At 44.1% G+C, this 103637-nt stretch overlaps 3 protein-coding genes and 1 long non-coding RNA gene across 9 annotated transcripts; 3 read left to right on the top strand and 1 right to left on the bottom strand.

The window, feature by feature from the left end:
* The first annotated feature begins 4302 nt into the window (after window positions 1-4302).
* DDX24 (DEAD-box helicase 24) lies at window positions 4303-20519 on the top strand. 4 transcript variants are annotated; one of them, XM_055808015.1, is made up of 9 exons: window positions 4303-4753; window positions 5257-5983; window positions 9025-9402; window positions 11084-11237; window positions 11625-12140; window positions 14180-14255; window positions 14858-15046; window positions 17444-17573; window positions 19333-20519. In XM_055808015.1, the coding sequence occupies exons 2-9, from the start codon at window positions 5263-5265 to the stop codon at window positions 19566-19568; spliced, it is 2400 nt and encodes a 799-aa protein (XP_055663990.1). In that variant the 5' UTR covers window positions 4303-4753; window positions 5257-5262; the 3' UTR covers window positions 19569-20519. The 4 variants fall into 4 exon arrangements, with proteins under 4 accessions (XP_055663990.1, XP_055663998.1, XP_055663973.1 ...); XM_055808023.1 differs by lacking the exon at window positions 4303-4753 and having other exon boundaries at window positions 5122-5983; window positions 19337-19520; XM_055807998.1 differs by lacking the exon at window positions 4303-4753 and having other exon boundaries at window positions 5131-5983; window positions 17444-17577; window positions 19337-20519.
* A 25589-nt stretch (window positions 20520-46108) lies between these two features.
* On the top strand, window positions 46109-66611 carry LOC106112771 (uncharacterized). The gene is made up of 4 exons (XR_001227279.3): window positions 46109-47005; window positions 48391-60460; window positions 60962-61054; window positions 64167-66611. It is a non-coding gene; the product is annotated as an uncharacterized LOC106112771 (long non-coding RNA).
* Window positions 66612-72355: 5744 nt separating this feature from the next.
* ASB2 (ankyrin repeat and SOCS box containing 2) lies at window positions 72356-100495 on the top strand. 3 transcript variants are annotated; one of them, XM_055817914.1, is made up of 10 exons: window positions 72375-72498; window positions 72594-72877; window positions 74476-74580; window positions 79752-79918; window positions 80593-80748; window positions 82690-82935; window positions 85209-85380; window positions 90214-90775; window positions 94561-94714; window positions 95460-100495. In XM_055817914.1, the coding sequence occupies exons 2-10, from the start codon at window positions 72633-72635 to the stop codon at window positions 95594-95596; spliced, it is 1944 nt and encodes a 647-aa protein (XP_055673889.1). In that variant the 5' UTR covers window positions 72375-72498; window positions 72594-72632; the 3' UTR covers window positions 95597-100495. The 3 variants fall into 3 exon arrangements, with proteins under 3 accessions (XP_027649057.2, XP_005241986.3, XP_055673889.1); XM_005241929.4 differs by having other exon boundaries at window positions 72357-72877; XM_027793256.2 differs by lacking the exon at window positions 74476-74580 and having other exon boundaries at window positions 72356-72877.
* A 1397-nt stretch (window positions 100496-101892) lies between these two features.
* FAM181A (family with sequence similarity 181 member A) lies at window positions 101893-102762 on the bottom strand. Its single transcript, XM_005241928.2, has one exon. The coding sequence runs from the start codon at window positions 102760-102762 to the stop codon at window positions 101893-101895; it is 870 nt and encodes a 289-aa protein (XP_005241985.2).
* Between the last annotated feature and the right edge of the window lie 875 nt (window positions 102763-103637).

Raw genomic sequence — 103637 nt, 5'->3', positions numbered from 1 at the left:
ATTCTGGTCCTCAAGGTCATTTCATTCTGCCTGATATCATAATTCCTCTCTGTATTAATAACTGTGTCATCAGTAAATTTAATGTTGTATCACAGTTATTAACGAAATAAGATTAGTCCAAAGACTTTAAGAAACTCCTTGAGTAAATTCCATGTACCCAACAGGTCAGTCTGTCAATACGCACACTGATGTGCTCCCCCAAATGAAACATGCATTTCCCTTCCTCTTTAGCCAGCTCCCTTCACCTCAAAGTTCTCTCCTATTCCTTAATCATTTCTCATATAAAAAATATTTTGAGGATGTCCAGATAGATTAGATGAACTTTATTTTTCTGCCCAGAAAACCAGTCACCCTATCACGGTAACACACCAACATGGCCCGATTTCCCATTTCCCCTTGGTTAACCAGTACAGCCTTTTGTTTCATTTCCTATTGTCTTCATAACTCCCTTTATCATTCTTCCTTTCAAAATACATTCTGAAGTATTTATTGCATCTGACTGCATCTGTGACCATTGCAAATGTTCCCCTCGTGTCTTTGCTATTCTTCAGTCACACAGAAAAATCTTTACCTTGATATATCTGTGCTTGAAAAGGTCTTTGCTATTGTAACTAGAGTTAAATGTACCAGTACTCTTAAATCTCATGCCTGGAGATTATCTTGTTCTGGCTTTGTGAAGACATTAGCCAAAGCAGCAGCACTATGTCTTTGACAAAGCCTATTATATACCAAAAATGCTTCACAGAGGTAAGCAAGCAACTCATCTGCAAAGTTAGAACAAAGAGCAAAGAAAGTAAAAGAAAAAAGCAGCACAGGCAATGGGGTATACGTTTTCAAATAAGCTTTAACAATAGAGAACTAATAAACTGGAGAAACATAGGAAAAATGTTGCAGAACGCTGCAGAAGACAGAAAGAAGAATCCAAACTAAAATTCTCCTCCAGTTAACAACCAGTTATTGATTTTATAATAAATAACTCCTAGAGTTATTATTTTTATGGTCCTAAGATCTTGTCAGATCCTAGAACAGTATTCCAGAACTTTTGAATATGACAACAAAAGCCTTCAGCCTGAGATTGCCAAGATTTTACCTTCCTGCTTCAGAACCAGGACAACCAGCCTCACTCATCTGGCATGCCAGAAAAGACAGAAGAGCAGATTCTGCAGCCTACAAAGCACAGGAGGCATCAAGTACACCACAGACCATATGTTTTTCATGTGCAAAATGCACCATAAGTATTAATATAAATCACAGTATGGTGACATTCTTTTGTTAGCAGTAGTGGCTATTAAAATCAGCAGTTAAGCAGATACTGATCTTACTGCAAGTGATAAAGAAAAAACAAGAGAGAAACCAAAGAATTTGATTACTGAATGAAAGCCTACATCAGTTGCTCACATGCAGATTCAGCTGTTCCTGGCACTGAATTCAGCTGCTTGAACACCAGTACTGGTCACAAAGGTCTCTGGATCGACCTATCTTAGGAGAAATCTTTTATATGTTACAAAACAGAAAAATATTAATTGGCAAACTACGATATCTAGTATCTAACACTGCACAGTAGGGACCAAATGACAATCTCTGGGCTACTGATCTGCAGGACTGTAAGCTTATAGCTGGGAAGGACAGAAGGATCAGTTGACAGCTAAAGTTCTGTAATAAAGACATCAAATCCCTCAATTTCTCTTGGGCCCTCAGACATATTGGCATAGATAATTTGGAAATCGTTGATAAAATAATCAAATATTTATGTACTGACATGAGTTATGCAAGCAGACAAATGGCATGACTTGTTAACTATTAATACCTGTTATTATCTTCAATTCACAATTTCCTGGTATTTAATTAACTGTTGATCTAAAAACGTCCTGGGGGGTAAAGCAAACTTCTGTTTCATTTTTCGTGGATAGATGCAAGAGTTGGCTTTGCATCGTCAGCAACGGAAATATATTTACCAAGAGTGTAACAGCTGACTCTTTGGTAGGACACAAATGCACACTTCCCCTTGACAAATCTGTGTCACAACATACCAAAGCTGTGTCAATTTCAGGTTACAAAAGCTCAGAAAGATTCATGTTACTCTCAAACTAAGCAAATGTTTAGTTCCCTCAGTTATCCTTTTTCAAAGCAACTCAGAAAATGAATGCCTCTTACACAAGTCCATACCACGGCAGTAAGAAGAGTCACAGCCTCAATGTAGGCAAGACCATTCTGAACCTCCAAGTTCATTAGAAATAGGCATGTGCCTTCTTTCAAATTAAGATTTAGTAATAAATAGTCTATAAATAGCATCTAGAGCTCCATACTGATCAAGAAGAAAAGCCAGCTGCATCCACAAATGGATTCTTGAGGAAAAAAATCAGAATACTCCTATGCCTTGTAAAGATATGTCAGTAATTACATTTAAAAACATAATTCAGCATGATTTGGCAAGTCATTTCCATATTCAATTTTTCTTTCAGGACAGAGGTACAAATTCTGAACTATATATGGAGAGATTTTTTACTTTTTATTTGGGATCAACATTAAGTCAGCCACACCAGAATTTGAGAGAAATCTGTTTCCTTTGTTTCTGCTAATATCCAGGGAAAAAAAAAAAAAAAAAAAAAGAGAGAGAGAGATAAAATGGAAAAACTGTAAACCAGCAAAACTGTCACTTACAAATTTGAATCCACACAACCTGGAAGGAAAGATACTTTTAATGAAGGAATGCATAACGACTGCTGAGACCCCTAACTAAACTTGGACATGAAGATGCAGTCACAGCTCCTATCAGTGAGCTAGCACCATCAGTCATTGCTATCTCCAGTTCAGTACTACATAAATAAGGTTTGCTGGTTGAAGTGTTAAAGCTACCGTATCAAATCCTGCTCCCTGAACTTCCTTTGAGATTCTCACTGATTTCAACTGTTTCTTACAAAGCATCAAATGTTCTTTAGCCTTGCTCACATGAGGATATGAAGTGGAAGCAACTCATGTTACGCATTAGCAGGTCATTAACAATGATTACCTGAAGCTGTCCTTGAAAACATTTAATGTGCTTATTTCTGCCTTTAGCCTTACCATATTAAAAAACAATAAAAAGCAAAGCAAGCAACCCTCTGTTTTCCTATATTCTCACAGAACCAAGATACCACAGAGAAGAAATAACTGCAATTGTTGGTGTAATCGCACCTTAATCTACTGTCCTGGTCTGTACCACCTAGAAACCTGTTTTTTCCTCTCTTCCCCATATTTACTCCCAAAAGAAGCTGTTCAGAGTATCAGAGTACCAGCCAATCTTTTAGCAGAAGTAAAAATCTCCCATTATCATAGCATATAATTTCTGATGTCCTCTTTCTACACCCAGATCAAATTGCAAAAAGCACTTGATCACACCAGAGGGAGGGGAAAAAAAAAATAATCATGCTGTGACCTCAATGGTATGCTTGCTTCTATAGCTATTTGCAACTCTTCTCCAAATCGCATTGATTTTCCCACAATACTCTTCTAAACAGGGAATAATAAAGAATACATTAACACATGAGCAAGTATGAATAACAAGTTTTTTTATTGAATGAGCAATGCTAATGACATTCAACCTTATCTGCTAATTTCAGAGTTGAAATTTAAGCGGCCCTTTATGCATTTTTGTCTTGAATTAGATTTATTATGCACACAGTAACACACAAATGATCTATAGAGACGTTTCTATTCCAAAAGAAAATTTTCAGTTGCAGGAAGGTAAACACATTTTGCTATTCCTTCTTAGTCAAGGCTACAGCAGCATGTCTAATCTTCACCTTAGTCTTATTTGTGCTAACAGCACGACAGCTACTGATGTTCCCGTGAAAGATAATCAGTGCCTGATTAGAAAAACCCCATGTTTTTATGGTGATGCGGCTGCCACCATCAGCACTGGCAGTGCAAGGGGGCTGCAAGCCACTGCCTGCCGCTCGCTTTGTGTAACACCTGGGCTGCAGTAACGGGTTATGTCGGTAGTAACGCTAGCAAGGGGACGTTACTCTCCGGTAACCCAAGACGGGAGAGAAGCGGGAGTGCCCTCACGCCCTCACCTGAGCTGCTTACACGTTAGACGGCCCGGCTCCCTCATCTCGCCCGCACCGCCACCGGTAGGAGCCCAGAGCGCTCCTAGGGCCATTACAGCCCCTGAAGTCAGGCCGTGCTGAGAACAGCCCTCACCGCTGACCGGCTCACACGCTTCACCTCCGACAGAAACGGCGGGCACCGGCGGCTACACACCACCTCTCGGCACGGCCACCCACGCTCCCCCGACCCCGCCCCACCGGCCGGCTAGGCGAGGGCCCAGCTGGGTGAGAGCCGGGCCGGGGCAGGGCGGGCCGAGCCACCGGACTATCAGGGCGCCCCGTCCCGCCCGGCGGCACCACCCTCCGCGCACAGCCGGGGCGCATCACCGCAGCCGCTCGCCCCCGAGGCGGCCGCTCCGCAGGCCCGGACCCCCGCCGAGGCCGGCCAGCGTGGCGCGCGCCGCCGGGTAAGCAGGGCCGGGCCCCACGCCCCGCGCCTGCGCAGGCCCCGCCCCCCGCGGGGGCGCACGCGCACGCCGCCCCGGCCTCACGCCGGCCGGCACCGCCCCCGGACACGCGCTCGCCGGCGCGGCGGAGTGACGTCGCGTGGCAATGGCGGCGCCCGGTGGCGCACGCGGCGCGCGGCGGCGTTAGCGGTGCCGTTAGCGGCGGCGGGCAGGGCCTCGCGGGCGCTCTGGGCATCGGTCTGGGGGCTGCTGAGCGCGGTAAGTGCCGGGGTGGGGGGCGGGGCCCTGGGGCTGCAGGCGGTGCGGCCCCGCCGGCTTCCCACGGGTCTCGGCAGGAGCCCGGAGCCCCCGTGCGCGGCGGCGAGGGCTGGGCCGGGGCAGGCGGTGGCCGGGGCAGGCGGTGGCCGGGGCAGGCGGTGGCCGGGGCAGGCGGTGGCCGGGGCAGGCGGTGGCCGGGGCAGGCGGTGGCCGGGGCAGGCAGGGCGGGAGCGCTTCGGGGCCGGGGAGTAGGGGGGGGGGTGGTTATCCGGCGGGTTTGGTTTTATCCCTGGCGCTGTTCCAGGGGCGAGGCTGTAGGCCTGGCCTGTGGTAGCTGTATGCCGTTAATTAATATTAAAATAGTTAAACATTCATATTAACGCTCTTAACAAAAAAAAAAAAAAAGGCAAAAAGGCTTGTGCCTTCCCCTTTGAGTCATCGATGTAGTCCTGATTATTTTTGATCTGATGCGCTGCTCCCCACCCCCACACTTTCTTTTTTAGATAAAAATGAAGACCAGAAAAGGAGGGAGATTTAGATCGCACTTTAAACCGAAACAAAAAGGTATTAAAGTACTAGGAAAATGGAAAACTGTGGAAATCGACCCCAATCTATTTGGGGATGAGGACTTCGGCGATATAGTATGCTTGGAGGAACTTACAGAGTACAAATTAGTAAGTTCTTCCAAAGTAGGGAAAGTAAAAGAGACAAAGAGAAAGGCTGAGAGTGTTTCAGAAGTTAAGGAGGAGGAGGAAGAACCTGTCGTCCCTCCCAAAAAGAAAAAGAAAAACAAGGATTTAAGAAGCAAACCAGATAAAAGTGATGATTCTAACACAGCAGAAGTTGATATGCCAGTTGATAAAGAGGCAAAGTCTAACAAAATAATCGAAGCAGCAGATTGTGAGGCCCATGGACCTGTGGCTGAGAGCACTTCAGACAGAAAGGATGCTCCAAAGAAAAAAAAGGTAGCTAAAAAAAAGGCTTCTCAAGCTCAGGAAGCTTTTCCATCAGTACCTACTTCTAAAAAAGTTAAAAACTGGACAACAGAAGCTTTATCTGCCTCGACTGATCACAAAGCTGATGTGTCTGCATGGAAAAACCTGTTTGTACCTGAAGCAGTGTTGCGTGCCTTGAGCCACCTGGGATTTAGTGCTCCAACTCCTATTCAAGCCTTAGCCTTGCCTTCTGCCATCCGGGATAACATGGATGTTCTTGGTGCTGCCGAAACAGGTACAGATCTGTTAAACCAGTTGTATATGCTGGGAACTTCCCATCTACCCTATTGAAATGCACGTCACGTTTACGAGTTTTTCTATGTAGCAGAAGCAGCATTTATATGTAGGAGAAGAGCTTGTATCTTTGGCATATCCAACATATTAGCAATGATTCATTGGCAAATACTAAAATTTTCTAACTCAGAAACACGGGACATTCCACCTTTACAAAACACGCTGTGCAAAGCTTTGAAGTCTCAATGAGTTTTTATGCTTTTGACAGAAGTCTCTTTTTCTGTTGTTTCTCAAATTGTTTCCTAGTTTGGGAACTGCAAAGTCATACACTGCAAAGACTGGAATTAATGAAACAAACAGGGTCATTTTTCCAGCAGTTTAACTCCTGTGGATGTCCCTGTGCCAAGGCAAAGCAGAGAACTAGGTTCCTCTGAAGATGATTCAATAGTAGCTTGGAACAGTAAATAAATACTAGGTACCGCGTTAGGCATGAATGTGGCCTAGGCCTTCGTTGTAGCACAACAGGCCCACCCTGTGCTCTGTCTCGGTTTGGCCTGTATATTGTCACCAGCCCTTCTCGCTGCTTGCACTTGAAGTATTACCTTGATCACTTGAGAGGTATTGTCTCTTGTCCATCTCGTGATCAGCTCATGCCTTTGTCATTGAGCATTGCGAGCCTTCATGAAATTTGTTACAGCTCCTTTTTTACTTGATGCTGTGAAGTCTCAAAGCATTATGTTCACTCTGACTTTTTTTTGCTGCTCGTACCATTGAAATTTTACCATCTTTAGCAGTGCAACGTCTCTTTCCCAAAAAACCCTAAAAATAGGAAGCATGATTGGAAGCTGCCTTGGTTTAAAGGCTTCCTTTGCATTCTTTTCATCTGTTCCTGTTGCCTTATCTCACTGCTTGTCTTGTAAAGCCATTTACTGCTTTTGAGCATGAAGGTATAGTAACTAATAAGATATGCAGTCATTTGCATTTTTATTTTAATCAGAGCTAGGCTGGTGCTATTAGCTTTAATAAGATTAGAAAACCCTGCAGGGAATGTTTTTGAAAATGGAACTGAAAATTAAAATGGTGTTCTTGCACTGCAAAAAGTGCCATTTTGGCAGCGCTGAGGCACAGTTGGTGGGAGGTTGTATTGTTGCTCTCTAATTTCACATTACCCTGAGGCAGTAGGGCTGTGTTTTGCTCTTTTTATTTTCTTCTTTCATGAGAGAAAGCCAGGTTCTTCTCTCCAAAGAGCCCAGTGGATCATCAGTGTTCTGGAGAAACTTGAGAAAAGATGTAGACAACTGTCTGTTAGGAAGCGCTGCAAGCTGGAAGGGGCTGAAACTATCCAGTTCTTTTTTTTCTACACCCTGCAACGTCTCTTAACATTGGGACAGAGGGAGGAATGTGTCAGGTGAAAGTCCCTTGTGTAGCACTGTAGGGGAGAACGGCAAGATTTTGATACGGCAGTGGATCCCTGTGGAGATCAGATACAGGGAATGTCAGGGCTTATCGTTTTTGCAGTAGGTCTAACTGGCTCTGTTCATTACCTTGCAGAACTAGTGAAGTTTTTGGTTAAGGAACCAAACTGTAAAATCTTACAATCTAAAACTGTTTAAAAGAGCATGAATTGGCATGAGCTGCTGTAATATCTAGATATACGAAGATTTACTTTTCTCCTGGTTTTGCAGGCCTGGCTGTGGTGTGTGATTCATGTGTCATGAAGATAATGTGCCCCGTGAGCTGATTATTTGTTTAATTTTTGGGTGAATCTAGTGCCTGCAGAATAGTCATGATTATCACAGCCATAATCTAGTTTGAGTGCAGTACTGACACTTGCACCAACCATACTGTATTACATTTAACTCAAGATCAGCAGTGTTCTTCACCTTAAAAACAGATGTTCTGGTAATACAGAATCTTACTGCGTAAGTGCTCTGCAAATCCAGATTATAAATGTTTTCTACTTCAAGTGGAGAAGTCATGAGATCTCCCAGACATGCAGAAAGGTGGGGAAGTGAATACGAGAAGATTTTGCAGCAGTATTGGTCAGGATAATGCCGGTGGTCATAGCTGTATAGTAACTATTACTAAGGTTCTCCCCTAAATAGGCAAAATTCCATGTTGCTGAATTTGGCAAACCATAATGGGTTTGTGATAACAGACAAACAATGCTCAAGGAATTGAGATGCGATCTCCAGAGGACTGCTTGCCAGCAGCGGCCTATTGCAGGAATGGTGTAATAGTGTCTTGTGCTCTGGATGCTGCTTTTGTGACCAATGAGCTGATATTTATGAGAACCTTAACTGGGATGGATGTGTCTACCAGACTTCGCTTAACATCTTTATTCATGACAGATAGTTCAGAAGGGAATATGTGGCATGGATGTGACTTGCAGTTTGGGACAGTGAACCTTTGAAATTAAAGTCAGGGGAGCATTTTTGTGTTTCACAGCCCCCTTCTCTCCAAAGTGGATTATCTGTTTAAAATCAGATATATATGTTTTGATTTGGAAAATGTGAGCTTGTGATAGATCAGGAAATTAGATGGTGGCGTATTTCAAAATACAGTTTCTTAGAAAGTTGTAAACATGGTACTGTAAACTGAAGATGAAAGTGAATCCTTCAAGTACATTCCAGTTTGCCCTTGGCCTCATTTGCTGTTCCTTTATTTGGAGAACACTGATCAGAACTGTCAATTAGGGCATGGTATTCTCCTTACGGGCATACAGTTCTTTAAAAATATCTTGGCTGCAACTGCAGCTTTTAAAAAACAGTTTCAGAACAAATGAATCTGCCTGACCTGCTAGAGATTGGAAAAATACCTGTTCCCTGGGGAGCATGCTATTGGTGCCCTCAGGGAGAAGTACAAAGGGAACAGGAGAAAAGATGCTATTGCTGCAAGTTTCTAGTCTTACAAAGATCAAGAGTTTGTGTCTGTTACAACTGTATGTTTCAAGGTCAGTATGTGATTAGATGTTGCTTTTCTCATCTTTTCAAATAAATGACTTATTGGTCTATATTATTATTATTGTTTGTTTTTTTTCAGGAAGCGGCAAAACGCTTGCATTTGCAATTCCAATGATTCACTCTGTGCTGCAGTGGCAAAAATCAAATAGCTCAACAAGCAGAAATGACAGTGCTTCTAAAGAGTCCCATCAGCATTATGAAGAAACAAGATGGGAAAGTGAGGGTGAAGTGGAAAAGCTAATCCATCAGCAGGCTGAAGTTAGCGGAGATGAAGATGATGCATCTTTCACAACAGGCTGTGTGAAGGTGCTGGAGAATTTTGACTTTGATTCTGGTGACGAGGCACATACTGTTGGCTCCCATGAAAAGAGACCTCTTTTAGGACTGGTCCTTACTCCCACGAGAGAATTAGCTGTGCAAGTAAAACACCACATTGATGCAGTTGCAAAGTTTACAGGTATGTAGACCCCATGGACCATGTCCCAAATTATGCTGTGTTTGGATCTTGGCATTGGGATTGAGCCAGAATGCGTGCCACAGCTTCTGCATCATAAAACTGGGGTGGCTTTTGAAGAGTTAGGGTTCATAGTCACTGATGTTTGAGAAATGCATTGAGATTCTTCAAGGAGATGCATGTGGAAGTAAACAGTTAATGTGGGATATTCTGCTTTAAAATGTTTCTTGAAATAGCTGTTGACTAGTCCTTTAGCAACAGAGAATCGGCACTAGATACCCAGTCACAGCTAACTTGTCCTGGTTTTGAGTAATGTAGGTTATCTATAAAAAATAATTTCATTATGAGTGTATATATATATAATTAAAAAAATATTTTCCCTTTTTGACAGATATATCTATGTAGATAATAGATAGATCAAACTATATATATAAATACATCTGTCTATCAAAAAACTTAAATTATGGCCATAAATTTCGAGGGTAGAAGGCACTGCTTGATTGTCTGATTCACCTATGTGGCAGTTGGGCCACAGCATATTGTTGGGTGACAAGCCTGATGAAAGCAATTCCATTCTGTACCTTTCTTTTCCAGACCAGAGGTCAGCACATCTGTTAAGTGAGTGAGTGAGGATGTGAAACTGTTCAAGTTGAGGAGAATTGGGAAACAACTCCCTACTTCTCCAACAGTAGTAATTGTTTATTTATTGAAAAGGATATTTGTGCAGTGTGTGAGATGTGCTTAAAAGCCTTCTTTTGGTGTCTCTATGTCCTGCTGTGCTCATCAGTCTACAACTGATTACAAAGCTAATTTTAACTCCTAGCCTGAAATAATCAATTTATGTCAGTACGGTTCTGATAGGAGCAGTGGTATTTGTGAGTAAAAATCTGCTGTCCAAGTGATATATCATTGTAGCAGCAAGAGAAAATGTTTTGATGTAGGCTTTCTTTGTTGTCTCAAAGTCACTTTGAAAAAAATGCCCACCTGGAAGCGTGGCGTTCCGCACGTAGTGGGGAGGAAGGGTCAGTGGTATCTTAGATACTGGAGGAATCTTGCACGGTGGCATTGAGGTTGTCATGGGCTAGCGTATGTTTGTAGAGTAAAGTGAAATAAGCCGTGTGCGGAGTCTGTGCTTCTCTTGCTAAACACCTTTTAGTACCTGAGCAAATTGCTTAAAGCTAACTGAGGGTCTGCGCTAATGTGCGCTCCAGAGAATCATTACTTGGGTGGGAGCCTTCTTGTTTGGATTATTAGGATTGTTCCATAGCAAATGAGCAGTTACTAGCTTGACAAGCATTTCTCAGTCTTATTCTTGGAGGGGCCTGCTTGTTATGAATAACAGGAACACGCTGGTTCATGCAGATAAAATTGGCAAAATAGGAGATTCTGAAGTACAGGTAAACAAAGCTAACAGGTATGGAGGACATACACGATTCTTCCTGCTATTTAAAATGGGTTCACTAAAAGAATATTTTTGGCTTCTAACTATAATGAGGATTTTTCTGTAAAATTGAGGGAATTGGGGTGTGTGTGTTCAGTGTTACATAAACACCCTGAAATTTCCTGGCTAAAATGCTTGCTGAAAGTTGTGGTAGAGACTTTAAAAATACTTCTTTGTCTGGATGTATGTAAAGACATTCACTGATAAATTAGTGAGATAAAAACTATTATTTATATGTTCTAGGCATTAAGACTGCAATTCTAGTTGGAGGCATGGCTGCACAGAAGCAAGAACGTTTACTGAATCGGAAGCCAGAAATTGTAATTGCAACCCCAGGCCGTCTGTGGGAGTTAATTAAAGAGAGACACCCACATCTTTCAAATCTTCGGCAGCTCAGGTAAAGGTGCCTGTTAGGCTAACTGCTGGATACTGAAGTGGGCATCACTGCGTACTGATTACATTTACTAACTGATTAAATAATTTAGACTATGTAAGAGAACTTATGTCTCTGCCAGAGTGTTTATCGACATGCACACTGGTTATCTTGATAGGCAGAAATGTCAATTAAAGCTAGTAGCAAAGCCCTCATTTTTCTTTTAGAAACTTCATTTTTCAAAAGGAAATGTGGAAGACTGCTGTAGCTACCCCAGCATAGCTGGTGCTCCTTTGGGTTTTACATGCAAAACTTCCCTTACATGTTTAGCAGGAAAAGTTCTTTTTGAGTGTAGCAGATTTGCGTTTATCTGCACAAGTGTATTTTTATTGTGTGTTTTCTATTTGACAGGTGCCTTGTGATTGATGAAGCAGACCGAATGGTTGAGAAAGGTCACTTCTTAGAGCTGTCTCAGTTGTTGGAAATCTTAAATGATTCACAGTATAACCCTCAACGACAGACTTTCGTTTTTTCTGCCACTTTGACTTTAGTCCATCAGACTCCCACAAGAGTTTTACAGAAGAAGAATGCTAAAAAGATGGACAAGAAGACCAAACTAGAATTGTTAATGGAAAAAGTAGGAATAAAGGGCAAACCCAAAGTAATAGACTTAACAAGGAAAGAGGCTACTGTTGAGACTCTGACAGAAACCAGAATCCACTGTAATACAAATGAGAAGGACTATTATCTCTATTACTTCCTTCTCCAGTACCCAGGAAGAACCATGGTCTTTGCAAACAGCATAGACTGCATAAAGCGCCTCACTTCTCTCCTTACAATCTTAAATTGTGATCCTCTTCCTTTGCATGCCAACATGCACCAAAAGCAAAGGCTGAAAAACCTGGAAAGGTTTGCTGAGCGAGAGAGGTGAGTTATTTTCTACTTACTAGTAGAGAAAAAAGAAATCATGTAAAGGGTAGTGGGGAGAGAGAACAGGTCTTTCATAGTAGGAGCAGGTTGAGGGAGTTAGCTGGGGATGTGAGTACCCTGTTCATGAGTCCAGGTTATTAACGATTAAGGATGAGATTTCGCCTGATGGTTGAGGTGGTGAACTGGAGTGAGTTCAGTGAGGGACCACCAAGGTAGTCAGGAAGCACTGGTTTTGCAAGGGGAGAGGCTGAGGGCACTGGGCTTACGTCACCTGGGAAAAGTGTGTGTAAGTTGAAACGTGCGGTTCAGGCTATATAAGAAAGAACTTTTTCTCTGTGAAGACAGACAAGCACTGGAACAGGCTGCTCATTCGTTGAGGCTTTTTTTAAGGCTCAATTGGATAAAACCCTGAGCAGCCTGGTCCAGACTTATAATTCATCCTGCTTTGAGGAGGTTGGACAAGAGACCTTCTGAGGTCCCTTTGAGCCTGAATTATCTTGTGGTCATCTGGCAGCTCATTGCTGCTGAAGGAGCTGTCATTTGCCCTGTTTTCAGCCAGATACTTTTATAACCATCCTGCACATCTCTTTGCCCTGTGCCCTGGCTGTGCAGCTCACTTGATCCTGCTGTAAGTTGTTTCATTTCACTAAGCCATCAGAAAACTAACCACCTTTTGCTGGGTTAGGGCTTTGTGGGTTTAGTTAGATAAATAGCTTCGTCTGGGTCAAGGTATCCTACAGCAATGCAAGAGAAGGGGCAGTTGAGTTGTGCCTTTCAGCAGCAGTGGGCGCTCGGGTTTACCCAGGCAGTCCTATCCTGCCATTTTAAGAATTATTGTTTCCTGCTGGCTTTGGGATGGCCTTTGAGAGGAAGTTCGTGGTCTCAGTGCTTCCATAATCCAGAAGCCTCCCAGCGTAGTCCTGCTGTGAAGTGCTGTGTGCTGTCAGACTGCATGGAAATTTGTACTGTGGTAATAGACTTAGGCAGAGAGAAGAGAGGTTGAATTGCAGTGACAGATCTGCAGCATCCCTTGGCAAAATGTAGTATCAACAGCATTGGCCGAGGCCACATGGGGTGTTTTCAGAGACTGCAGATTTTCAAGGCAAGAAGAAATCTATGAGACCATCTATCACAGCCTCCTGCAGGTTGCAAGCAGTAGAATTTTCTCTGTTTATTTCTGCTTTGAACCTTGTAGCAATAGAGTATGCTGTCAGATGCCGTAAAATCTTAACAAATTGCTGTTACCTACAAGTAACTTGATTCAGTTTCTGGGAGATTTTTTAAAAACTAATTATTTCATACCCTAGGGAGACTTTAATCTCTCTAGTAGGCTGTTTATGTAGAAGAATGACTTCTTTTGAGTTCTTAATTTCTAGGGTTAAAGGAGAAATACTAATTGTCAGAACAGAATCCCCCCCTTATATTTCTACTGAGAGAACTTATTTGAGGGCAACTTGGTAGAAGATATTTCAGCTGCAAAAAGCTGTTAATTAAATCTATAATGTTAATAATGTGATTTTTCTCAGCTGGTGAAACTTGTAATAACCTGTCTGTCCTGCCAAAAGATCAACTGTGTTGTTAATGGTATGGTCATGTCAGGCTAAAGATGTGTTTAAACCCAGTCTGAGCAGACCACTGTAAAAGGTAATGAAAGTGAGCATACCTGCCTTCCAGGTGGTTGGATTAGGTCATTGAATAGTGATTTGCACTAGCATTCCTGTGAGCTGGGAGAGAATAAAAGCATAGGAAAACAGGATCAAGCAAGGTGGTGAAATTCTTTATTGGAAACAGAATAGACCTGCTGAATGTAACATTTGCATTTTTTTCTTTTGAGAATTGCTGTTTCAAGACTGCCTCTGTAATACTGGGTACCCTTTTCTGTACGGGCAAACAAACAGCATATTTCCAGCAGATGATACAGTACAAATCTGTTCTTTAAAATGCTGTGGTAGAATTCTAGGTTGCTGTGTTTCATGTTCCTTGGCAAATGGTTTACTTTTCAGTTTTATGTTCATTCAGTGTTCTCACTTTCTCAGCTGTGTCCTCCTGACAACAGATGTTGCAGCTCGTGGTCTTGATATTCCCAATGTGCAGCATGTCATCCACTACCAGGTTAAATATTTTTAATATTTTTTCTTTCACTGTTTTGATTTTGAAATAAGCTTTTGCTGATCCAAACCCTGAACACTATAAAGCTGTGATTCTCTGTCCTGTGTATAGTATAGTCCCAAGTACAGAGATTTAATCACTATTAATTTAACTCTCCTTAGTGCTTTGTACTTAAGGCTATCATTGCTGCAGTGACTGACTGTAGTAGGTAGCACTTCATGAGTGCATGATTATATATGAGAAATGATGTAACAGATATCATTCTCCTTGTTTTTTGCTTAACTTCAGTATACAAAGATGTCAAATGACTCAGCCCTGTAGCTCCTCTCTGAGGACACATACAATTTTTTTCCTGCTTTGCAAGGAAATGACAGAGGGCCAGAAGTTAGGAGAGACTCACAAAAGATTGTGCAAGGAAGAATACTGGACCAGAGAACAAAAAATGTGTCCTGACATCATCTTTTAGGTTACCTTCAGCTATGTTACATGCAATGCTCCATGTGTATATTAAAAACCAGTATTCTCTGGCAACCTCTTGGCAAAAGCATGACAGGCTGCTGCTAGCTTTCCATGCCCAGCTTAATGGTTTCTCTGAATCTTTGCAGGTCCCTCGTACGTCTGAGTTGTATGTACACAGAAGTGGCAGGACAGCCCGAGCTGCCAATGAAGGCCTTAGCCTATTGCTCATCGGCCCTGATGACCTGATGAATTTTAGGAAAATCTATAAAACATTGCAGAAAAGTGAAGAGCTGCCATTTTTTCCAGTTGAAACCAAGTGCATGACTTCTGTCAAGGTAAAGAAGCAACAATCTCTTTGCAACTTGAGCAGGTGCTTGCTTACTTACATTATTGCATTGCCCATCGCTTTCTTCCTGGTTTCAGGTGAAATCGGCTCTTCAGGACCTGGATTTGAAAATGAAGTTGATCACACTATCTTTTTTTAAGCAATATTTGTGATTTCTCCTCAATAACTAGCCCAAGAAAAGTGTTCAAACATAAACATCACATGTTTCTTGAATGTTATTATGAGGAGCTTCTGACTAGATTCCCAAAAACAGTACAGGGAAGGGAATATGTTTTGTGGCTGGGGAGCAGGGATGGCTCTGTTAAGTATGTTGTTTATAGCCTCTTGTGTTAGTAAGACTAGAGAACAGTAGCAGGTCCGCAGATCTTCAGTGGTCTTCATCTGCCTCAGTTGAAGTAGTGAGTTTTCTGCTTTTCTAAAAGTTCCTATACTTTGAGGCCACAGCTGCCATTGAACCCTGTCAAGCTATGTGTGTTTCATTTTTCTAGGTTATTGCCCGTTTTAAGGAGAATTTGGTCATTCATGAACTCACAAGATAGACAGTAGTTAGGATTTAGAAAACAACGTATTTCAGAAAGCATCTGGTCACCACAGATTTTTCTACTTCTCATGTCTCAGCAGTCTCTGTAACAGTTTGGGTGACATCAGCCATGTACAAATGGGGCATATTTAAATATTGCATTTGAAAGGAATCTGGCTGGGTTTGGAGTGTGTGAATATTGTACAATCATTGAGAACAGGAGAAAAATGCAAGCAGCCAGATAATGCAACGGATACCTTCCTTATAGTATTCTGGTTCATGCTTATCCAGTTGGCTTGGACTGAGCCCAGGGTCTGCCCCAGTGGCAGCAGTGGTATCCTCACCGTGGGGATAATGTCAGCAAGTTTCAGAGCCCAAGCTTGCTGTAAATGGGGTATTTAGTGTGAATCTTTCAGGAGATGCAGCTTCCTGAAAGAGGAAGAAAATCAAAGAAATGCTTCCACAGACTCATTTTTCTCCTCTTGGTAGTAACAAAGAGAGTTTGGCTTTTATTTTTTTTTCCCTCAACCCCCCCACAAATGTTTCTGGTTAATGAAATAAATCTGTTGTTTTTAGAGTGTTTCTTCAGAGGTCCCTTCTGTGTTTCTTGATGACTAGTTCTTGGCTCTTATCATGCTCTATCAATTAATGGGCAAATAAATATTGTTTACATACTTAAATTTTCCTGCCACCATCTCACAATCTTCTCTTCTATCCATAATAGTGCTCCTCTCCCCGGAAAAGATGTCTTTGTAATTGTAGTTGCAGGACTTCAGCCTCCTAGGTCCTTCATATGGTCAGGTCTCATTTAACTTTGCCCTGGGCTTAATCACAAAGCCATTGTAGTTGGGACCAATAGTGCTGCTGGTTCTTTATGTCCCTTTGGCGCATTCCTTCCCTGGTTCTGCATGCCTGCCTTCAAGTTCAGGAGAAGTCTGAAGGGATTTCATGCTTAAGAGGAGTAGAATTGGGGAACCAGGGTAGAGGGGAGACTGAAAGTGGACTCAAGTTTTACAAAGATGTTTCTTTGTAAAGTTTCTTGTAATGATGTAAGAAGTGACTGACTTGTTTTATTAGACCACTGCATGTTTTAATTTCCTCTTTCTCTGCATCTTCATTATCCTGGCAGTTCTGTCTGGTGCTGTTAACTGTGTAGCACCAGACTATTCAATTGAGGTGGTCAGGGTGTACTGCACAGGGTTTGTTTTGTGTAACTGCAGGCACATTCCAAACAGCAGAACTTTGTTTCATTATTGTTTACTGTCAGTGCAGATTTTCTTGGCATAATGAATTAGTTATTTGAGACAGCTTGGCCCAGCTGGAAGGCTGCAGGTCAGGTTAGGTTTGCTGGTCGTCTTTGTTCCACCTGTGTGCAGCAGGGAAGGAGGACAGGACATTTTGTCCTGTGCCTGAACAACATGCAGGTGCATTTCTGAGAACATAACTCCTTCCATATGGCCTGCAGGCACTTCTTCAGAGTAGGATGAAGCTAGTGGTTGTCCTTTATTGCCGAGACTAGTAACTTTAAGATCCAGCTGTGCTATGTAAATATGTAACTTGGAAATGATAGGTATTTAAATCATGATTTGCCCTTGATGTCTCTGAAGTGTTTGCAATGATTCGCTTAACATTCAGGCATGTTTAGTGGCTGAGATGTTTTAGAAGTCAGATTCTATCATGGATGTGAAGAAGGAAAACCCTTTAGCAAATGATTACATGTCTTTGTGACATGGGACATCTGCTGGGACACCAAAAAGTGTCTCTGTACCTCAGTTGCGTTGGAATGCATGCTCTGAAACACTGATTCTGGTGAAGTGACCCACATTTAAACCTGATCATACTGTCTAAAATGTACTTTTGTTGCAGGAGCGGATGAATTTGGCACGGCAGATTGAGAAGGCAGAATTTTTCAACAGTCGAGCAAAGCAGCACAACTCGTGGCTCCAGCAAGCAGCAGAGGCTCTTGAGATTGATCTTGATGATGACATGTTTATGGGCAAGTAAAAATCCTTGTTTAAGGGCGTGCTCAGCTGATCCCATAGCTGCTTCTGGTATCCAGAAGAAGCCTCACCATGACAGAGAAACTCTTAAAACCTGCAGGACAGAAGGGGAAGGAAAGGAGTGTCATTACTTTGTATGTGGTGGTGCTGGTGTTTTCAGGATGGGTGTGCAGTATTTAGTCCTGGAGCTGAGGGAGCGAGGTGTGACAATTCTGGCAAATCAAAGGCAAGTCCACATGTCATAAGACAAGAACTGTTTAGGTTCTGGCAAATATTTTAGGGTAATCTTAACAGCCTTATATGCCCCCTCTGTGTCAAAGAAAAAGCTGTTTCTCCGCTTCTGCTTATCTCTCCCACCCCACCGGTAGTCAGGCATCAGGACAGGAGCCTGACAGCTCTGTGTGGGAACACCCAGGAAGCACTAGCAAACACCAAAAATTATGTGAGCCTTACGTAGGTTGAGTTGTGTGGGCTAAATGGCCAATACTTACATTTAAGTTGCCGAGGTTTTTGGTGGTCTGTTAGAGGTAAATGATTTCTTCTATTTTTAAAATTCAATGTTGTGCAGGCTGTGCCCGAGAGAATGTGTAGGGCTGTGCAAATACAGGTACTTATTAGTTCAATGCCGTGAAGTTTTGCAATGTTTAGATGCACTGTAAAATACCGCGTTGTGTTCAAATTTTAGGAGCTAAAGGTATGATTTCCTACCAGTTCTTTGAAGGCATGCTGAATAGGGGTGCTGCCTGGGTCACTTCAGCTTAAGCTGTCTCTAACCTGTTAGCTGCTAAATATGCAGATGCCTTAATTTTGAAGCATGTTCATATTAATTTTTTTCTTTCCTTTGACTTGTGGCTGGACTAGTTTGTTCTTAGCCACTTTGCAAGCAAACAGTAATCGGCTCTGTCCAAACTGCAGGAGCACTCTCAGATAATTAGCACTCTGCTGTCTTGTTTTGACATAATGTGAGTATGCTGTGCTTTGGCGTGAGTTCCAAAACAGCACATCCAGTCCAAGTTGTGGCTCTCAAGCAAAGCACTTTGTAATTGCCACCCAGAATCTTGCCAAATTCATGCTTTAAAATGTATTCAGTCTCCGATTCTTCTGTAGCTTGTTTGAGACAATAAAATCTTGGTCATTCCTCCCATAAATGAAATGCCTCTGATGCTGTTACAAAGGATTTAGTAATATCCTTTCAATTTACATTACAGCAACCTTGATATCATTTATTCTCTCCTGTTCAGGAGACCCTATTAAAATATCTCAAGTCTTTCTTATGTTATGCTTTCTCCTATGTTCTTAAATCTGAGCACCTAACTGTTTTTTATGTATAAGAAACAAAGGGCATCCTGTGTTGCAGTTGCTGAAATGAGGCATGCCTAAAGGAATGAAATACTCGGAAGAATCTTCTGCCCCAGATGGAAGCCCTGGCTTAATACTTTATGTTCTAGGCCCCCTTTTCTTTTGTTCCCAAGTCTGTTCTGGGTTGAGAGCCAACTGAATGATTTAGCAGAATGATACCTGGGCTGTAGTTACTCAGTAGTCAGGATTCTTCTTGATCTTGTTATCTTGTGGACAGCCTGGGTGATCTAAAAGTGTCATAGATGACTGGAAGACTGTATGGGAGTTGTATGACCTTGTTAGAGAGAGAAAGATGAGATTAGCATCTGCCTCTAGCACTACAAAAGCCTGGTTGAAGAGGCCAGTGCAAGTTACTGTCTTTTTGTAACTTTCTATATCTTTGATTTCTGCCCCAAGGAAGAAAAACTAGTGAGCAAGAAGAAAGCCAGAAGCAAAAGATGCTGAAGGGGATGAAAAAACAACTAAAACATATGTTGTCCCAGCCGCTGTTTAAAGTCCTTATGAAAACGAAGTACCCAACACAGTCTGGAAAACTACTTGTGCCTCAGACATCAGTGGGCATTTCAGAATCTGCTCTGTGTACCGTGTCCAAACAACAAGCCAAGAAGAAGAAATCAATAAAATTAAATTAGATAACTGAGCAAGATCACTCAGTGACAGAAGCAAGGACAACCCTTATCAAGGCTGTCACTGCTTATGGAGGAGCTCAGCTAGAAGACACGTAGTATCAGAGGATGGTGCCTGTGTCTTGGTTTTGCAGGCACAAAGGAAAATGTTGATTTAAAAGGCTCTGTTAACGTGCAGTTGGTTACTTACTATTGAGTCTTGTTTTGGATCTTGTTTTCTTATGCTCATACTTATTTTTTCTTACTCTCTGTATTGATAGAAGTTAATAAGTTTTGAAATAATTCTGTTTATTACTCCTTTTTGTGAGATTGATAAAAGTTACTGGGTGAAATTTCACTGTGGGCATACTGTAATGATAAAACTTAATTTGAATTTTCATGTCCTTAAAGGACAGGCAAAGATAGGCTGTATACAGTCTGAATAGAATCTGAACTGGTGGTAATGGGAGGTTTGGCTTTTACTGCAGCTACTTCAGTGAGAAAGGCAGCGAATATAGGTAGTGTTACCAGCGAGTCTACAATTCTGGTTATGGATATCTCTCCCAGTTTTCTTTCTCCTCTGATGATAATATTTCTCTGTTCTGTTCTCCTGGGTCTAATTTCCTTAGTCCTGTGTTAATATGTTTTAGTTTGTGCAAAAAAAGTAAAGGTGGCAATGGGCTGACCTTGGGAGATACGTATATTTTTGAGGAAGAAGTGTTGCTACTTGGTGTTTTCTTAATTAATATTTGGAGTTAAGTCTGTATTTGAACACGTTAGAACCATGACCTTTGCTTTAATGGAAAAAATGATGTTGTGAAATGTCACTTTTGAAGAGTACTTCCTAATAATTGTGCTTTTAAATCATTTAAACCTGACCTGGGAAAACAATTTTTTAAATTATTATAAAAAATATTTCAGAAAATTATATTTTGAATTTTTGTTAAATGATATCTGCTATAAAACCCAAAGCCTGTGTCTGTTTTCAGTTAGTTGAGATTTCTGAATTCCTCATAGCTGATGCTGTTTGCACTTAGCGGTCAAGGAGAGGCGGAAAAGCACCCAAAAGTTTGAGGCATGGCAGTGGGTTCTGTATTGGTGGGAGCACAGGGAACCTTGACCTGCCAGCTCTACGTTGGGCTGAGTTTTTGTCTCATACAGTACAGAATAGAACCAGTGTCACTGCTGTGATAGGAGGTACCAGTTTGCTCAGCTGGTCAAAGAGAAATGTGTGGAGTTGAGTGCCCCCTCCAACCACTTGCTGGTTGTGTAAGAGCAGCAAACTCTGCACTTTCATCTATGCAAATAAGTGAAGCCCCCTCCCCCATCTCTGGAGGGCTTTTCTCTTGCTTCCTTGCGTTACTGAAGAAGAGCTGTGAGAATTTAATCATAAGCATGCAGAGCTTATCAATTATGTATGAAGCTCTCCCTGCAGCATACTGTCTCATGCCCTTTGAGTAGAGGGGGTAAGGTTTTTTGGGGGAAGAGTTGGTAAGCTTTTGTTTCCTCACCCATGTGAAAAGGTGACACACTTAGGGGTTAATGTGACATCTGAAAAATAAAACCAAGAATTTAAATAAATTTACTTGTAAGGAAAGCTGAAGAAAGGAACTAAGCAAAGGCAAGCATGCCCTCATTCCTTTTCTGTGCCATTTTAATCACATTCTTACATTATGGAAAGGGAACTTGCACTGGGTTTGCATCCCTGAAGGGATTGAAGACCAGGTGGACCTTTCTGCATCTTCTGATGTATTTTTGCTTACAATTCATCAGCAAAATCAAGGCTGGATTCTGACATGAACTCTGCATCTTCTCCACTGTCTGAAAACCTGCATAAGGTAGGACAGTTTTGGCAATTTCTAATTCCAAATGATCATGAGGAGAGCCCAACTGGGTGGACAATGAGAGTATCGTTACTTCCTCTCCATCACTGCTGTGAAGTTTTTCAGCTGCTTCTGTTTCCCTGTGTTTAACCACCTAGTTAGTTCTCACTTCCAGTCCACTGCCTTGCTAAGTCTCTTCAAGATGGACCATGACACTTCTGCCCTCCTCACCTTCTCCATGCTCGCCTGTGGGGCATACTCTGGTACTGGTTTTCTCCTGCAGCCTCTGATGTAGCTCAGCATGAGTTCTCACTGCTTAATCTGCTGATGCTGCACCCCCACAGGAGCTCAAGCAGAGCTTGGACCCTAAAAATATCTCCGTGTCTTAAAAAGAATACTTGTCTAGCACTGAAAGCTCTCTTGTGACTGTCTTCTTTGCCTTGTCTTTATCTTACTAGGATACTCTGAGTCTTCTACCTAGAGGAAAAACCTTATACTTGCTTTAGCTAACTTAAACAAATTATTAAATGGAAACTGGAAAATATTACCGCTTGGCTGCCCTCCTTTAATGTGAACTAGGTTACTGCAGGAAGAGAGGAAGGCAAAGGAGAATGTTTTCTCCAGCTCTGATCATTTGCATGTGTATCACTGGTGCAAATTAGAGATGAAGTTTTCTACATCAAGTACATATGGGCAATTTCATTCTAGTATTTAATGAAATACATAGTATTGAATGGTTTCTATAATGCTCTGCTGGCACAGCAGTTATGCTAAGGCCTCAAGTAATCTGGTGTTTTGTGACAGCTTATATCTACTAAAATACGCATTAATTAAAGGACTAATTAAGTCTATTTAGGCTGTCACAGCAACTTCCAAGTAGATTAATAAAAGCGTGAGTTCAGCAGTGTTGGTAGGGGCCAAGCTGATACAGAGAAACCAGTACTACATAACAGAAAACGGAAACCTAATAGCTTCTGAGCCTTCGTTTTTATTTTGTGAATACATGGGGCCGGTTGACCTCATCCTTGACACAGAGTTCCTGGTCTGTTATACTCCGATCAAGAGAATAAAGAGTCCGTGTTGTTCCAAGACATCTGCTGAGGAGATGGTTTGGGCAGGATCTTGCAGGTAAGACAGCAGTTTCCTGATGTTTCCCTAGTCTTTTCTTTCTCTCTTCCCCTGTGCGTTAGTAGAACAGCAAGTTAGCAAAGCCGAAGCAGGAGTGCTGCCTTGCCGTGCCGTAGGGAAGGTAATCTGCACCTTACTGAGAAAGAGCTGGGTACTACGTGCGTACTGTGGTCACTCTGCATCCAGGTCCCCAAGCGGGAGAGAAGATGGGAAAAGGATGCTTTCTGATGATCTCACCTCATACTGCCTGACACTAGGAGGAAAATCTGGTAAGAAACAGGGGTGCTTTCTTGGGTGTTAAACACCCACAGCTTTGTCCTGTGCCAGCGGGGTGTGTTTTGGGTGCCCGAGCAATTCCAAATATTTTGATGTATGGCTGGGTAAAGGATGGAGCTCGGAAGACCAGAGTTCAGTGACTAGTAACAGACTGACAAGCAGGCAACATGTAAGTAATATCCAATAGTCCTCATAGAAACGTAGGATGTTGTCAGAGGTCATAGGATGGGGAGAAGGGAGGTGCCAAGCAGAAGGGCTCTCTTTTAGGAAATGGTCCTGATTCTATAATCCTCTATAGATCCCTTCCATGCCTCCTTCTGATACTCGGGCAGATGCTGTCTGGTATTTTTTGGGCCCGTGTGAGATGTCCTGTGCCAGCTTCCTTTTGTGAAAGGTACTTCAAGGCTTCAGTGTTTCCTCAAGTCAATCAAAAGCTCCTCCTGGGGCTGGCCTTATAGATGGGTAAGAAGGAGGAAATGATCTGTGACTCCTGAGGAAAAATCATCGGCCTGGGGAAGCAACTGAGCAGAGATGCTACGCTTGTCTTGGAGTTCAGCAGCTCTTGCTGTGAAGCTGGAAGAAATTGCAGTCTGTTTCCAGAGCAACCAACTTTAGATTTTACAAACTGCCAAGTTTCTGTAGGCGAAGGCTGCAGTTGCAGAACACAGACCCAAATCCTGGGTTGGAAAAGGGGAAAGGGCACTGCAAAGTATAAACGGGCTTTGGTACCACTGGGCTAAGTAGAGGTCTGATGGTCTTTTATTATTGATGTAATTATATCAGTCTAATCAGTACTGTTGATGCTTTTGTAGGAGTAGAGTTTATTTTCCTTTCCTTATGAGAGTGCCTACACCAGTATAAGCAATTTTAGTATTGATAGGTGTTATGGATCTGAGCGCACCGGCCGCCGTAACAGGTCCGACACTAGGGTTCTGCTGATTAATGTAAAGTTGAATGAAGGTTTCTAATTCCTCTTTACTCGTTCTTAGGTTACAACTCAAGCTGGGTGCTTCAAGAGAGGGACCCCTACCCCAGATCGTGCCCCTCAATTATATTCATACCACCCAGCAACCGATCCCCAAGTCCAATCACTTAGTTCTTGTTGGTGGTCTCTTGATTTCTCACTGGTTTTCACTGTCACTGGGCTGACAACCTTCTGAAGTTACCTCATTCTCTTTTCATTGTTTCCTTGGTCCTTGAGTTTCTAGAAAAGAAAAAGAATCAGAACATCTATACAAAGAAGGGTTAATGCCAGAACTAGGGTAAGCACTCTATTTCCTATTTAAGAAGCTATAGAAGATAATCTAATAATAAAAAATTGAGCTTTATGGCTAACACTTCTTCACTGGGCACTTGGTGCCACCTGCATACACAGCAGCAGCTTATGTATCTGGCTGTGCCTCTTCTGGTTATATTTCCCCAACTCCATCCTCAATGACGGTTTTCCCAATGACCTCTATAACAGTTATTAATAGACCACCCAGGACGACATGGGCCACAACTATTGCAGGATAATGAAAGCAAGCCATGCTAATGCCATCTCAAATCCTTCCCTCTTGGAACTGAGCCTGGGGTGATTTCCAGTCTGTAAGGATGGTGGAAACACCAAACAGGACGCTGTCCTTGATTTCCAGTATCTGATGGTCCGCTAGGTCAAGAAGCAGGCGACTCCCTGGTCCAGTTTGTTCTAGAAGGAAAACAAAAATGATGTGGTTCTGGGATTTCCTTCAGCCTTTATGAACTCAAATGGTTCCAGTTTCAGTCTCTGAGGTAGGATTGACAAAGTCCCACAGGGTTGATGATGGTCTATCTAACTGATAACCTTTTGGCAGTTAGCATGAGAGTCGTGAATCCAGTTATCCTTTTCTGAAAGCTTTACAGCAAAGTAAGAAGTTCGTAACACAATACAGACCCCCTCATTTAGGGTGCAGCTTTGTTTTGCAAAAGTGGACTTTTATCATTACTGCATCTCCAGACTGGATGTCATATGCTGCCATTCCAGCTCATACTGGTTGAAACCATCTGGCTTGTGCCCTCTTTTCTTGTAGATATTTTTGTATCCCAAATACAAATTTGGTGACTCATTCATCTCAAACTTAGAGGCTGGTCCTAGCAGGGACAAAGGTCCCAGGTACAGCTAAGTGCCTGCCCAAACACTCTGCTGATGACAACCCTAAATGTTGGCGAGGGGTCTTTGTAATATCCTGTAGCACTATTCCTAAAACTTCAGGCCATTTCAAACCTACCTGACTACAAGTTCAAGCAAATTTAGTTTTGAGAGTCCTATTCATTCTTTCCACCTCTCCTGAGGACTGCAGATGATATGGAATGTGTAGTTGTTGCTGTATTAGTAAACTTTCATAGATAGCGTTTAGTATTCCCACTGAAAAATGAGAACCTCTATTGGATTCTATGGTTTCAGGTATTCCATATCCAGGAATGATTTCGTATGAGTGCTTTGACAATTCCTGCAGTATCAGTTTTCCTGGTGGGAAAAGCTTTTACCCGTCCTGAGAGTTGATCCACGATTACTAGCAGGTGCTTAAATCTACTCGCAGGAGGCATGTCAGCATGATCGATTTGCAATCTTTGGAATGGGAAGTATGCTTATGGTTGTCCTCCCACCTCCTGTTTGGGTTTTGCGTTGGAAAACTTCCAACACGTGGAACAAAAATTCACAATCCTTTTTACTGCCGTATGTATTCTGGGGGCTGCCCACACTTTTTCAATCTAGTTAACAATTGCTGTCATTCCTTGGTGTGTTTTATCATGAAACCACCTAGCCAAAGTCATGAAATAGTTTCTTGATAAAAAGGGTTTTCCCCCAATAGTCCAAATTCCAGTTTCATCTTTCTCAGCTTCCCAACTTTCCCATTGAGCTCGTTCTTCCTGAGTAATCTGTGCCTGTGTTTGGGCTGGATTATTGATCTCTGGCCAATCATCATCAGAGTGAGCTGTTACAGTAGACACTCACGTATACATTGGCGGGCAGCAGCTTTAGTTGCTTTATCTGCCAATTCATTATTTATTTAAATTTTGCTGGATCCGTTGGCTTGAGCTAGACAGGGTACTACAGCCATTTCCCTTGGAAGCTTAACAGCTTCCAACAGCATCTGGATTTCTGTTCTTTCAGAAATATTCTTTCCCCATGAGGTAAGGAACCCCCTTGTTCTTTCCATGGCGTACCCATTGCATGACACACTCCAAAAGCATATTTAGAGTAAGTATAAGTAGTAACCTGCTGGTGATGTCACCAGGCTGCCCTGGCCAATGCAGTTAATTCAGCCCCTCAGGCACTCACCAAGGGTTGTAGGGGTTCTGCTACAAGTACCTCTACGTTTCGCACCACTGCACAGCCTGTGTGGTGTTTTCCATTTGCGTAGTGTGAAGATCCATCAGAGAACAGGGTTAGATCTAGGTTCTCTCGAGGCTGATCCTGCAGGTCTTGCTGTAGGCAGCTGGGGTGAAACACTGCCTTAGCACAGTCGCGATCAGAGGGAACAGACAGTAAGGTTGCTGCATTCAAAACGTGACATCTTTTCAAAGTAGTATTAGCTGCGTTTAAAATCAGTAATCCGTAGCGATGCGCTCTTTCTGGGGACAATGCTGGTGTAGCTCGTTGCTTAAGGATCAGCTGTCCTTCATGCAGTACACACACGGGTTGTTGGGTGACCCAGGACTAACGGTCTGCTGCCTTCTGTGACAGCCCCTGTGGCTGCTATCGCTTTCAGGCCGGAGGGAGTCCCTGCGCCACAGGGCGCCGCTGCGCTGAGCGCGCAGCCACGGGGGGGCGCTGTGCGCCCAGCTTTGCGCAGCGCGCCGCCGCCCGCGCCCCTGCCCGCCCGCGCCCCTGCCCGCCCGCGCCCCTGCCCGCCCGCGCCCCTGCCCGCCCGCGCCCCTGCCCGCCCGCGCTGACAGCTGCGGGACCTGGCGTAATCCAGCAATTCACCCGCTGGAGCTAAAGCTAAAATTCATGTTACAGTTTGGAAAGCCTTTGCTCTCTCCGGACACCACTGTACGGGCTCCGCTTCCTCTGCCTTGGTAGCTTCTGTCCATGGCTTCCTTAAGCCCTCCAGCCCCAGTATCCAGGGTCTGCAGCACCCTGCTGCACCTAAAAATCCTTGCAGTTGTTTTCTTGTTACCAGCCGAGGTATTTCTACAATAGCCTGGACCTGCTCTGGGTCTGCTAATCTTTGTCCTTTTAACATGAATCCAAAGTATTTTACTTCCTGCTGACACAGCTGAAGCTTGGAAGATGCACGGTGACCTTTTCCTGCTAAAGCAGTACATGGGCAAATAGCATCTTTCAAGCAATTATCACATGTATTGCTAGCAAGTAACAAATCATCTACATATCGTGCAAGTATAGAACCTCCAGGTAATGTAGTATCTTCCAAGCTGCCTTCATGCAAATGACAGAATATCATAGGAGACCCAGTGATCCCTTAGAGCAAGTGGGTCCACATTAGTTGTTGGCCTTTCCACATAAATGCAAGCAGATGCTGGATGTCTTCTGCTATAGGAATACTAAAAAATGCAGTTATTAAATCAATAACAGTGAAGTATTTTGCCCAGGCTGGAATTTGTAATAATATTGTTGATGGGTCTGGAACCACCAAATGAGGTACAAACACATGTTCATTTATTGCTCTGATGTCCTGTACAAACCAATATTCTGGATCTCTGTTGCCTAACCTATTTTTGCATACACATAAAATAGGGGTATTATACGGGACACTGCATTATCATAAAACTCCTGTTTTCAAATGGATCAATTTGTTTCTGAATCCTTTTTTATGCCTCCTTGGGAATTTAATACTTGATTGCTATGAGCTTTCCTCCCTTTGTTTTTATGGTGACTGGTTATGACTATTTCAATAAACTCACATCCCTTCTGAAGGAGCTCCACAATTTTGACATTTTAATAAGGTCAGGTGAAACCCCAGGAGTTTTGGATGAGCTTTCAGCAAGTTTTATCTTCTTCATTCCTTATTCTTCTTCATTCCACTCGTATCTGCTGGATTCGGCTAGTTCTGTGTTAGCAGTATTAGTTTTATTAGAAAGTTTACTCTCGGTCAGCTTTTGAAGCCTGAGGCTTCACCTACTTTAGCTACTAGTGCTGAGCTAACAATGCTAAACAAGACTATTCAGACCGAAGAATAGTTAATCAGATTTCTTCTATAACATGGGAAACATAACCCTGTTAGATTTCTGTACCGGTATTGGTAATAACAGTGTTGTAAGGTGCAAGGTATAAGGCGCAGTCATTTCAGACTGTTTCTTATAGTGTTACTTTTAAGCTGACTCAAGTGAGGTCATTTCCATCCTCTCAATTCTGAGGTGACCTCACAGTGTGGTTTTCTTGGCAAGGTAAAAAAAATGCAAGAATTAAATTTGCTGAAATACTTCTCGCTGTTTTTCTTCCTTGTTTTCCTAGATTCTCAAAATCTCCCGAGTTCTGGATGGGGTAAAAGTTTATTCTTGCACATATATACATGTATAAACTTGATTGGAAAATATGTCCTTTCCATCATAGAAGTTTTCAGAAGTCTATTTTCTACTGCATCATTCAATTATATATGTGTATACAAGTATACACAATGTGACCTAGCTTTTAGCTAATACAATTACATATATTTATATAAGAACAAAGTACTGTCATTAGCTCTTCCTCCAGGAGTTGTCTCATTCATTAAAGAAATGAAGTATACACTTACCAAATGATAAATAAATGTGAGCTGGAAAAAACATTGTCATCACACATTTCAAAAGAAACAAGAAAATCTCAATTAAATGTCAGCCAAAAAAAATGCACCCTCCTTTAAGCCTTGAAACAGGATCTCTGATATTGACTTACCCTTCTTCTTAGTTTCCACCCAAGGACAACAAAAATTACATTTGTTCATTGGCAAAAAAAGAAAAAGAAGGGAATCAAGACCTGATATTTGGAGCATAAAAACCAGGACAGCTTTATCAAATTGAAATCCCATGTTGTTTTCTCCTATTTAAAATATGATTGACAATAGCACAAAAATAAACATTGAGTAACATTTATCAGGAGCTGTTTTATTAGAAAAGGGTACCATCATTTATCCCAGCACTCTTCTGTACACAGAAGGCTGCGTGTTACCAATAGCCAGGGGCAGCTTTCTGCTTGCAATGATGAACATGTTTGCATTTTCCATTATACTTCATTATACTAGAGGGGCTTATTATTTTTAAAAAAACAAACAACAAAGTAAAAACGTAGGCTGGGAAAACTGCCTCTTGTAAGGCATTGGTCTGACTGAGAAAGGTTTATTTACTGTATGTCAATGGCAGCTGTCTGTTATTCCTGCATTTTTAATTAAACTGTTCCTCATACTGAGAGGGTGAAACTAGAATTCAGTTCACGATGAATTACAGCCTCCCAGAGCAGGGCTATGGTGCAAGAACAAACAGCCATAGGACACTGGTTCCACTGCTGGGCAAACAATGCCATAAATAAACATTCCTGCTCTTTAGCGTACTTATATTTATGACCATTTTGTATGCTCTGAAGAGCAAGTCAGGCTCTTGAATATATGGCATCATTTCCCCAGCAGAGGACTAATGCACAGGCACACACAGGGCTGGTGAATGTGCTTTGCTCTACCAAATGGCCAAAGCGGAGGAGTTAGGGAGGAGGGAGTTCAGGGAAAAAAACATCTGTAGCCTTGCAATTGCTAGAACTACATGTTCTCTCTCTGCTTTGTTTTTAAGCAATCAACATAACTTTTCAGGTGAGTTAATGTGAAAAGTAAACACTCATTTAGAAAAAGTGATCAAATACCTTAGAGTGTTGGGGCATGGGGGACTGGGTTCAAGCGGCAGCTTTACAAGCGGTGCTTGCCAGTTCCTGACAGCTCTCATTAGTTACTGGTCCAATACTATTAATATAGCCAGAACCACCAGATGCAGACCAGGCTCCTGTGTGCCGGTTGCTTAACAAGCATCAAGCAAGAGATTGTCCAACCCACATAAGCCTGAGCCCCTTTGGGGGTCAAATAATTTGTCATTTTAAAACCCTGAGAGTTCAGCAGGCGGTGTTCCGCCTAGGTAATAGGCAGACATCTTTCTCATTAAAACATTAAAAGATCCTGGCTTTATCTGTTGAATGGTGAATATCAGGCATTGCATTTGTTTGGCCCTTGCACAAAATTGCCATGATCATTCAAAAACTTTTCTCAGGTTCTGGAAGAAAGCCTTCAAATTCAAAAGGCTGCTGCTGTTGTGAGAAGTAAGCAGGTCTCTCTGCTTTAGCCATTGGCTTTACCCATTCTGGCAAAACTGCTAGTACATCTTTTCTTAGCCAGTGCTGAATTTTCAGTAAACAAATTCACTTTGCTGTTGATTTATGTAGTGCACAGCACATTGCAGCAGTGGACACATTGAGGGATGAGCTGGTACAGGGATTAACTCCTGTATTAGTTTCATACAGAGGTCTCTCAAGGAGATACTGTTTTGTCCCATGTACAAAACTTAACCAGAGTGATGGTGCTGCACAAGCGGTGGTTATTCTCCTTGTGCAATCCTACCTCTTCCTTGCAAGAAGGAAATTAAATATGGTAAGAGCCTTGCTTTCCTCTTAGTTCTACTTCAGAATCCAAGTCCCTCACCTCTGGCTACAGTTAGCATTCCACCTTTCTGCCCCGCTCCCCTAGGCATTATCACAATAATAGAGCATGAGTTATCACTGTCTCTTGTTGGTTCCTACCATGGCTGAATATATAAATCCCTCTCAGTCCCTCTCTTCTTTTTACATTTGAAGATTTCTGCATATTTCTTTTTTTCAGCTATTGCACTAAACCCAAGTCTTGCCAGGTGTCATTTGTATTGCAGCGATTGAGAAGACAAGGAGAGCTCCTAAAAGACAATTAAATACTCACAGTAACTACATTGCTGATAATTCACTTTTTGGAAACACTAATGGAGCAAAATCTAAATTGTTAAAATGTCTCTAGTTAACATGATATATATAAAAAAATCTCACAATGAGGCAATGCTGTTCAAGTCACTAATGCTAGGGGGTTCCTAGTTTGGGTATTTCCCTTCAGTATCTTCCCCTTCCAAGCAAAATTCTCTCGACCTGCCTGTCAGCTTGTCTGTGCAAAGAGCCTCCCGCACAGCCCTTTTCCCAAGCACGCAGGAGCACCTTAGGGGAGCCGAGAGGCCCGAAGCTTGGCCTTTCCTCCTGTCAATCCAGAGTTAAGGCAGCAGCTCTGCTGAGGTTTCCCCGCTGGACAGCGAGCACACAGGCGGTAGCTGCGCGCCTGAGCTGGCCGCACCGCTGGCAGCCGCTGGGCTCCGCCGCACCCGCACCCGGAGGCAGAGCTGGGGAAAGGCTTGGGACAGACCCAAACACTGGCAGAAAACGAGAGAGGAGGGGGTTTTCTGGGGCAGTCGGGTTTGTTTCTGCTCTACATTGTGCTCTGCTAGCCATGGTCGTAGTTGCCAGCAGGAAAGTTTCCTCGAGACTCGCAGATTTCTCAGAGTATTCCCTTTGCCCACATTTTACCCCATTTCCTGCAACTGCCTGTTGCTCCTTCGCTTGTTTCTATGCAGGGAACAGTGTCTGGTCAAGCAGCTGATCCATCCTGCTGTAACAGGGAGCCGCAGCCTGCAGGCATGTGGCAGCAGCATGGGGAAACGCATCTGGCCGGAGTGCTCACCTTCAGCATCTCTGCCACATCTGGCCGGAGTGCTCACCTTCAGCATCTCTGCCGCATTGCTTGCTGCCCTGCAGATGTGCTCAGCTGCTCTGGCCTGGCACACGGCTGCCTGGTGGGGCTTTTTTCAGCCATACTAAAAACATCACGTGACATTAAAGATGTTTCAGGCTGTTGCACATAGCAGCTTCGATAAGATCTTTAGGTTCCCATGAAAATGTCAGTGCTGTCTGCAGGAGTTTCACTCGGCAAGTGACTCTCCTGTCCTGCACATGTCAGGCAGGGCGCAGGGACAGCTGGTCTGGCCAGGTCAAAGACCTGCCCGGGCTGGGATCCTGTCTCCCATAGGAGGCAGCAGGCTGCATGGTTCAGAGAGTGTACTGGTCCTCTGAAAACATCAAGGAAGGACTTTTCTGTAATCCAGAAGCCTTTTTGTGTCTTCTGAAGCCATACAGATGTGATGTCAGATAAAATGCTCTATTATTTCTATTGGCTTGGGGGGAAAAAATCAGAACTCTGGTGTCTTGCTTGAACAGCTATACTGAAGTCAGGCTAACTGGCAATGATGGGTTGGGGGGATTATTTATTTTTTTTTGGTTTTGCCTTCCTCTGTGTTGTGAACTATGGTGACTTTTTAGATGAAAACATCTAGATGACCCTTACAAAATTCTCTGCTACAGCAGGAACCACCAGCACTGAAGATGCCCATTTTCCTTCGCTCTCTTCTGGTCACATAGTTTTGACATCTTGTACTGAAGACCCCCAGTATGCTACAAATATGTGAGTAAGGGTTTTGGGGGCTCTGATAAGCAGAGGCCATTGGCCATGTTGCTTTTGAAGACCCATCTGAATAGAGCCTTATGAAAGCTGTGATTAAGTAGGGGCTTAATTAGAGAAAAGGCAAACATTAAGGCACTTCATGCTTGATTTACCTCTGGAGTAACAACTCTAACATCTGTTTTAATGAATCTTTGTACTTTCTCTCCAGAGGGACACATCCAAGCACTCTGAGGCACTTAAAAAGACATTGAGGGATTTTTGAATGCCTTCTGAGTGGAATTTCATTGCATAGTTCCCAGAGGGCAAAACTGCAGCACTTTCTTTTTCACATGTATCAAGAAAAGAGAGCAGAAAGGGGAGAAAGAAGTAACTTACCTGCGTTCGTCTCTCCCTGATGTTTAATGACTCGATGATTGCGTGCCTATGGATGCCACAGAGTTTGTGCATCTCCTGCCTCAGGTATATCTTTACCCAGCTAAACTCATCAGCGTTACCCAGCTAACTAGTTCCCAGAATGTCTTTCCCACAACCACGGGATGCTCCACGTGGGACGTTTGGGTAGCGAGGCAGAGCAGGCGCTAGATGGCACAGATGCCTTGCGAAGCAGGAGGAGGCTGGGCTGGGCTGGGCTGGACTGGGCTGGGCATCCCCCCCCCCCCCGCGCCGTCTCGGGCCCAGCCCCTCCCCCCCCCCCCCCCCGCAGCCACGCACCCGGGGCGGGGGGACGGGACACAGGGGCTGGCCTGGGACACTGTGAACCGTCACTGCAGCAGCCCCTGCTTCGTTAGCCTCTGCTAGGGGTGTCACAGGCCAAGTATATCTGTAAATGTTCCTCTGCATGGTTCATGGGTGAAATTATGAGCATCGGATATTTCGGATATTTGCACTGCCTCTTTTACTTGCCCAAACTTACTGGGTTTTGGTAACTCATTTATCTCAGCAAAAAAAGAACATGAAACACACCGTAGTTAAGCTTCATTTAAATCCTCAGCATTTTGCATCCATTTTGCTCTTGTGCACTCGTGTTGGTCTGTGTCTGTTCAGTCCTAGAGACGATGATCACAATTGTCCTTTAATTCCATCCTAGCAAGGACTTCTCTCTCTGTCAGTATTCAGTGTTTTCAGTAATTTTCCCAGTTTGTAGGGCAGAAGCCCTACTTAAAGTTTACAATTCCTTCTCAGGTTCCTATAAAGGAGTGAAAGTATAAATCAAAAGTAGGCTGGATTTAATTCAATCGGTGACATCAAACACTATCCAGATTTAATTCTAACACTGAAAGCAAGATACTCGCTGAGTGACAGTCAAAACCACAAAGATGTTTCTTCAACTAGGAAACTGAACTGAACTATGATTCCACATATTTAATCCTATAATGTTGATGTGATAAGAATCTTGTTTTAATGAGATACGCATGTACCAGTTCCGTAGCTGCCGAGGGCATGCAGCCGTTTGGCAACTGGGTGATTTGTGAAATGTAGGAATTGCCATTGCAGATTGCAGCAGTAGACCAGGTTCCATCTCTGACAGCAGTCAGAAGCAGCTGTTGAGAAGGAATATTGCAAAAATACCAACAACTGGCAACAGGCAGATGTGGGTTAAAGAGTCCTCCCTAGAGGTCTCGTACTGATCCCAGAAGTTAGAGATTGGAGTAATATTTGAAACACAATGTTCTTAACATCTGGTGTACTTCATGAGAGATTGATTTTTATCCTATTCTCTTCCCATTCCTGTCCTTCTCTTTCCCTTGTCCCTGGAGAACATGTTTCGGGTGGAAGAGATATGGCTGTTCCACGCAGAACACGGTACGTGATGGGAAAAATCTCTTTTAAGCATGATGATCTTGCCTCATGATTACAACCTTTTTTTTTTTTTAAGCAGATAGTTTTGGAAATAGATATAACTTCATCAGATTGCTATCCCACCAGTTGATGGGATTTTTATTAGTGTAAAAATAAAGCACAGTCTTCTTGCTGAGGCCTTTTTCATTAAGCAATTAAATTGATAGATGTTATTCAAAATCTTGTTTAGGATTCAAATATTCCTGATGGCTTTTTATATTTAACAAATTCAGTCTTGCTTAAAAATATAAATATATAAATATAAATATAAAAATAAAATATAAAAAATATAAAACTTCAATTATTTGACCCCATTGCTCTAATACTGAGTGAGCTACAGATTAAGTTTCAACAGTATAAACCAAGATTTGAATTGCTTGATTTAAGGCAAATCTGCATTTGTCTCTTTCTTGGATCTTGGGCTTAGTATTCTGTATATTACTGAATGCCTTTGACCTCTCTCCAGCGTAGGGTCCCTGCATGAAGCGCTATGCATATAAGTAGTAAGCAGAACCAGCCAAAAGTGAGGTCGTGGGAAATTTTTTAATTTCTTTTTCTTAAAAACCTGGTCGTGATCCAAATTGGGTGGGAACCAACACTTTTGCGAATTTTCAGCAAACTGAAACCTCCACAGTCTGTGGTGTGGCTGGCTGGAACTGACAGACTTGTCGATTCCACTGCTAACAGCATCTGTCAGTGCCCCAAGCAGCTGCAGGAGGCTCTCCAAATCCCCACGCTGGGGCAGACCCGCTGGCACATCGGGGTCCATCAGCCCCAGGGTGGGTGTCAGGAGCACCTGTGCTGTGGCCACGACCTGTCAAGCTGCCTCAACTTCAGTAAAAAATTATCGATTAGAACGTTGCCTTTATTGCCAGTAAATGGATTATTTTGTTCTACCTTAGCTTGGCAGATCTGAGGTTAACTGATATTCCTGTCTAGGTTTTCTTTTCCTTTAGGTATACAGCCCTTAAAACCATGGTTTTATTTGCGGCGCTCACTGTTATTCTCTGGCACAGCCAAAAGTCACACCTCCACTTAGCTATTCCGGGCACCTTGGAAGCTGGCAATGCCACCACCTGGATGGAAGACTCTTCTTCCTGTTACTATACTGTTAATATTCTTTTACATTTTTTTCTTTTGTGTTGTTGCTTAATTGCTTCCAAAGGCTGTGACCATTTAATATGTTTGGACATAGGATTTTTTTTTTAACTTGAAGTTGTTATTGAGTTTGTGCAATAGAGTTTAAATATGACTGGAGTCAATTAGCCCTCCAAATCAGCAGCTTTAAGTCAGCAATTTACTTTCACAGTGTAAGGCGATAAGGTCATTCTTCTATAATATGGATGCCTATGTGATATAGGAAGCACTTTATAAGTAATATGCCTGCTTTGTGCTTCTGCATTATTGTCATGGTTTAGCCCCTGCCAGCAACTAAGTACTACACAGCTGCTTGCTCAGCCCCCCGATCCCATGGGGAGGAGAATAGGAAAAAAGGTAAAACTCATGGGTTAAGAACAATTTAATAACTGAAATAAATAAATAAATAAATACAACAACAACAAATAACAACAATTGTAATGAAAAAGAGAGAGAAAGAGAGAGAGGAATTAAACCCAAGGGGGAAAAATGCCCCAAACAAGTGATGCACAACACAAGTGCTCACCACCTGCTTACTGATGCCCAGCAGTCCCCAAGCAGTGATCAGTCCCTCCCCCCAGTTTATATAGTAAGCATAACGTTCTATGGTATGGAATATCCCTTTGGCTAGTTTGGGTCAGCTGTCCTGGCTCTGCTCCCTCCTGGCTTCTTGTGCGCCTCCTCACTGGCAGAGCACGGGAAACTGAAAAGTCCCTGATTTAGAGTAAGCACTACCTAGCAACAACTAAAATATCAGTGTGTTACCAACATTATTCTCATACTAAATCCAAAACACAACATTGTACCAGCTACTGAGAATAAAATTATCTCTTATCCCAACTGAAATCAGGACAATTATACATTTTTATCCTAATGTATCTAAAGTCACCAACATATTCTAAACTTAGCCATGCAGACTATTGTTAGGGAAGGGAAGACCACATCTTAGGTCATGACAGTCCTCTTGACTTTTGGAGGAAAGAGAAAGTTCAAAGCATCCATCCAGAAATAGCCAAGCTGGACTGGTATTGAAGCCGAATTAAATCCCCATTTCAGTGAACTGGTAAAGCCAACATTCAGTGGTTTCTTAACAGCATCGCTAAATGATTCTCCAGTTCAGAACTGTATTGTGTACCAACGTGGAAAGTAGCTACTGCACATTGTAAAACATGGTTATTCTGCAAATAGGCTCAGTAGCAGTGGTGAGGAAGGGAACCTACACAACATTAACACCAACTTTCTGCAAACAACCTTGCCACCCTCCTGAAGCCTGCACTGAAAACGAACAGCTTTGCCAGAGCCTGGAAAAGTCTGATTCTTCTTTTAACTTCTGGCTTTTCACACAGAGCAGTCTGGAGATTTCAGGCCTACCACCTTCTGCCAATAATCCGTTAAAGGAGAAACAGCCCCTTCGCGTAGAGAGCAGAAAATGAGCGGCTGCTTGCCCAGTGCTGCTCTGGGGAAAGAAGATCAAGACCTGGCATAGCCAGTCAGATAAACTGAGCTGCCCAAGCTTTGGTTACTGCCCTCTTCCATTGCCTGAGATGGGAAATTCTGATGCTATGCACAGTCTTTCCTGAATTCCCAGAAGGCCGTTTGTTCCCTGTAGTACAGCCAGTCATAAGTTCAGGATCAGGATGGTCCTACTCTCCCCTTTCCTCTTTCCTCTCTTCCTCTTGGAAAGTAAACAACCAAAAGCCTCAGCAGGGTCATGTTTACTTTTGCTCTACAGATTCTGGCTGGCTGCTGGAGAAAAACTATGGCTCTAAATTGACAGTGACCAATGATAAATCTTTTCAGTTGTGTTGAATTTCCTTTGAATTGTTCCAGTGGCAAATGCACATGCTATACGTCCTTTCTGAGAGGCTCTTTCCATGGTGGGTATGAGCTCTCCAGCTGGGGGTTGCCTGGTGAGGAAGGAAAGCAGAGGGCTGGGAGTCCAGTCATCTCTCTTCAACACAGATGAGCTGGGCTAGCATCAACAGCATGTCCACGCAGTGGGTAACAGTGAGCAGCTGAAGGCAGAAATCTCCACGGGACCTGAAAGAAGATGGTGGGGACTGCAGCCCTGCACCCAAGCTGCTAGGGACCAGTGCAATTTGGTTGCATTTTACACACTACACAGGCCAAACAAAGGTGTGACGAGGAGGAATGAGAGGTTTCTGGGGTTTGTCCATGTAATTGTCCGGGCTTCTGATTTATGCCAGAATAACCAAGTCCAGCATGAGCATCATTCTGCCCTTGTAGACCTGTCACAGAAACAAAGGCTGCAGCAACACACTGCTTTCTTACAGAAAAGGGACTTTGGGTGGCCTAAAGAAAAGAATAAGGAAACAAAAATTGTATGCAGCAGTTTACAGCTTTAGTTTAAATCCTTTGAAGCTTATTGGTAGGATAGGGGAAGCGAGCGAAATTGTTGCTGAACTGGAAATGTTTCATTCAGTGGAAAATTCTGACTTAATTTCCAAAATCATGAAAGACTGCAGTCAAAACAGGAGTTGTAATGCCTCTTAAAAGTTGCATTTTACATTTGCAGCTGTCATTCTGCTCTTAGGCCTGGGATCCCAAGGTGACCCCTCTGCCTCCTCACCCTGGGAGGTCCTGGCCCCGCTCCCTGAGGGGAGAGGCTGATCCTGGCCTCTAGGAAAGCTGAAGGATACAGGAAGGAAAGTGCAACTCCAGTCTAAGGGCTCTGTGACTTTCATTTTTTCAGGTATTTACATATCTGGTTTAGTATCTCAAAAGACAGTTACATTTTCTGTCAAAACCCACATTTCTGGGAAGTCTTGTTTCCATTCAGAAGCACCCTCAGCATCAGCAGTGGTTCCGTTAACAAGATTCGCTCCAGGACTGGTGCGTGACAGCCTTCTCTGTGTGACTGGTGCTTTGTCCTCTCCTCTGCATAAAGCCGGCTATATCCACAGTGATAAACATTGGAGGTGAGACCCATGCAGCAGGCTTGCATGCTCATGCAAGAAAAAATGCTCAGAGGAAAGAGAGGGCACCAGGAGATGGGCAGAGGCAGCCAGAATGAGTAGGCAGTACCCAGTCACCTCTAAATCGGGCTTTTTAAGGCCCCGTGAAGCTGATCACATAAGATGCTACCCATATGCTACCCATAATTAAATGAAACCTTGCAGAGCTCTGCAGTGCTGGCGGTCCCTTCCATCGGCAGAACACACTGCCCCTCTGCTGACTGACCTGCACGGGGTTATGTGGCTCACGTTTTCACACGCATGATCTGTTCTTCAGTCATTTCTCTTAATACATCATCAACCAAAACACTTGCCTTCTTCAGACCTTTAAACATGTTCTGGTTCTCTTCTTTACCTTACTGTACAACTTAGTTTGCTGTTGCTTGTTGTTCCGACTTTGTCCTGGGTGGGTTATACATTAGTTTGTTGTGCAGGGGGTGTCTTTTAAAGGCTTCTAAGCTGTGAACTGAGTTTTGATAATTCCTATTTATCAAACAATATCAACTTCCAAATACTATTGAACTGAACACCAAAGGAAAATCCATGTCCTTCTCCAAATAAGCATGCTGGCGGTTTTATTAGGTTTTTTTATATCTGTACAGCCCCCAGGGATACTGATTCATTCTGAGTTTTTAACTATACAGCAGCACTATAAGTAGGAACTATAGTATCAGAAATTCATTAGAAAATCATTAAGAAATCTGAAATGTGGAACTTAGCAGAATCTGGGGTGACTGAGTCAGGTTGAGTGGGGTGATTCTGCTCCTCTACTCAGCTCCCATGAGATCCCACCTGGAGTACTGCACTCATCCCTGGAGTCCCCAAAGTAAGAAGGGCATGGACCTGTTGGAGCAGGTCTAGAGGAGGGCCACGAAGATGATCAGAGGGCTGGAGCATCTCTCCTAGGAAGACAGGCTGAGACAGTTGGGGTTGTTCAGCCTGGAGAGGAGAAGGCTTCAGGGAGACCTTCTAGCAGTTTTTCAGTACCCAAAGGGGGCCTGCAAGAAAGCTGAAGAAGGACCTTTTAGTAGGGCTTGTAGTGATGTGACAAGGGGTGATGACTTTAAGCTGAAAGAGAGTAGATTTAGATTAGATATTAGGAAGAAATTCTTTACTGTGAGTGTGGCGAGGCACTGGAACAGGCTGCCCAGAGAACCTGTGGATGCCCCATCCCTGGAAGTGCTCTTTGAGCAACCTGGTCTAGTGGAAGGTGTCCCTGACCATGGCAGGGGGGTTTGAAGTAGATAACGTTTAAGGTCCCTTCCAAACCAAAACAAACTATTCTACTCTATATCCTATCCTATTCTATCCTATGAATTAACTGCAACATGACACTTTTATGAAAGAAGAAGCAATTGCTATTTGTTTTCCAATGGACTAACTGGACATGAGCTGTGGTACCCACTGAAGAAAAGGTATTTCTCTCATCCTCCATGTGATTAGAAGGTAATTTTCATACAAAACAACATCCAGGGCAGTCCAGTGAGTAGCACAGCCCTATCCATCCCACTATCCTGTGCTTTGGATGAAAAGCCATCACTACTGCACTCTCACTGGAGAGAAGGGGGGTGGACCAGGGACAAGCCTCTCACTCACAGCAAGTGCCTACTCAGGTGCTTGGCACCATGGGTCCCCATATCCATATGACTTTCTTGGATCACTTTGGTATGAAGGTGGGCAGGAGTGTTAATCTGCTTGAGGGCAGGAAGACTCTACAGTGGGAATCCCATGCAACACTACAGGCTTGGGGCACAGTGGCTGGAGAGCTACCTGGTGGAAAAGGACCTGGGATGCTGGTCAACACCAGCTGAATACAAGGCAGCAGTGTGCCCAGGTGGCAAAGGCAGCCAAAGCATCCTGTCCTGTATCAGACACAGTGTGGCCAGCAGGACCAGGGCAGTGATCGTCCCCCTGTGCTCGGCACTGGTGAGTCCGCACCTCAAGTCCTGTGTCCATTTTTGGCCCCTCACTGCAGGACAGACACTGAGGTGCTGGAGCGTGTCCAGGGAAGGGCAATGAGGCTGGTGAAGGGTCTGGAGCACAAGTCCCATGAGGAGCAGCTGAGGGAACTGGGGATGTTTAGTCTGGAGAAAAAGAGACTCAGGGGAGACCTTATCGCTCTCTACAATTTGCTGCAAGGAGGTTGCAGCGAGGTGAGTGTTGGTCTCTTCTCCCGAGTAGCAAGTGACAGGATGAGGAAATGGCCTCAGTTTGCACCGGGAGAGGTTTAGATTGGCTATTAGGAAAAATATCTTCACCAAAAGAGTTGTCAAGCATTGGAACAGGCTGTCCAGGGAAGCGGTTGAGTCACCATCCCTGAAGGTGTTTAAAAGATGTGTAGCTGTAGCCCTTAGGGACATGGTTTAGTGGTGGGCTTGGCACTATTAGGTTAATGGTTGGACTGGATCTTAAAGATCTTTTCCAGCCTAAATGATTCTATTACTCTATGCTTCATTATTATGCTGTTTTGGGCAGTGGTATTATGTCGTTCCCTGCTAGTGGCTTTTTAAGTTGACAGGGGTTTTCAAATGTGTGTGACAATACAGTGCCTCCTGTGAGAGGAACAAACCACTGGGAACAGAGAAATGCAGGTTTGAGTCCCCAGTGTCCCAGGTCATCTATTTAGCACTATTTAGCAAAAAAAAAAAAAAAAAAAGAAAAGGTCTGTGAAGTGGCACCCATTCCCAGAACTGAGTACTTAGTTCCCTTTGCTCAAAACACCCACAATCACTGGAAGGCATTACCTAAAAGCTGCTGCTTGGGACATTATGGAAAGAGGTCGTGATCTCCCGTACCTTCAAGTAGCTTGGGCAGCTGAGTTGGGACTGAAGGGAGGTGGTGTTTCCACCAAGGAGCCAGGCCCACTGGTGCCCAGCCCTACATGCAGCCTACAACCAGCAGCAGCCACTGATTTTTTTCAAAGTGCTGCAGCACAGGCACGCAGTGCTCATCAATGGCATGGTGATGATAAATGAATTAGGGGCTCTTTCCCTGTCCTGACGTTGAGAGGTCCAAATTATATCTCATGGCAGTGCCTGGGCAAGAGTCAGGTGGAGGCAGTACCAAGCACTGCTTCAGCAGCTGCCCAGGGCAGAGCTTGAGATTCACAGGGCAAGAAGAGAGCAGGACCTGCAGCACAGTGGTGGAACATTTTGGAGAACATGTGTGAATGTCCACTCCTGGGCTCTGGGCCCAGCTCCATACCTGCCAGCTGAGGCACCAGTGCTGGCTCGTACTACCTCTTGCCTACCTGTTCTAAAAGTTTGCATCCTTGGTACCAGTACCACTCCTGATGGGTTTGGCAATGGGGCATGAACAGTACTCAGCTGCTGTCCCACAGGGCTTTTACTAGCTGGATAATTCTTGGTGACTCAAAGAGGGCTGGTCCTGAGGAGTGGTTTGATGACAGAGCTATTAAAACTGATGCTACCTTTGGATTAAGACAAAAGACAAGGAGTTCGAGGCTAGATCTGAAAGAACTTGATGCTGCCTGCAATGAATGCCTCTAGCTTCATCAGCTGGTGAGTCACTTAGGAGTGTCTAATTCAGTGACTCTTAGGAAACAAAACTTTAGCAACCAGCTCTCCTGTTTGGACTGGTGTGAGGGAGATGTCAAGGGCTTGGCTCACTGCAGCAAAGCAGCATCAGATGCTTCCTTTGCAATTTGGGAGTGTTTTCCAGCAAGCTTGCTCTAGTATAGAAAATTGGCAGCACGCAGTGAATGGAACATGCTGTTACAACACTGGAAATCTTGTGCGAGATGTTAACCGGGCACAAATCAGTACCTCTGTCTTTTGTAAGTAGTGAATCAGCTCTCGCACAGACTGGTTGATGCTGTGATAACACAATGCAGCACACATGTTACTGACCAGTAACAAAATACTGCCATGGTATCATGGGATCTGTGATACTGGATTTGCATCCTGCCCCTTCATGCTCCTTCATTTCTGCTCACACCATCTGGATCTGGAGAGCCTCTGCTCCTGGTGCCCTCCTATATGTCTTCCAGCCCAGAGCTAAGGAGCCCCCAGGGTTAGATTGCCATCAGGGAGGAAGTATAGGAAGGAGGGTGAGTGAGAGAGAATTGCATCCCACTTTCCTCTTTTGGCTGCTGGTGCTCTCAGAGCTGCCAGGTGGTCTCAACCCTTGAATAACGGACTGGGGAGGGGGCTTTGTGCAGAGGCAAGGGAGGGGAGGGCCAGCTTCAGCACAGCCTTGTTCAATTCAACTCCAGGATCAGGGGGAATTTTGAGGGACTGGTGTAAACCTCATGGGCAAAGAGAGCTGGATAGAGCGAGGAGCTAACATGGTGAGAGCAAGAGGCCAAATGCCTCTGAACCCCAGCAGCCTCACACTGAATAGGCTCTGCAGCATCATGATATGGTTTGGGCACTGTGAGTGATTTCAGTAGCATCACTCATCACCATTCCCACAGTGTTCCAGTATGTAATACTTTGTCCATTTTGTGATGCCTTCTTTCTCCCAGAGAAGGAGGAACTAAAATGAGGGTTCCTGCACTAATTTCAAAGTAGACACCCTGAACCAGAGTACACCAAAATATGTATTGATCCCACTCATTCCCAGCACGACCAGTGTAATGTCAAAGTTTTTTATAACCAGTGTGTTTCCATTCTGCAGCAGTTAAATCTATTTTCACCAAGCTTGGATATGCAGGGCAAACAAACAAAAAAGAGCATTAGAAGAAGAATTATTTAAGAAAACCAGCTAGCCTGATGCTGAAGTTCACAATCTTACTCTGTTGAAGCAGCAGTACATTAATCTAAAATAGTGCCATGTGGATGCTTTCCACTTTTTTACACCACATTGTATTATTCCACCACTGCCCGCCGGCAGCTTGTTTTGTGCCTTCTTTGTAGCATCTTGCTCTGAGTCTGGTCTCCTAAACCAGACTGCAACTTCCCAGATTCATCAGGCTGTGTCACTAAGTGTATGATATGAATTTTTCTGAAGTGAATCCTGCTGATGAAGAGGAGAAGATTTCTGTGCAGGAGACCATTAATTGCCTCAAGTTCCCTGCTAACCTACAGGATTTGAGTCTACAGCTCTGCTCTCCTCAGCCTGTGCCCTCCCCATAGTCTCCTCGTGGGGCTGTGCTGCCCCTTGCAGGCACATGCTGTAGCCAGGAATGCAGGCAGAGTGGATCAGAAAAAGTGAAGGTCTGTTTATGTAGCCCATTAATTAATCTTGGACTGTACTGGGATCATTTATTGCTATTAGCATATCCTACCTTCAGGATTTCCTGCCCTTGCTATAAAATGCATATAGATGCAGACTAGTCCACAGTCTGGGTTTTGAGACCATCAGCTGGACTCATTTCCTCCTTCCTCTTTATTTTTGCAAGGTCAAATAATTTGCCTTGTCTCAGTAAGGCCAGGATTTTGACTGAAGATTGAGAGAGCTGAGGCAAGGTTCAGAGTTAGACACAAAGCTGTAACAGTTTGGGAACTTTTTTGGACACTGTTCTTGGCCCTTTCACTGGCTCCTCCTCTGACCAAGCGCTTCCCTGCGTCTCTGTTATCTCTCTGTTAAGACAGGATTATTCTGCTAAACCACTTTAATACAGGCCTTTGGGAGAGGCTGGAGAAGGTCTTTGAAATATTGATGGAAAAAACATTGCAGTTCTCACTTTCTAGAAATGTCCATATATAGCTAAATTTAGGCAGTCTCCAAGTGGGTTTATGTATCCTAGCAGACTGTGTGCTCTGTGGCTTTCTCCAACGATACTCTGCTCCTCAGGTTTACATTCCCAGGGGCTGTATCCTGAAAAGATCAGCTTTGAAGAACATGTTGTGACATATTTCAGACAAGAAGTACAAGTGTCCCTGTCCTGGCTTTATATCCTGCCTATTGTCACATCACCTCAAAGGAACCTAATCCACTCCTGCTGGTGTTACAGGCTGGCAGCAAGATGAGAATAGCAAAGCTTTGTGCAGCATGCATACTATACATGCATAGGTGCACATGCTGCTGCTGATAGATACCCCTTTTTAGCAGCCTTCCCCTCAGTTTTTTAGTTGTTCGATGTATCTAATAACTTCCAGAGAAAATGTGAGAAGTGGAGAAATATTACTCTTTGTGGGGAAACTGAAGCATGGTGTTATGTGACTTTTTCCCAGTCTCTTCATAACTCACTGGTAGAGCTGAGGGACAGTTTGGGTCTCCTTGTTCCTGGCTGTTTGTGCAAGACAGTGCCCACTGCTGCGACACTCCTGCTGCCATCAGCAGACCTGCTAGTCTGGGTGGCATTGCATCTGCCAGAGTGCTTCGGCGAGCAGGGTGAGTCGCTGGAAGTTTAGCTGACCATGGGGGTGTGCATGTCTCTTGAGGAGGAATGCCACACACACACCATGCCCAGAGAGTGTTTGCTGCTTACCAGCCTCATGTCCAGGCTTGACAGCAATCCCACCTCTCGCCAGGGCTGCGTGTGATGGGGTGGCTGACAGCAGCCTGCCTTGTGCCTGGCTCTGCCCCAGCACAAAAGTCCTGCATGAATTTCTGCCCACCACAGTGAGTACAGCATTGCCAAGTTCCCAGAAAAGGCCATTCCTCCCGCAGTGAGAGAGCAGGGCTCCAGCACAGTACAAATCCCTTTGGGAGATCCTCTTTTTCTTTTGGGAGCTTCCCAATGATGTTGCTGCATTTGTCCCTGTCCCCGTTTCCTCCCTGTGACCCTGGCTGGTCTCTGCAACCGGCTTACCTGCTGTGTGCAGTGACCTTTCTCCTGGGTGATGTGTAGCTCCAGCTCTTTGGTTTTTTTCCACAAGCTGTTGCCCATCTGTTGCAGGGAAAGCTCACTCATCAGCAGCACCTGGATGATGAAAGCAGAAAGCTTGCCCACTGTTGCGCTTCTCCCTTGCAGAAAGGTGGCCAGCTGAGATGGCTTCCAGTTGCCAAACGGCTTTCCAAGCGACTGTAAGTGTCTGCAAATTTACCAAGCCTGCTTCTGGGGCTGGGTCAGGAGAAATGTAGGCTGGTCCGCAAGCACCAAGGCTCTGCAAGGGGCTGTGCAGCTCTGCTTTGCTGGCAGGGCCACCTTCTTCTCTTACCACCGACACCAAGGTAAAACGCAGCTCCGGCGTCAGCACTTGGACATTGCCGAGCAGAAAGGTCGGCGCCAGGAGGAGTGCTGCCCAGGTACAGCCCAAGCCTGGTGGGTGGCACTTGAGCCTCCTTGGGACCTGGCCTGGAGTATCAGATCCAGGGCAATGATCTGAGGACACAGGCTTTTGCGGGACTGCTTTCTCTTCCCAGTAAGGGTACAGTTTCTCGATTTATCCCAACTAAATTAATAATGAGGATGACTGATTTAACCAAAAATATCAGGAGTAATCTCTTAACCATAGAAATCAGCTTCAGTAGCAACATTTTGTAAACACGTCTCAAAATTAGGCTTCAGTCACCACTTCTGTGTATTGCTGTGGCCTGGATTGCACTTGGCTCCCCTCCAGGAACGCACTTGATATCCATGAGAGACTTCCAACAGGGAGGGAATCCAGGCTGTGCAGTGGCCACTGGCACCACTCATTTGACAACATGGATTTTTTTCTAGCCAGTTCAAATGAGGGGGATAAATTTTATATTTACAGTCAGCAATAACTGGAGAAATGTCCCCCTTTTCAGCTGTTATATGTGAGTCTGGGCCCAAAAGATGACAGTCAGCACCACAAAGAATTTGATTTTTAGGTGGCATGACTCTGTTGACCTAAATACCACCCTATAAACCATAAATAACATGCTTAGTAACATTACAGTTTTTATGGTATCATGTTCCTATAGCAAGGCTTCAAGGTCATGCTGGTTTTAATTGTAGTCATCTGACAGGATGGCTAAATTCGTTATCAAGTTCTGGTTTGTAGCTGAGAGCCTCGTGCTTCCTATTGATAGCTCTCACCGTATTCCAAATAATCGCTAGAAGGGCACAAGGGAAATGAACCACAAAGTAGACAGAGGTGCTACCTATCATCTATCACATATACCTTATTGTCTTTTCTTTGCATGGTAGGAGCCAAATCCTGCTGATGCGCAGATTTCTTCCTGCAGGATGGGTTGTTCTGACTGCTCATGGACCTCTGAGGAAGTGCCTGCACCTTCCAAAATCCACGAAGGACCAGGACCTCTGCATAACAGCCTAATCTCACTGCTGGGGAGTGTGTCTAGCACTCCTGGGAATTGATTCAAGTTGACGAGTTAGGAACATTCATATCTCAGCACTCAGATTTCTCATCTGGAGGTCATCTCCACAATCACAAATTCCAAAAATAGAAAATGGCAGTTCTTCGTGCTTGCCAGTTTTTAAATGTGGGAGTTTCACATTTTCAGGTTGTTTCCCTGCAACTTTGAAAAGGCTTGAAACAGACTTCTTAAGAAAAAGCCACACCGTGCCTCCTTCCCCACCCCTGCTTGAACGGTGGAGACCACTGTTTAATCTGTTGAGTCCAAAACTTCAGGTAGTCTGAGGTGTGAGAAAGTGATGTGAAGTGCCTGTGCTGGTGGATGTCTGACAAAAGCGAACAACCCTGTTTTACTCCAAGAGTGTGGAAAGGTAAGAAAACAAGGAGGCTGAACTGGTTTCATTTCAAGGTTTTGTCAGGGAAGTGTATTGGACTTCATACGTCTACTACTGAGGGCTTTAAGCTTCTAATCCCGGGGAATCTGATTTCTGGAAAATATGGTGATAAGGATGGAAAGGAGGAAGACTCTTCACCAAGTAAGGTGTTGCTCCGTGAATGGAATATGAATACAGCCAGAGTCTGTAGTGACCCAACAAGGAAATTAATCCACTGTGAGACTTCACACGAGTAAGTGAAATGGTTTTTTAAGAGAATCTGTTTGGTTTGGTTTGATTTGGGGGCTTTTTTTTTTTGTTTGTTTTGCTGGTTTTGGTTGTTGGTTGTTTTTTTTTTAAGTCTGCATGGGGATTTCTGTGTCCTTTAAACACACTATTCCTTCAAACAGACTTGACCTCATAGTGAAAACAAGCCAGTGACTTTTCATAGCTCAAGGTCTAAATGTTGCCAAGACAAACTATTTATAGGCTTAACACCTGACTTGGTGTTAAATAGCTCTTGCTGATAAACCTTTTGGTGCAGAATTATCACTTCAGACTGAGACTGGACTGAAAACCCAAAGACCTGGAAAGCTTGAAAGGATTCAGGTAGGATTTAAGATGCATTTCAGAAAGTGCATTTAATGCATCTTCTGTAAGATATGTGTAACAGCAGAATTAGAGAGTTTGGTAACGGTAGGCAGGTTCCTTTACCTGTATGTAAACAACACATCAGTGAATTTACTTAAAAGAACATCACCTAAGTGTTTAAATACATCATGGAAACACAAATGGGTTTGTTGATACCAAATGAGCTTTCTGCAAGCTGGATCTATGTTTAACAGCCTCCACTGGGTGGTGGCCCCTCTCATTCTAACACAAATATTCCCTTGACCCCAGTATATTTGTTATAAAAGCAAGAGAAAAAAATATCAAAGCTTGTTGGACTGACTTGCTTGTTTGGAGAAGCTGATAGAGCACAGTTGACCTTAGAAAGGGGGGGGGGGGGGGGGGGGCAGGGGTAGAGGTGGATAGGGAGCAGGACTGTATTCATTTTATAGTGTAATAAATGTTTCAACATATCACAACCATCTTGGTTGCCTTGCATGGGGCCGCAGGGGTCACAACCAATTTTCTGAAAAACATTGAGCTATGAAACAGTCTGGAACCTCTTCTACTGCAACTCTAATCCTCCAATAAATAAGTGGAGAAAACCAGATTGTGTCACTCACAAAAGGGTGGAAGCAGTTCAGAGCTGTCTCCCATCCACAATGCTCCCAGGCAAGCATGAGCTCTGAAGCCGTTTTAGGGCAAGGTCCACAGTTGCCTGGAGGGAGAAATCCAACCATGGTCAAAACCTAACTCCTGGGGGCCAAGGATGTGTCTGTGTGGTCTGAGAAAAGTGCTAAGCATGCCCAATGAGCTGCAATTTGTCCAGGCAGGTTTCTTCAGGCTGGCTTTACCCAAGTGTTGTATGGTTGTGTGGAGCCAGAAGTACAACAGAGCTGACAGCCAGCGACGGAAATGGGAAGCAATGGGGTCAGGAGGCTTAGGGTGTTCGTAGCCACTTTCAGTCCAGTTTGTGCTTGCAATGATAGTGTGATGAAGCCATCCAAGCATCACTGCTTTCTTCCTCAGGCACAGCAGCCCTGCTGACTGCAGTACACAGATGGAGTCTGCAAGTCTAAGAGCTCCCAATGCAAGAGGCATGGGTTTGACCCCACCTTCAATAGCAGACAAGCTCAGCAAGGTAGAAATGAAACACATTGTGAATCCTTTCAGTGACTTCATGTCACCTTGGCCTAACCCAGTTCCCAAAAGGACATCATCAATTAATTGCTGTGATGCTGCTAAGTTGCACTATGCAGTCCTGACTTACTTTCTTCCCAAGCACAGCTGTATTGGTAAGTTGAGTGTTTCTGTCCCTTGTGCTGCTATCAGCTGCAGAAGAGTGTGCTCCTAGTTCCCAGCCAGAAGGCTATGCAGATCCCATGGTCAAACTGGGCTGCAGCTATTATAGAAGGGATCTGGCTCCCTTGCCCTCTACCTACAGCTTAAAAGTGCTGCCCGGGCGCACAGGCTCAACCCCAGGGACATGGGTCTGTCTTGCTCCCTGCTGTTCATGCCACCAGCTGCCAGCTAGACCCAAGCACACCTCTCTGCACAGCTGGTATTGCTGGCGACTGCATTTACCCGACCACAGCTCAGGAGCAAAGGGAGACGACGACAGTTGCTGTTACTACAGAGAAAGACCCAGCAGGTGCCGCAGAGCAGCACTTGCTGTCAGGCAATTTGTCACTGGTTTTGAGTACGAAATCTGTATGTACTTTGTATTTAGCAACTTTCCTCTCAAGCTTTTGCTGCCTGCAAAGAAAATGAAGAAATACCCAAGACTATTTTAGAAGGGTTAGTACAAACAGTGAGAATGAAGTATATTGTTAAAGGGATCCTTTGCTGTTAACGGGATCTTTTCGTGTTAAAGGGACCCTTTGGTGTGAAAGGAGCTTTCAATTGTGTTATGCCACATGAAGAAGATTTCAATAATGTTGGAGAAGTATATAAAAGCAACTGTCCTTTGAGGTGGAAATCTGACAATTCTGACAGTTCAGCCTCCCAATTGCATCCTGAAATAAGAAGAATGCTAATAATTATAATACTTAATAATAGCAAGTACTAACATCCTGTGGTACTAGACATTAACGAGATCTACTCCCAAATACTGTGTGCACTGTTCATGAAAGGCAACCTCAGACTAGACAGGTGCAGCCAGGAAGAGCTGAGCAGAGCAGGGGCACTGGGAGCCGGTCTGGGAGAAGGGGGACTTGGCTGGCTTAACATTGGCGAGAAAGTATCCCAGAGTGGATACCAGTGCTTTCTATAAATAAAGCAAGGGCATAACACGGGGGAGAATGAAGAGCCACTTAAGCTAAAGGACAGAGCTGGCAGCAAAAGAAATAAAGGGTCATGAGTCAATTACAAGAAAGTTTGTAATCAGAGGAGAGAGGTCTTGAGCAATGCATCACTGGGTGTAATGGGAGCTGGGGCTAGAGCCACGCTGGACACTGTCCCTTTGCATGCTGCCATTGCAGGCTACAGCCTCTTGAAAGCCCTCGAATGCTGGAGGTGCCTAAATCACGTAGCACTTTCCCATAGGCATTGAGAGTCTCCAGGGAGCTGCAAGCTCTGCGTCTCCACACGCTGAGCAGCTTCATGCTTTTGCTCATACCTGAGTCCCAGCAGATGCGGCTGACCACCAGCTGATGTCCTAGGGGTTAAACGTGGAGGGCCCCTCACTGTGAGGCTGCATCAGTCTGTGAGGTCCAAGCCTCTAGTAATATTCATTGAGAGCCATATTTCAAACATGACTAGAGGAGGGGGAGGCAGCGCTCCACTACCCACATGTTTGCACAGCTTCTTGCCGACAACCAGGGTAGATAACAGGGGTTAATCCCCACTGACTGCAGAAGGAACGTGAGCTCCCAAATCTCAAGTCCCCTTTGGCTATAAATCAGGATTTGCACTGCCCAGCTCAGCAGTTCTTGCAGCCCCTTACTGTGTCTAGCCCAGATTTCCTTGCTCATTTTTTGATGGGTCTTATTATACTCTGAAGAAGGATTGTACATAATGCTTACTAACAATAGCAAGGGACGAGGCCTGAAGATGCAATAGGTCCCTTTTAGTGCCTTGCTTCTATTACCAATACTGTGCTATCTTGCTAATTTGTTTTATTAAGTGAATCATTGGAATAGTGGAGATGCATGGAGTTGGATGAGAGCGTGTGCAGACAGAGGCAGCCCTGTGTTACACAATCTGATATTGTGGCAGGGGGAACTTAGCCCTTACCTGACTCAATTTTTCAATCTCTGCTACCAGTTTATTTTTCTCTCAGTCATTTCATTTAACTCTACTTCTGCTTGGTAGTTTGGATTGCTCGTTTTCTCTTCACACCATTAGCCTTAAAAACATAACAAACTTTAGAGTTTGATTCCTGTTCAGGCACAAAAGAAACGAAATGATGCATTTAACAGGTGGATGAAGCTCTCCATTTAGGGACATGGTAAACTGCTGGATTACGCAGTGTCCTGGGTAGATTTATTAGCTCCCAGCAGATCAAGTCCCAAGCAACTGAAGTGTCCACACTAGGAATGGAGCGTGGGATAAGACACTCATGTCCCCAGTAACTGCCCCCAGTGTCATTGCTGAACCCAAGTCAAAATATTTTACAGCACAAGCAAAGACCCAGGCTTCAGTCTATGCAGGCTGCAGCAGTGACTCACAGGTCATGGTAAGATGTGAAAGTCACTCCTGCCACTGCATGAGGGATGTGCACTTGTGAGAAAGGGAAGGAGGCAGTGAGCACACTGTAGTGTCAAGCCTTTCTCCAATGGACTATGCCTGTTGCTTAAATTTCCTACCGATTGCAATGTGTTTGAATGTGCAAATGCTCCCTGTGAACAGCCAGAAGAGAGTCACTGAGGGATGAAGCAAGACTAAGCCCTGATGCCAGGGCTCTCCTAGCACAGAGTGAGAAGGATGCTTACATCTTGTGCTTGGCGGCCAGCTCTGCTCTCCGCTGGGACACAGCTTCCATCCTCACTTTAATTTCTTGCCTCTTGGCAACAAGCTCTGCTGTGACATGATTGACTTTGACCTCTCTTTAGAAGTGGAGTCTTCTGGAGCGTGTTGGCACTGCTTTCCAGCGTCTTGCTGGGGCCCAACCAACAGAACTGGCTTTGCAAGTCAGTAAAGACACATAGCAAATCCTCTTGTGCTTGCATAACGCCAGGTCAGAGTACAATAACTCTTTGTCCTAAAGCTGGCCAAAATGTCAGATTCCACCCTCTCACCCTCATAGTACATGCATACACTTTATGTGGTGACCCCAAACCTAAGCAGGAGTGCAACAGTTTAAGAAGTTCCCATTTTGTCAAAGTAAACTATGAGACTTTGTTTGGCCATGCTAGGAGCCACCATGACCCAAGGTCCCATCCTGCCACAGCACCCAAAGGCATACAGTGGCAAGAAACCCTTTGATCAGGCATGCAGCTAAGCAGCAGCAAAGGGGACGGTGGTGGGCTGGGCTGTACTTGTACCATTATGACCAGTGAGGCTGGTGGGACACTGCCACGTGGGTCTGAGCAGCCCTCGGAGTCTCTGACATCCATGGAGCTGACTAGGTCAAGCTGGGAAATGCCCAGGCCGTAGCCAAGCCTCACTCAGTGCTGTCTTTATGCTGGTTTTGGTGCACATTGGTTTAAATGAATAGTAAATTGTCACACGCTGGCCAGTGTGGGATGAACTTGCTAGATATGGGCCTAACCTCCAGAAAGATCTAACCTTGTGTGGGGCTTTTAACAGGGTAGAGGGCATCCTGGTTATCTCTAGGCATGTTGAGGAGGTGCTAAAGTTAGAATATTAACCAACTCTGAAGCTGATGAACAAAAATAAACAGCCTGAGAGGTCACAGAATCACAGAATGGTCAGGGTTGGAAGGGACCTCTGGAGACCTTCTAGTCCAACCCCCTGCTAAAGCCAGTGCAGCCCGCCCAAGCTCTGCAATGCCCAAGGAGGTACCATATCTCTTGCTCATGATTCAGGGGAGCGTAAGGTGGTAAGATGGTGGAGCATCACTCAGTGCCTACAGATACACAGGACAAATCTGGCCAGAGAAGCTGGGCAGGTGCCAAGGCATGTCCCGCTTTCTGCACGGAGAAGAAAGTGCATGAGGTAGGACTTGAAACATGTCATGAACCAAGCAGGAGCTGTGCATAACTACAGATGCTATTGTTGAAGACTTGGTATTAAGATTTATTTCCTTAATACATTATATGTCTTTTCTTTGGTTGCACTCCTGATTTTTACCTTTTTCTGAAAATGAATAAATGCTTTTGGGTTATTGTATGTATAAAAAGATGCATAATTTTTCTGATGCATAATTTTGTCTGAGGGAAGCCCCTGTATAATAATGTGGTGCAGCTCAAATTTGAATAGACCCTTTGAATCTACCGTATGCTTGGCTTCCTGCACTCACGACACCACCTCACCTCGGCTGTCGATACACCGCACTAAGGTAATTTTCCTGAAGAACAGAGTGCCATGCACTCCCTTCTCTAGGGGCCCAAACTTGGATCCAAACGATAACAGAAATAGCTGAAAACACCTGGGGTGAGCTTAGCTGACACATGCACTGTCCACTGAGGGCAGAGTTAAGGGTTTGCTTTGATTTAAGGAGAGAATGCCATTCCCTGAGATTCTCTGACATACACAAGAATAGGCAAAGAGATTTATCCAACCTCATAGATGTTGGGGACGTGAGTGACACCTGTCTTCTTCTTCTCTGGAAAAATACACAATAATCAAAGGAACCAAAGCATCACCCAAAGCATGGGTTTCTTACTTGGTGTTCTCTTGCCTGTACATGGTGAAATGGCCTTTGACTTCAGGAGGTGTTTTGCCCTTAGAAAAGAGTCCATAATGTTCTGACCTTCTCTGTGTAGAGCTGTTAAAGAACAGTTACCCAAGGATATGCAGAAAAGCTGAGTGGCATGCAGGACTGTAAGTCTTTCTGGCTTTATACCTGCACTATGAGAGCAAGGAGAGCAAGACCCATCCCTCGTCTCTCAGAGAGGGCTGGACATAACCATTTCTTCCCCCCTCCCCTGGGGACCAGAGGAAGGGACTGACCATATGTTAGTACTGATGATGCTGTCTATCCCCTAGACCATGCAGGGCACATTTTTAGCTTGCCTTGGTTATCTTCACTCCAGACTTGGACTCTCTCTGCTGGCAGGTAACACCACCAATGTAGGACAAGGTGTTTGCATCAGCCAGAAAATTTCTCAATTGAGATGTTTTCAAAAAATTAGCATTGCTTATTTGCCAGCAAAGATTGACCAGCCAACAACTTTCATCAGATATCTTTTGATAATATTCCTGGTTAGTGATTTTCTTTTGAGGCACAACTGTTTATTTCTTTGGCCAATTCATAAGCTCGGTGAAGCTGATGTATGTTGAAAGGGAACCAGTTGTATTCATTGGTGTTATAATCAGGGGAGTTAGAAGAGCTGAGGGCAGGATGCATCTTGTCTCCAATAGATTTGTCCGTAGCATACTAAATGCAGTGATGGTTTGAAAAGTTCTTTAAAAATTTATGGACTGATGACAAGGGAAGTTTAATATTCTGATTTTTACTCAGCTTGATTGGTTTCAAAAACAATTACACTACTTGGAAAATTATATTTTATGAAGCAAGGTCACTTCTGTCTGTCATTTTCATGATTTCAACATTTCTTTCAGGTTAATATTAAGTTAAACGAAAATGTAATAAGAAACCTGATGTATTTTATTAGATTTTGCTTTTTAAAGAAAGGGTACACTGCATGTTAACAAAGATCAAGAATTTGCTTTTTGAATCAGACCTTGTATGAGAAATACCAGCTTGCAGTGATACGATCTTTTCCCTAATATGTTTCTTAAGCCTGATAATAGTAAGGATATGTGGTGCGCTGCCATGGCATATAATGACACGGCTCTGCTCAGCAGTGCATGATAGCAAAGATGAGAAAGGGTTGAGTTAAGACAAAGAAAAGAGTTTCTGTCATTGGTCTGGCAACCCCAAAGGGGTTTTGGTCACAGTGTTTACAGAGACGATTGTACTTTGAAATCTTCTACGTACAAAATGAATGGGTGTTTTTATAAATATATGTATCTGTATGAGCAGGGCTCCTTATGAGGACAAAGTGGACTAAATACAGACTGGGGGAACATAAAACAGACCTGTTCAGCTTCTTGACAAGCTGGTGCAAAGATTATGCTTTAGCACTGCACTCAGGGGCCAGGCAGCAGTCACTTTGCATCATATTGCACAACGGAGAAAGGATTCAGGAGGCAGGCAGGTTTTCCAACAGGAAAATTCAACCTAGAAATTACCAGCATGACAGCCTTTGTATTGCATTTCTGTTTTAAGTTTAACATCAATGTTTAACGCTGAAGATTTGAAATTTTATAAATCTGCAAGCCCAGATCCTGATAGGCAAGACTGATATATATTTATCAGTATGATTCAGAGCATGATGGTCTCTGGGATGGATCCTTCTGGATGGATGGATGCTAAACAGCTCCTGAGGATTTTCTTCAGATGAAATGTTTGTCCTGACACCTCTGCAGAGATTGTTTCAGTGGACACAACTGTTGAAATCTTGGAGAAAGTACCTGTTCTCATAGGTTTTACAAATGAGAAAATGAGATATGGTCCCAGCTACTGATTTTCCACTGGGCACGCAATAAGCATGGTGGGTATGGGGTGAAAAATGAGGCTTCTCTTCCAGGATTAGTCCCATACAAAATGCCTTAAGTGATATTATGCATTTGATTTGTTTATGGTTATAAGTTTTGGAAGTCTAGAGTCTTTTTTTACAGGAGGTGGAGATCTTTAAGGGCAAGCTGCAGAAGAATGGTCTTGAAATGGGCGAAACTAATGGGCATGTCTGGTATGTGGCTGATCCTTCTGAAGATATGCTTTATTGGAAAGAAATGCTGCCAACACCCATAGGAAGGACTGTGCCCTTGGATCTTTTGCACCATTTTGAGAAGGCTGATGGGGCAAGTCAGCTAGACATAGACAGCTGATCAAGTAGGTTTGAGTGGCAGTTCAGGTAAAGCAGGTCAACGTATGTATGTGTCAGAGCTCTGCAGTATGTAAATAGATACCACGGTGGTGGGCACATTACAGTTGAGGGATAGATTACATGGACTCACGTGTGAGCAGCAGCTGCACATACTTAGTTTCTCAGATCTGTCCTAGGCTTTTCTGGGGCTGAATGAACCAGTTGTGCACATATGTGTCATATTATGCATGGTGGTGTTCTGTCTTTTTATTTTTATTGACGCCATATTATCTGTTATAAATTCTGATTTTGCAATGATGAATCATCTCACTGCCTTCTACAGTCTCCCTTCCCCATGTTGCATGACTAATTTAAATTCAGGCAGTGCCTACTGAGATCGTCCCAGTTTGTTTTTATTTTCTGGGATGACACCTTTAAATGCACAGCACTTAGTTTACAGATAGAGCTGTTTTATGTGTACAGAAAAGTTACTACTCAATTATTCTTCCTTTTTATCCTAAATTCATTAAAACACTGCTATTTCTGAGATTCTCCAACCACCATGTTCCCCATAAAGTTTTCTTCTTTTATATTCAAGAGTATGGTGGGATTTGAAGTCACCTACCTGCACTGACCCAACTGGGTCAGCAAAACAAGTTAGGCTGACTTTTGCTGTTCTGCAGCTGCAGCAAATGCCTCATTTGAGATTGCTGGGGACCCCCAGTTTCTCATGATGGGTTGGAAGCACAGCAGGAATCTTTCTCAACATGCAAGTTCTCTATGTACTAAGTCACACGTATTTTGATGACTTCTGCAAAAGGATGGAACAGAGCTGGGGGGAAAAGTTTTTAACAGCCTCTGCCTGCTTCAACACAACCCAGCTGCCTTTGTCTTATTTGTACCAAACTATGATTTGGAGCAATATAAATTTCTAGATGGATGCGAATCTGCTGTCAACCTCCACTGAGCAGAGGGGGACCTGTGGGGAGTGGCGTTCCCAGCCATGGCTGCAGCCCCTGTTCCCCTGGCAGCCTTGGCCATGGTGAGGCAGGTGATCATGGGCCTCGAGGCTTGCCTTGGCAAATATTTCTTCTGCATGCCGCTATGCAGAGACCTGACAAGTCATGTTAACACCCTTACCTGGGTAAATGTCCCTTCCTTGCCATGCATAACACCTTGGAGAAAATTTCAGCCTGAAAGCTTCAAAATCAATTGTAACAAATTCAATACAATCTATTCCCAGGAAGCCTCCAAGTGCAAATGATGCAAACAGAATTGAAGGGTTACAGGGTTAGATTTCTTTTATTTTTCAGAAGCTTTTTGACTTACTTGGTGCTGTCCTTTTTCACACACAGTTCCCAGTCCTTTCTTTGTATCTCTGTGTGTGTGTGTGCACATCTACTGCAGCACATGCAGAGACAGACAAATATTATCTTTTTTATCTTCCTCCAAACTACAGTCCTCTCAGCGAAGAGGTTTGATTTGCACAGTGAAGTGTGTTCTTACTTTACAGAATAAGCAAAAGAGGTACAGACCCATGCTTATATCTGGATTATGCCATTTTAGTTATATGTAATTTTAGCTTTCTTTTTATGTAATTTATTTTGGTTTTCTGCTACTATGAATATTGTGCTGCTAATTTGTATTATGACTTTTCCCTGAGGATGCTTAGCCAGTACAGAACTCCGACCTGTCCACCCACAATGTTGAAGACATATACTTCCTAAGACAAACCAGAGAAACTTTTTTTTCTGCTTGCTCCAAGTCAGCCTAACCATCTGCATAATGAGCGCCTCTTTTTTATATTTCATTGATGCTGTGCTCAGACAGTGGTGGATTCTGTGCACAAGTACATCATCAGGTCCTTTCCAGGTCTATTTGCAGCTGTGGTTGTCCGAAAGTTACCCTGAGCCATATGGCATCAGCAGAGAGCTTTTCACTCCTCTCCAATGAGCCTGAAGTCTTACTGTTTGTTTCTTACCAGACATAAGCTATCACCCTGGAGCTCAAAAAAAGGAAAAGTGTTAATGTGTCATGCGAACGTCATATGGCAAGTCAGTGTATGCCATTTGCATGCCACATTGTTTCACAGATCTGATACACAATTTTTAAAATCTCATGATGGATCATACACGCCTCTCCCCGAAGTGCTTCTAGTGCTCCCTGGACTGAGCTGCACCTACTTTGGAAACAAGTAATTACAGTTCCACTGAAATAAACAGGGATATACTGATTTCTAGTGGCTGAATATCAGCTCATTCTTTGCATAAATAAATGCAAAAGACTGAATTGTCTGGCCCAGTCTGTCAGGTTTGTAGCTTGAATGAAGAACTTAAGGATGGATGGAAAGCAGGTAGAAGCAGACTTGTAGCTACATGAAGGAATTCTTTATTGGAAGAAAGCTGGAGAAAGCCTGCACCTTCTGCAGTATTTTGCCCAGCTACCCTCTTGCCACACTGATTTGTACCTGTAGTGGATATCTCAGGTACAGGACTTCACCCTCTTCACTCAAGTAGAGCAGATCTCCAGTAAGATATCTGTACATGTGCACATATATGTGCCGAGAGAGAGTGACTGCTTATTCACGTGTGTGTTTTGCATGACAGAAGGGTCAGAAGCGATGATAGTACTTTGTCATAAATGATAAAGTACAGTTACACTAGGGAAAGAAAAGGTTGGTAATGCCTGGTTGATCTATTCTTTCTCTGCATATTTATGTGTGTTATGAGACCTGAGTGAGTTTTGACTGATTGTTTTGTCCTCACTTACTCCAGTGTGACTCCATCAGCTTCTCTTGTACTGAACCAATATAACCAAGCACAGCACTAAATGAATATTAGTTCCCATGCTTTGTTATACATATGTGATGCAGAGCAGAAACAAACTGATCCTGAGGCCAAACATGTGGTACAGATTGTGGTTACAAAAATCAGTGATGAAGGCAGCATCCTCCAATTACTCCAGTGGTTTCTGGTAAATCTTTTTTCTTCTCCTTCTAAAAAAATAAAATTATTAATAAAATTATTATGAAACACTCCATTCCTATTCACATCCTGAGCAGTGAACCAATAGCCAGAGACTTTTCTTAACACTGGTGAAAATTTACATTATCAATCACCTTTTTTCTGAGGGGAGTGTTTTGGCTCTTGCCAGACACGAAGGTGTCTACAGCTCTGCTGGTGCCCTGTGCTGCACAGGCTGCCCATGAGTGTGCTGCCACGTTCACTGAGAGGAGCTGCCTGCAGAAGTGAAGTCTTGATGCATATACGAGGTCTGGGATTTTTTTTTCTTTGACTATGTTTTAAAGCTAACCACAGTTCCCTGCACAACCTGAACTCGGTGTTCACAGCATGCCTCGATGTCCTTTCTGTGTGACTCAGTGTGTCAAAATCTAGGCTGGTGCGTGCAGCCTTGCTTTCCCCTAGTGCCTGGCTCACAGTGCCAGCATCCATGGGGATGGAGGTCCTTGCTGCTGGTGTTCAAAGCCACATGTGGGTCTCTGCTGCTGCACAGCAAGAGGTTGTCAGGAGTCTGACAACAATAGCACAGAAATGTGCTATTTGTGGCTCTGGGACTCATTGCTTCAAAATGTCATGGAGATAAAGAATTTAGCAAGATTCAAATTTGGGTTCAGTGTTACATGAAAATGGGACTGTTGAGGAATAAATAATCAGAATAGTATTTGGTTAGGTTGCAAAGTGCCAAGTTTTGAAGATTTAAACCAGTCTTCATGAGCTTGCAGGATGTCTCTGCGTGGAACTATTTATCCTGACAGAAGTTTCTTGCAAATGCTCCTAAACCACCACTGTCGGAGTCAGCCTATGTGGTCTGCTTAAGCTGACCACTGGCCCGATTGATTTTTAGGTACTAAACAACAGAAACTAAGGTTGTTATCAGAGATTAACCAATGATACAAAACTGTGACCACAATGAATGTGACAGACAGGATGTGCAATTGCAGCAGAGAAAGCAAAACCACTTTCATGAAAAATAAAATGTGCCAACCAAGAAATGACTCAATCTTTGCAGCATTTCAATAAAAATATCTTTGACACTCTGCATGCACCCACCTACATTCATATATACTGTGAGTAGCTTAAGAAGTTTAAGCTTGTCTCACAATCTCAGGTCAATAGGAAATCACGCATTAAAGGAAAAAATGCTAAACATGATTTCAGCACTTTTGAAGGGTGTTGTGCTGGCATGCCCTCATAGCAAAGTGCTTTGGTATCTGGAGAGCAAGCACAAAGTGGATGCATAGGTGTCCCTACACTGACATGGTAATGTGCCTCACTCAGGTCCCAGAAGACTGTCCCACCTAAGGGTGAGATTTTTTTTGCTGAGAGGACCAGGCAGTACCCACTGTAGCCCATGATGTGACAGATCACCCTCCCCCACACCCAGGCTGAGCTTGCATGTGCTCCCATCAGATACTGGGCAACTGTCAGGTACCAGCCCCCTCCACTTGGGCTGGATCATCTTTATCTTAGGGACCCAGGGAGCTGTTTGCATCCCATTTCTAATGCCTTGAAAAAAACCCTTCTCTTTGCATAGCTGCCACAGCAATGTCAGTTCCCCACACTCCCCCAGGGCTTGCTCGGCAGCACTGCATGCTGCCTTGGTGCTCTCAGTGCGCCCTGATACCAAGCTGATTCACACATTGCAGCTGTTGGCCCCTCCATCTGATGGCCAGCAGCATTCACCATTGTCTGTCTCATCCCAGTGACGTTCCCTCTGCCAGGCTGTAGCTCCAGGAACACAGGTGGACAGGGACTCTGCACCAGCTGGGGACCTACAAGGATGTTTCTGCAGCAAAGAGCCACAGAGGCTGCCAGCTCCTGGCAGCAGAGGAGAGCTTGGCATTGATGGCCATCACCCAGCCGTGGCCAGAGTGCCTACAGCCTCACCATCCAAGGCCTGGTGAAAACACTCCACAAGTGGGTCTAGATGAATGCCAAAGGACAGAAGCATTGCAGAAGCTCAAATGGAGAAAACACATCCTGTTTATTATCACAGCTCTCAGTAACATCAAGAGCTGAATTTCAGCTTTTTACTCCAGCCTTCATCTCTGCTGTCGTGCTTGTTCTCATCTTACCGTAAAGGTGTTAAACAGATTTTCCATCTCACTTTGTGGTTTTGACACTTGTGTAACAGTTGGTTTTTTCCTGTACTCAGGTTTTCCCTGGAGCTATGATCACCAAACACAGCTCAGGAAGCTAACGATGCTTAGTTTGGAGGTGTGGGTCTCCCTGCCTCAGCCACACTGACTGCTTTCATCTAGCCCTGTTGTGGCTGAAGGAGTCATGTATTTAGCAAGCTACTTCTTCAATGTGAAAGAATCTGTCCTCTTCCAGGCTGAGGGTGGGAGTTTTGACAGCCATTTAACTCTGGTCTTGAGGAATCAGACATCTCTCACTTCGGTGGGAAAAAAATTCTACAATTCTTTTCGCAATTCCACTTTATCTATTCCTGTCCATTTTTAAGATAATCTAGACTGTAATACATGTATTTCTATAGGACAGTAATTACTACTTGATTAAAAAAAAAAAAAAGAGAGAAAAAATGCGGAAAAAGATTATTTTTTTCTGTCTTCTTGCTTTTAGTTGTGTTTCTTCCCTCAGTATACTTGTGACTCTTATTATTGCACTGCCTGCTTACCAGCTCAGTAGATAGAGTCCAGAAGCCTGCTGAATTAGGTAAGTGTACTGTTATTTATAACTGAGTTGAACATTACATATTCGTATGGCATGTTGTGCAACAGATACACACTGGTGTCATGACATTCTGTCCAGACACTTGTCCTAAATTTAGCTCTAAATTTAACCTGAGAGATGTAGGGCAAATAATTAAATGTCAGTCCTGTAAAACAAACCTGTTGCATTGTGATTTGAACTTAAAGGGGGCATAAACCTCTGGTTCTCTCTCATGCATGCTCAAAGCAGTCAGTGCAGAACAACAAAGCTTTCTCAGGGCAGTATGAAGGACAGTTCATTTGATCAGGGGGTCAGATATTGTATTTATTACATATGAATTTGACCGCACAGCAAAACCAGCATTGGGTAAACAGAGATAATGGTGCAGTGCCCTTTAGTACAGTCTATTCTGGTTCTTCTGCTGCTCTTGTCAGCACAGCAGCTGATGATGTCTCAGGTCTGACCAGCTCACTAGGGGAGTAGGCCAGTGTAGCATGGCAGGAGTCAATGTGCATGACAGCTCGTCCCCCTGCTTTGAGTTTCTGAGCCCCATGGCAGCAAACCCAGTTCCAGTGGGGGTGGCCAGAGGCTGCCTTTGGCATTCATCCCAAGCCAGGCTGGAGCCCATCTCTCAAAAACCAAAAAACCCCACTTCTCCCTTGGGCTGTCCACAGGAGGGTCCTGTGCCGCTTTGCTGCTCTGGTGGCACCTGATAGCCTTAGTATAACTCCAAGCATAAAGAAAGTTGTAATTCCTTGCACTTCATTGTACTCAAAGTCAATGACATTTCTGCAACCTTCTGAATTTAGGTAGGGGCATCTTTTGGTTTTTTTGAGGTCTGTTTATCTGTGGCAATAATAAAGCAAAGTCAGATTTTTATCTAGAAAGCCTGTTCTCATGTCATTGAGGGAAGGGAAGGAGAGCAATGCAGCAGGTCTGATTGCATACAGCAGGCACCACAGTTACAAACAAATCAGTCTTAAAGGAATTAGGGAGTACCAGAGAACTGCATCAAAAGGGACTCTGTTTATAAACTAGCCTAAGGGATTGAATGGAGAGGAAAACGGCCGCTGTATGTTTCCAAAGACTGCTTTGAAAAAACTCTGGAAAGGTTGTTCTGCATCAAAATTGATGTCACTTTTCCATCACTGCTTTTTCTCAGGACTTTTGCTATTCACAGCAGCCTGTGTCTCTTGCCATTCTCATTCTCCTTCTCCCTTGCAAGAGCCTTGGAGCAATGGGCTTGCAGCAACATCTCTGAATTTTGTGGGTTTTGTAAAGGTCAAGAAAAAGACAAGTCTTTCATTAGAATTCTTACCAACATATATTATAACATAATATAAATGATATTTGCACAGCAAAGAGTAACTAAATGATAATGTTCATGCTTCCCCTGTTCCTCCAAGGAACACGTATTTGTTTATATAGTCTTTGGGTTGTGTTCACTTCGTATTAACATTTCACATTCCCTCTGACTGATTCCTCTTTCAGTTTGAGTCAGTGGATGTGACCTTATGATGACATTTGCAGAGAGGCAGTGACGGCAGTAGCTATAAGCTCTTCCAGAGCTCACTGGCAGGGCAGATCTGGGCTGAGTCATCAGATACCTGAAACAGGGCTTGGGACCCCGGATACTGGGTGTTTCCCTTTGTGCTCATGTTATATTTCCAGAGGAGTGAGGATTGCATTTTGACTGTATCTGAAAGGTAAAAATTTTCAGTGGGGAGCCACTGTGCAGAGGTGGAAGTCATACACTGAGCCGAAGTCCACCCTGACTCGGGGGTGTGGGTCAGCAGCTATTAGGGTGGGTTAAATTCCTCCTGAAAGGGGGATTATGTTCTTAGCAGAGTGATTTCAAAACACCTATATCTTTCCAGCACTGAAGTATTCCGGCAGCAGAGTCAGCAAGAAATAATGTATACTCTAGTCCTTACCCCTGGGCACATGTGACATCCTCCACCTTTTCCCACACAAGTGCCTCTGGCTCCTTGCCTTTCTCAGGGTACTGTGGCCAAAGCAATCATTAGTTCTCGCAAAGGAAATGGAAACCATCTTCCCCTGTGGGAGTTTCTATTGTCTTGTTTTTTGAACATCAGTTATGTAGCAGGAGGCACAGGAGAGTTGCTTTTGGTTCTGGTGTTTGCACTTAGTTTTTGGGAGTGTCTGATGGAAGCGCAGCACGGCAACACTGAACACCAAGCTCTGCTCACTGCAATATGATCACAAAAAGTACAGAGATGTGTGTCCTAGGTCTATTTCAGTGAAATATGCCACACAAAGCATGTCGTTGTCTTTCTGCAGGAAAAAAAAAATGTTCAAACAAGATATAAGTAACAAGAGAACAGTTCCAGGTAATTGGTGCACAAAGCAGTATGCTGTTCTGTAGCAAAGTATTATAAGGACTTTCTGTCCAGGTACTGTTGCTGCCACAACTAACCAGTATTTCCCTCCTTTCAGAACACCCACCCATGAGCCAAGCATTTGGATGCAGTAGAGTTAGTCATTGTTGGTTGTCATAGGCTATGAAAAATAATAGTTTGTGCTAATGTCCATTTTCACTTGCATTTCATCATGTGATGGCACATCTGTGGCAGCTCTGCACAAAATGAGCCTGTAACAAGCTCATCAGTGTCCTGGAATGCACAAATGAACTTTGTTTTTTTTCACCAGCCTCAGTTGCCTGATTCAGTTGTGTAGCTTAGTAGAACTGAAAGGCTTAGTAAGGGCTGAAGGGTTACTTAATGGAAATAGAGACTCTGAACAAATCCAACAATCATGGAAATGTTACATGTGCTTTCCTAGCCTGACTTCTGCTGGCTATTTTGAGGAAACACGAAGATTAAAGTGAATCTTTCTGCTCATTTTGCATGAACAGCGATAATAAAAGCAACATAAACATGTTATTTTCATACAGTCATCCTTCTTTGTCTTCTCTCAGATTCAAATCTCTTTATTGCACCTTGTTTATGAGATCCTAGCTGATTCCCCCATCATCATGAGTTGGCTATTTCCATAATTTTCTATTTAAAGAAAAAGCAAAGAGATCTAATATGCAGCGTCTGAGTTTGGTATCTGTCCCAGAAAATAGTGTAAATTTATCTATTTATTTTTGCAGGTGACATTTGTAATCTCTTGGAATGTCTTGGGGTTAAGCTGAAAATGCTGATCTATAACTGTGCGTGCTCCAGGGGAAATATTAGCAAATCTGATGCAATGCTAATAAAACATAATGATTGTTATTATTATGCTTTGGGTGTGTTGTAATAAAGCCACAACATTGTTTTATTGGGAAAAAAATTCAACCCCCAAATGTATGATTTCATTCCTGTATAGTAACATTTCTGTAATTAATATTTCAAACTTCTATGAGGTCTTCCTCTGAGGATACAAAGTATTTCACAGATACTAATTAAACAAGGTCTTATTCAGCAATCTCTATCCATATAAGTACTCTTGTTGGCTTTCCATCTGCAAGGAATTTTGCACTTTTCTCTGAACTTAATGCATTTGATTATTCCCACTTTACTAATGTAAAAAATGAGACACACAGGAGTTACATGATTTACTCAAGACAAAAGGAAGAACTAGTGATATCTGAAAATAGGTATTCTGAAGCAGAGTCCTGTGCTTTTATTAGAAAATGGTGTGGCAACATTCATAGGATCTCCAAATGTATCAAAGGGGTGCACAGGGCTTTGCAAGAAAACCCAGGAATGTGGGAGGGAAGGGAATTGCAGTGTGCTTGGTGTGAATTGATGGGGAACCACCTGCAATGTTCATAGCTGCTGGGACCTTGAGCCCCAACATCTTTTTTTCTAATCAAGTGGTCCATCCTGGGAGACATAGGCACCCTTGCCTTTGCCAAGTGTGACTCTGCATCACAGTATTGGCATTTTTCCTTGAGTTCAGTGGGACATTAAGCAGGCTGTAAGGGTGCCAAGGGTGTGGATCGAATAAGAGACTGCCACAAAGGCAAGCAAAAGGGTTAAATATGTGAGATATTCACTCCTGTGTTTAAGCCAAGGCTGGTTAATATAGGGGAAAAAAGTGCTGGGTGTTGTTTAAAAGTTGTGGAGGGTTGGCTGACATGTTGTCAAGGGCATAAGAGTTTCACACCCTCTTGGTGATGACATCCAAGGCTCCTTTACCTGCCACAGTAACTGCTGAATGTCCTTAACTTTGGACAAAACAATAGCCCTAGCACTAGTTATGAGGGGCAGATGGGTTTGTGGGCAGCAGGGAAGGGGGACGTGTCACGTACTGGCCATCCTGTTGTGCCGAAGTAAGTTGGATGGAGAAGCAAGCATGGAAAGGGAATGACGCTGGTCCTGAAAGACACTACAAGCAAAGCAGGTGAGTTGCAAGGGATCACATATTAGTGGATGATGCGGTCTTGTTAAATTGGTTCCTTTCAAGATTGTTCTTGCTAAGCCTTAGATGGGAGTGTTTATGCACTGACAGGGTGGGTACAGCTAGCCTGAGGATCAACAAGGTACTCAAAAGGTAAACCAGACCCATTGCAATCTAGGTTTTATTCTTTTTACATGCAATGTTTTGCCATGGCAAATAGTGAAGCAGGAACTGAAGGAAAAAGCATAGGCATCATTGTGATGGTGTATTATAGCTTCCCTTCATTTGTCATACTAGCTGGACAAGTACACAGAAACCTTCCCAAACTATTATCCCCACGTTCCAGTTAATCCAAGTGTCAGTTCTCCTGTATGTGCCTGACTGTTTTCTTCTAGCTCACCCCTGGATCAGTGCTATCTCTGCCTTGGCCAGCTTGCCCTCTGCCACATGTGGGGAAGGTGGCTACCATTTCACGTTTATGGCCTTGAGGAGTCTGTCGTTCACATTTACATGGTGTAAGAGCAGCTTTTTTTCCACTAGTAAGCTCTTACAAATACTACTTGGAACAAGTTCACAGCTGCTTTTGTCATCTTTTGGAATCCTGAAGTCTCAAACTTGCAGCCTTAAAAACACACGAACCACTCTAAAACACCAGTAACTACCCATGTAATGTTTGGTCACGTTGTTTAACAAGCAGAAGCTAAAAGAAAAGTAAATGGACCTCCCTTCTCCTTGAGTAAATAAAACTCTCCAGGACAACGTATTTTACTTCAAAATTATATGGCAAGGGGTTTTTTTCTTCTTTAGGTTCCAGAAACATGTCCATATATGGTCTACTTGTCAGGGACAATAAATAATGATGTAATAGAAAGGTCAGCTTTGTGTCATTTAGCTACAGGATGCTTGATGAAGTGAAGTTCTTCAGATAATGCAACAAAGAAGAACTTTAGGATGGGTAAAAGTTTCTGCCGTTCATCTTCAAACAGGAAATCTGAGATTCAGAACAACTTATATTTTGGCTTGTATTCGCTGATCATGGGGTGATCCAGAAATAAACTCCGGGCTTCAAAGCGAGAGTGTTTCAAAGCTGTCCTGCAGTTGATCGAAACATCCAGGCAAAGCAGGGAGACGAATACCAGCACGGATTTTCTGAATTAAGACTTAATCAAGGAGATAACCCATTTCAGCAGTATTATTGCCCTTTTATTTCAGAACAAAAAGGTAATGCAAATATGCATGTTTTGAACATATTTAATATTTTCAATCTGTCAGTGTGCTATGTCTGTTAAAGAAAATATTTTTCCTTCAACAATGTCTATGCAAATATTTATTCCTATAGCAGTTTGTAACCTAACACCCTGACACAGTCTTGGGAATTTTTGTGGTTTGCTTTTGGGTTGGTGGTTTTTTTTTTCAAATAAGCCATAAAACACTCACTAGTGTTAAGCAGAACTGTAGCTCTGTCATTTCCTTATTTTTCTTTTAATTGCAGGTGATACTTGTATCTTTGTCCCTAGAATAGCTTGCTCAGAAATGGTTGTTGTAGTTACGACATGCTAAGGCACAATGTAGTGTGTAAGGCACAGAGTGAAGACAAAAAATGACATCAGCAAGTTATTTCTTTCATTTATAAATTTCTAGCTGGTATGACATGAAGCTAATATTGCACTGATTGCTGCGTGAATTAATGCTTTCTGAGAAGAAATAAAAGCTTGCAGATGTATGCATTTCCAGTAAAGAATTTGCATAGAACCATGATTTCATGGCATCATAACACATGCCACACTGATAGGTGACCTGTTTTGACAGCTGGGGCTGGACAGGGGGATTTGTTTGCTTGAAGGATTCCTTTGGGAAGCCTGGCTTTGCTCCTTCAGCACAGGGCTAGAACTTGAGCAGTTTGCATAAGCTGTCATTAAAAAGTGTGTTTGCCTGTTGCTGCAGCTGGACAGCATGAGGTGTCATTCTTCTGATGCCTTAGTGCTGGCAGGTCTGATGGGCACTGAAATCATTACGTTTTTAAAAAATCACTTGCTTCCTAGCAGTAGTTACCCAATGTAATATCCTTGGAGAACTGCAAACGTTTATCTGGAAACTGATCTAAACTACAGCAAAAATGTGAATACTTCAAGTGCTGCAAATTGGTCCAGTTTCCATTGCCAGCAGAGGATCTGGCCTGAAAGGTGCTGCAGTAAGAGCTGAAGCAGAGGCTTCGTTTACTGTGAAGACTTCCAGCCGTGTTTACCTTCCCCCTGTGCGTGCTCCTGCTGCTTTCAGAAGTAAAGGCAAACACATGGAAAGGCAAACACATGGAAAGGCAAACATGTATCTGCAGAAGCTGGGGCTCAGTTGTTCCTTGCAAAAGGCAGAATGAGCAAGCCGCTCCTCTCTTTTGCAGCCTCAAAAGACTTGGTTTTGTTTTTAGAAATGTTTTGTTGCACCCTGAGCCATAAATACTGAGGTCCTGTATTGAGTTACAAACTGACCAGGGTAAACTCCCTGCAAAGGCAGGCAAAGTCCCTGGCTCTGCTCCCTTAATGACCTTGTCACTCACCTGCCACCCTCCTCTGACAGCACTAAGTAATTCTGCTAATTCTGCTGCCTGGGATCTATTGAAGGAGGACAGGCAGCCTTGCTAAGCTTTTCTTTGAGGAAGCGCTATCAATGGGCACCAGTTGTTTCAGATGCTAATGGTATTGAATAGCACGGTTCTGCATGTTCAAAGCCAGCTGTAATCCCTGTTGTTTATTTATGTTGCATCAGGGATCAGAGGCCCATTCTCCTAAACACTATATGTTGACAGAGCTTGTAGTCCAAATATAATAGCAACCTAATTGTGTTTGTCTGTGGCTTTTGCCACAGTGTCAGTGGTTACTAGTAGTCACCCTGGTGAATAGCACCTTTGGCATCGGAGCTGTGCCAGGTACAGCTGCTCACTGATGCAGGGCAGAGCATCACAGTCTGGCATTTCAGCCCTCACCTCCTGGCCCCTGGGTGCAGCTACATTACCTGACACAGGTCTGATTTCCACATCTAAATCAACAAACTCTCACTGAAATCGAGATGGCAAAATTAAGAATCGGGATCAGGACCTATGTGGAAATGATGCTCAGTTTAGATCCAGTAGATCTTGCCAGACTGAGCTATGAAATGGCAGCACAGGCAGCAGTATCCTAAGGGGTATCTCTGCCAAGAGAGATCACTAGTGAAGCCGTTCAGACCTGAACGGAAAGCAATCTCTAGGGAATGATATGGGCACTACACCCACAGCTTTAAAAACCAGGTTCTGCTTTTACAGTAGATGCAATGCTGTGTGCTGCCTGCACGTGAGGATGGGCTTTTAGGCTGCCAGGGAATTGCAGGGAACAGCCGAACATTAAAACTTCCTCCATAAACCTGAATTTAGGGTGAACAGTAAGCACAGCAATTATAAATCTGATTCCAATACTTTAAACCTACAGTAAACAGGCTTAGAGCAAGCAAATAGATCCAAGCTGCATCTAGAAAGGCCACTGGCCAGATCTTACTTATCCAAACCGGTTCAACCATTCCTAGCCACAATGACTGATTTTTTTTTCACACCTTCATTACAGAAGCTGGAAAATATTTAGCTTATAGTGCATTAGTCTAGTGGGCTTTCATAAGGCCGTGGTTGGTAGTTCACCACTGGCCTTAGATGGGGTAACCTTAGCCCTGCTGTGTCAGCGGAGCCAGGGTAGGTCTGTGGGCTGCAGCAGTGCCAGGCGATGCCGCCGAGCTCAGCCACAGTGGGAGAAGGTTAAACTGAATCAGGCTGCATTTCATTAGCCTCCAGCAGAGGACATGCACCCAGCTGGCTCACCGTGGCTTGTTACAGAAACAACTTCATCCAGGGCCTGAGCCCTGTGGTTCTGCAGCTTCCAACAGAAGCATCTCCAGGTGGAAGGGGAGGGTGGTGGCTCGGCTCTGCTCCACCGGGGGCCATCACACAGGGAGCTGTAGGGAGGAGGCACACTTCATGACTCCAGCCAAACTCAGTTACACCACACAGTCAGTCTGAGCAAGGGGAGACAGGCAAGGGGATGCAGTAACAGCTCTGCAATAAAACAGTCTCCGCAAGGGTTCAGGACACAAGGCTGTCCCTGGCTGTAAGAACAGACCCAAAAGCCCAAAAGCTCCTGCAGCCCCAGGACGTGACCCTTTACACCTTCATTGCTGTTCTGCCAGTTAGATGAGCAGAACTGAAAGCTTTCTCTATTTTAAGCCCTACAAAGTTTCTTCTACAGGATGAGTCAGTGATGGGAGCTGCAGCCAGAGCTGTTGTTTCTGTACTCCATGGGACGCCGGTCAAAATATTTAGATTAGTGAGGATCACCAACATGCAGGGGAGGTTATCCCATTTCTCTGTGAGTAGGTGGGACCCAGTTAACCCATAAAAAGAATAAGAGGGTGAAGTATGAATGATCCCTTCTTCCTTTGCCCTCCCTGTGCCTTAACAAGGTGTAAAGCAAAAGAAAGAGGGAGGGGAGGATGCCCAGAAATGGCCTTTATATCTAGATCCATTGGGGATTTAGGGAGGCAGCTAAATCAGTTGGCTTCTCTGTGCCAGAGCATGGAGTCACATTGGCAGTGGTCTCCTGTATACTCCTCAAAGCCCTGACTGCCCACAAAGGGACCCACTGCCTGGTTGCCTCCCATCGGGATGCCAACAGTGGGGCTGGGGAGGATAACAAGGAGGGATCTGTATCTCAGGCTCCACTGGTTCCGGTTGCCCTCAGAGAGGAGCAGTTAAATTTCCACTCTTGCCTCCTCCAAAGAGTCACTGTGCATCACCTCCATTAGGAGCTTACGATCAGATCCTGCCTTCACTGACTGCTTAGTTGAGGTCTCTGAGTCACCACTGGGGCTGTGCCCCTACATTTAGGCATTGCAGTGCTGGTTGCTGCAGACAAGCCCTCTGACTCCAGCCCGTGGATTTCACACATCTGCAGTGCACCAGTTACGAAGTGAGTACCCAGGCTGACCGACTATGAAAGTGCTGCCCAGCATGCCAGGAGTTGAACAAGCCAAGCAGCAGCAGAAGCTGCTGGGAAAACAAAGCTGTGTCATGGTTCTTGGCCAGCCGCTGGCTGGAGCACAGCCAAGGACAGGTACTGGAGCGGCTGGGGCATGGGGCAGGCAGTGGCTCCGCACCAGAGCTGCCAGCAGTTTGATGCCTGGGCTTGCTTCCCTGGGACAGCAGAGGGTCATAGCAGAGCTGAGGCGCTGCAGCTCTCTCTGGAGAAGGTAACCAACAACAGCTGTGAGAAATCTAGCTGAAAATACAAAAAAGAAAAAACAACAAAACTCGGTTGCACTATTTACAGCAACAGAAGGTTTTATTTTGGCAGTTTGCATTGCTGTAAAATACATCCTTTGTTGTTAAAAGTCATAATGTCAATCTGAAATCTGCTGGGCTTCCCTTTACCCCAACCTCTTCCCACTTCTTCTGGGGTGTGCTTGGAGCCTGAGGTGGCTCTTGATGTCAGAGATACCAAGATTGCTGAAGTGAAAAACTTAAATCCTAGATTTTAAGTTAGTTATGGCTTGGTTTAAGCTCTTGAAATTTCTTGACACTGTATTAGTCTAGTTTTTTAAAAAAGATGATGGCTAAAGAAATAAACATGAGTGTCTTGATGTGGATAGATACGGCTCTGTTGCCATTTGGGGAGCTACCATTTCCTCCTGGTCAGGACTGTTTCCTGGCAGGAGGCTTGTGGTGTGCTGGACCCTGCTTCCATCGACTACGTGGGTGTGAGTCCCTGGGAAGCCAGGCTGCCCCAGGCACTCGGAGAGCCGGAGCAGAGCCCCAGCCTGCTGGCGAGAGCAGCTGTGCAGGGAAAAGGGGCTGAAGGCTTCACTCTGTCAGCAGTGCTGGTTTGGTGGGAGGCAGGTCCTGAGAAAGGGGGGTCTGGGTGGCTCTGCCATCCTCATGCCTGTGGCTCTGCTGGGTGGTCCAGCTCACCAGGACCCATGGTTGGGCAGGGCAGGGCTGTGTGGAGCTGGAGACCAGCCCAGCTGTGGCGTTGCTGGGACAGGGACTGACAGCTCCCAGGCTGGGGGCTGGCAGCTTTGTCGGCAACCCTACTGGTGGACTCCTGCTGCTGGCTCTCCATCCTCCCCTGTCCTGGCCATGTCCTCCGCTGCCCCTCATCGCCATTATTTTATACAGTTCTTACTCAGTCCTTGGCTGTCATCTTCTTTAAAAAGGCAAGCTTTTCCATGTCCTCTCATGAAATAAGCCCTTGGCCCTTGAACACTGGTGGCCAGAGTGGCATCAAATGAGATCCTGCTAGAGCATTGTACAATTCAACACATTAGTACTTCCCTATCACTGCTGGAAATACCACAGTCTTTTGGATTGTCTTTGGTTTTTTTGAGTCCATGCTGCAGTGAGGGTTCACAGTCATTCTGTGACTGCTGAGTGCGCTTTGATGTTTTCCCCCTCTCTCATTTCCAGTTCTCAACCACCAGTTTTTAGAAGAGAGCCTGACTATAAGTCTTAAAGCTTATGACCTTGAACTTTGTTCTGTGAAAAGCAAAAAATCAGAAGTGAAACTGAGCAGTCTCATGTTGCTCTCCTAGCTGAGTGAAACAAAGAAAGTCACTTCAAAGAACAGCTTTGCATGTTGCTCAAGAGATCTTCAGATAAGGTAGAAAAAATTACTCCACAAAGTTCTATACACTTTGTGGCAGAGAACTTACAACCATATAAAAAAAAGAACCAGCAAACATACAAACCTCTTCCCTTAATTTTCTGCAATTAGAGCAAGAAATAAAACAACCCTCCCAAAACCCGACAATAGATGCCCATTGGCATTCTCCTAAACAAATTCATTTCAAAGCTGTAGCTCTTCAATTTTATGGGTATTTCCTTTACTTATTTTTCTTTTGAGTGGTGGTAACCAGAATAAGTAGATAAAAACCTGCCTTGCTTGCAGCAGCTCACTTCCCTTTCTTAAACACCAGCTAAGTCAATTACTTCTCTGTGACAGAAAGGAGTTAGTTCATTACATTTACATGCAGATTTTAGCTGATAATCTTCTCTCCCCGGAGGAGGATTTCTGAAGGGTTTTCTGGTCAGTCTAATGAAGAGGCAAAGCCGAACAAAAGCACAAGATAATTGAGTTTGTTTCATTTTCCAAATTTTGATGATCACAATTTCCTTTTACAGGAAAGCCAAAAAAAAAAAAAAAAGAAAAAAAATATAAAAATGGCTACAACAGCAGCAAATACTCAAAGACAAACTATAGGCTGCGAGGAATACAGTCTGTACGGTAGCTTGAGTGAAGATGAGCTGATAAAGATGGCCATCCAGCAGAGCTTGGAAGAGGACCCCGTGGGTCAGCCAGCTGCCCAGAGCCACCAGAAGTCAATGGTGGCAGGTCCCAGCGAGGCAGCCGCCCCCAGCCACGCCAGCAGCCACAACCCGCCCTACCGCATCTACCCTTGGCAAAGGTGAGTGAGCCCCTGCCTGAGCTGCCTGGCCCAGACAAACACCCTGCCCGGGAAGAGAAAAACAGCTTCCCCTGTCAAAACACATGCTTTTTAATTAGCTTTACCAAGCGGCTGCTCTGTGAGTCTGTCATTAGTTTGAAAGCCAGTCTGCTATAAATCCAATGAGGTCAACAATTTACGCCCTCACAGCAAAATGAGAATTTGCTTGATGTTATCTGCTGTAAGCAACAGATAAAACAAGAAAAGGGGCACTGCTACATGCTTTCCTGAACAGCAGCAGCCCTGCTGAAGCCAGTGGCTCCTTTCCCCACGGGGGCATGCTGTATGCTGAGCCTAGATTTTGCCAGAGACGGAGCACAGCATTTGTTATGGGAAAACAGAGGAGAGAGGCCAAAAATAGGTACATAAAACAGTGTGAGCTGGCTACCTTCTAAATACTGCAGTCTTTAAAGGATGTAGTTATTTCAGATCGGAGACTGGCCTCAGGCACACTGCTCTCAGCCAAGAGCAGCTCCGGACACCAAAGCGTGGCAGCATCCCCCTCCCCTGTGGTGCTGGGCTGTGGGTTACAGACACCTGCTGACAGTTTCAAACCCAGACATTGTTCTCCTTTCATTTTTTAAAACACAGATTTCTCAAATGGGGAGGGAAGAGGTTACAAAGTCACTCCAAAGCCAAGGGAAAATATCCTTTTAAACTCCTTTCTTTTTTTTTTTTTTTTAATAATCTGGGAGTAACTGAAATTTTGTTCCTCCTTCATTCTCATAACTCCACCTTCCTCTGACACCTCACTCATTACCACCTGTGATTGTTTGGTTTCCAAGGCTGGGAAACTGGGAACAATTTGATGAGCAGTAAGCGCGTTTCATAGCTGTGGAATCAGGATGCTGTGCCGCAGGGCCATCCTGCTCCCACCAAAGGTCGTGGCTTCTTGGGATCATTACTGTGCACTTGTACTGTCAGCTCTGCCACAAGGACCTGATGCGGGGGAGAACAAGGGCTCCCCTAGCCATTTGGTCTTGTCCTCCTTGGGGGTCCTTTGACACCTGTTGTTTTGGCAAAAGACAGCACCTGCTGTTCCATGCTCTAACCTGTCCTGCTTCTGCCTCAGCTGAGCAGCTTTTGACCTCCCACTGGAGGGAAAAACTTTGCAGCCTGTAGCTCTGGATCTGTAGCATTGCTGTACTCTTCTGCCACCCAGGAGAGCTGAGCTGGAAATGGAGCTGGCACCCGGGTGCCCTGGGCCCTCCTCCACCCCTGCCTCTGCCTGCTTGCGTGGCGCTTTGGAGGTGATGAGTGTCACCTCGCCTCGTCCCTGCTTCCTGAGCGGTGGTGGTAGGGTTAACCTCACTGCTGTCTTATATGGTCATTTGAATCCCCTGACGCTTCCTCAGAGGGCCAAAAATAATCTCGAGCCGAGCGAGCAGCTGAATCCAGCACAGAGCAAGCCGTGGCCATCTGCTTTTATTCAAAGCCCTGACCGGCAGGCTTTCTCGCTCTATCTCTGCGGATGCGTGTCTCTGTTTCTGCCTCAACATGACCTGTTTCTCCTATTCGGAGTATTTCTCTTTATTTCATTCATGTCATCGCCACTCCAGATTGGTGGCCCAGCCAAGAGGCCGTGCTCAGCCGTCCAGCTCGGGGGCAGCCTGGGGGTTCAGGCGAAGGTACGATGGCAGCCTGTTCAGCACATCCCAGCCCGTGTAAGTGCCTTCCTCTCCTGCTTTTCCCTGTGGTCAAAACAAGCCTTGCTATTCACTCTCCCCCTGAGCCAGTTCTTCGGGGTGGCAACAGTATCTGGTGGGGGGAAATGGTGGTGTTCATCTGGAAGAGGTCTTGTTGATACCTGCACCGCACCGTCGCTGCCCTCCCGTTCTTCCTTCTGACCTCCCAGCTGCCCCAGACCATGCCCAGGCTCTTGCAGGTGACCCACCTCAGACCTCCCTTGTTCTCTTCACCCCCTTGACCCCTCTCCATTCCTCCAGTGCACATGTCCTGGGTACTCTGGGTCATTCGGTAGCTCTGAGGGGACAAGGATGGCAGGGAAGGGATGCCTGCACTGTGGTTTATTTATATAGGCTGACTCCTGAGTCAACACAGTAGATGAGGCAGGCAGGTGCCGAGAGTAACTGTGTTGGTATTAAGTTCAGCAATGGGGAAGAGTGGGGAAAACAAACAAACATTTTATTGCAGTATGTAAACAGGGTGAGAAAGTCCAGTCCTTCAAAATAAATATTTTATAAACGCTCCCAAGAGGCCATGCCTGTTCTGAGCAATACCAGCACTGTTCTTCCACACTGAGGAGGGCTGCTGAGGAGCCATAGCACATCTTACCTGCCCAAGGAGGAAACCAGCTTGACTGACTTTAATCCTTCTGGCCACATTTTGCAGTTGGCAGAGACTGTAAACAAGCTAAGGTGAAAACAGTCATGGATGAGGAAAGCAGACAGGGATAGTGGTGGCCCACACTCTGCCCCAGTGCCTGTATGTAGTGAAAATGTCTGGACCGTATTGAGTTTATTACAGCTCCCGGCAGGCAGAGAGATGCATGCACCTGCCTTTAGCTATGAGATGAAGAGAAGAAAATCAGCGCACTCTCTGTCCTGCAGAAAATTCTTGCCTGTCTTTATCTACCCAGTTCAAATCTAGTCTGTTTTATTCATCTTACAAGTCCCTCCCTGGATGTATGTTGCAGTGACCACCCCCCACACACACTTCTCCTTTCATCGCTTACCCAGCTCTACAATCTCCCCCACCTCACCCTGCACCCTAGCTGATCCAGCTCTGTGCCTGGCTCCCCACTGACATTGCCCTCCCTGACATTGTGAAAACCTATTTCTGTTGAAGCATGAAGCCTCCCTCAACCTTGTCACCTGCCAGTGCCCCTTGGCCACACTAAGATCACATCCTCTCGTTAAGTGCTCTGCACACCTTACATGCCTCTCTGCTGCTCCGGGTGCAATGACTGGAGGGCAGGCATTTCTTCTGTATTAGGTAGCTCAGTAGGGTTCAGTCCACAAGAAGGCTGGGATAAAGCTGGTAACTTAGGGCTCCTCTGCTACCAGGTGAAAGCAAAAATGTGTTTGGGAAGCCACCTGAAAGCATGATGTCATGACTGCTTTATAGCCCTGGTCCCAGAGCCAGGCAGGGATGACAGTTGGCTTCACCTGGGGAGATGCTGTTCCTTCATGCTGCCTGTATCTCACCATGCTGCCTGTATCTCACCATGCTGCCTGTATCTCACCAGGCTGCCAGGAAAGGGAGGAGCAGGAGCTTCCTGAACCTTTCTGTGCTCCACTGAACTGCTTCTGCAGCACCCAGAATTGACCCCATCATACATCTTATCTGCAATGAGTATTTATTATCTTGGCTGCTGGCCTTTGAAATGCCTTTATTCTTTTGACTTGCCTGTAAGGTTAAGATTTCATCAGATCTTCAGGTTTCCTCTGTAGTTTTAATACTCACTTTTTCTGTATCTGACAAAATCCAAGCTGTAGAATGTGTTGCATTTTTTTAGAACAGCCAATTATGAGCCAGGCAGAAAACAAGGATTACACATTGAAACTCATTAAACTTTCTGTACTGATCTGGAATTTGCTTGGCTAAAGCATCGACAGCCTTGTCCAGCAAACCCCCTCATTTTACTCAGGAATCATTTAAGGTCAAGGAGCCCAACAGAAGTTTGCTTCCTTCAGCATCTGAGGGCTTAAGCAGAGTAGTAACTGATTCTTCACACATTTTTAACCCTGCCACAGATCCAAGGTACCCTCTGCTTTCACTGAGGCCTCAGCTAAATGTAATTCACTCTGCATTTGCTGTGTGCCAGCCCCATGCACAGCCTTCTGCACTGGCCCACCTGGCATGCAGTAACTCATTAAGTGCTGGTAGCAATCATGTGCCCAAATCCTCAGGCTGCAGCGAACAGCCCTGCAAGTGTAATCTGAACCTTCGCACAGAGCAACAGATGGTTTCAGCAGCCTTGTGCCAGAGGCTTTTAAAGACGAAGGTCCCCCACCTCCGCCTCCTCTCCCAGCCAAATGTGCCAATTGTTGCTGTTAGCAGACTTCAACAAAATGCCCAATTTAAAATGCCTGTATAAAAATCTGTTATCTGTACAAAACTAGCAGTGTTAAGCTTAATCCCCAGGGTACTCTAAATAGCGCGGAGATACAACAGTGTCCCTGGGACCTCAGCAGGGCAGCTATCAGAAGGTCACTTGATTTCTCCTGGGTGGGCTGTGGCCAGGAAGGCAGCTGCCTGCTCTAGCTGTTATCTCCTCAAGCAAAAAGCTTGGCTTTGGGTCCCATATCTCCCTCCATTCCAGCGTTGCTATTTTTGTGACCCTGCTGTCTTGAGATCACTGCTTCCAGCTATAGAAAAGGAGCAAGTGGTACTAGGTCCTTTTTCACCTGGGAAATGGTGTCCTTCCCATTCCTTGGCACACATGTGTTCACCTGTTCCATTGCAGTCCCTGAGTTTATCCTCACAGAAGCAGCTTGGTGACTTTTCTTTCAGTGCTAGGATTAGTGTTATGGCACAGATTTTGGTACCTCTAGGCAGGCTGAAATTAATGATGTCTACATAAATTTCAGGCTGTCAGTCTGCCCAGCCCCTGCAAGGCAACAAAATCCAGTGCTACTTCTGTAACTTGCACTAAATGCAGAGGCTGTACTAATGATCTGCTTTTTGAGGACTCCTGCGCTGTGAGCTGCCCCTATTTTTCTGTCTCTGATCTCTGTTGTAGAATTTTAGACCTTCTGCCATAATCGGAGTTTCTTCTGGTTGTTCCCATTGTCACTGCTCTGCATGACAGTCACTGCACACTGTATTCCTGCTCTGGTGATGCTAAAAGTCTCTCTGAGACATGCACTTCCCTTCCCTGTCTCTGCTTTCAAGGCTGCAAGATGTCTCTTTAGAGTTAGTTTGAACCACAAACTGTCCTATGTTTCCAACATCCTCTTGTTCTCTGTCTCTGAAATCATTCATTTTTTGCAAGTCCCCATTAGAAGTGGAAAAATGCTTCTTCCTTTGTGGTGTTTGCTGTCCTGGTGCTTAGTCATTTGGTGCCTCAGAATAAGGAAGCAGTGCCTGCCTTCTCCCAGCACAGCTGAGCAGGAGCATGAGCAGATACTCACGCTGGAAGGCACAGCCAGCCCACCGCCAGGCACAGAGCCACTGCCTGCCAGGGGCAAGGGTCCTGCCTGCATCACCCGCAGAGTACCTGCTCCCTGCCTCTGCTGCGCTGTCAGCAGCCTCAGCCGGGGTGGAAGGAGGGTGGCGGGCCCTGCTGCGGGCACTGCTGACCCATGGTACGGTGACAGGCAGCATTGTGACCCCACTTTGCAGGGAGTCCCACAGCAGCTCTTGCTGTTGCTCGGCAGGACTGGTGTGCCCAGTCAGCCCTGCTCTGCAATAGCTCTTACAGAGCTTGGAGAAATGGGTTGCTGTCTGGACTGTGCAGAACACAAGCTTGGCAAAGAGAAGGCTTGGCAGAGCAAAGCACACTTGTAGGCTGCTCATTGTGTCTCACTTCTGGGTGGCATGGAGCACACTTCATGCTCTTTGTAGATTTTCACAGTACGCCTTGTCTTGAAAGCTTCAGAATTAGGTAGCATCAAAAGACGATTGTCACGTTATTTTTGTTTTCTGTGATAAACAGTGAAATACTACTTTAACACTTTTCAGTGATTCTACACATTTCAATCACTTTCTACTCTGTAGAGGCTTTAAAATACTCCTTACCTCCCTCTCTCCCTAATAATTTTTTATTCCTTTTACTCCTTGTGCCTACAAGTTTTTTGACCCTGTGGAGTCTGACAGTGGTTTGCTGGGTTCAAATGGACCAGATCACAAATCTTTTACAGCTTGGCATCAGGTCCCAGCTGTGGTTCCAGAGGCCCCTGACTGCTGCAGTTTCTTGGGGAATCGCTAACTTGTCTAAGAGGTTTGCAGGAATGGACTTGTCAACAGAGCTAACGGGTCTGCTCCCAAGCAGGCTTCTCACGACCAGATTTTTAGAAGTGCCCAGCACCTAATATCTCTTACTGGGACACTGAATACACACTTTTGAAGGTTTATAATTTCTGAGGTGGTTATCATTTCTGAAAATTTGATTACTCAGTGCTGAAATAAAGGCTGGGGACCTGTGGGGCATGGTTGTGAAGGGCAGTGCAGAATTTCATTTGGGTGGGTGGATTTGGTTTTTTAATCCTCCCTGGCTGAAGAAAGGAAAGCCCAGATCAACACCCTGATGTTCACACAGTCTAACCAGAGCTCTCCCTTCTTCGTAACTGGACTGGCTAATGTCTGAAAACAGCATTGTGTAAGAGAAATTGGAAGTATCTTTAAAATACAAGAATAAGATTTGTTGAGAATTTCTGTTTTAGGGCTAAGCCACCTGCAAATCAAATTTAAAGTTTTCTTCAGGGATGAACAGAAGAAATTATCTTCAAAGCTGATCTTATTCAAGAGATCTCATATGGAAACACATGTCCCACATGGGACAGCAAATGGCAGGGTGATGCAGTTATCACAACCATGGACACTCATGGAAGTGTACAGAGCAAGGGTAAAGCTGGTCTCCCCCAACTCCAGCTATCTAAAATATAAGTGTTTATGTCAGAGATTAGTCACACTTTTCACCTTCCTCACACTCCAAGGAGAGAGCTTGGCACCTCCAGACAGTGATTTTTCTGATCTGTTGTGAGTGGCCAAATCAGAGAAGACAAATTTTACCTCTACAGGTCCTGTAGCAAGACACCTTAGGATGATAAATACTATATAGGCTAGGGATTCACTATATTGGCTAGACGATACGGTGATGTTGCTGCAAAAAGCTTCTCAGTAATGAAGGAGTTTTAATCTTATTTTAAAGAGAACTTGACCCTGTAGTGGCAGCAATCAAGGATGGAGATGAAAAAGCAGTATGCAACATGATGAAATCAGGAAAAGACCTTTCTGAACCTAATAAGGATGGCTGGATACCCCTCCATGAAGCTGCGTACTATGGCCAAGTGGGTTGCCTGAGCCTGTTGCAAAAAGGTCAGTGAAGTTAAAACTAAGTAATCACAAAAGGGAGAAGAAGAATATGAATAAATTAAAAAGCAGAATTAGCAGAAACCCAAGCCTGGTCTGGGACAGTGTGTGAAGCTTTTTTCCAATCTCTCTGAGCGTATGTTAATTTCACCTTCTCTTTGAGAATAGGTTCCCAGACTGAAGCTTCTAAAAGTTAGGATCTTCCAGAGAAAGTGGTATCTGGATAGATCTTGCCAAGTCCTGGACATCTCACAGTAAAGCCTTGTAGCTGAACTCTCAGCTGTCGTGAGCTGCTTGGCTGCCACAGCTGACAGCAATTACCCCACTTCCCACTAGTGGGAGATCCAGCCCAGCACCTCTTTGCTTATCTCTGAAGGTGGTTAACTACTATAGTTTGTTTTCAAACTGTTGCTGAAGAGCAGTTACTCCACAACTTACTGCATCACCAGTGGCCATAGCTGAACATTTTAATCTATGCCGGCCACTGATTTAAAGTGCTTGATCTGAGTTACAGTAACTTTATAGTATATTCTTAAATTGCTTTGCTCATGGAAAAGGAAAAGAAAAGAAATAAACAACAAAAAGTCACGTAAAGCTAGGAGGATCTTGAAAGGTAATGATGCTGCAGATACTTGTGCACTACGTGCCGTGATGGCTTTGGGCTTGCCATTTCTTCACAGCGTACCCTGGCACAATCGACCAGCGCACCCTCAATGAGGAGACAGCTCTCTACCTGGCCACCAGCCGGGGCAACCTGGACTGCCTGCTCACCCTGCTGCAGGCTGGGGCCGAGCCTGACATCTCCAACAAAGCCAGAGAAACGCCACTCTACAAAGGTAAGTGGCTGCCTTTCCAGGGATGCTGAGCTCTTCTGGCACCACCGAGGCAGAGCTGCAGGATGGCTGGTGGTGTGAGGCTGGAACTGTGATTAGCTCTCATTTTCTACTTTCCCTGTCTACTATGTCTGACCTGCCATGCCACAGCCTTTCTTCTCATCCACCTCAGAGGCAGGATTAGAGCTGCCCCTGCAGGATGCCACATGGGCTGAGGGTGGGGTGGGTGATGCTTAGTGGGGCCCTAAGCACAGGGTGTCTGCACAATGTCCCAAACTTATGGAAAGCTGGATTGTACAGGAATATGTATGCTCGTCTAAACAGTAGGTCCTGTTAGATGTGGGAGTACGATGGCTGTAGACATGCCAGTGATTCCTATATTGTGTGCGCCAGGCCAGGCTGTGTGCTGTGGGTGATGCATAAGGTTGTAAACAATTCATTGAGGTAGGTAAAGTGTTTAGTGTGAACATGCTACTTTGCTGCTGGTCAGAGAGAACACTTTCTTTAGCAGAACAGCTTTACATTATGATATCACAAAGATTCAGAGAAGGAGATGATCTCTCACACTTTCATGTCCATGCCCTTTAACTGACTGCTCCTGTCATGACTATTTTTAGCACTCTAAAACATTAAAAAGCACATATTACTGGTTAAAACAGTAATCTTGCCTCCAAGTTTGGATGCCTAGCATTAGAGCTGTTTAAAATGCATTTGTTTTAAAATTCTGGCCTATAGTCTGCTAAAGGAAAGCTGTTCAACCGTGCATTTAGCACACAGTAGTGGTGGTAGTAGTAGTAGCAGTGCTCATACTACTAATAATAACAGCAAGTGTAATAGGAAAGCACCGTTTAGCCAGAGGAAAACTATTATTAAGGATGTGCTACTCTTGATGCAAAATCTTCTGGTCTATCCTCCAACAACAACAACAACAAAAAGAAAAAATATCGTAAGAAACTAGTCATCCCCAGTGCTTAAACAAATTAAACTCTGCAGAGCCATGCACAGGTAATTACAGAAGTGTCTAATCACATAGTTGCTTTCAGTACACATGAGTGACACCTGCGTATGGGTGAGGAAGCCATGGCAATATCCCAAGGGAAGAGCCAAAACCAAAAGGTGGGAATTCTGTGAGGAAAAGACACTATTATTTCAAAGAAAAAAACCCAATTGCTATGGAGTGTGCTGGCCTCTCTATACATTGTACAACAAATGCTAACTGGGGTTTGTAAATGTCCCTTATTCTAAGTACCTTTGGTTTGGGGTCCCACCATAAAGGTGTGCAGGAAGCCTCACAATTTGGGATTCAAAAAACAATGGGACAAATTGGTAGAATAAAAATCAACGAAATACTATTAATTATCAAGAAAATATCTTTAGCTCGGGATGGTCCTGAACTATAAATTGTTGCAAGCTGAGAAAGTGCTGCTGACTCACATCATTACTGTTTCCTAAGGATCCTTTCCTGGGTACTGTTGGTTTAAGCTTGTTTTGGGGTTTTTTTTGTCTATATAGAGCTTTATCTGTTGTCCAGTCAGTTTGCACCGAATTTGGAAAGTTTTCAAGTTATGATTTCTGTAACATGTTGTTCTTTATAAATAATCTCCTGCACCTTGTCACCTTGCTGTGTCACTGTGGTGTCCAGTTGGTACAAACGTGCTGGGCTGGATTCCCCTCCATGCCAGGCCTGGCACAAGTCCTGCACAGAACACTTAGCCTCCTCCAGGCCCTGGTTGAAGATTGCCTTCACTGCCACATCATTTACAAGCCCCGGACAGTGTCATTTGGTAACAGCCTTGGCCCTCATATTCACCTAGATGGAACTTTGGTCTTTACTGACTATGGCCTAGTTGTATTATATTGCCTTATGCTACATGGAATGGATACCACAACATCCAGAATCTTCTCAAAAGCCTGTCCTAATCACTTCCCTTTTTTCCAAAACAGCTTGTGAGCGCAAGAATGCAGAGGCTGCAAGACTCCTGGTGCAGTACAATGCTGACACCAACCATCGTTGCAATCGAGGATGGACTGCTCTCCATGAGGCTGTCTCCCGAAATGACCTGGAGATTATTGATATCCTTGTGAAAGGAGGTGCAAAGATCGAGTCTGCAAATGCCTATGGGATCACTTCTTTGTTTGTGGCAGCTGAGAGTGGGCAGTTGGAAGCTTTGAGATACCTCGCAAAATGTGGTGAGTACAGCTGTGCCATTAAATGCCTTTACTGCTTTCATTCTTCATATTTCAAAGTTGCCATTAATTCTCCCTGGCTCAGTTTTTCTGCTTCTGGAGACAAGGCCTAGCCTTCAGAGGTGCTGAAACCCTGTTGTTCCAGGTGGCTGAATTGTGTAGGGTCTTCCAGTGAGCATGGCCCAGACACGTCCGCTTCTTCAGCATCCATTCATGGTCACCTACTTTGGGAAGTAATATCGTGCTCTCTAATTACACTGCCTGATTGAAAACCCATATTGCTGCACACACGTAGCCTAAAATCCAATCAGTCATAAAAGATAACTGTAGGTGGTAATAGATGTCAGAAGCTGAACATTAGCCAACCCCATCTTCTCATGAACATGTGCAGTGATGGGCAAGGTTAGCTGTCCTCCATTAATGAATCCTGCTGAAAATAGATAAATACTATTGTATAGTTAATGGATTTACACCAAGGAGAAGCAGACTTGCTCTCTCTGTGTGTATATGTTCAAACATGTGAACAGAGTGAATTTGATTCTAGTTTACACTAAATCTACCTTTTACTGCTCCACTCATGTAAAACAGCTTTAAAATAAGCACAACGTACTTTACTACTCTTCTGAGGCGTATTTTATTTTCACTGTGGGCTAATATCTTCAATGTAGGTAACAGCTGGGCCCTGCACTTGTGAAATAAGAGCTAAACAGCAATGAAGATAAGAAAAACTTCTGAAGCAGTTAGTATGGCTAAAATATGAGTTGGGGAACAAAAAATGTGTTCTGCTGTCCAGCTAGCATTCTCAAGTCAGTTTTATGTGACCAGTTAGTCCACCACACTGCCTACAATTTTAGAAACTAAGCCAGGATGTGATTTGTGTTTCAACTTAGATAGATATTAGGATTTCCGTAAAGTTCAATTTTGAGAAAAATACACAGGAGAAAATCCATTAAAACTGTCCAATTGTTTCAAGCCCTGGAAAGCTCCTCTGAGAATCCCAGGAATGATATCACTGCATTGTTTATGATGAGCAATGTTCATCATAAAAAAGGGTTTCTTTTTCATTTCTTTTTCATTAGGATCGTAGTCCTGTGTTATGTTTTGTCACTGCAATTCTCCTGATGTTTCCAGCTACATCTTCAAAGGGCCAAATACAACACAGATGTTTCAGTTTGGGGCGAGAGCACAGGGAAATGTTCTCTTTGGCAAGGAGTTTTCATGATCAAATGGGAGACTGATTGGCTCCTCTATTGGAGTTTAAAAGCAAAACTCCAGTGAAATGTCATTCCCATTTAGGATACACATAGAGCAGCCCTCCTGAGGACAGCACAGTACAGTATACTACAGTCAAAACCCAGGCTTCCAGGCCTTAAATATCTAGCACAGAAAAAGCTAGAATCCAGATTGTTTGTGGCCAAAAAGTATTAGGTCTTGGTTTATTCATGCAAGTTGTTTATTAAGCCAAATACACGCTAGAGCTCCAGAAAAAAATGCCCCAAATAATCTAGTAGCTCATGAATAATGTTCATCTTTTTTTGGTAAAACCTACCATTCGGAGCCTAACTGGAACCCTTGTGAAGTGATGTGGCCTTAGGTGTTGAGTTTTGAAATGAAATAAATTTTCATTGAATAAGGCATGACCAAAGCTGATTAGAATTGTTACTCAATACCATGCAGATGTCATGTTATAGAGTACTCTTTTGGCCTGGCTATGTACTAAAACTAAAATATAGTGTAAATAGTATAAATGTACTGATAGCGTGAATATATAAAAAGTATAAATAATATATTTAAATATAAATAAATGTATATCATAAATATATAATCATAGAATTATGGAGAGCATCTTTTGATGTTATCTAGCCCAAACTCCAGCTCAGGAATAATCTATATACATTGTATAAACTCATAAATTCAAATGGAATTATTGTATCTAAAGAAAAGGCCATGCTATATAAATAATTTTATAGTTTTAAAGTTTTTTGCCTTTGAGCTGCAGCTGAATGGAGCCTAGAATCATGATTGGGAGCTAATAGTCACCACCCATGTTAAACTCTCCCTCATAAAATTCACATCATATTAAAAACCAGTGGAAAGCTATGATGTAACTGTATACAACTGGTATGACTGTATCACCTCTGATATGACCTCATTCACATCCCGGTCCAGCACATTTTGTAGCTTCAGTGTCATGGAGATGCATGTGTCCATTCAAAGCATGTTGCTTCCACCTGATTTTAACCTTTTGGTGCTACAAAGGTTTTCTTCCTTCCTAGGTGCTGATATAAATACTCAAGCCAGTGATAACGCCTCTGCTCTTTATGAAGCCTGTAAAAATGGACACGTACCTATCGTGGAATTTCTTTTGTCCCAGGGAGCAGATGCTAATAAAGCCAATAAGGATGGCCTGTTACCTCTTCACATAGCAGCCAAAAAAGGGATTTGCGAGTAAGTTTTAGTTCATTTCATAGTTTCATCTTTTAGACAAGAATCTGAAGTCCTTATTAAAAGGAGATTGGAATGTTCTAGATCTAATTGTGAACATGGGATGCTGCCACTTGGGAGCTGGTCTTTCTGCTTGCACAGCTCAGGCTGGAAATGAAGAACATGTTTGCAGGTTGGGATGGTCTAGGATGGGGTGAGCAGGAATGTGGGTGCAAGATTCCTTTAGCTTTGCCAAGATGTCACCTATTACAACTAAAAAGACTCATGTATCTTGGAGCAGATTAAATTGAGCTCCAGAAAATATGCTTGAGACAGAATAAAAAAAATCTGTGTGTGTGCATGTGTGTAGGGGTAGGAGTTAGTCCTCATTTTTTCCTACATGAGCCCATTGTGATTCTTCTGTACAAGCAGAACATGCTGCATTCACCTCTGGTATGTCCAGGTTTTATTAACAATAATTCAGATGCTGACAGCAGGAAGTGGTTAAGTGAATCTCTAGGGCATTGGAAAGATTGTTGCTAGAATATGGTGTCCAGTTCTGGTATCCTCCCCTTCAGAACCCTTTCAGGAAATTGGAAAGGCTTCAGAAAAGAAGTACAAGAATTACTCATGATCTGGAAAATATACTCTATTAGTGAGTGATTAAATGACTCTTAAATATAACAGACAAACGCATAAAAAGATCTAGTGGGTTTTTTTTCTGAAGTAAAATGTGTTTGGGATAGAGCTGAGCACACTTTGAACAGTGAGAAAAGTAACTAATGGAAAAATAACCAGGAATTGAGTAGACTTACTAGTCCTCTGAAGCAGAAGTGTTTATAGGAGAAACTCTACAGCCTGTGATAAAGGATATCAATTTAGAAAATGCTGTCTAGGGATCGGATTGTTGCACTGTCATGGAAATATTGTTGACCTAGCTCTTTCAAGACCTGAGACATTGGAGTATGCTTCTGAGGATGAACTCCTTAGCATTCTGATCCTAGGGCAAGTTATAGCTCCTGCCTTTAACCCCTCACTGCTGGAAGGGTGAGTGACCCACAGCCATTTTGCAAAATACAGTCACATTTCACAGCGACAGACCCTTTTGGTGACTGTAGCAAATTCTTCTGTCACAGCTTCTATCAAAATCCTTTCAGCAATAGTCAAAGGAAAGAGTATATCCAACTGCAAAGACTGCTTCTGGATAGTAAAGCTAACTTTGCAGACAACTGTAGGAGCAGATTCTTATATATTTCACAGTGCCTGGGGAATGAAAAATTTTGACTGCACTACGCCTTCCCATAGCATCTTTTATCCTAGTGTTTAGGTCTGCTTGGGAATCCCTATTAAGCTTCTCAAATCACTTTGATAGGCCTGAAGATAATAATTTTCTGCAGTTGGAGTAGGCCTGCTTTGTGTGCAAGCTGTGTATTCTAGAGGGCAGCCCAGTGTGTGTTTATACGCATACAGCGCGTACATGAATACCCTACATAGACTAATGTAGGCATGATTCAAAATTTTCTCTGGGGTTTGAGCTACAAAGACATTTTCTTGAAAAAAAACCCACATTTTAGATGAGAAATGTGCCAGAGACAGAACCCAGCTTTAGTTGCTCACTTTCAAAAAAAGTTCATCTGAAAATACAGTAAGTCGATCTGAGTCCAATTTGTATATAGTCTGCACCAGCTCTCTGAATCTTCTACTCCCCTCAATAGTTCCTCACCCTGACCTGAAAAGAAATTTACATGGAAACTCTACAAGCTGAGTCCATCCCCATTTTATGAAGGAAAGTGCCTGGTTCAGATCTCACATCTGTTTATTCCCAACACCCAGCAGCATAAATGAGACCAGAATTTAGCCCAAACTCCGAGTTCCTTCACTTGTAAAAAACTGAGCACAAATATTTGTGCACAACTGCTGCAAACTAAGTGCAAAAGAAAGAAAAAAGAAAAAAATTTCTGCTCTTATAAATATTTATCTAAATGACAAAGCTTTAGCCCAATTGGCTGATCATTCTTAATTCCTTTGGTATTCAGTAAAATAACACCCTTCACGGTGACCTCTCTTTGTATTCCTGCAGATTTAATACGTAATTCTGCAGGAATTCCACGCTTCAACTTTTTGCCAGAGCACGAAGGCTCCCTACCATCAAAAAGCCAAGAATGCAGTCCCAAGGCTCAACTGTCAACTCTTGTTGCTTGGTGTTTGTTTATTTTAAGTGACACCTTGTCAATACTGACCTGAAATTCATAAGGGTCATCTCATCGGCTGTAGGACAATCACAAGCAGTTATTTAACTCCTCCCCCCTCGGAACTGAGACGCTGAGAAGGGAAGACTTTGTGAAGTGTGGGCAAATTTATCAAGTAAATGAAAGCCATTAAATTTTTGGCACATTCATGCTAAGGATGCTCTGCCTCATATATATATATATGCCTTTCCATATAGTTTCTAACAAATAGAAATTACAAAAACAGGTGCCAGGGATAAGGGGAAACTTGGCACTATTTCAAAACTGTACATGAGGCTCAGCCTTGTGATGGACGTAGGATGTAGCCTGGCGTGTCTGGCCTTGGCTGCCTTCTCCCTCTAGACAGACAGGAAAGACTGCAGAAGTGGAGGCACCATATTACTGAACCGACCCGCTTTGGAGGATGAGGAAGAGAGACGATTCAAGCCTCGAAATGAAACTGATACAAATGTGATGCTTCTTGTTTTTCCTCCCAAAATAAATGTGGGGTACAGGGAGTGTACTGAGGCCTGGGACACTGCAGCATTTGGATGCAGAGTCTCAGCATGGCACCCCTGTGTTGAGTTTCAGGCCTCCCTTGCAGACAGAAATGACGCAGTGCCTCTTTAACTCAGATGTGAAGAGCTGGCTGAAGCACATATGCTGGAGAGAAAGAACAAAACAGACCCTTAAATCTTCAAAACAGTTGATCATGGGATGACTAATGCTGGTACTTGGCATGGTCCTCGCAGTGCTCTGTGCCCTTTTTGTTATTACGGCTCTTACAGAACATTTGCTAATGGTGGGAAGTTGCCAGCTCACCAGCGCCCAAACCTCCTGCTCCCTGGTGAGCATCAGAGTGCTGGAAAATGAGTGAGGCTGCTTAGAAAAAAAAAAAAGAAAAAAAAGGTGTTTGATTTCCCAAGATATTTACATATTTTAAAAGACTTTTTGTTTAAAAATGATATGTAGAAGTAACTTAGAGACATCAACAGTCCAACACTTAAATAGGAACATAATCCTGTAAAGTGTTATGCATCTTCAACTCTTATTTCAGCTCCTGGGAGCACTGGAGGCTCTGTCTTTCACAGGATCATTCAGTGTATCACAAAGAAAGGTCTTCCTGAGACTAGCGTTTACATTTGGCTTAGTTCATTATGTAAATATACGTTTGAGGGCTGAGTGTTGGGACCAGGCATTGCAGTCAAGCTGAAGATGTGCAGCATTTTAAAGGAGACATGCTACATGGTAGGAAACTGAGATTTGCATGTTTGAAGAACTGTTGACCGCTGGATAAAGTCTGCGTGGAAGGAAGAAGAGGAGGAGAAGGTGTGCTTAGCATGCTGGCTCCTACAGGTTTCATTTTAGATATCCCTCTCTCTCCACAGACAACATACAGGGAACATGAGCATCTCCTGAGACAGTAGGCAGACTCAGGCTGGATGGTCCCTAGTCTTTCTGGAAGTAGCTTAAGGTGACTGGTCTGTATTTACAGAATCAACCTAGTGCCTTGGCTAAACCATCCAGTTTTACATGCAGGAAATGAGGGTTTAACCCAAAGGACTGGTCATGCAGCTCCATTAGCACCTATGGAGAATAAAAATGATCACAGATTTGCAACTGTGGGGCTCCTGCACATCATGTGTTTGAACTTCATGTTACAGAACGAGAGCAGCTTGATTTATGTTGCTGTGTCTGAGGCCACATCACACTTTCCAATAGCAACCCCTGATTACTGGGGTTTAGGACTTGGCTGTACATTTTTTCTCCCTGGGCTAAAGCATGGAAACCAGCCTGGAAAATATTTTTATTTCTTTTTCTGTCCTTTCCTAATTATCTTTTTGGCTCCCCATGATCTGGGATGGATGTTGATAGTCCCATGAATTTGCCACAGCCAAAAGCCACACAGTGAGAGCCTCCAGGATGGATCAAGCTAGGGTAATAACTGAATCGTAAAATTGGGCAGGGAGGCTTGGGAACCAAATATGTAGTTTGTTCTAGCTCAGTCCTGCAGAGGAATGTTTGATTTCACCCCATTCTGTCTCAAGCCTCTTGCTGTGGCTGTGACCCATGAGGCCTGCCAACATCTTGTGTTAGTGCCCTTCTCTGCTGAGCAATAAAACATAAAACAATGCCGATGAAGGTGGGGAGATACAGCCTCTCTGCTGGCACCTCAGGCCATGCACCTGTTCCTCCAGTCCTACCCACAGCATGCCGATGAAGGTGCAGAACATCTGGGAGATCCTGGCTGGGCGTCTGCCTTTTGGGCTGGGGCACCTAAGACAAGTTACAACAGGGTGGGTGAGCGCCAGCACGTCATCTCTTCCATTGTAACTCCCCCTGTAGCTGCCACTATCTCATAGAAACTGGGTGATAATTTCAAAAAACACCTGTTCCTCCAGGAAAGAAGGAGTCACGCAAGTGACAGTTTTGGCAAGGTAGGAGCACAGGGAGTTGCTGACAGGTTTCAAGTTCACACTTTAGTTTCTCTCAGAGAGAGTTGTTCCTGTGCCTGAGTTGGCAGGCTCTCTCTGGTGGTTACAACCATACAGCTATGATTTGCTGTATGGTTGTAGATCCCCTAGGTCCCCTAGAGCTCACTGCTGTTCATTGACTCTCCACCTGACAGGATTGTCTCCATGCTGATCCCTGTGACCAGCCGCACCCGTGTCAAGCGTAGTGGCATCAGCCCCCTGCACTTAGCAGCTGAACGCAACAATGATGACATCTTGGAAGAGCTGATCGATGCTGGCTATGATGTCAACACCACCCTCTCCAATGAACGGTCCTGCCTTTACGAGGACAGACGCACCACCCCTCTCTATTTTGCTGTTTTTAATAACAACATCTATGCCACAGAGCTCCTGCTGCAAGCTGGAGCCAACCCCAATGTTGACCTCATTAACCCATTACTCATCTCCATTCGCCATGGCTGCCTGAAGACCATGAAACTGCTCCTTGACCATGGAGCGAACATTGATGCCTATATATCAAGCCATCCCACCACATTTCCAGCTACCATCATGTTTTCGATGAAGTACCTTTCCGTGCTGAAGTATCTCCTGGATCTGGGCTGTGATGCAGGTTCCTGCTTTGAGTGTCAGTATGGAAACGGCCCACACCCTGCATTAAATTACAGACGGGACAGACTTAACGATCCTCAGCTGTCCAAGGAGCCAACCATAGTACAGGTAAGCACTGCCTGTCTACCCACAGTACTTCTGAGGACATCTCCTACTCACGTATCCTGCAAATTTTAATGCATTTTTTCTCCCAGATTTCCTGTGATAGAAGATGCCTTCCCTCCTACTTTATTAACAGAAAAAAAGGTTCAGTGAAAGTCCTTGAATGTTCCAAGTCCATGTTTAATGACAGCAGGGTGGTAGGCAACAGCCGCTGTGGCCCTGGCTTGAATCTGTAGTGAATTATGGCCATCTTGACAGCTTTGCTGTCAGATCTACAATATTCTTTTCCTTTGGACCTGAGGTGCCAGGAATAAAGCATGTTTTCTTGATAGGCAGTGTCATATGGGCAGTAACATATGGACAGTAGCATATGGGCAGTAGAAACCTGCTTGTTCTATTTGCCCTATAAGATTTGTTTTGTCTGATACAGAATTTAAGCTCCTAGTTAAATTAGAATTGTCTAGTGCTTCTCTTTACGAGGGTAAACTAATGAATGTAAATAGTTGCAATTCCCCAGTTTACTGAACAAACAGCCATGGTGAGAGAGCGTAAATCATTACATTAGCTATATGACTGTGCATTATATTTGAAGTTTTCAAAAGACTTTAGGAGATGTAGATCCATGATTTCATATGTTCAAAGCCCCTTACAGATTTTAGATATCCACACTTTACACGTGTATCTTTGCAGTCCTTTCCGAATCTCAGCTAGGCTCAGCTTCTGTTGGGCTGGAATTGAACTATCAATTCCTTAAAGAACTTTGCAGAATCTCAGATTACACCTGGGTTTTTTTCTGATCTCTGTGTGCTGACTCCAATCAAAATTTCCTACCCTTCAACATGCAACACAACAAAGAAATCTCAGCATGGCAGTCTTTCTATTTTGCAAAGAAGCAGGGAAGAAATAAATCACCTTCTATCTAGTTTAAGTGTAATTTTGAGGGATTCAGAAGAAAGTGTCATTTAGCCCAAAGAGGTTGTCACTAATAAATGCTCCTTGGTAATGGAAAGAACAAAGGAAGACATTAATAGATCATAGGAGATCTTGACCTTTTTATTAGTCCTGTCTTCCAAAAGACTTTACTCTCTAGTAATGTGTCTGGGAAAAAATGAATAAAATGAAATCTTAGAAAGAGGATTGTAAGAATCCATCAAAATAATCTCTTATACCAAACAGAGCTGACTTCTCCTTGAGAGCGTTTGTCACAACAAAATTCCTTCAGGATACTACACTTTTGTCAAAGAAGAAATAATAAAATACATCATCTCCAGTTCTTGAACTGTGATATAGTAGCATGTAGAGTGAACAGAGAGCTGGAATTCCAAGGCAAGGAGAGACAGTTTGTCTGTAGCCCTCTGTTGTATCCTAGCCACTCAAAACCCGTTCTGTTTTTACTTATTTAAGGACATTATTTCACTCTGGATCTCACCTACAACTACTTTTAGTGCCTAACAATATATTAGGTCATCACCTTAATGGTCAGACCATGTGAAGCAGAGGTAGCAGAAGCTGTATCAAATCATATTAGTGCCTAGAACCAGTGAGAGGCAAATGCATACAGAAAAGAAGCAATCCCTTCCCGCCAATACTTTTTTAAATTTGCTTCCTTTACTGCTAGGAATTTGGCTAATGAAAGTAAGGCTTGTGTGGTATAGCTTCATAATATAGTTGTGATATGTTTTGTATTCTGAAATACAGAATGTATCTTATGAAACTATAGCTTTTTCCACACAAAATGTGTACATTTTTTATTTTATTGTATATGATTATGGAAAGATAATAAATCTGAAAGCTTAGTCTTTACACAGTAAAGACCATGAGCTACTGGAAGTGGATTTGAAAAATGAATATCTATAAATCATTACTGTTGCTACTAAATTAATGTGTGCTGGAGAGAGCAAACACAGGGAAATGGTTGCTGTCTCACTGCACCACGTTTCCAGAATTGCAATGTCAGACCCGTGAACACGGAGGGTGAGGTGTCCTACTGCCGCGAGAGGGCATTCGGGGGCCTGCCAAGAGGCATGCTCGGAGTCGCTTTGTCCCTGAGTCAGTCCCTTTGCCTGTAGCTGCAGGTTTGCATAATTTTGCTTCATTTTGTTGTGCCTTTTTTCCTGCAACATGTTTTGGAATATTTTTATTTCAGAGAATGTTTTTGCAGACTGAGCTTGTGAATAGGCAAGAGAGAAAAAGGCAGGCCAGGTCTCTGGCAGAGACAAGAAGAGGAAAGCAGTGAGATTCAGTGTTTTATTGCCCTACACATGTGTCCTCATTTAACTCGATAATGTGGAGTTACTGCTTGGAAGTGGTAGTGCAGATCCCCAGCTTGCACATCCTATAAGTAACTGCGTGGCAATGGCATATGCACTGGAGAATGCAGCCAGATATTCTAAACCAAACTTCCTGTAAGTGGTCCAGGTAGGAAGCTGTAGGTTGTCCACTGGGATCCTCCCAACATTACTGTATCTAAATTTCCTGGGAAACACTACAGGGTGGTGCTCAGTGGAAAAAAGAAAAAAAGTCAGAAGAGTAATAAACACCTCTGTGAATGCTGTCACCTTGAATAAAATGGCCTTATAATTTTCTGCAACTTTATTCTTTCCAGGGTGAGGTAATATAACTTTAATTCTGAGTAAGGGTATCCACACAAAAGTTTAATGCATTTTGATTTAGGGCTCATGCATGTGTAATAAAATTTGATTTTTGATTTTTTTATTAGATAGTTACAGGAGCTTAAACTGAAAGAGATTTAAGCTGGTGCATTGTCTTTCCTGTTTGTGGTGGGCTTGGAGGGTGCTTGCAGACAGTCTCAGTGACTAAAGTGATCGACGGTGTTTAAGCCACCATCATCCAATTGGGTTTGGCCATGTGCCTGAGTTCTTACCCACACAGCATGATGCAATTCATGTTAAATTTTCTGTCTGCTCACATGCAGATACATCCATAGATATCTTCGTCATATGCAGCACCTTAACAGAGATAGATGAAGCTATCTGGTGTATTATACTTAGTTAAAGTGGAAAGAGAAGTCGCTACTTTATTGATATGAGACTGCTAAAAGTCAGGTCCTTAAATCTGTTCTTCAATATCACCATAAGCAGCCCTCCATGCAACAGCTCTAAGTACTCTGCAGCTCCCATGGGGGGCAACAGAAAATTTGCTTAATCCAGGACTGTGTAAGGAAGACATCACTGTATTAGGCCCAGGATAGTTCTCCCATGAGTGAGTAAAACTGCCTGGGATTCATCTGGGCAGAGATTTCCCCAGACTTGTTTCTAGTGAGGTGTTTCGTCCCCAAAAGCTGCAGATGCTAGTAGGTTCACAAGAAGCAGGAGGTGCTGTGCTTGGCCCGATCTCCCTCTTTCCCTAAGCCTCCTTTCTGCACAGTTGCCACACAGAGCCCCTCCCAAGAAGGGGAAGGGACCCAGCATGCTGGGCCACAGTGCCCTAGGCTTCATGGACCTTTCAGCAGCTCCCTCACTGGCTTGGGGCAAAACTCCTCTGCCCTCCCATTTCTGCGGAAGTAGGACCCTGTAAACAATTCAGCATCTTTTCCATGCTCCAGAGCTCGGACTTCAACAGAGGTTTGTGTCCTCCTGCTGTCACAAAGAGGGGATTCCATCTTCAGTTGCAAAAAAAAAAGTGCTTAGTTGAAGTTTCTGAAGGGAATCTGGTAATTGCCCTCACAGCTGGTATAAGGTTGGGACCACCAAAGCCCTGTTGCTATTGATGTAGATTCCATGGTCGCATTCATGTCCCACTGACTTTAGTCAATCTCTTTTTCCTTGAAGTTTTGTGAAATGGTGTCTACTCCAGAGATAAGTCGCTGGGCTGGTCCAATCATCGATGTTCTGCTGGATTATGTGGGTAATGTGCAGCTCTGTTCCCGGCTCAAGGAGCATATTGACAGCTATGAGGACTGGGCTGTCATTAAAGAAAAAGCAGGTATGGTCACCCAGGAGAGAATCGGACACAAATAGTCCCGCTGCTGGAATCAAAGCCTCAGTTACCATCTCTTCTTAGTATTCACCACTTGAACTTGATAGGATTTCCCTACTGAGACTGAATTACATTTTGGACCAGGCATGAGGCAGTAGAAATTGCTGAGTGTTGCTGGGTCTGTGATGTACACCAGCTGCGGATCTGACCCACTGGGAAGGAGCATTGCCAGTGCAGGAAGGCCCATTTGGCCGCACCTGGGGTGCAGTCACATCAGGGCAGGTGGGCAGCATGACCATCTCCACAGCAGCCCAGCAGTCACCAGTGGACTTTAAAACTTCTGCTAACATTCTGCTCTCCCAAATATCCTTTCCCTCAGGATCAAGTCTTTCATAGACATTATCAGTATTAGTTTCCTGGCACCAAGATAATTTTGGTACATATTACATTTATTTTCAGTGGGAAGGCTGAGTACTGTGAAGCAGCTCGTTTAAATCTTCCTAGAAAGCCCATAGCTAAGGCTGAGATGGGATACAGCACCCCATCCTCCTGCCCTGCTTCCTTCCCTATGTCATAACTCAGAATAGATGAGCTGCCACCAATGCCAGATGAATCATCCCTCTATTACGGAAAAGCCCCCTTCTTTCATTCATCCTCCCATTTTCCTCTTGACACTGACCTGGCCAAGCTGAGCTGTCCCTCTCAAGTTTAAACCTGTTCTGCTCATGTTTCTGACCTGCCTGTTTTTCAGAACCCCCACGACCTCTTTCCCATCTTTGCCGCATCAAGGTACGAAGCCTGGTTGGAAGAAACCGCATTAAACTTCTTGACACCTTGCCTCTCCCAGACAGACTGATTCGATACTTACAGCACAATTACACACAGTGACCCCAGGCACACCAGACATGCAGCAGCTTCCCGGCATGGCACTCAGCATCATCAGCATGGTGAGGGTGCACGTTGTGCATGGTGGGGAAGAATTGCTGCTGGTTTGGTCAAGCGCCCTCCAATGACTAATCTAAGAGAAATATGCTTCTGAAGCATGAGTGAGAAGAAAATGGAGGAGACAGAGAGCTAAACATGGGACTGTTGTTAGGTTTTCCAAGAGAAAACACCTATGATTCACCTCAGAGCTTGGTCTGCAAAGAACAAGAAATGAAAGCCAGCACTGAAAAATTAGTAGTGCTGAAGCAAGTATCAGTGAGGAATTAAAAGGTATCCTGGGGCTGTGGTGGAGCTTAGTATCCTTGCTGCGATCACAATTCAGAAATTATCGAGAAACAACTTATTTGGGAAAACAATCACATTTCCTTCACTGAATGAGATTTTTATTTTAGTTTCTTTTGTACTGTTTGGATTTCTGCTAAGTGTGCTGGTTGCTAATTCTCTGATGCATTAACACCATCTTGCTAACACTTCTACTTCCATTTTTTGAACCTTTATTATTGAGTAGAATACTTGATTCTGAACATTCAAATCTCAGATCTTTTTAATAGACTAAAATTCAGAAGTTCTGATTCCTTTAGAAGTGAAGGAAAGGTTTATTTAAGGATGTATCAATTGTATCTGCGCATAGTGAATACAGTTCATTTTGTATTACATTGGCAATAAGGAATAGGTGAAATTCTGCTTGGGAAGATTTATTTTTTCTTTTTCTGGTGTAAATTAGAAGTAGCTGCACTGTAAACAGTAGCTTTACTCAGTCATGGAGCTAGTGTCAGAACAGAACAAAGCCCTAGAGGTGCAGGAACAGAAGGGAGAGGCAACACTGCTAAACCAATTTTCTTTGTTCCTCCCATGAAGATCTTGTCCCTATAAAACCCAGCCTCTCTTACCTCCTTGGACCTCCTGGCTATAATACCATCACTGGATGAAAGAGAGATTATTTCAAAATTGTGGAAGTCAGACTTTGAGATTTATGAAAATGGATACGCAGAATTAGGCTTCCAAATCCTTATTCAGGTGCCTAAACAATGCCAGCTTGCTTGAGCCAGGTGTAGTTCCACTTGAGCCAATAGGACCACATTTGGTGTCAGATATTACTGAGGCAGAATAAAAGGCTTAGGATTTAGCCCTGAATTTCCTGATTTTGGAAGTTTGAAGTATCTATTAGCTCCCTTTGACATTGATGAAAGTTATTATCTCAGCTTCTTTGAAAATTAGGTCACCTATTTACAGCTCAGATTCACAACTGATTTATGGCAGCTTAACAAGTTACCATCTATCAGCTGAACCGCTATAATTGTCCGTGAAATTCTTTTATTGAAGTTTTTAACAAGTCACATTCCCTCACAGCTGGGGAGGCCGAGGAGCCCATGAATGGTTATTGGCAGCGACTACAGCTCAGTTGATAGGTGTGACTTGCTGAACTGATTTGATGAGTGCCTCGTTCCTGACTCGGCACCTAAGTAAGGATGGAAGAGCCTAAATTTGGAACTACGTCTTTGCAAATCTTATGCTAGAAGCACAATCCTTCTTACCTTAGGTGATAGAGTTGTTGTGCACTATGGTTTATTTGGATTCCCCACCAGAGAGCTGACAGATCTGATTTTGTTTGTTGGCCTGCATACCATCCATGGAATCAGATAGAAGTGTAAGTAGGGAAAATGCATTGCACCGGATTTTATTTGTACCGCGTTTTATACCTTAATACAGGACTAAAAGTGTGTTGCACACATACAAGTCTGTCTGGGCACACAAGTTCAGATTCTGTAATGGTTTTGTGTGAAATGTGTTCAGCACTTGTGGAACAGGACGTGAGCAGAAGAATTGGTTATAGCTATGGGCACTCTGTCCATAGCTGTCCCCTTCCCAAACACAGAAATGTTGAAAAACTAAGAGTTTCAATTCACACTGAACAAGGATCTTCTTGCAAAGCTTTGGAAACTGCTGAAATTTTGTCCAGTGACTTCCATTACTACCAGTTTAGCATCTACCCCCTTGTCTCCTGCAACATCAACAGGGAATTGCTTCAGGCTGGAAAAATACTAGGTGGAGAGAAAGGGATGGGGAACAGGAAATCTTCAGACCAGTTTTGCCAGTGAAGGCCCTGTGTTGATAAGCAAGAGCTTGAGAGAGAGAAAATCACCTGTGGAGTCTGTGCATCTCTCACTTTACGGGGCTGAGCAGTGAAGGTCTGGGTCTTACTCATATTGATATAAATCTGAAGAAAATTCCTTGAAATTAAGTGAGTGTAACAGAGCAGAGCTGTAGAGGTTGATGGATACGGACACACGGCTTGGTGGAGACCATGTACGTAAGTGCTTGTTTAGTATGCAGTGACAGTGTCCTGCAGACAGCTGACTGATTGAAGAATTCAGTCACCAGCTGCATTTATAACCACAGGGTTGGGATTTCATAAGCTATCCCAAAGTGGGAATTTCCCCTGAGCCATCAGAGTTACGTATACAAAAGCCTCTTGAGTTGCAATTTCTTTTTTTGTCCTTTGAGAAGTTGAAACTGGGTTTGAGTGGAGCAGATACAGAAAGTCCATTTCTTCTTTCAGCCAAGAGACCTTTATGCCTCTATAGGAAGACCCGTGTCCTGGTTGCTCTCCACCATTTGTCCTGAGCAGGAGAGTCCCTGAGCTGCAGAGCACTGGTCTGATGGGAATGTACCGCACCTGCAGGAAGGATAAGTGCACATTCTGCACCGAAACTGAGAGGAAAGTCGATTAGAGGGGGAATCTGGTAATTACAGTGTTATTAATTCCTTTCTGCTTGACCCTTAGAGCAAATCTTCACATGTTCAGTTTACATTTATTTGCACTGAAATGGAGCTCACTACCTCTCCACTCCAGTCATTGACACAATATTTTGTGCACGATACTGAATCTGTACAAATTCAATGTGCATTTAATGCATCTGTCTAGAAGTTACTGTGAAAAGACAAATACCCTAAAACCCAAACAAACCAGGCTTTGTAAGCAGATCAGTAGTTCTAGTGCAAGGTAAAGTGGCTTGTTTTTACTGAGTGTGATAGATAGACTCCTTCAGAAATGATGACTTTATGTGAAATGTTCTAGGAATATTTCATGACCAGGTTACTGTACTTTTTTTTTACTGCAACATGTGCAATTCACTTGATGTTCTTGTGCACTTTTTTTGATTTTTTATTTCATTTTGTATGAAAGCTTTTTCATTTACCTCTCCCTTCCCCTTATTTATAAAAGCTGTTGTGGTTTTAACAGTTTAAATTTGCATTGTTGTAGTAAATAGCAGCTCTTGAATGTTATGTTTCCATCTTTCAAACTATGAATAAACAAGTAGATTCTGAAGGGCTATCAGCTGTCCTGAATAGCAACACCAAACAACCGAACACAAAAATAGCCAGGAAAGGTCTGAATCATTCCAAGCTTGAACAATTAATAATTTTGACGTTAATCTCAGGGGTGGGAGAAGAGTAAGTATTGCTAGAGAGGAGAAAGAGTTGCTATTCTTTGTAACTTTGGAAAGTCTCACACATCCCCATTCAGTGATTTTGAATATACTTAACAATTGTTTTCTGGTCATTTGTGTTTTACTTCACTGCTGCTCCAGTTCAGAACCTCAGCAAGAGCCACTGCCTGCCCTGGGCTGGGGAGGGAAGTTCCATGTAACAAAGGATTTTAAGGATTTTAAAAAGTAACATCAGTTTAAATCTGAGGGCAAATGCATAAGTATCTGTGTGCCAGAGGTAATTTGAAATGGTCTGGTTCAATCCTTCATCATAACTTAAAAACATGCTATTCTACTACAAGGAAATTGTACAGCAATATACATTCAAATATGAAGCAGTTAAAAAGAAGAAAAAGAAAACAAAGAATTTAATATCGAAAAAAGTAGAAACTTGATTTTAACTCTCTTCTTTCTCTGGATTTCTTCAGAAACAGAATTTCTACAGAGGCTGTCCACTTTGCCAAGTATTTCAATTTCGATAGAAATTCATATTCTGGTGTGATACACAGCATTTTCAAATTTCCTTTCTGAACTCATGCAGGAACACTTGCCCATGGCAATCATGGCAATACCTGGGCTTCGTTCCACAACCTGCTCTGGTCACCCAGATGGAAATCCAGACCTATGCCAAGGACGCTGCTCTGCATTGACAGCACTGAGACAGAGTTCAGCATCTGGTTTCAACTGGATTACAACAGTGACACAGAGCTATTGGTGTGAGAAAACATCCCTATTTCTATGTAAAAAATTCCTTGCCTACAGCTTTGCAAATTAAGAGCCATAGCTCTCCTCCCAGTAACTTACACAGGGGTACTGCCTCTGGTTTCTGTTCATCAGCTTGTGGAGGGGGACAGAGTCCTCCTATGGACTTCCCCCCACCCCCCCTCAAAAAAAAAAAAAAAAAAAAAAAAGACAAAAACGGAAAGACATCTTAGTACATTCATATCTTCATTTCTGGATCAAGAGCTAATGTGATGTCTTTAACCCTTAGATCAGCTTTTTATCGGCTTGCATGTAGTTGGCAGGTACGTGCTACCAAAGCCAATTCCTGCTGTCTCTCCTATAGGCATAGTCCATACAGGCTTGATACACGTTTTAAGTGCTGGTAGCAGGGAGAAAACAATGAAAGCAATCTCCATTTCTAATTTTGATCTGCTGGACTAACACATTACAGCTGTTGTTTCCATAAAAAGTAAACATTGGCGGGATATATTGTGAGGTTTGGGGAAAGAATGAGCTACCTGTAGCCTGAGAGTAGTTTATATCCTAATGAAAGTTGCAACTTGGCTATATAAGACCAAACCCCATCAAAAGATGCAAAATGATACTCTACAACTGCTTAAGATGGTAATTCTTTCATGACTGCAATGCGCTCAAAAGAAGTGTTGCCTGTTTTTCCCCTTGTGGAGATACCAAGAGTCATAGGGAGCTACACTAACCAGAGACCAAGCTGATCAAGGCCACTTTTTATTGAATCCTTGGAGAACTTCTTGTTAGCTTCAGCAAGAGCAGCTTCAGGCCCTGGGAGATCACCGGCATCCGTTCTCTGGCCCCTTCCCCCCCATTAATACACTTCTCTTGACCTCAGTGATTTACTCTAGTATAACTGAATAGATATACATGCCTGCAATATTAAACCTTTCAGATCTCATGTTCTGTGCCTTAGCACCACTGCCTCCATGGGCATAAGAAAAATCTAACTCAGAAAAATCCCGTTAACTTTTCTAACACTAATTTGTTAAAATAATTGGGAAAACACCAGGCAAATAATTTGCAGACAGGTCTTGTGATCGTATCTTAAAATCAGGCAAAATAAAAGATGCATGTGAGCCAGAAATCAAGGCAGGCTATTCCATGCAGTTTTTTTGTCTATCATATTTTATGGTTTTGTATTCAACAAATACAATTTCTCATTTGTTCCTTTGAATGCAAACAGTTCCTAATGTGGAAATTCGTGCTGCTTCCATTTGCACCAGCTTAGTGCTAGGTAATTTTCCAGAGAAATAATTTGCAGTTTACATCACTCTGAATAGGCACAGGTTTCAGCCCTCATATCTGCCCACCAGTTGCAAATCAAACTTGTGTCTACCCAGTGGGGCAAAAATAAACAGACTGCATTTGCAGAATCACCAAAATAAAATTACCTCTTTTCTTCCCTTAATTTTTTCTTTTAATTCTCTCACTATTTACATACAAGAAGAGCTTAAATCAATTCACAAAGTGTGATTCCTACATTAAATACTGTCCTTCCAGTCTCTTGCATGCAAAAGGAAGTGACCTGAATATCTTGACTTCTCTGGAATTACTTTAAAGTACAAAAACTCTTTGAATGGGTTTAATTCATTTCATTTTGCTGCTGCTGCCGCAGGGCAACCCCGGAAAGATGTTCCCACATGGAGGAGGTCTCCTAGGTGTTACAAGTGCGGCTATGAATGGCCCGCAGCCCCGCTCGCCACAGCTCAGACAATGCCTGTCGATGAAAGAGCCCTGGTTTGCCTCATGCTCCGTGCCACCAGCTTCGTAAGGCTTATTCCCAATTTACACGTGTACCAAGAGGAGAGTCGAGCCCAAGTAGCTTCCCAACAGTTACTAATTCGCTCCAGCCCGCCCACGAGGAAGAGGGTGCGATTGCTGACCTCCTTCCCACTGCTGCTCCACGCTGTCAGCAGCTCACGCCTGGTGCCCAACCGGGCATTTCAATGCACTCTCAGGAGCTGTTGTGTTCAGCGTGACTCTGACACCCCCTGGCTAAAGATAGCCAAAAACATTGAAGATTGGCGGGGGGACGGCGGGCTTGGTGGGGATGGGTTTCAAAACCACAGGCCTATAGAGTTTCTGCCCTGTGCCCTCGGCCTCCTTGCAGAAGGGCGGCACCTCCGCTGGCAGCGCAGCCACACTCTTCCTCCACAGCCCCAGCCCTGGAAAGGGCGATGGGGGCAGCGTGCTGGGGGGCTGGTACACCCCCAGCCCAGGGCAGGGGAAGGGGCAGCAGGTCCAGGCACCCACCCGACCCGAGAGGACCCCGGCAGGGTCCTTCTCCCCAGCATGCGGAGCAGGCTCAGGGGGGCTCTCTGGGCCAGCAGCATCTGGGCTCCGTTTGCTTTTCTTCCCCTCATAGGGAGGAGGGTCTCTGGGGGCTGGGACCCCCTCGGGGCCAGCAGGAAAGGCCCTGGCTGGCAGGCTCTGGGCTGGCCGTGGCTCTTCCCAGAAGGAAGCGGGGAGCTGTCGCTTCCTCATGGGCACCTGGTCCGGCCTGGTGGCCTCAGGGTTTTGCTCCTGCAAGACCCGTTCCCCGGCGAGGTTCTCCTCAGCCTCAGCAGTCTGTGGCACCTTCTCGGTGGCAGCTCCGCCAGGGGGGCTGGGGTCAGGTGCCTCAGGCTGGGGGCCCCGGCCCCGGTCCTCTGCCCCCCTGCGCCAGCTGCACTCGGGGGGCTTGCTGGGGTGGCACCGTGGGATTCGGGAGTACTTCTGAGAAAACCGCTTGAGCTGCTTCTGCAAGTATTTTCTGTGGTCCACCGACCGGCGACAAGGAGCCGATTTATCCAGAGCCGCTTTGATGTCGCTGGAGGCCAGGTTGACAAAGTTCAGTAGGGTTTTTACCTCGCTGTCCGATGCCATCTCACTGGATGCACCACACGGAATTTCCCATTAAAAGTTTATAACCCGCCTTCAGTCAAACGCTGACAAACCTGCGAAACACGACAGGCAGACTTAAGAGCGGGAAGACTTGGTTCAAATAGCACCCAGCAAATGGAGGGAGGCTGGGGGGACATGTCAAACTTCTCAGCCACGCAGACAAGTTGTCCATCAGCCCTCCTCCATGCCGGCAAACTCCCGCCACGTGCCCGCAGCCCACGGCCCCGCGCCGCTGCCCCAGTGCACACCGGCATGGGGAGCGGCTCACCAATGCCAGCCCGGCGTCTAATCTTGTTAGATAGTGCTTATGTGGAAAGAAGCAGGGGCTGCCACTCCTGCCTCCCTGTAAGCAAGCGCGGACACTCACCCGGCGTGCGGCGGCTTTTCTCGCCGGTGCTGGCAGCTGCAGCGTCGCCGCGAAGAAGAGCCCCTTCCCCGCTAATCTCGTTAGGCAGGTTACACACCGCCAACCTCGGCGGAGGCGGCTAGGGCCTGCCAGTGTTTGGACGCAGTTTAGCAAGCACTTGAGCAAGCTGAATGAATATCGACTCCGGCGAGTTCGGGGCTCTCCCAGGCCAATCAGAAGCCACTTTGCCAAATACAAAGCATCCCAATCAGGCATCAGCCTCCCCTCCTCGCATTCTTTGCCATCACAAATTGTCACCATGGGGACAGCCACAGAAAGACAGCTAATAAATACAATCATTTCCCCACGATTTCTACCATTCTCCCTATCCTCTTCACCCCTACCGTGGCCTTTCTTTTTAAAATGACACAATCCAAAGTGCAAGTGCTGAGGATGAGTTAGGGAAGTTTAGACACCCTTTTCTCTGCACTCCCCAAAGCTATCTGGGGGC

Source organism: Falco peregrinus, chromosome 1 (assembly GCF_023634155.1).
Source record: "Falco peregrinus isolate bFalPer1 chromosome 1, bFalPer1.pri, whole genome shotgun sequence".
In the NCBI taxonomy this organism is placed as follows: domain Eukaryota; kingdom Metazoa; phylum Chordata; class Aves; order Falconiformes; family Falconidae; genus Falco; species Falco peregrinus.
Note: the sequence above shows the minus strand (reverse complement) of the source record. Positions and strands in the feature narration are given on the sequence as shown.

What these genes read in the sequence shown, in the direction of transcription:
- ASB2 (XM_005241929.4), top strand. Translation starts at nt 72,633, where the DNA reads ATGGCTACAACAGCAGCAAATACTCAAAGACAAACTATAGGCTGCGAG. An exon ending in CGCATCTACCCTTGGCAAAG is followed by an intron (nt 72,878 to 74,475) that starts GTGAGTGAGCCC and finishes TCGCCACTCCAG; the next exon opens with ATTGGTGGCCCAGCCAAGAG. An exon ending in TTCAGCACATCCCAGCCCGT is followed by an intron (nt 74,581 to 79,751) that starts GTAAGTGCCTTC and finishes CTTATTTTAAAG; the next exon opens with AGAACTTGACCCTGTAGTGG.
- DDX24 (XM_055808015.1), top strand. Translation starts at nt 5,263, where the DNA reads ATGAAGACCAGAAAAGGAGGGAGATTTAGATCGCACTTTAAACCGAAA. An exon ending in AGGTTTGCTGAGCGAGAGAG is followed by an intron (nt 12,141 to 14,179) that starts GTGAGTTATTTT and finishes TCACTTTCTCAG; the next exon opens with CTGTGTCCTCCTGACAACAG. An exon ending in TGATGATGACATGTTTATGG is followed by an intron (nt 17,574 to 19,332) that starts GCAAGTAAAAAT and finishes TTCTGCCCCAAG; the next exon opens with GAAGAAAAACTAGTGAGCAA.
- FAM181A (XM_005241928.2), bottom strand. Translation starts at nt 102,762, where the DNA reads ATGGCATCGGACAGCGAGGTAAAAACCCTACTGAACTTTGTCAACCTG.